Below are 127,160 nucleotides of genomic sequence, written 5' to 3'. Positions count from 1 at the left end.
CTTCTTCGAATGAGATTTAAAATAGTTCTTGACCACTTCCAGGTATTAAAGATCTTATAATTATATTCAAAAGACTTGAGCAGTCTCACCTTTTCTTGGGCTAATTCTAAATTACATTCTGCTTACCTAAACTTTCTTTTATTTAATGGGCTAATTTACCCATTCACTTTCTGTTGTACAAGGGAAAAACCCATTTAGAAGGACTTCTGTATGCCACTGCCAACTGTGTTGGTGGTAAGTTAAATGATCATTATACTCTGGTATGAGTATAGTTTGTAATTATGTGAAACGTTTTGAGGCCAACAAAGTGCTAAATAAATTGCATAATACAGTAGAATGTCAGAGTTATGAACTGATCAGTCAACCACACACCTCATTTGGAACCAGAAGAATCAAGCAGCAGCAGAGACAAAAGAGTGCCAAGTACAGTACAGTACTGTGTTAAATGTAATTACTAAAAAAAAAACTAAAGGGAAAGCAGCATTTTTCTTCTGTACAGTAAAGTTTTAGAGCTGTACGAAGTCAATGTTCAGGTCTTTTGAAAGACCAACCACAATGTTTTGGTCAGAGTTATGACCATTTCAGAGTTATGAACAATCTCCGTTCAGGCCCAAGGCGTTCATAACTCTACTGTAGTATGATTTGTTAAGATACTTAAACATGCATGTGATTTGTTTGTTGAAGACTTTTCTCTTTCCTAAGATTGATAATGAGCTTACTGATTTTCTCAGCATCCATGCAGAAGAGAGGATTCCTGATCCGAGGAAGATCACCCCGGAAGGATTCAAATCATCTTAAAGCTTTTTTCACTCTGGGCCTCAAAGACTGAGAAGAAGTCTCATTTACTGCTACTTAAAGCATAGAGTTAATAGGAGCAGTGTAAGCTTACCTTCCAACAGGAGCGATTCCAAATTATAGTGACTCTCATTGACTGACTTAAAGCTCACTTAGACACCTCCCCCTACCAAGCCTGACAGTTGGTGGCTCACCTACAAATTTAGGAAGCTTCCTACTTCCAAATTCCATGGGAAGCACAGCTACATATAAACCACTTAGAGCTTAGTGCCATCCACTTGGCATTCAAAGCCTTCCTACCTCCATCCCAGATAGCCACAAGCCAGCTGCTGACAGACAGCGCATTATGTTAGGAGACAGGAAGGACCAGGTTCTCTCTGCTCTGCCAGAAGCCCAGTTGGCTCTGGTCTTGGTGTATTTACCACCAGATCACACCACTGCTCCTGCATCTGCCAGACCGTCAGAACTCGCTAGCAGATCACTTCACCAGACAGGTCTCAGACAACACTGAGTGGTTGATCAAGAACCCAGTGCTACAGGGAGTCTTTCACAAACAGAGCTCTAGACCTATTTATTTGCCACAACAAGAAATGCCAAGTGTTCCGCTTGAGCGGGGAGCTCCAGTCCAAGCTCACGGTCAGACACTTTTCTCATCCCCTGGATACTAGGATTGAGGTATTCCTGCTCCCCGATCTCCATGATACTTAGGGACTTGAGAAAACTAATGCAAGAGGCAGGGGTGATTATTGAGACATCTGGCCAGCAGTTCTCATATTTCGATCTGATGAACCTCTCAACACGTTGCCTCAGTGGTTCTCAACCTTTCCGGACTACTGTACCTCTTTCAGGAGTCTGAGGCAGGGCTCAAGCCCAAGCCCTGCCACCTGGGGCTGAAGCATGTAACTTAGCTTCATGGGTCCCAGGCAGTTGCCACCCCGTAACACCAGCCCTGCACTTGCAACACCGCTAAACTCATCCCACAACTTCCCTGGGGGTCACAACCTCCAGGTTGAGAAACACTGATTTAGAGTTAATGTACCCCCTGGAAGACCTCTGCATACCCCCAGGGGTACATGTATCCCTGGTTGAGAAACACTTTTATGTGCTCTGCCTGACAGACCCTACACCCAGACCCAGCTTTTTACATTTGACTGCCTAGATGCTTGGCTGGATGATATCACCCAAAAGAGTCTGTTCACCTAAAGTTCAGAACATTGTGCAGCAAAGCAGGAAACCCTCAGCTGGAATGACTTATAAAGCTAAGTGGAAGAGTTTTCTATGTGAGCATCTCAGCATCCATTTCTTTCACACCAGTTTCAGCACTATTGGCCTATTTGCTATCTCTGAAGCAATCTGGACTTTCTGTAAGCGACAGAAGTATTCATTCAATGGTAATAGCTGTGCATTACCCTCCTACCCAGTGCCACATATTTTCTCATCCTAAAGGGCCGGATTCTTTAAGGGATCTATTCATGTTTTTCCTCCAGGCAGAAGCCTCCCCCCCCCCCTTGAACCTCAATATCATAGTAACAGTATTGAGGAGTCCTCAATTTCAGCTATTAGCAACCTATTCCCTTTACCTCTTATTGATGAAAATTGCCTTTTTAGTAGCCATTACATCAATTTTAGGGATAGAGGAGATTCAGGCCTTCATGGCAGGTTCCCCTTATAAGGATCAGGTTACTTTCAGGCCTCAGCCCAAGCTCCTGGCCAAAGTGGTTGCAACGTTCCACATGAACGGCGGATGGAAAATTCGTTACTGATTTCTCTCCCAGTCCATTACTAGCAGGCTGTAGGGACCAGTAAGGAGAAATAGTAGGATACTACTGTTTACACGTGGATCATCTTATTTCCAAAGGATGCGACACAATAATAAAGAGCTAGCTGGTAGTGTATTGATATGGGGCCATCTAGCAACCTTAGCAATTTCCTGTGCGGTAGTTGCTCTTTGGGTTCAGGTTGCTGCCCAAGAGCATTAGGTTTTATATTGTCACCTGTCATTGTAATAACTGGTTCCTGTAGCTCCTGTTGCTTTTCCTGGAGCCAAATATGGTTCTCTGATGCACTATTTTATACTTCTGCCAGCACCATCCCTATCTAACAGCACCCACGAATGGGGGTTTCCTACTGCCCCTAACAACAGTGGGGCCCCTGGAAAAATGAACCACACCACCTCCCAGCACTCTGGGAGAAGGGATTAGAACTATTTGCTTTCCATGGGTCAGGGCTGTGGGAAGGCGTCAGGTGTGCGGTTTGCATTTGACAGCCGCCATTCCCACAGACAGCAAATGTAAGTTCAAAGGGGTCCGTGTGGCAGCCTGATATTGCTGTTTTAAAGAAAAAGTGTCTGGTTTGCTCACACCAGAAGTGCAGAGGGAACAAAGCAGTTGTCCACATAAATAAATGTCAGGATCTGTTGTGTTAAAGAGATCAGAACTAGCGTTTCAAGGCTTAGTTTGGAGGGAAGCCATCATCTTCCTGAAAAGTGAGATTCTGTGCCATTGGCCGTGCTAGAGCCCTACGGAAGAGGCCAGAAACCAGTTTCCAGTATGCTTTCCATTTCCCAATTAAAAGTCAGTCTTTAAACATGGATTCCCATTGACTCTTAAGCTATTAAACCAGTTTACACTATCACAAATATCATCCCTTTCACACCCTGCTCTCTCAAACGTAAACATTAACAGAAAGTTAAACGAAGATGGCCACTTAACAAATGACATTTCATATCCTTTTGTTTTTGTAATTATCACCTCCCCAGCACCTCTGGCATCCCATGTTACATGCAGATTGAGACAGGGAAAAGGACATGTCTTGTTTATTGTAAATGGTTATATACAGCTGAAGTATTACAAAAATAATTTCAGCAACATGACCATCTGCACTAATAGGCTCAGAACTAACAGATGTAATTCAAAAAATAATCAGATTCATAATACATGTTTTCTTTCCTTGTGACCTTTTAGCCTGTTGGTGAACGCACAGGTTTCCTTTGATTACCCTGAGCACAGAACATCTTAAATTCATACACAACATGGCTGTTCAAATTCTGACCTACCTGGAAAATTTTCTTGTGGTCCAAAAATCCCCATGTAATTGCTACACTAAATTATGTTCTTTAGACTGTGGCAAATTGCCAGCACTACTTTGATGGGTCTTGCGCTTTCTCTTTTTGGGGAGGGTTCAGGGCACCATTTCTTGCCCAGTATAAACTGCCCCACTAGTGTCCTAGAGGAGGGGAGTGGAGAGGGAGGGACCCAGGCCTGCTCTCTACTCTGGGTCCCAGCCCAGGGGGCCTTAGGGATAATGGTAAACTGCTTGAACTAGCAGTTCCTTCCCCTGGGCTTCTTCTTTCTCCTGCCCACCCTCTGCACAAACCAGGTGTCCCTTTACCTAGGGTCTTGGTCTTCTTAGCCCACCGCAACATTTCTCCGAACTCTCCTCTGCTTCCCTCCAAACTGCTCTCTGCTCCAACTCCACTCCACTCTGCTTCAACTCCTTCCCTTGTCTGATTGGAGTAGGGGGGTTTTATCAGGTGACTGGCTTCAGGTGCTTTAATTAATATATAGCAAACTTTCTTCCCTCTACGGGGAATAAGGCTCCCTTCTAACACTCTCCTGCTGCCCTCTGGCCATGCTGTATCACAAGACTCATCACTAACTAGTTGTCTGTGGTGATTGTTTACTTATGAAGAGTTTGGCATCTTTCTTCTGCATCTTAATAGTCTAATAGTGAAACACCAGCATTTTCAAACCACATAGTAATTTATAATTCATTTGCTCTGAAGCCATCTTAATGGAAGAATTATTCGTGCAGCATACAGACATTCAGGCCAGTAGCAAAAGTGTTTATTTAGCCTATAGTGATAGGAAACACGAAGAAACCTCTGCTCTTTAAAGGGCACAAATTTAAAGAGAAACAACAATCATTCTGCTGATTGTGTTGAAGAACCATAGCATTTCATTTTGGAAAAGTGTTCTTCAAGCTTTGTGTGGTAAACAGGGATGGGCTGTTACTAGAAAAAGTGAGACACTTGAAAAAAAAAACACAATTTTGATGAGCTACAGCTCACTTCATCCAATGAAGTGAGCTGTAGCTCATGAAAGCTTACGCTCAAATAAATTTGTTCATCTCTAAGGTGCCACAAGTACTCCTTTTCTTTTTGCGAAGACAGACTAACACGGCTGTTACTCTGAAACCTGACAATTTTGATGAATTCTTATATCTTTTTAAAAAATGGTTTTCAAGGTACCTTGTGTTGGTACTATTATTAAATTAAATCTATTCCTAATTCCCTTTGTATCAATCACCATGAGCTCATTTAGTATTGTGGGTGTGATGAGATACTCTTATAGGCCTTCCATTAATTAACTAGAAAATGTTTTATGGCTAGTTACCATTAGCACATCACAGATATCCACTGCCTTCGCTAACGGAGTTTTAGAACAAATAAAAGAAAGCTCTTAAATTGTGAAGACTTTTTCCTCATATGGATGAAGTGCTGAACATGGTAACTGACTCCAGTCAACAGTATAGGTACACTGCTGCTGCTGACAATTTTTGCACTGGTAGTCAGCCCCACTTAAATGAGACTCATGTCACCATTAGCAGGCTGGACCTAAATGAATTAAACTGTGGGTAAAAGCTGTAGAAAGTTTGCTGGTTTAATAAAGGTACATTTAATGCTAAAATAGTCACATCAGACCTGCGCATCACTGGCATGGTGTGGTATTGGCACACCCTTTGGCTGAGCTTTCACTGCGCCAAGCACACACAGACCAGGATTTAACTCACCTGGAAGCCCTTTCCTCACTGTGCAATCAGGGCTCTTTGTTGTGATGTCAGCCCTCTACAAGGCATACAGCTCACCCTCTGGCATGGAGCAAGTCCCTGGGTTGCTCAACCTTGGTCTTCCCTTGGCTTCTTGTTCAAGACATAGGCATAACAGGTAGCAGACAGGCCTGTCCCACTGAGTACTAGAATCTGTTGACTACAGCAAGGTAATTCTCTGTCCCAGCTAGCTCTGGCTTGAGGATGGTGCGGGGAGGGGTAGGAAAGGGGACTAGCTACTCTCCCTGCCTCTTGCCTCTGAGAACCAAATTGGTTTGTGGGAGAACTATCTGAAGGGGGGACACTACTGTAAAGCTGGGTGCTTGTAGTTGGTTATGTTCCTCTGGCTGAGAAGCAAACTGGAGCTCTCGTTCCTACAATGCACAAAGCAACAGAGAGACCTTATCCCCTGCAGCTGGAAGCCAACTCCCTTATCTTGCCCCAAATACCATGCTTGTTTGGATTGGATACCCGTGTCTGGGCAGTCCCAGCCATTTGCAGGCTAGACTGAGTATGATTGGTTGTGTAGGCATGTCAGTCAAACTCCTCACCTAGCAATTCCTTTTCTCTGGCCCAGCAGCTCCCATTGTCCAGATTTCAAGCACAGCACCTGGGCAGTCACTTTCACGTTCTTTGCCTCTGTCCTGCTCTCTTTCGAGTCTCTGAATGGCAAGGAGAGCTAACACTGACTAAATTAAACAATTGCATGATCTTATCATTGGAACCTTGCTCTCTCTCCCCCTTTCTCCACCCCCATCACAGCCACCCTTGGGACAGTGAATGAGAGTTTTCAAAGTCAATTATGGGATTTACCCAAACAGGTCCTGTTCATTTCAGTGGAATGTGTGTGGATAAAGCCCTACTTGCCTTTGAAAATGTCAACCATTGCACTTGGGTACTGGTAAGTAATAAAAATCTGTGACTATGAGGTGTCTTGGAGTGGAAATCATTGCCAAAATTGGCCCTCTGAATATTTCAGGATTTGGAAATAGTACACACAAACTGCTAGGGTGTGAAGAGGTCAAATGCTCCCAGAGAAAGGGTTTTTAAATTTTCAGTAATTATAACCCAATAAAAGAATAGAGAACTGTTTTTTCTAATCGTCACTGAACCTGCAAGTGACTGAAAAGTACATCAATTGAAAAAAAATGTATTGTACCTTCTGGGGCAATATCTCCTCAATCTTGTCTACATGGAGGAAGTGGCATCAGTTTAACTGCAGGTATAATTTTAAGTCAATATAGTTAAAGTGGTACAAACACTTTGTGGTTTCAAAGCGGTTTATTGCAGTTTAGATTAAACAGATTCCTAATTGATTTAACATAGACCACATTAGCCTAGTTTAAATTGAAATTAAACAGGAGTTTAATTAAATCAGTTTTAAATCACACCTTTAATCTGGTACAAGGGTTTAAACTCAGATCCTTATGGATATTTAGGCTCCTAACTTCCATTAAAATCAATGAAAGTTAGGAGCCTAAATATCTCTGAGGATCTAAACCTTAATAGCCTCTCCTTATTTCTTTCAAATAAGGGCCAGTGAACTAGTTAACCAGATTTGTAACATCAGCAATTAATGCTAATGGAATATTGCTTAAACCACCCACCAGCATGACTGATCATGCTTATTTCTAGGCCAAGCTAATGGCAAGAGTGTAAAATAAGATGCCTCCCACTCACATTTGTTTCTTCTTTTAGTTTTGTAAACGTTTGGCATCCAATTAGAGCAAAGTACATCATAATGTGCAACCAAACAAATGTTTTCCAGTGGAAATTCACTATTTAACATACATGGCCATGATATCATAACTATTTTCCTAGAACGCTGGTTGACGTAATTTTTTAATTCAGAGAAACTTAATAAGACACAGGTTGCATTTTAAGGACCAGCTTTATACTCAGTGAAAAGATACTGTGCCAATAAAATCTGCAAACAAATTTTGCTAACTATCCAGAGCACAAAGAAAAGGAGTACTTGTGGCACCTTAGAGACTAACAAATTTATTTGAGCATAAGCTTTCGTGAGCTACAGCTCACTTCATCGGATAATAAATGAAGGAATGTTTAGGGTATGGGAACAAACCTTTGCCTCAGGGTACAGAATGAACTCACTGTAAAGTCCCATAAGGTATTAAAATGATTTACAGTCCTGTTTTTTTAATATTCCATTAAAATAAATACTCTTCCATTACTATGGGGAAAAAATACTAACGTTTTCTGTGCATGAAATGGAGTGATTTAAATCTAGCCGTGATTATCCAAATTACATGGGCATTTGAAGTTGTATGATTATTTTCTCCCTGCAGTGTTCGGCAAATTGCATTATTGCTTTTAGATGTGGACTGTAGTTTAAAAAAATAGCTTGAACATGCATGGTGTGCACTTAGAAAACATTTTATTGAGTCAAAATACTGTGCAAAGAAAGACTAATGAGAATTACCAGGCACAAATCAGCCTATGGGAAAAACTACATTGAACATAAGAACAGTCATATCGTGTCAGACCAATGGTCCATCTAGCCCAGTATCCTGTCCTCCAACAGTGGCCAATGCCAGGTACTTCAGAGGGAATGAACAGAACAGGTTATCATCAAGTGATCCATCCACTATTGCCCATTCTTAGCATCTGGCAAACAGAGGCCAGGGACACTTCAGAGCATGGTTTTGCATCCCTGCCCATCCTGGGGTAATAGCTATTGATGGACCTATCCTCCATGGACTTAGCTTGTTCTTCTTTGAATCCTGTTATAGTCTTGGCCTTCACAACATCCTCTGGCAAAGAGTTCCACAGGTTGACTGTGTGTTGCATGAAGAAATACTTCCTTTTGTTTGTTTGAAACTTACTGCCTATTAATTTCATTTGGTGACCCTTAGTTCTTGTGTTATGAGAAATAACACTTCCTTATTTACTTTCTCCATACCAGTCACGATTTTATAGACTTTTATCATATCCACCCCTTAGTTGTCTCTTTTCCGAAATGAAAAGTCCCTGTTTTATTAATCTCTCCTCATATGGAAGCTGTTCCATACCCCTAATTAATTTGTTGCCCTTTTCTGTACCTTTTCCAATTCAAATATATCTTCTTTTTTTGAGATATGAGGCAACCAGATCTGCACACAGTATTCAAGATGTGGGCATACCATAGATTTATATAGAAGTGATATATTTTCTGTCTTATTATTTATCCCTTTTCCTAATGATTCCCAACATTCTGTTAGCATTTTTCACTGCCGCTGCATATTGAGTGAATGTTTATAGAGAACTAGCCACAATGACTCCAAAATCTCTTTCTTGAGTGCTAAGAGCTTATTTAGACCCCATCATTTTATATGTATAGTTGGGATTATGTTTTCCAGTGCGCATTACTTTGCATTATCAACATTGAATTTAATCTGCCATTTTGTTGCCCAGTCACTGAGTTTTGTGAGATCCCTTTGTAACTCTTCACAGTCTGCTCTGGACATAACTATCTTGAGTAGTTTTGTATCATCTGCAAATTTTGCAACCTCACTGTTTACCTCTTTTTCCAGCTTATTTATGAATATGTTGAACAGTATTGGTCCCAGTACAGACCCCTAGGGGATACCACTATTTACCTCTCTCCATTCTGAAAACTGACCATTTATTTCTATCCTTCATTTCCTATTTTTTAACCAGTTAGTAATCCATGAGAGAACCTTCCCTCTTATCCTATGACAGTTTACTTTACTTAAGAGCCTTTGGTGAGAGACCTTGTCAAAGTCTTTCTGAAAATCTAAGTACACTGTATCCACTGAATCATCCTTATCCACATGCTTGTTGACTCCCTCAGAGAATTCTAGTAGATTGGAGAAGCATGATTTTCCTTTACTAAAACCATGTTGACTCTTCCCCAACAAACTGTGTTCATCTATGTGTCTGTTAATTCTGTTCTTTACTATAGTTTCAACCAATTTGCCTGGTACTGAAGTTAGGCTTACTGACCTGTAATTGCTGGGATCACCTTTGGAGCTTTTAAAAATTGGCATCACATTAGCTAGTCATCTGGTACAGAAGCTGATTTAAATGATAGGTTACAGATCACAGTTGTTAGTTCTGCAATTTCACATGTGAGTACCTTCCGAACTCTTGGGTGAATATCATCTGCTCCTGGTGACTTATTGCTGTTTAGTTTATCAATTTGTTCCAAACCCTCCTCTAATGACACCTCAATCTGAGACAGTTCCTCAGATTTGCCACCCAAAAAGCATGATTCAGGTTTGGGAATCCCCCTCACATCTTCAGCTGTGAAGATGGATTCAAAGAATTCATTTAGTTACTCTGTAATGGCTTTATTTTCCTTGAGTGCTCGTTTAGCTTCTCGATTGTCCAGTGGCCCCACTGGTTGTTTAGTGGGCTTCCTGCTTCTGATGTACTTAAAAATGTTTTGCCATTATTTTTTGAGTCTTTGGCTAGCTGTTCTTCAAATTATTTTTTGGCCTTCCTAATTATATTTTTACACTTCACTTGCCAGAGTTTATGCTCCTTTCTATTTTCCTCAGTAGGATTTAACTCCCACTTTTTAAAGGATGCCTTTTCCCTCTCTCACTGCTGCTTTTACTTTGATGTTTAGCCATGGTGGCACTTTTTTGGTCCTCTTACTATGGTTTTTAATTTGGGGTATATATTTAAATCAAGCTTCCATTATGGTGTCTTTAAAAAGTTTCCATGCAGCTTGTAGGGATTTCACTTTTGGCACTGTACCTTTTAATTTCTATTTAACGAACTTCCTCATTTCTGTGTAGTTCCCCTTTCTGAAACTAAACGCTACCATGGTGGGCTGCTTTGGTGTCCCCCAACCCCAAAGGGATGTTAAATTTTATTATGTTATGGACACTATTACCAAGTGGTTCATCTATATTCAGCTATATCCTGTTGACCAGATCCTGTGCTCCACTTCAGATTAAATCAAGAGTTGTCTCTCCTCTTGTGAGTTCCAGGACTAGCTGCTCAAAGAAGCAGTCATTTAAGGTGTCAAGAAACTTTATTGTTTATGGAATTACTTTGTTTACAGAAAATGAAAAACAGAAGGTATTTTTTAAAAACACCACGCAGGACTGCCTAACTAATTATAAACTGGGACTCTTTGCTTATTAAGAAAAGAAAAGCTACTACATGTTACATTTTTAAGCTGACTAAAACTGTTTAAGAGTATATTCAAATATGATCTAAAAAAACTGTTACACGTACATTTTACTGTAAAGATTTTAATATACCTCCAAACATGAAAATGTTGACCATTTTACATCATAAAGTTTGTATGTCAGCTGAAAAACATGGTTACCTGTTGTAAAAGAAAGGTTTAGTCATCAGGTTGTATTCTTGAGGGTCATTTGGTAGCTTTCACTGACATTTGCCTGGTAGCTATTTGATTTAAAAAAAACCCCATCTTTCATGTGACACACACTACTCCAGTTGATAAACGATGAAAAGTCACATAATAGCAGTGCTAGCAGATGGTGAGCGTATCCACTGTTAGTGAATATGTACAATTAATGAGTTACATTTTACGTGCAGTTTTCATTTTCTTTTCTATTTCTTGAAACCCCAGCAAGGATTGCCAAAGGGCTGATTAGCAACCTAAAAATCCAGAACACCAAAATGAGAGAATAGGGAATCTTAGGCATTATGTTAGAGCCATCTGCTTAACACACAACACGCATTCATCAAGAGGTTTGTTTCCCCATCAGGTTCCCGTTATGTACCTACAATATTTGTGGTCTGTTTATTGCTTTATATATCTGCAAGAGTAAACTAAATTCAAGAGAATAGCAGTGAGTAGATACGTTATTGAAGATAAATACAGCTACAGCCACTTTATCAAACTTCCCAGTTCCAGCCTCTGTAAGCCTCAATACCATTTTCTTGACAACACAACAGGGCAGGGTGCAATAACTGTTTCAGCAATGATACTTTGATAAAATTATTACATAAGGAAATTGACTAAAAATGCTTCTCCTAAACTAATATGAAATACTGAATACAAACCTGTTTTTGTTAAAACAGCACAGAGCAGTTTAAATGTCAGTGGTTTTTCTTGAGTCACAGAACAAGCCTGACTATGTTTTCATTCCCAGCTTGGTAATCACAATACATTTCATCTGTACCTTTAGAAACTAAGGGCAGTAGAGCCAGTCCCATTCTCAGTAAAGTCAATGGAAATTTTGCCATTAACTAATGTGGGAACAAAAGCGGGCCCTACAGTTAGTTGGAACTTTTAGATGCCTGTGTATGTTAATTGGAGAGAATAAAATTGTATAGGGCAGGTACAAAGCCAAATTAAAAGTTGTATTAAGCAATGAAGCTAGTGAGGATGATTAGCAAAACTTGTCCTTTAGTTTGGCAAAAGATCTGCAACTCTTTCAATAATCTCGAGATGCAGGTGATTAATTGCAGGAAGCATCCATGGCTCCAGCCCCATTGTCCCCATCCCAACTGTCAGTTATTAGAACACAGCTTCCTTCATGCATGATCTGGTTCTCACAGTTGTCCAATGCATCATTGTGACTCAAGCACACTTCCACTTCTTTTTGATCAGTATCATGACTTGGATGCCATTTTTCTTCTGATTCCTCATTGCCATGGATCGATGTGTCTTTGTCCTCTCGTATCTCAGATGCCTTGTCTGAGACGCTATCCAGCTGGTCATTCAAGACTGGTTTGCAGTTCCCAACATTTTCAATTGTTGACAGTTGTGCTTCTAAATTTCTTGTGTTCTCTATAACTTCACACTCTGGTTTTTCTTCTGCTGTTTGTTTCTCCCTCGAACTTAGTTTAGCCTTGATTGATTTCTTCGTTTGTTTGTTGTGCATCTCTTCTTTGGAGAACCTCCAGTGAAACTATAAATAAAAGATTTGAAAGTTAAAGGTCACTTTAAACAAAAATAAAAACTCAAGTAGAAATTTGCTTTCTGAAATAATAATGGTTGATCTGGCCAAAGGATCCAACCTCAGAATATATATTGTATATGAGTACCCAGACTACTTAAAATTGTTACATTTGTAGCTATTAGACACATGTAGATACAAAGCTTCTGTTCCTTTCTCTGTCTCTACTGCTTTGTATGCTTAGTAAGTTTCTTGATGAAGGATATTTCAGTGCTGAGGTAATAACCCACAACATCCTGGCAGACATTCCAAACTGTTCTGAAAGCAAGAAAATGGAAAGCTGTGCTAATGTAGACAAACAGAGGAAGAGATCCTGGAATATTATTCCAGTTTTTCAACAAGTTAGCAGTAGAAGTAACAAAGCCTGACTGAGAACACAAGCTCACACATTCACTAAGCGTGTGAAGACAGCAACTCAGAAAAATTAGAAATTCAGCTTTTAAGGTGGAATCCCACTGCTTGTTTTATGACTATTTATCCTCTCCCTCAGATACGTGTAAGTGTGTATATAAAGTGTGCTATGTACACATTGATATAAAACCAAAATGTGAAAGAGCTGAGCAAGAACAGTTTTATAAGAAAATCATTCAAGTATTGTCTATCACATAGAAAAGTACTGTACTTCTATCCTATGTACTGTTTGGAGTCTGCCACAAAATAACTCTAAAGGGTATTCTTTTTCAGAAGCCCACAGTTCCCACAAGACCAGCATTTGCAAGATTAAACCAACATTTTGAAACTTTCAGGAACTTTTCCAAGTCAGTTTGTGGACTAAAAAATTCCAAATGTATAATCTGAGCTGCTTGTGCTAAGCCATACATACAGTGCAGAATCCAGAAGTGATTTTACAGTACAATGTTTTAAACACTGAGCATTTAAAAGACCAAGTGATAAACAGTGCAAGTAAGTAGCAAAACATCCTGAGCCATTTGTACAAAAGTTTCTGGGGGAGAATGCACAAGGCCACCTCATACAACACACACCACAAGACTCATCTTGACCACCATTTTGGATGATCTGTGTTGACTAATGCTGAAGGCTCTATTTTGACTAGCAATAAAAGTAACTATGGTTTCTTGAAATGTTGATGCAATAGTCATAGAATTAAAATCAGAAGGGACCACCAGATTGTCTAGTCTGTCCTCCAATATATCACAGGCCACCAAAACCACCTACCACTCACACACTGAACTCAACAACTGAAATTAGATCAAGGTATAGCCCTCAGGAGACTATTGCGTGCCACAGGCAAAGAATAGGAGAGACTGAGGTGCACCGATGCCCAAGGCCCCTGCAAGGGCAGGAAATTGATTGAGAGGTACCCAGATGAACCTGGCAGGCAACTTGGACCACATGCTGCAAAGGAAGATGAAACCACCCCAAGACCACTGGATGATCAGTTGAACATGAGCTCCCAGTGTGATGCTGTGGCCAAAAGAGCTAATGCGATCCTGGGATGCATAAACAGGGGAATCTCGAGTAAGAGGAGAGAGGTTACTTTACATCTGTATTTGACACTTGTGCACCCACTGCTGGAATATTGTTACTCTTCGGGGGATTCTGCGGGACTGTGCACCCGCAGAAAACACCCTCCCGCTGCAGATTTCCTGCTTTTCCCTGCAGAAAACGGCAGGGAAGCTGCGCTTGGGAGAAGGGGGGGCGATCATGTGTGCAGTTTTTTGCGGGGGGTTAGCCCCCCAGACAGAGCTGAGGCATGGGCGGGGGAGCACACGGGGTTACATTTCTGCAAACGTAGAGCTGCCCAGCTCAGAGGCTGCATCTCGGGCTCCGCTGACTCTGCATGCAGCCTCCTGGCGCCAGTCGTGCTCCCCGTCTGTGTGCTGGGAGCCTTCCTGTTTTCTGTGGAACAATGAGTGCCCGCAGCGGGGCTGGGTAACGGTGGGAAATGAGGGAAGGGGGCTAAGGGGAAGGAAGGAGTGGAACAGGGCCGGGAGAGGGCAATGTGGGAGTGAAGGGAGGGGGAGGGAGAAGAAAAGGGAATAGGGGAATCGTGGCGGGGAAGTGGGAGCCTAACATGCTTGTCCCCTTGGCAGCAGCTGGGGCTCCCCCGTTAAGCAGGCCCATCAAACTCTCACCCTGACAAGCCGTACCCCCCGCTACACCTGCACCCCTCTGACAAGGCCCTCACCCCACTAAGCCCCAACCAGCTGCACCTGGACCCCAACACCCAGACCACCCCGCACTGAGTCCCCATCCCCCGCCAAGCCCCATCTCCCCACACTCAGACCCCACCCCCGCTGAACCCAACCATGGTCACCTGAACCTCCTGCAGAGTCCCATTGTCCCTGCACCCGGAACCCCCCAATGAGCCCCTGTGCAGCCAGATCACCCATTGAGCCGCCCACACCCAGACTGCCCCACACAGAAACCTCTCACCCCACACCTGGATCCCCCCACACTAAGCCTCTCCACACTTGGATCCTGCTGGGATGAGTCTGCCCAGCCACACCTGGCACAGGGGGCATGACCCCAGGGTGCTTCTGGAGCAGGCCCAGCCCTTGCACTGTGTCAGGGTCAGGTGCAGCCTCACTGCTGAGTCCTTGTACTGGGGGAGGTGGTGATCTCCCACCTCAGTGCAGCCAGTGGCCTGTGCTGCCATGCTGGAGCCACATTTATTTACTGACAAATAAAACTTGCAGAATTTTAAAATGTTGTGCACATAATTTTTAACTTTTTGGCAAAGAATTCGCTTAGGAGTAATATTGTGTCCAGTATTAATGCCCACAATTCAAGAAGGATGTTGATAAATTGGAGAGGGTTCAAAAAAGAGCCACAAGAATGATTAAATGATTAGAAAACAGGCCTTATGGTGATAGCGTCAAAGCGCTCGGTCTATTTAGCTTAACAAAGAGAAGATTAAGGGGTGACTTGATTACAGCCATAAGTACCTATATGGGGAACAAATATTTAATAATGGGCTCAGCTGCCTAACAGAGAAAGGCATAACACATCCAAGTGATGGAAGTTGGAGCTAGACAAATTCAGACAGGAAATAAGGTGTAAATTTTTAATGGCAAGAGTAATTAACCACTGGAATCATGTACCAAGGGTTGTGGTGGATTCTCCATCACTGACAGTTTTTTTTTACTCAAGAACGGATGCTCCTCTAAACGACATGCTCTCAGAATTATTTTGGGGCAGTTCTGAGGCCTGTAGTAAACAGGAGGACAGACTAGATCAGGGGTCGGCAACCTTTCAGAAGCAGTGTGCCGAGTCTTCATTTATTCACTTTAATTTAAGGTTTCGCGTGCCAGCAATACATTTTAACGTTTTTTTAGAGGGTCTCTCTCTATAAGTCTACATATTATATAACTAAACTATTGTCACATGTAAAGTAAACAAGGTTTTCAAAATGTTTAAGAAGCTTCATTTAAAATTAAATTAAAATGCTGATCTTACGCCTCCGGCCCGCTCAGCCCACTGCCAGCCTGGGGTTCCGTTCACCTAGGCCAGCAGCAGGCTGAGTGAGGCCTGCGGCCAGGACCCCAGCTGGCAAGGGGCTGGTAGCCAGAACCCCAGACCGGCAGTGGGCTGAGCGGCTCAGCCACTGCCATTCAACCCACTGCTGGTTTGAGGTTCCGTCCGCCGGGAGGGTCCCAGCTGCCAGCCCCGCTCAGCCTGCTGCCAGTCTGGGATCCCGGCTCTGCCCACATAGAGTGGGTACCTACCATCTCCCTGGTTCTAGCCCATTCTCTTCCTCTCTCTCTCTGCATTGAGCTGAGGGTGGGAGTGTGCTGAGCACAGGGCTGGGGGTGAAGGAGCAGGCTGGGGGTTGGGGTGTAGGGTCTACCCGGGAGCTAGAATGAGGGAGGGAGCTCAGGGTTGGGGCAGGAGGTTTGGGTGTGGAGTGCTTACCTGGGCAGCTCCCATTTGGTGCGAGGGGTGCAGGTGGGAATGTGGCGGGCAGGTGCAGGAGCTCCCGTTGGTGCTCAGGGTGGGGGTGAGAATGTGGGGGTGAAAGAGTCAGGGCACAGGGTGTGGGGGGGCTGGGTATGTGTGGGGGGTGCAGGAGTCAGGGCAGAGGGCTGGGTGTGTGTGAGGGGGGTGCAGGAGTCAGGGCTGGGGTCGTGGGGGGGTGCAGGGGTCAGGGCAGAGGGCTGGGGTGTGTGTGAGGGGGGTACAGGGGTCAGGGCAGAGGGCTGGGGGGGTGGGCTAGGGTCATGGGGGTGCTCCCAGCCCCCTGCCCAGAGCGGCTTACGGCAAGGGGCTGGAGGGGATATACCCTGATTCCACTCCACTTCCCCAAGGCCCCATCCCCACCTCTTCTCCGCCTCCTCCCCAGAGCAGCGAGCTTCTCCCCCTCCTCCGCAAGGGCCATCAGCTAATCGACGGCGGGAAGGGAGAGGAAGGGCAGGAACCCAGCACGCTGGGGGAAGAGGCGGAGGAGGGGGGACCTTGCCTGCCCTGCAGCAGCCGCCGGCAGGACCAAGCTTCTTCACCCTGCCCCCGGGAGAGGGGAGGAAGGGGGCAGGATTTTTAATGGCATGCTACTGTCTGCCGGGGTCCCAACCTGGGTTCGGCAGCAGGCTGAGCGGGGCTCGCGGCTGGGACCTGGTGGGCCGCAGCGTGCCATTAAAAATTGGCTCGCGTGCCATCTTTGGCATGCATGCCATAGGTTGCTGACCCCTGGACTAGATAATCATAATGATGTCTTCTGCCTTAAAATGTATGAATCTATTAATCAGACCTAGGGGAAAATTCCTTCCTGACCCCATATATGGCAATCAGTTAGATCCTGAGCACGTGAGCAAGAACCAGCCAGCCAAGCACCTAAGAGCACTGGCCAACTCTGTCCAGTGTCCCATCTCCAGCTGTGACCATCTCTGAGGCTTCAGAGGGATGAAAAGAAAAAAGAAACAAGGGGGAGGAGAGAATCCCTTCCTGACCCCTAATAGGTGTAATGTGCTTATAATATCCAAAAATTAGTCAGAGGGCAAAGGATTTATCTGCCTCATCCCTGAAGGAAAAGTCAACCTTCCCAAGCAAAGTCAGCCGAAACTTTCAAGTGGTTAGTTACTTCACCATTTAAACAAATTGCCTCACCAATTTGCCAGCACCCAGGTCCCACTCTGCATTGTGCTGCATGCCAACAGCATGCCAGCTGTCAAAAACTCAGCAGCAGCTCCTATCGGGGACTGGACAGATCCAGGAAGTGGGACGGACCCATTACCTGAGAGCTCACCAGCAGGGAGGGTAAACTAAGGAGTCGGGGGAGAAGGGAGGGAGTCCAGGAGGGTCAGGTTGGTGAGAGGAGGGGAAGGTTAGGCTGGTGAAGGGCACTTTGCCTCACACATTTGCAGTTCTTCTGGCACCCATGCTTTCCATACTACATAAAATACGGGAAGCTGTGGACCTTAGCTTTCTCCTCTGCCTGTCCAGCTGGAGTCCAGAAGTCATTTTCCCAATGCTACAGGTCTATACCAAAGACCACCAAGAGGACAGCTCACGTTCACAAATCTTTTGCCCTCCTTAGCAATCTGATGCAAGAGGACCACACAAAACCATATCTTAGAGATAAAACATTTTCCAAACGAAATTTTGAAAACCAGACTTCCCCATTTTGCACCCACAGTTTTAAGCCCACAAATAACTGTAAGCACAAAGTCTGCCATTTGTGATCCGGTTCTGCTCACAGATAAGGTAGTTGTGTAAATCCCATATGTTATGCCCACAGTTAATTGCACATGCAATTGCTTGCAAGCATACAGAGGCATGGTTGAGACCCTTACTTCATAATGACAGGTTTCAGAGTAACAGCCGTGTTAGTCTGTATTCGCAAAAAGAAAAAGAGTACTTGTGGCACCTTAGAGACTAACCAATTTATTTGAGCATGAGCTTTCGTGAGCTACAGCATCCGATGAAGTGAGCTGTAGCTCACGAAAGCTCATGCTCAAATAAATTGGTTAGTCTCTAAGGTGCCACAAGTACTCCTTTTCTTTTTACTTCATAATGCTGAAGTAATGCTCCAGCTGGTCAAACTCTGAGGGACCAAAAAATCTCCTAACAGTAGCTAGATTTAGCCTATATTCTTTTATGTTTTATTTGAGCCTAGATGTCGTTCACCAAATGTATCTTGCATATAAATATATTAAAGTGAACACTGCAATTTTTTAACTTGAGTGTCTAAATTTAGACACTCGAAAAAAGTGTCCTGATTTTCAGAGGTGCTGAGCACCCACAATTCCCATTTAAATCAGTTGGAGTTTTCCCTGAGTAGAGGCTACATATCAGGCCCAAAATGTTAAAAAGTTTCTTCTGAACTAAGGTCAGCCTTTACAGGGTTTAATGTTCATGAAGCCTAATTTCTGCTGAAATGAGCCTTAATTCTGTCTCAAGAAACAGCAGATAAACTTCATGAGTAATTAGATTAAATCTGCAGCCTGTGATGGGGCAATGAGAGATACAGTTATCGCTGTCTTACAGGAGAGTTTGTACAATTCCTTATACGTTTCCTTTCTGTTCTGCTGGCTGAACTGCATAGCACCAGACTAGTTCATATGTAGGATTTAGTTTCCACCCCTGCAATTTCATTTTAATCTTATCAGCACCTCATATTTTCCCCCTCCAAGTGTTTATCTATAAAAAAGTTTTAAACATGTAATCAAAAATTAAATAAAACTATCTGATCTTAGTGCCTATGCTTTTGTGCTGTGCAGAATGCTTAGCAACTGAATCAAATGTAAGGAGGTTTATGTCAGGCGTTTACCAGCAGCTGAATAACAATGATAGCTTTTTATAGAATTAGTATGAATTTGGATGATTTTACCTCTCCCATATTTTTCTTGAACCTTTGACTGAAAACCATCATATTTTATTACTTGTATTTTTGTACTACATTTATTTCAGACTCCTGCCCCATCCAACCCCCCCTGTTCCCTGACGGCCCCCCGGGGACCCCTGTCCTCTGACCGCCCCCAGAACCCCTGCCCCTGACTGCCCCCCTCCGCCCCCATCCAACCCCTCCTCTCATTCCTGACTGTCCCCCCAGGACCCCTGCCCCATCAAACCACCCCTTCTCCCTGCCCCCTTATTGCCCCCGGAACCCCTGCTCCTGACTGCCCCCCGCCGCCCCATCTAACCCCCTCTCTCCTTCCTGACTGCTCCCCCAGGACCGCTGCGCCCATTCCCCGCCCTCTGACTGCCCCAACCCCTATCCACACCCCCGCCCCCGACCACCACCCCGAACACCCCTGCCCTCCATCCAACCCCTCGCTCCCTGCCCCCTGACCGCGCTGCCTGGAGCACCGGTGGCTGGCGGTGCTACCGCCGCACGGCCCGGCTGGAGCCAGCCACGCTGCTGCACGGCACAAAACACCAGGTCAGGCCAGGCTCTGCAGCTGCGCTGCCCCGGGAGCTCGCAGCCCCGCCGCCCAGAGCATTGCGCCAGCAGCCCAATGAGCTGAGGCTGAGGGGGGAGGGGCCGGGAGTGAGCCTCCCGAGCCAGGAGCTCAGGGGCCGGGCAGGAGGGTCCCGTGGGCCAGATGTGGCTCGCGGGCCGTAGTTTGCCCACTTCTGCTTTAGGTGGTGATCCACATTGGCACCAATGACACTACACCTGGCACTATTCCAGAGACTTCAGGGATCTAGAAAGGGAGCTGAAGGAGAGGAATATCCAGACTATCTTCTGGGAATCCTTCCTATGCCTCAAGTGAGAGAAGAAAGAAGAAATCAGAGGTGAACAGTTGGTTAAGTAAGTGGTGTAGGGGAGAAGGTTTTGTGGGATACTGGGGCACCGATCTCCTGGGTGATACACCAATGAGGGTATCTGGGAGGGCTTTAAACTAACCAGAAAGGCAGAGGGTGTTAATGGAGCAATCGTGGTGCCAACACCCAAATATGTAAACCAGCCACATGGGTGTCATGCAAATCCAAGCACAAAGGGTAAAGGTAAGGGACACATTTTTAATCATCTATATTCTGATGCTAGGAGCCTAAGTTATAAACAAGAGGAGTTGGAGATGCTCATGTATGAGAAGACGTATGATATGGTTGGTATTACTAAAACTTGTGGGATGGTTCATGTGACTGGAACATTAAAACTGATGGTTACAACTTATTCCATAGAAATAGAGGAAAAAAGAGAAGGGAGTAACACTTTACATCAAAGACACAGGAGAGTGTTACCCAGGGACCTCCTGATGCCAATTGGCAGAGGGCACAGGAGATGCAGAGTTTTACATGGATCCCCTGCATCAGGTATGCACATAATAATTCACCAAAGGGTGATAGGTGAGGACTCTACTGAGAGCCAGTAGTCCACTGATCATCATAATCATTTTGAAATGTATGTACAAGTTAATATTTAAGGAGCTATGTATCTATAATAGAAGTTATAGTCACAAAGCCTAGGCCTTAAGGCAGGTAACCAGGAGATGATGTGACTCAGACTGATTCCTTCTGGACAGGATGTAATAAATGCTTATTGCCCTGTCTGGGCATTGTGTATTGTCCATGGCACAATATAGATCTATTTGCATCTGGAGCCAAAATGCTAATCAAGGGATTGTGAAATCTTCAAGAGAGGAAATTTACAAGAAGAAATAAAACAAAAGGAGGGGGATCCTGTTTATGAGTAAAGAGAATGAATTGTTGGAGTATATGTGGGGGGCAGAGTTCTCCCCTGCACAGTATCCCCCCGCACCCTTCCTTGAGTAGGCAAGCTGGCAGTGTGACTTGTCTCACAAACAGAAGATCACAACTGAGCCTGGCTTGTGAAACGCTGGGAGGACTTTGGGATGGGCGTTGCTATATAAGACAGGAAAGTAACTTGTTAAATAAATCCAGGTTCTAGAATGCAAGTTATGAAAGTATTTTATATGTAACTATTTGTTTCCAATATTTCTATTTGCCGTCATTTGAATCTCTTCTCTTTGTTAAATAAACTTTTGCTTGTTTTTCCCATAAATATATCTAACTGCTGTGTGTTAAATGGAACTGTGATCTGAGGTGAAACTGGTAAGCTGGAGTGCTCTGCTTCTTTGGGAACAGCAAATCTGTGAATTCTGTGAGTGTCCAATGGACCAAGGGCTAGACGCTCCTGGGGGATGCTTGGAGGGCTTGGCAGTTGAGTGTTCCTATCACTGACTTGCAGAGGGCCAGAGAGAAGAGTGCTTGTGTTGCCCAGGGCTGGTGGAGTCAGGGAGTTGACACATGACAGACACAGATAAGGCTTCTTCATGCTAAGGGCAGGTGGTAGCGAGGTGCCTCCCAACCCTGGCTAGTCTTGGGAAGTGTTAGAGTCATAGAGGATTCAGAATCACAGAACCTTGAAAGCTTACAGATTAAAGTTCTAACTAGTAAAACCAAAGATGGGCTACTGGCGGGCATATGTTACAGGTCACCAAATTCCACTAGTGAGCAGGATGAACTGCTCATTAGGCATCTGCCCATAAAGGGTAGAAGGAAAAAATTGTGTTATTGTGGGTAACTTCAGCCTGGTGGACATTTGCTGGACATTTCATGTAACCAGTAATGAAATGTCCTTAAAGTTTCTAAACATTAATAACTGATGATTTCTTAACACAGAAAGTCCTGAAACCAGTATGATGGTGTGAGGGAACTCAATAGTGGATCTCATTCTGATGGCCAAAGGTGACTTCATAGCAGGCCTAAAAATCAGTGGTTGCCTAGATACTAGTGATCATGATCTGATTATATTTACTTTGTGCAAACAGAATATGGCACCAACTAGTAATATGTTTATTTGGAACTCTAAGAGGCCAACTTTTCAAAGAATAAGGCAATTAGTTGTCAGTATAACTGACGGAATATAAATTTAAAACGGGAAGCGTTAACAAAAATTGGTAATTGATCAAGAACATCCTATGGATGCCCAACAGCCACGAAAAAGGTTATCCTGGACAACAAATCATCCTGGTTAAAAGCAGTCCACATGGTGGGACTACCCCAGAACTGTAGACCCTGGGAGCCCTGGCAGTCGGACAGTGAAACCGACAGTCTTGCCAGTTTTGATGCTGCTACTAATAGTGATGAAACTGACAAGACTGTCAATTTTACTCAGTAGCTGTCTGAGACTGGGGAGCAGATTTTACTTTGGAAACTCCGTATGTCAGTGATTCTGAAACAAATTTTGGGGGGATTTCTGATTCATAGGAAATAAAAAACAAACTGAATTAATTCCCATTCGGAATGAAACCAAATTTTAAAACTATAAAATTTCCTGTGAATTGGAAATCCTGTGTTTTGGCCAGCTCTGCTCCTAATGTCCAACTCCACTTAATAAGCAGGCTCAACATTCTGCACTAGCTGAACTTCTGAACGGTCCCCGGGTGTCATCCCATTGCATTGGTAACTAATGTCAGAGTAGCTGCAGTAGATAGAGCAGGAATAAAATGGAGGCAGCTCTAGTAGCTTCTTCATCCTCTGATGGCTTGCTTTCACTAGATGGGTTGTATTTCATCTTCATACTTCACTTTTTTGGCTCCCTTGCATGCAGGTTGGGAAAGGTGAAACACATGTGAACAAGACCTGCTGGTCGGCAATCTGCCATTTTTTGCCTTGTACAAATCTCTGTATTTTCTCCTATCCTTTAAAGTATGACATGTTTGGGCCAGGATTTCTGCATGCTGCTCATTTAATAAAGGGAAGTGAAACACCTCAGGGAAGTGGGAATAAAATGAAGATGCACTGATACCTGTCAGCTGCATGCTCCATTAACGCTAGCTTGGTTTGGTTACTTTTTATAGGTTAGTGAAATTCTCCCAATCTCATATGTTAGTATTTATTTATATTTCAGAAGCACCTAGAAGCTCCAACTGAGATTAAGGCTCCACTCTACCAGACTCTATCCAAAAATATAGCAAGAGACAGTCCTCTGCCCCAAAGAGTTTACAGTCTAAACAGATAAGGCAGACAAAGGTGGGAGAAAGGAAATATTACGGTCCCCATCGCACAAATCATGAACAGGGGCAAACAGAGATTAAGTGACTTGCCCAAGATCACATAGGAAGTCTGTGGCACAACCAGGCATTGAGCCTACATCTCCTAAATCCCACTCCAATTCCTCGCTGTGTTTACTGTTTTTAATAGACCACATAGTCTCTAGCTCCCTCCAATGGAAGGAAGAGTGAAGGACAGCACCTTTCATGTCCTTTGAGTATTTTGTTATTTCTTTGGTTTAATAGTTCACACCAGAGTTCTAAAGTGTTCTGATAATATTCAGCAAACCTTCTAAGTCATTAGAAATGTTGAAACTGATGTGGAAAATCAATTAGAATATTAGAGTACTGCCACAATAAACCTACACAGGAATTCAAGGTCATTTACCTTAGATTCTTTCTTCTTTGCTTTCTGGGGTAGAGAGGGTCTCTGAAGAAAGACAATCTGCTTAGTGGCTAAATTCCCCTCCCTGTAAAACATAATCCTGAAAATGAGTCAAGCTCATACAAAGTAGGATTCAAAATCCAAGAAATACCTCAGTCATTTGCTTAAACTGGGCAAAAGAGAACCACCAGAAATAACCTAAACATCTGACTGTCTCAAATGCATATGAATAGAATGGTATTTGTTGGGAACCATCATCTTAATTTAGGCTCATGTCTAATTTGATACACCTAAAATCCCAGTTCAATCGCTGATGTTTTTTCTGCCAAATGTTCTAGAATTCAAGTATCAACACAGAATAAAGTTTTTGAAAAAAAAATCAGTCTATGTGACAGGCATAATAATCTTTATGTGCACTACAATGTCAATTACACATTGCAGTGTGCTTTTACTAGCCAAGCAATAAGTGCTGCCAGATTCTGCAATAGTGATAGCACTGATTAATGCACAGCTCGGGTGTGTAGGAAAGCACAAGGCAAAGCAAAATGCCTCCATCACTCAGGCTGTGCGTTAATCAGCACTAACGACCAATCTGAAGCATTTTATGGAGCTAATTATAAAATGGTTGACAGAAAGGAGTGGAAAGAAGGGAGAACACAGGACAATGTTGCAAAAAGGGATTAAAAATCCTTATTTGTGATTTTTCATCCCCTGATTTATTCAAGAGTGTATGAAAAACATTAGATTAGAATAACTCCTTCCACTGGCTTTCCCAGCGTGTTTGGTCTTTATAGACTGTAAGCATTCAAGGACAGGAACTGTCTTCATCTGCGTCTCATACACCACTGGACACAATGTTGGTGCTTTAATAAACAACAACTTGGCAGATCTATTTTTTTTATTCATGAGTGATGAAGTCACCTATTTGAAGAGCAGTTCTGGAATGTGCAGTAGTAAGGATCAACTGCTGTCACATGCCTGTATTTTTAGCCAGTCCCCATGAAGAATGTTTTAAAACTATTTACATTTCTATTAATATAATTATGCTTATGATGTAAAAGTAGATATAAAAATGACCAAAACCCACCAACAAAGGAAATTCCAACTGAAGGCTACTACAGTACTATCAGTATTATTTCACCCACTTTGCTGAGCTACTGCAGCAAACGATATATAACACCACACACTGTTCTGATAGCTACTGATGAAAGACAACATGTGCTTCTACCACTAGGCCACACCACTCTACAAAGGGAACCACAGTTAGTTTTTTTTTTTTTTAAATGGAGCTAAGAACTTACACCTGCAACCCGGCACTCCACATACAAGTCTGGCAGCATTCTAACACCCACCCCCACCCCCTTCCTGCCCACAAGATTTGTGACAGGGCTGAGGTGGGGACAGAAGTGCTCAGACTGGCCCAGTGGCAGCTGCAATGTGGCTTTCTTGGACAGTTTAGTGCGCATGTGCAGGGAACTGTATGCTAGGAGAACAGGGAGCTGTCAGCACAAACTATCATGCTGATACAGAGACTTCCTTAACCAAAATGCAGTGCCCACACAGTACCTGTTTGTCTTTACAATTGGAGTAGGAAGCACACAAGTCAGCTGCCAACCATACACCGCGAGAGAGTTCAACAGTGGAATATAATCTGTCTGCACTTCAACTCCCTGGGAAAGAAAAATCAACTGTTAGGATTATCGCTTGATGTGTGACAATTTTTTTTTAAACAGTGTTTTGTGTTGTTTCTTTACAAAGTTAGATCATTTTTGCAAGTTAAGAAAATATTTGAAAACGCAAGACATGTAGGATCATTCTCCAGTTCTCACTGAAGAGTTAAATATATTTGTTTAAACAGTGCAAATATGAAATTTCTTTTTGGGCTCTAAACCGTCCATATGACAGCTGATGAATCAGATAAACAGGGCTAATTCATTTTGTTTTATCAGAGCTCCCTTGGACAAGTGGCCTCCTGCAATCTTCATTGAAAAAAGAAGAATTACATCCTTGCAAACAAAAAGGAATTCATGAGGCACAAAAACGCATTACACTGTGTGGTCAAGATTCTGCTCTTGATTATGCTGGTGCAAATCCTGAGCAACTGTCCTGAAGACAAGCAAGTTAACTTCTGCTTTACACCAGCAGAGCTGAGAGCTAAATTTGGCCCTCCGATTTCAAAGCATTTCATGGGGAGTTAAATGATAGTATGGTGGTAATGAACCCATGTTATTTGCATCCAGCAGCAGAAAGAAAATATAAGTACAATTTGTTTTATTCCTTTTGTCACCACAGGCAAATAAACATTGCCTGTTTGTTATTCTGAATCAGGAAATATGTGGGCGAGACCAAAACGTTACCTTTTAGTGTAAAAGTCTAGCTTCACTCAGAGATGCTGTACAATAGACCCTTGCTAATTCTCCCTCTGCTAATCTATAAACCCAATAATTCGCTTGAAAGGAACAAACAGTAGTCTCAGTAAAGATTGCTACAGGGAGCACTAATCGTACAAAATGATCTATTGCACATTTACTCTTCAGTGTTACCAATCTTACTGAAGTATTATCATAAATTGCTAATACACTTGTCACTACAAATACTATTACACTACATGACAGTATAAATTCTGCTTGCCAAAATAAATACACAAATACATTCTGTGATGCTGTGAGTGTGTGTGTGTGTATTCATTTTCTTGTTAATTCTCAAAATAGGGTAAAGCATCATAGTTTTACCAGTGATCAGTGTCAATCAGTAAGGTACTAGTTCAAATCAAAGTCTATACATATTGTAATAACAATAATTTGAACAGACATAATTCATATCCTACTGTAGTATTTTAAACAGAGGACCTGATTTTCAGTCTTAATTGGGCTTTCCTTTTTGTGCATGCGATTTATGTCACTTAGATAGCTATATAACTGAAAGGCAGGTATAGCTGGGTAACTAATCACTTACATGACCTAAACTGCAAAAAGAAAAGGAGTACTTGTGGCACCTTAGAGACTAACAAATTAGCTCACGAAAGCTTATGGTCAAATAAATTTGTTAGTCTCTATGGTGCCACAAGTACTCCTTTTCTTTTTGCGAATACAGACTAACACGGCTGCTACTCTGAAACATGACCTAAACTGTATATGAACTAACTAAAGGAGCAAAACGGTACCCATTTAAAGGAAAGCCATGATTTGAAAATCTGTCCTAAAATATGCACATGAGCACACATTGGATTAACCTTGCTTTGGGTTTCTTCACAAAATCTGTCAGATGCTCACAATGATACACCTACTTACAGAGGCGAGACATATTTGCAAGGACTGGCAGCATCACCTTATATAAGACAGCATGAAGGTACAGGAAAGGAAGAAGATGGCTTTTAAGAGAAAAGATAAATTCTAATTTAGCTTCTGACTCAATTCCTCAGAAGCTTATCAGAACTTCTTCAAGACTACCATGACAGCAGAAGTGTCATGTTTATGGAGCCGCAGAGCTGCACAAATCAGAGATTCCACCAACCCCACTATCTTTGTCTTCCCTCCCTCCAGCTGCCAAACTGACTTTTTCCTCTTTTCAGTTTTTAAAATGGCCCAGTGCCTGAGGAAAATCTATTAAAGGTACAGACAGATGTCCAAATGCCTTTGAAAGCAAATACTAGGAAAATACTAGTTATTTTGGAATGAATTTATAACAAAATCGGAGATTTGTCAGAGAGCTCAACAACTCCTTATTTCCAGAATTATCCAGAAAAGAAGATAGTAATATCCAGAACAAGGATAAAGACTGAAACCAGAACATTTGCTGTGGCAGGCACGCCACTGGGCAGCTGCAAAAGGAGCTGATTGAAAAAAAATTCCCTCTATCGCACAGTACCATGAGCAGGAAAACTTTTGGGACTTAACAACAAAGGACATGCAAAGAGTGGCTCAGGACAGACAGGGATGGCGGAGCCTTTTTTGTGCCCTAAGCGATGTCTGATGGTGCAGGAAGGATTCAGACTTCAGATTCAGCACCTCAGGGCTAAGATTATCAAAGACAGCCTTCCTGTTTCATCGAGAAATGTGACAAACATGTCAAAATCCGAGAGTAGTTATGGCAACCAGGAAGAGCACCACGACAACACAAATCACATTTGGCTGCTGCAGGAGTCAAACCATTTCAGCAATGCGTTGTCTCCTGCCACAGCCAGTTTTCTCAGCAGGCTCCTGCAGCCGCAAGACAATGAAACCCTGTGGGATTTTGACCTGTCTGACTTGTCAGATCTATGCATCACCTGTAGCAGATGATGTTATATGTCTCAACAGACGCTTAGAGAGAGAAAAGAGCAGGCTAGGGTTCAACAAAATTAAAGCATTTATTAGTTCAGAAGGTTGAAGTGTATAAGAAAATTGAAGGGGAAGGATTAGGAGAAAAGGGTGGATAGAAATTGTTCTAAAGGTGGTTTCTGTTTTCTGTAAGTGTTAGTCTCATGGTGCCTTTTTATCCACCCTTTTTTCCGAATACCAGTCAGCTGGGTTTCTAGCACCCATGAGAAAGCATGTCCATACCCTGCCAAGGTACATACCTGGCCCTAGAATCACTTCCATGGCCCTCCTTAACAGTTCTGCTGGAAGTCACTCAATGCCTCTGTGGAATCAGCCAAAGTACCTCTCCCCAGGTCACCATGCCAGTGATCTGCAGGCACACACCTCCTGCCCCATCCCAACTAGCTCTGTTCAGTGGTGGTAGGTAGGGGAGAGGACAGCAGCCTTTTTTCACCTTAAGTAATTTTTTTTTTTCAAGTGGAGCTCAAACTCTTCACTGGCAGTACTAGCAGCTTTAGAACCAAGAGCCACAGAGGCACTAACATGGAAGGGCAAAAAGAGGCCATGATGTGTAATTGTATCACAGCTGGAACTTGTGTTCCACCAGGAGTCATAGCTGACTACGACACATGGGAATACACATATTCATAATAAGCCTGAGTGTGGTACCATGCCCAAGTGTCACCGTTATAGTTCTTTCCAACACAAAAAACAGCTAAATACATAGTAAATTTTAGCACAATCTTGCCATGCACCAAAAAGCAGTCTCGAATCTTTTAGTAAATGTAATTTATATTCTTATATTAAATGTAGCTGTATTAAGTTCAAATACAGAAGAGCATGAGATTTAACTACTGTAATCAGGATGTTTTTGAAGCTCAGGGTTGGTTAGATAGAAGAAGTAGAAAGTACATGACAGAGCTCTGATGAAAAAGAAGGTGCACAAATAATACCCTGTATCAAACTGGGAGATATTTCATTCTGTGAAGGGAGCAAAACTCTAATTAACTCACTTCCCACTCTCCTGTGGTTGATAAGTAATCTCTGATCACACCTTGAGTGTCAAAAAACTAGAACACATTGAGCTGTGTTTTTTCCCTGATTTGCAACACATAATAAGATTTCATTTTTATTTATTGTTTTGCTGTTTGGTTTCAACATTTCTTTCCCCCACAATAGTCTCAGCTCATTAGAAAACTAGAAATTCCTAAAACCTGATTTTAAAAAAAGGTAAAGATAATATCCAGGGTAAACCATACAACATACTGTATTCACAATATTCATTTTCTTCTACAGTTGCAGTTTTAGCCACCGAGCAACACACACACACAAAAGACTGCTAAGTTCTTGTACGACTGAAAAAAATTCAGTCAAAATTATTTATTTTTCTTGAGTTAAGTAAATGTAGTTTAGTTACAAGTAAGCCAACTTTGGTCACTGCCTAATGTATATTTTCTTGCAATGTAGAGATGAAACAGACCAAGATTAAGGAATAAAAGGTGGAGCATCCCATTAAATAAGTCTTAATAAAGCACGTAAGGCAAATCCGGATGAGCTGTGCACTGAAAAGAATCATAGGGTTTGGAGGTGGAGAAGGAATCCTGGCAATCAGGATGGGGAGCAGAAACGCAGACAAATTGTAACTGTCCCCTGCTTCTCTGTGTTGGGAAATGGGTTGTCAATTATTTTTATTTATTATTTGTATTGCCATAACACCTAGCAGCCTCATAATCATACAGGGAATGCACACCCCTGTATCAGATTCGGACAACCTGCCCCCAGTCACACTGCAGTTATGACTCTCCATAGCCCCATGGGAAGGGGAAGTGGGGAGAGCAGGATTTGCACCACAGAAAAAGAGAGAGGAATAAAAATGTGTCTGGCTTGCTGAGAACAGGCTGGTGAGGGTCTGTGGGGAATGTTTTATGTCCTCTGTGCATTATGAGGTGAAATAATCCCTAATATGGAGTTGTTAATGATATTTCTGTTCTATTTTTGCACTCTTCCCATGAAGTCATTTGGGCTGATCATATAATATTATTGATCTATTTTAAAAAGATATTTATTGTTAGCAAAAGATTAGTTATGTGTCTGGGTAGGGTACAGCAATAAAAGTTGAACTATCCTGCTCTCATATTGGGATCATCCTAAATTTCAATACATAGCACAACAGAACATTGCTAGTTTGCACTGACTGGGAAGTCCACGATGGATTACCAGCTTTCTAAATTAGACACAGGTCCTGCAAACTCATCAGCTTGGGCAAACCCCTGCATCTATATAGAGCGCAGTGACTTCCAGCTGGTGTGAGTGATATCTACGCAAGCAGATCAGTTTGCAGGATTCAGACATCAGTGAGTAACAACAACAAAATCACAGGGAGGCCTTTGCAAGTTATTCTGGACAGGTGTAGTTCAGACAGTTCATGGTACACATGCACTGTGTATATTTTGAGAAAGTAACAATGCCTTAGTACAATCACTACAGCACATTGCTATGACAATTTAACTGAGAACAGGGGTGAGAGACTACCAGTTGTTTTGTAAGAATTTTGGATTTGCGGATTAGCTAAATGAAGATGAGAAAAATTCTGCTCTATCAGTTACATCTTCATCCCCCAGCTCGACTGTGCATGGGCCAAATTGCATGCTCTTAAATGCACCCAAATGTCACAAGTCCAAAACTGTGTGTGTTGCTGAACAGTCTTAACACCTGTGTGCATGTCAACGGTAAATCTCCTTTCCTAGTGGGTTTTGTGGATGCAGATTCTAGCCCGACACATGCACACGTATTAGGATTGTTCAAGTGCTCACACTTGGTGTTTGCACCTGCAGAGCACAGACATGTTTATGTAGAGATGCGATTTGCACAACGGAGGAAGAGTAGAGGCTCAGCTGTAAATATGGCTCTATGCGGCTAACACACCGATACAGTTCACTCATCACTAGAAAGTGTCTTTGTAAATGTTTTAAACTAACATTTCAATGGCAATTCTCACAGCCAGTACTGTGGGAAACTTTCACATTCTTGGCCATAGGGTATGAGAAATATAATCCAACAATTTTTTATCAGTATATTTTTTTAAACCAATTTATCTAGACCATAAATGCATCTGGTGTATTTCAGTAGTTATATTCTTGTGACACCTGTTTAATTAGGCTCTACTAGACTCTCACATAGCTTCACTTTGGTACTGGTTCTACTATCTGTCAGTCAACAATGTTTGGAAAAAAATTAGCTCATTTATTGTTCAGGAACTGATATCTCTGATGATAGCCAGGCACACTTCATAGCACACACTGTTCAATGTTGTTCATTCAGATTCCCACTGCAAGTCATTCAGGGTGAAATTCATCCCCCTGCCTGGACAATGCCCAAGTAATCAGCCTTTGTGATGACAACTCCATGAGTATGAAATTTACCACACACACCACCACAGTCTTTAGGCAGTCCACAGAGCTAAAGAGCAGACCCTTCACCATCACTATTCCAGTCGATGGAAGAGCAGCCATTGCCCTCCTCTATGCAGGGTTGGGGCTACTGGATAGGCGTTGTCATGGATCCCCTGGCCTGCCTCCAAAGATCCCTCCAACATACAGGCCTATTCAGAGTTAGTCTGGAGGAGGGGGATGCACAGCACCCAATTCCCTGTTCAGCTGCTTCACTCCCATCTCCACTGCATGGCTTAAAGGTGACCTGATGAGGGAATGGAAATGAATTTGTGCCTTTTTGGTTCTTTATGAAGTATAAAGAAGGGCTAGAAGAGTTTTTTTCCTGCTTGTTTCCAGATGGGAAATTCAGGTCTGCGTCTGCCCTTCCCAATTTTTTCTTGAAGACTCTATGGACGAGTGGACAGTTAACACGCTTATGACAAAATCACAGATACCAAAACAAAACATGAGTCAGAGGAAAAGTGATCATTATTAAGAGTATCTAAAACTCTGTATTTTGTCTGCTTTTGGCAACACCTATTTAACTCAAGCCCCCTATAAGTAGACAGAGAAAATGCTGTCTCTGTTAGAATTTTAACATTCCTGTCCTTGCAGTCAAGGGCTGAAAAAGGTCTGAATACACATTTCTAGATTCCCCAACTAAGACCTCCAGCAAAACCAAGGGAAGATCAGACTTGGCATTTCTGTTATTTTTTTAAGATAAGAAACAAACATTACAAAAAAAAACCCCAATGCCTTTCCCCAAGCTTTTTAGCTGTATATACATGATAAAGGAGCAAAACAAGGACAAACCGCCAATATTTTCCCCACTGAGCAGACTACTTTTATGTGGTACAGGTCTTTCATAGGACTGAATTTAGTAGTCATCACCTTCAACCCTCCTGCTATTCTAGTCATGGGTCTTTCTCATGACCACAGACTGACAAGTGTAACAAAGTGAGGAGATCAAAGTCACTGGAATCTAAGGTAGATCAGATTTAAAACTAAATTAAGGCCAGATGTCCAGAGAAATTTCCAGAAAGAGCACTGAATTAAGGAAACTTGTGACGCAGGCTTAGCTGAAGAAATAACTTTGCTTTGTCTGTTGGGATAGGAACCACATTATGAACATTTACCACACCTATAGCTGATACTATATCACATGACTTCCATTCTACCAGACACTGAAACATCACAATATATCTGGGAGCTTATAGTGTAATTCGAATCAACACGCTGCAGACACAGAAGAAAAAAAATATTGAAGCGAGAGCTGAAGATGCACAGTGGGGAAATAGCCTTTAGTCAAGGAAAATATTTTCAGAATGACTGTTACTCACGAGTGAGAAACAATGCAAATATTTGAAATAATTGTTTATAGCTCTTCATTTTAATAAAGTACTGGTTAATTTGTCAACATGTTGTTTCTTGGGTACAGGAAAGAGAAGGTGACAGATTGGAGTTGGGGAGAAGGGAAACCAGACAGTTCTTGATTAATCAGAGCTGCCTACCCACATTTGCCTGCACAAGCAGAATTAAAACCATCAAAGATGTTTTAATGCTAGAGCTCACAGATTTTAGTGAAAATAATGTGGCCTGACATTTTTAGGGCTAAAGCAATACGGTCGAGGGAAGCATTTAGTCATTAAGAGTTCTCTGGTCATTTGCAAAGATACCAGAGTTCTGTTCTGTCTGAGTGGAAACAGTTAAATAACTCAGAACTATTACATCCTGTCAGTTGCTTGGCGGACCGCATACTGTGACAGCTGCAAGCTTTACATCCTCTTGCAAACTGACATTTTACACACATACCAAGTGCATCAGAGTGTTCAGATTGTTCTCGCCATTAGACTTGGAAGCATTACTGTTGTTTAATAGCAATTAAACAGGCAATATTTTCTCTGTAAAGAGGCATGCCGATTCCCCCTCATTTGCCTTTATGATTATTGGAAAGTTTACCTTTTATTTAGTCTCAATAGATTCACTTTTCTTAGTAAAGCGCGTTGAGATCTGTTGATGCAAAGCACTGTATAAAAGCGGGGTATTATCATCTTTTTATTTATTACTTTATTATTGATGGGACTGGAAGATATATGGCATCTTTTCTTTCATAGTTGTGGCTGCATTTTTTTAAACTGGAGTACACTTAAAGAAACAACATATTCGATAAGACAGTTCTCATCCCCAGAAGGAGCACACAAACAAGGGAAGTTGGATAAGCTCTGCAGAAATTACACTGAAATGTACATATAATTCTGATTCCATCCCCAAAATTCTGAAGCTTCAAGATAAGCAGGTCTGATATAAGCTCAAAATGGGAGTCATTTTATCCATGAATTTCTGAATGTCCAGGGATGTTTCTTCCATATGTCTGGTGCAAGACAGACATGTTCTAACAGGATGGAATTTTAGAAAAGATGAGCATAGCCTATACTGCTCCAACCATGAGCTTGCATAAGGATGAGAAAGTCTGGATTAACCAGACACTTCACCCCTCTGGAAAACTCTGCTCATGATTCTTTGGTGAAACTGTAGTAGAGGCAAAGCACTTATTAAGGTTCCAGATAACTCCACTGTGTCTCAGTGAGTTCTTCTGTCATCCATGAACCTAAAGTCCCTCTCTCTCCAGCTGTGATCTAATCTTCATCTCTGGCAGCTTGATTTCCCTGCATTTGTCTGTGAACAAAGGTGAATTCTAAGAATATCTGGCTGGGAGACAGTTTGGTCTACTGGACAGAACACTGGCGTAGGAGTCAGACAGCCTGGGTTCTAACTAGAAATGGTTGGGAAATTTTCAGTAAATGTTGTTTTTTGGTGGGGGGTCAGAAAATGCCTATTCATTGAAACATATTGGCTTTGACAAAACTTTCTCAGGTCCAGGATGGACTTTCTGGTAGAAATCACAGAGAGAGACCCATTCCAGAATAGCCAACAGCCCAGTGGTCAGGGCACTCATCTGAGACACAGGAGAGGCAGATTTAATTCCCTGCTCTGAATTAAGCAGACTTGAACTGGGATCCTTCCAAATGCCAGGGGAGTGACCTAACCGTTACAGAGTCAATCTTGCTGACTCAGTGAATATTTAACTATTTATATAAGTGGAAAAATTCCACCAAGAAAGATGGAGAAGAGAGTGAGAGACTAACTCTAAAAGCCTGAGAGATTAGGGCACTTGCCTGGGATTTGGATATCCCTACTTTGAAGCAGGCAGAGCAGAAACTTGAACCTGGATACCCCATATTCCAGGATGAACACCCTAATCACCGCCCTAGGTGTTAGTGTGTCTCTCATTCTCATAAAAGTTTGTTCTAATGGAAAATGAAAACAAAGATCAAAACCTCAACATTTTTCTGAATTCTTCTTTTTCAGCCATTCCCAATTCCAATACCATCTCTTCCACTGACTTGCAAACTTCCCCTCTCTGCCTCTGTTCCACCTTCCACTGTCTACCCTGTCTATTTAAACCAGTGGTGGGTAACCTGCGGCCCGTCAGGGTAATCCGCTGGTAGGCCACGAGACAGATTGTTTACATTGACCATCTGCAGGCACGGCTGCCCACAGCTCCCAGTGGCTGCGGTTCACCGTTCCTGGCCAATGGGAGCTGTGGGAAGCAGCGCGGGCCGCAGGGACATGCTGGCTGCCACTTCCCAGAGCTCCCATTGGCCGGGAACGATGAACCGCGGCCACTGGGAGCTGCAGGCGGCCATGCCTGTGGACGGTCAATATAAACTAACTGTCTTGCAGCCCGCCAGCGGATTACCCTGATGGGTCACAGGTGGCCCGCAGGTTGTCCACCACTGATTTAGACTATAAGCTCTTCAGGGCCAGGACTGTCTCTTAATGTGTTTGAACCTAGCATAGCGGGGACCCGATCTCAGTTGGGGACTCTAAGGAAAACAGTAAGAATTATAGGAATACTAATACTGGGCTAAGTCTCTTAAGGGAAAGGATGTCATGGATAGCCAGCTTACATGGCTTCCCAACAAACCTCTGAGATACTTTTCTAGCTATAAGGAAAGAAGTACTTGTGGCACCTTAGAGACTAACAAATTTATTTGAGCATAAGCTTTCGTGAGCTACAGCTCACTTCATTGGATGCATTCAGTGGCTGTAGCTCACGAAAGCTTATGCTCAAATAAATTTGTTAGTTTCTAAGGTGCCACAAGTACTCCTTTTCTTTTTGCAAATACAGACTAACACGGCTGCTACTCAAACTTTTCTAGCTATGTGATAAATTCATTGGTTCTCAATCTTCTTGAATTGGTTTGGATGCAAGAGTTTCTTAGGATCAACACAAACATAAAGAGCAGGATTGCCAGGTAGCATGCAAGCCATCCTGATCTCAAGTTACATCAGGTGATGATTTAGCCATGGCACCTGAGTTATATAAACCTAGATCCTCCCAATTGAAATCCACATCCTAACCCAGTTAATGACCTATCTCACAACCAAGTCAAGGGAACTGCACAAGGGATTAATTTGGCCCACACGATGTGTACCCCATCTTATGTGCATGCTACCTGCTGTATGAGTACGGATGATTTTAACACCTAGTCTACTACAATTATACCTGGATATCCTTCTATAGCTTGAATAATGCTGCATGCAAAGAGCCTATCTTACTCTGCATTTTGATGAAGTGTTTGCTCAAGAGGATTACTTAGCCCTAGAAAAGGCAAAAAAAAAAAAATCTGAAAACTTTTTTGTACTCAAGAGACTTGGAGAATCTGTCCAATTAGCACTGGGTCCAAAATCCATCCCAAAAATGTTCTATGAAGAACCATTGTGGCTGACAGATAATTACAAAGGCAAAATGTGAGGGGTGAAAGAACTGCACACCCTGGATACGGATATGCATGGCACTCTTTTTTAGGTCAGTCATTTCTGCTTGTTGGCCCATTGGCCTCTGAAATGTGTTCATTCTTGCCTTTTTTAAAAAAGTCTTTTGAATTGTTTCCACTCCCTCAGAAGTCACTTCCAATTTTCACTTCTCAAAAGTCTTAGATGGTTTGAGGGGAGTATTCTCATGCCTCAGCCAGTGAGGAAAACCTAACCCAAAAATCTATCAAGATAAACTATCAAGTGATATAATCAATAAAAAGAGAATACAATTGCAACAATCCAACTGAAGCAAATGCTATAAATGTTTAAAATATTATACAGCAACAATAGCAAAGAAAATATATAGTTTTAAGGCTTGTACCTTGAAAGAAACCAATAAGACTTCCAAAGGCTCCTGTGGAAATTCACAAGACTAGTATTTATTGTTTTCTCTGAGTCGCCTGATACTTAACACCCAAAACAGTTAAAATTTATGAAAACCAAAGTAAAGCATTGTTTATAGCAAGAAAGGCTTTGTAGCTTTCAAAGGGTTTTAATTGTTTATATATCCTCTCTTTAACAATTCAATTTATACAATTGGAATATTTATCAGGATAAAAGTCAAGCTCTTTCAAAAATAAATGCTGAAATAACTTGGTGTTAAAATGCATTCTTAAAGCACAGACAGGCTCGACTGTACCTAGCCCGTATGTGGGTAAACAAGACAGGGGAGGTCAGAAAGAACCTTTCTCCCTGACTCTCACACTTATATAAGAAAATAAAGGCTGACCACAGTTTTATTGTGTGCTCCTAAGCATGAGGACTGCTTCTGTGTAGCACGGTTACAAGCAGCAGTCACCCTAAAACTGGAAAGGCATAGGCAAGGCCATGGCGGTATTCCCCTCCTTACCCTGGAAAGGAGCATATGCTGCAGCTTCTGTAAGAATTTCTGCAAGGGCACTCCCTAAGAACACCTGGAGGCCTAGTGCACAACTAGGATACAATGCCTCTGTGAGATGCAAAGGCTCACAGGCACTCTTTGCAAAGCTCTGTCTTAATGCCAGAATTTAGCCCTAAAAATGTGCAAAAAAGAGCCTGTTCCAACTTACTTTCAAGAGTATAACTATCTGTATTAAGAGTGAACAGAATACCCAAATTATTTATTCAGACACTTTTAGCCACAAGAGGACCCACCACTAGCTGGTTAACACAATGCCTGTATTATTCTTTGATTAGATCTCTGAACATTACTGTATGGCCATTTTATTTCACTACGCCACAAGCCATCCCTTGATCACCACTAAAATCGGTGGTGCTTAACTTTTAATTGCTTGGGATTTTACATATTTAAACTGGTGGTTGCCCAACATTTTTTGTTATGCATACTTGTCGTGAAACCATGCTTTGTTTAATCCTCTCTCCGGATTTTATACCCTTTTACTCCACATAGCAAACTAGACGTGTAGCCATTATCTTTTTTAATACATATTTTTTTCTGGCAGCACTGACATAGACATACAAAAAGCAAATTAAAGTAAAAATGTGGGTGACAATACACACGCATTGTTCCATTTGATCCTTCATTTTAGATGCAAAGAATTCTGAAGCTCAGTTTCGTTGAACTAGTTTTGCCTACAGTTGGAGATATACACCTTTTGGCCTGATCCAAAGAGTCTTTCTACTGACTTCATAGTAATAAGGTGATATGCTGCATGCTTAGTTTTTCTGCACTCTGCTCCCATTTCTCGCCTTTAATCTGCGAACACTCAACTCTGGTTAGTGCTGACCGTCATTCTGGCCAAAGACGCATCTCTGCTCATCCCTTGTCAGTTCTTTTTGTGTTGGCCAGAGAGGTCACTACAAAGCGAATTACTAGTTATGTGTACTCATGGCATCTATATCTATCTAAGATCTTTTTAGTACCACTATCCCCGGGATGAATGTAACGTTAGAACTTGAGCTAGCATGTGTGATTATGCTGCCATGACAACTGATGGAGATTCTCTTTATAGTTCATGTAGCAAAGGCATGTTTTTGGAACAGAAGGGTCTTGAGTTCTATCTGTCACCACCACTCATGCCACTCAAACAGTTTAGCTGAGAACTCCAATGTACAACACACGAAACATCTCTTATTAAGCCACGTACACATCCCACTTACGGTTAACTTACCATGTCATTATGTTTTCAAGCCCTCTTTCCTTTACCTCAGGGAATATCTATACTACCCGCTGGATCGGCAGGCAGTGATCGATCCAGCGGGGGTCGATTTATCGTGTCTAGTCTAGATGCGATAAATTGACCCCCGAGCACTCTCCCATTGACTCGCAGGCAGAGTCAACGGGGAGCAGCAGCAGTCGACTCACCGTAGTGAAGACACCACAGTGAGTAGGTCTAAGTACTTCAACTAAGTTGCGTAACTTAGATCAAACCCCCCCCCCCTTGGTGTAGACCAGGCAGTAACCCATGAAGTATGTGGAAGTCTATTACACCAGCTTGCCAGCTTGTGATTTAGAAAAATATTACAATACCGTGATGGTGGAAACAAAATTATAGTAAATGATATACTTACTTCCAGGACAGTCCATTGTTCCACAACAATAGCATCATAGCCCTGTATAGTTTTACTGTCTTCCATGGAAAGATCTTCAAAGACAAACACTCCATCTGTCAAGTCCTGCATGGAATCTACAAAAACAAGAGGTTTCTGTAAGCTGCATGGTACATACCTTACACACAGCAAGGCATTTTACTTTGTTAATGATCAAAATCTGATCTTTTCCCCCAGCATGTTAATAAAAAAGGACACAGGAGGAGACCGCCATACATTACAGTTCAGCTAAAGTGAATGAGACTAATTCATCTTGTAGTTTTAAATAATACCCTTGATTCTGTAAGAGCAAGGTTCATGATCACTTATGTGTTCATGTGTTTATTTTCAACAACATAACTACTTCAGTTTGAACATGCAAAATGAAATATGCCCACGTTAGGCCCCAAACCAATGGGACTGCTCACATGCTTAAAGTTATACACATACTTATACTCTTATGGATGAAGACCATATGACATAATATTTACTGCCAAATTTTCACAGGCCTCATTATTTAGGCTTACAATATTAATGAATACATCTACTAGTCCACACAAGTCATGTAATCCCACTGCACTTGCAAGTGCAATTACCTAATCTACATGCACAAAGTAACTATTAGCATATGCAAATTAAGGATTGTGTGAGAGCAAAGATGTGCTCACAACTATTGCATGAATTATGAAAGTACTTTGATCACTAGGGCCAGTGTCCCCTACCCCTTTTCAATCATATATATAACTGCATGTTCAGCCTTTCTTTTGGTTTTCATAGATCATTACTAAGTAGCAGCATGTTCTCCTAGGCCTTAGTCATGTACTCATAAGCAGAAGTCACTAACCAATTCCTTTCTTTAATGTTTTGCAGTATGTGCTCTATTAAGGAGCTATTTTGTAAGATACACAATTGAGAAGCAATTGAATTACTGTTCCTTGTAAGATAAATAATCTAAATTATGAAATAATCAATAATCATATATTTCAAAAACGATTACAAAAGATTACTCTGTGTATGATAGAATATACTGTGAATTATTTTTACATTGCTTAGTAAAACATGTTTTCAGCCAGCCTGCCTTAAAATAGCTCCTAAATAACACATTTATTTTGGATGACTGATTATAAAAGATCTTGCACATGTTTTCTCTCCCTGCAAAAAAAAAAAAAAGACATTTTATAGCGTAATTTCTTTTAATTTTTAATTAAATTATTTTCTGCACATGGCCATAATTTGTCATTTTGGAGGGGAACCAGATATGCCCAAACAATAGATCACACAGAGCTGATATGATAACTAATGAAAATCACACACATCCAAATAAAAGCAAACCTAGTGATGGATTCTCCATATAAGAGTGACTCCAAGGGCACATTTTGTTCAGTAAACCTGTTATTAAAAGGTTTTAGTAGTTGTCATACTTGCTATTGGAAATATTGCAGGTAAACCATAAAAATTAGAGATAGAAAAGACGTTTTCAGTCTGAGCCAATGCCTATATTTACTGTCTAGTGCCTTGTCAAGGCTCCGATAATTTCCTTTAGTTGGGGTCTTTATTCATCTACATTTACCTGGAGGGAACAGAAACTATCCACACAGCATTTCTTTGACAATTACATGAATGTAGAGCTGACAACCCATTTGGACAAACCCACTGGCCTCTTTTAAAGGCCAATGATAAAACCATGGGCTCAACTGCTGCTTTTTGTCCATGGCTCACAAAGGAGGTGATGTAGAGCCTCGCCATTCAATAGGAGAGCCAGGCATCACAGTATCCCCCAGAACTCCCAGACATGCAGGGAGCAAGTACACCCACTGCTGCGCCCCTGACATATCTGCTTGTCCATAACAGTCTGCTTTGCTCTGATCCCATCTCCTTCCCACACCCCCTTTGGAATGTCTTGAACTCACGGGGTGCTAGAAAGATAGCACTGCTGCCTTCAAGGAAGAACACATCAAAAGTGTGCCCAGCTCAGGGGTGGGCAAACTTTTTGGCCTGAGGGCCACATCTGGGTGGGGAAATTGTATGCAGGGCCATGAATGAAGGGCTAGGGCTGGGACAGGGGGTTGGGGTGCAGGAGGGGGTGCGGAATGCAGGAGGGGGCTCAGGGCAGGGGGTTGGGGTGCAGGAGGGGGCTCAGGGTAGGGGATTGGAGTGCAGGAGGGGTGCAGGAGGGGTCTCAGGGCAGGGGGTTGGGGGCTCAGGGCAGAGGGTTGAGGTGCAGGAGGGGTCCGGCAGGGAGCTCAGGGCAGGGGTTGGGGTGCAGGAGGGGTGCGGAGGGAGCTGGGGGCTCAAGGCAGAGGGTTGGGGTGCAGCAAAGGTCTCAGGGCAGGGGTGCAGGAGGGGTTCAGGGTGTGGGCTCCAGCCTGCTGCTGCTTACCTGGAGTGGCTCTGGGGTGGCAGCAGTGCACAGTGGGGCTCACGCAGGCTGCCTGCCTGCCCTGGCCCCATGCCGCGCTGCTCCCAGAAGCGGCTGGCACCATGTCCCTGCGGCCCCTGGGGCAGGGAGGAGGGGGCAGAGGGCTCAGTGTGCTGCCCTCGCCTGCAGGTACCTCCCCCAAAGCTCCCACTGGCCGCAGTTCCATATTCCTGGTCAATGGGAGCTGCAGGGGGCAATGCCTGCAGGCAAGGGCAGTGCGCAGAGCCCTCTGCCCTCCCCTCCCCCAGGGAACGCAGGGATGTGGTGCCGACCGCTTCCGGGAGTGGTGGTCGGAGACCCCCTCCTAAGTGGGACGGAGTCAGCCATCTGCTGTTCAGACTGGGAAACTTGAGAAGTGTGCTGCTTGCCTGGAGCTAGAATTCAGGATGTGATGAAGTGTCTGCCGAGACTGATCAAGCCCTCAGATTGTTACCCCTTTCTAGTTCTCCATGTGGGCACCAATGATATTGCCAAGAATGACCTTGAGCAGGTCACTGCAGACTATGTGGCTCTGGGAAGAAGGATAAAGGAGTTTGAGGCGCAAGTTGTGCTCTTGTCCATCCTCCCTATTGAGGGAAAAGGCCCAGATAGGGGCCATCGAATTGTGGAAGTAAATGCGTGGTTGCGCAGGTGGTTTCGGAGAGAAGGCTAGATTCTTTGACCATGGGAAGTTATTCCAGGAAGGAGGATTGCTAACGAAGAGAGGGAAGAGCATCTTCGCAGGCAAGCTTGCTAACCTAGTGAGGAGGGCTTTAAATTAGGTTCGCCAGGAGATGGAGACCTAAGCCCTGAGATAAGTGGGGAAATGGGATACCGGGAGGAAACACAAGGAGGTGGGTGAAACAGTGGAGGCCTCCTGATTCATACTGAGAAAGTAGGGCAATCAGCTAGTTATCTTAGGTGCCTGTGCATGCATGCAAGAAGCCTGGGAACCAAGCATGAAAAATTGGAAGTCCTGGCATAGTCAAGGAACTATGATGTGATTGGAATAACAGAGACTTGGTGGGGTAACTCACAGGACTGGAGCACCGTCATGGATGGGTATAAACTCTTCAGGAAGGACAAGCAGGGGAGAAAAGGTGGAGGAGTTGCACTGTATGTAAGAGAGCAGTATGATTGCTCAGAGCTCCAGTATGAAACTGGAGAAAAGCCTGTTGAGAGTCTTTAGGTTAAGTTTAAAGGTGAGAGCAACAAGGGTGATGTCGTGGTTGGCATCTACTATAGACCACCAGACCAGGAGGATGAGGTAGATGAGGCTTTCTTCAGACAACTAATTGAAGTTTCCAGATCATAGCCACTGGTTCTCATGGGGGACTTCAATCACCCTGACATAGAATCATAGAATATCAGGGTTGGAAGGGACCTCAGGAGGTCATCTAGTCCAACCCCCTGCTCAAAGCAGGGCCAATCCCCAATTTTTGCCCCAGATCCCTAAATGGCCCCCTCAAGGATTGAATTCACAACCCTGTGTTTAACAGGCCACGGCTCAAACCACTGAGCTATCCCTCCCCACCTCTGCTGGGAGAGCAATATAAGAGTGCACAGACAATCCAGGAAGTTTTTGGAGCGTGTTGGGGACAATTTCCTGGTACAAGTGTTGGAGGAACCAACCAGGGGCGGTGCTCCTCTTGACCAGCTGCTCACAAACAGGGAAGAATTGGTAGGGGAAGTAGAAGTGGGTGGCAACCTGGGCAGCAGTGACCATAAGATGGTCGAGTTCAGGATCCTGACAAAATGCAGAAAGGAGAGCGGCAGAATATGGACCTTGGACTTCAGAAAAGCAGACTTTGATGGGCAGGATCCCCTGGGAGGCTAATATGAGGGGGAAAGGAGTCCAGGAGAGCTGGCTGTATTTTAAAGAAGCCTTATTGAGGGCGCAGGAACAAACCATCCCGATGTGCAGAAAGAATAGCAAATATGGCAGGCGACCAGCTTGGCTTAACAGAGAAATCTTTGGTGAGCTTAAACACAAAAAGGAAGCTTACAAGAAGTGAAAACTTGGACAGATGACTAGGGAGGAGAATAAAAATATTGCTCGAGCATGCAGGTATGTACTATGAGCTCCACCTATTGAAGCTACTAAAGGTATGTCTGCACTTCGAACTGGAGTTGTAAATTCCAGCTCAAGGAGATATACCCACACTCGCTCTGATTGAGCTAGTGCACTAAAAATAGAGTGTGGCCAGAGTGGCATGGGCAGCAGGAGGGGCTAGACACCCCAAGCACATTCCCAGCAACTTGGACAGTTATGTACTTGGGTTGGCTAGGCCATCCTGCCGCTTGCACTGCCACAGCTACACTCTATTTTTAGCACAATAGCTTTATCAGAGCTAGTGTGGGTATGTCTCTGTGAGCTGGAATTTATATCTTCAGCTCAACATTGTAGATATACCCTAAGTATATACCCTAATATGCAAGCACATGTGTGATCTGGGACATAACCATCATGTCTCAAGTCGAGAAAAATAGCCATCCAAAATTTTGCAGGCCACACAACAAGACTCTCTTTTACAATTCCTACAGTAATCTGCAGTAGTTACACCATCTACCATGCCAGCAATTTAACTTCTGCCCGATTCCTGTGTGTTTTACTCATCTTTCAATAATCTCTTCATTAGTGTGATTAATCTCTTGGAAGTCAGTGTATTACATTCAACCAGTTAGTTCTCAAATACTGTTAGCAAGCCCTGTGCTGCAATCAAACATTGGGCCATTTCCATTAGTAATGGTTCATTGGGCCACACAGCTGGTCATGCTATTAAAAGAAACCCTGATTCGATTTTGTCTGGTTCATGGTGTCATTTTCCTCTCCATCCTCCTAGCTCATGCAACTTCATTCTTTCTCAGAGTGAAGGCTCAGAATACAAAGGTTAAATCACCCTCCTTCACCAGCAAATGGTCCATTATCACTGCATTTTTTATTAAGGTAAAGATTCTCCCCCACTGTGCACAATAAGCTATTTTCACTCGGCTGTATAAATATTTGATGCAGATCTGTTGGCAAAATGCTGCTGTAATGTTCTTGCTTGTGATTTAAACAAAGGGTATGGAAAAAGATTTCTTATTTTATCATGACAGCTATACTAGTTTTCCCCACTGTTGTCTTTGAACTATTAAGCCACCTCATCTATGAAGCTAACCTTCATGTTGTTATTGTTTTTACTGAGTGAAACATACTGGCATAAACTCTACTTGGCATGTGATCTGTGTGTTAGCCTTTGACTGAGCGCTCTCTCTCTCTCTCACACACACACACACAAATTGAGCATAAGTGACAAGAATCCCAGCCACATTAGCTAATTATATAGGGAAATAATAAGCCAAATGCATCCTGGGCCAACTCCACTGAGGTCAGTACAGTCACACGAGCAATGATTATTGTCCAGTGTGACCAGTAATGTCCCAAACATTTTGTTTTTCCAAGCAACTCTTCTATTTTGCTTTTGGGTTTTTTTTGCACATTGTAGATATTTTTTAAAAGTCCAAAAGTTGGAAATTCAGAGTTAAGGTAACAAGCAAATGTAGGAAAACTAAGAATTTGGAGTAGTGGTCCTCAAACTAGGGCCGCCTCTAGTTCAGGAAAAGCCCCTGGCTGGCCGGGCTGGTTTGTTTACCTGCTGCGTCCACAGGTTCAGCCAATCGCAGCTCCCACTGGCCGTGGTTCGCCGCTCCAGACCAATGGGGGCTGCGGGAAGCAGCGCGGGCCGAGGGATGTGCTGGCTGCTCTTCCTGCAGCCCCCATTGGCCTGGAGCGGCGAACCGCGGCCAGTGGGAGCCACGATCGGCCGAACCTGTGGATGCGGCAGGTAAACAAACCGGCCCAGCCCACCAGGGGCTTTCCCTGAACAAGCGGCGGCCCTAGTTTGAGAACCACCGATTTAGAGGACTATAAATCAACAAAAAACCTAAACAACATAAAATCTGGAAATACTCAGCTAAGGTATCAAACACCAAGCTTAACTCTGACCCATTTGCCTTCATCTAGCCTCTTCTTACTGGTGGAAGAATTGCACTAGCTGTCACATGAAAATCTTTGTATATTATATATGAATCACAATAATATGGTCTTTTGTTCTCCAATGACATAACCTGCAGCTACACTTCCAACCTTCCTCAAGTACAGGAGGATTTCAAGCCCATCTTAGAAGGGCAATTAGAATATGGAGGGCCCATAACTCATTAGTTCTGAATGAATATAGAAAATTTGACTTCTGACCTGTGTTTGGAATATGAGGTTTCTGACTAAGACTGGGAGAGTAAATGGGTAGAGTCAAGTGCTATCATCTCATGGAGAAGCAGGGACACCTAGATGTTTTATTTCAGAGTAGCAGCTGTGTTAGTCTGTATCCTCAAAAAGAACAAGAGTACTTGTGGCGCCTCAGAGACTAACAAATTTATTAGAGCATAAGCTTTCGTGGGCTACCTTTACCATGAAGGTAGTGAAGGGGCAGGCTTCTAGCTGCTACTTAGTGGGTTTAGCCACAGTTTATACAGTGTTCTATGGCCCAGAATTGAAAGAGATTAAGGATAAAGGGCAGAGTTAAGGACAGTGTTGGCACAATACTGACTATTTCTAAGCCTCATGACATTTAGGTTGAGTCAACAACAATGTTCTAAATTCATTATTTCCACACTTTTTTCTTGATTTTCAAACTTTTTGCTTTCACAATAATAAAATTCTAATAATATTGTAAATTAATGGTCTGTTTACAACCTTTACTCTAGCTTAACTCTGGATCTGGTCATTTTTACACAGTTCTAAACTAACTGTACTATTCTGTTTGTTTAGAACATTTAAGACTTACCCTCTTCACCGCTGTGTGTAGGCATTTTCCAAGCACTCCTCAACGTGGTATCTGAGTGCATGAACCTCCCCCAGAGCAATATTATGTAAAAACACTTTTAATGTTTAAATAACATAAGAATACTTTTCATATGCTGTGTTTAACAGTACACTGATGAGGGGCCAGGAATAAATACTTGCATTAAAAAGCAGACATAATTGGGCATATCAGGCTCAGTGACTCATACTTTATAAATTTCAAATTTATATACACAAAATAAATGACCATTTGTTTCTAAGCAAGTTAACTACCAATTACAGGATTTGCCAGGAAGCTCTGAGAAATCATTCCATCATGTGAACTTTGGACCTTCTCTTTGCTGCTATTTGCTGCAGAATGAAAAATTAGGACTGACTGTTAATTTCCCAATTGAATTTTAACAGGATAAATTAATTTTCTTGTGTTTTATCATTGGCCAGGAGACTTCTGCCAGCAGCAAAAGAGGAAGAAAACCTTCTGGCAGCAGTCCTTGTCTCACTTTGCCACAAACCTTGTGCCCCTAAATCAGCGCTCTAGCCAGTGAGTTAATACAAAGGAATGGCTAAACAAACTCAATGAAGTCAGTAGAATGTGAAGGCACTCAGCATTCATAGGATCAGGGTGTTACTTCTCTAGTCTTGAGAGGACTACTACCATATTCTTCCAAGAAAGTTAGTTTGTTGTCTATGACCTGCACATTTCATTTTTGCCTTACATTTTCCCTCCGTTGGCCCGTCTTTTCCTTTCCATCCTTTCTGGGTCCGGAACACCCCTAAGTCAATATTGTACTTCTCTGTAACAGGGCTGAAGGCTTGACTTTAAGTAAAGCATTGTGGCCAAGTATGTTCTAAGTACTGGTTATGGAACCAAGAGAGCAGGGTTCAAATCCTGGCAAAGATGCTTAATTTTCAGAACAAAACCACCCATTTATTTGATCTACTCTTCTCGCTATAACATCAACAAAACAAATGAACCACCTCCATTTTCCAGCACATCTTCCAGATCGGAGAAGGCAAAGTAAAAGAGAGATTATATGTACATTTTGTAATTTTGTGAAGAACTCAGGTGATGGGTGCTGCATAAGAACCTAGACAGACTGATTAGATAATGGATAAACAAAATCAATAGTGTCTTTGCAGTCACCTACACTCAGACCCAGAAGCAGTGTACAGCAGGGCAGTTTATAGGAAATGCCTCCCTTAGTTTATTTCAACTGCTTTAAAATGTTGAGATATTATTTCACGAGCTGCTGTGGGGGTGAAATCTACAAGTAATCTGCACGTATGGTATGTGATTCCAGAGTGTAGTTAAAAAAACAGGCTACTCTTTGTTAAAACCTCAAAGATTAAAGATCAAAAACTGACTCATGTAAATAAGCAGAAGCTATCTATGTTTCCATACTTCTGTGAATGCAGAAGCATCTCTACAATGTACACAAAATATAATGCATGATCTCAGGTTTCCTCATTCAATCACCAAAGTATTTCCTGTACTTGGTATTTCCATCACTGAAATAGGTTGATCAAAACCAAAATCTGCTTTGGCTTTTATCCTAAAAACACCTATCAAATGTCTTCTCTTCAACTACAGTAAGCCCCTTAAAAGGAAAAAGAGAAAAAGAGTCACAGGGTAGTGCTTTCAGTAAATTCCATACCATTTACCATTCCAAGGCTGAAGATGGCGTTCACCAGCAAGCCTCCTTTCCTGAAGTGATCTGTCATATGCTCCAGCCAATTTGCTTCTAAGCCATTGACAGTCTGCCCATTCCTGGAGATCTTCATAGGAATCATCACAGTATAGTACTGGCTGCATCTTTGTTGGGTCTTTGGCTTGTTGAAGATAGCAAATATTTCCACTGCTAAAAAAAAGTTTTTAAATAGTAATACTAGAATAAACATATTGTGATATCATTATTGTTTCCTATTATAACTATCATAATCACATCCTTCCCCTTTTGTCTGCTTGTTTTTCTATAGTAACCCTTCAGAGCTGGGTCATCTCCTTTACGTGTTTATACAACGCCCGGCACAACAGGGTCCCAAATCCTGACTGGGGCCTTATCATAATGTAAGTATTTACTAGTTGTAATATGGAACTCCCTCTCAGAGGGACAGTCGACTAGCATAAATAAATAACATAGTGGAAACAAATGAGCATTACTAGTAGAATTTATCATCGTAGAATTAATGTATTATTAGCAAATTCACCCGAATTGTATACTTGTTTGCCTCTGTGTAAGCGCCACAAAGGAGATAGCTACTAACTGTGATATCAAGGACATAGCTCAAATCTGAGATCTTACTGCAAATTTAGGGCAAGTTACATTTCCAATGATGTGACCTTCCACTAAAGAAGTAAATAACTTATTTTGGTGTTATATGGGCTGCGCACAGAAATGGCAAGTGGGAGAGCCAAAATCAGGAATGTACAGTGTATCAAACAAATATTGAGGCCAAATGGATTATTTAGTTGATTTACTCCGTGTCTGAGAAGAGGCAAAGCAGTAAGAGATGAGCAGATGAATAGGGAGGAAAAATGGAATTCCGAAGATCCTTAAAGATGAGGACATTAGCTAGATACCAGTGTGTGTGATGTAGCTTCCAGCCCACCTGAGGAGCGACGAATTTAAATCTCATCATTAGGTAAGTCTCTGTAGACAACAAAATCATCACAGACATCTGCAGTACTGGGGCTAAGTGGAAGTTAAAGAGATAATCAAAATTCCCAGGAAGAAAGAAACACTAAACTTAACAGTAAAATTTCTACAATGTAAACTATTAATATATTGTTATTTTACATATTAGTGGCCCGATTAATGGCCCAGTGAAGTCAATGGTAAAGCTCCCATTGATTTCAAACACAGCAGGAATGGAACCCCAATTGAACTGATATTTTTTTAAAGGAAATAAAAATAATAAAAAATTCAGGCAGCCCATTAACTTGGAAGTATCTCATATTATATTGTAAAGATAATATCTTCTAATCCCAGGTGTTACTATGAGAGAGTCACTCTGACAGTTCTTTCTTGTGGAGGTCTCATCGTGGAACTAAAAGAACACAAAGCAAACAGGGACAATTTAGAGTAAGTCACTACTCAACATGAACAACGATGGTGGAACTGGGTTCCATGGGATTATAATGCCAATGACTTAGCTAAAGCCTGGTTGAAGTAAGCATGGTGGGGAGCGAAAAGGGAATGAAGGCTTAATCAAGTATAGAGAGTGTACCTCAGAGAAGAGCTCTCTAATACTCTCTCTATATAAAGGAAGGCTGGGAAACAATAGTTGATGAGTCCTGGAGGAAGGAGATGCAGAGAAGAGACATAACTCAAAATTAATACCAGCAAAGGGAATGTTAACAGGAATTCACTCACTACACACCACTTGTTTAGAAAGAACAAAGTGATGATAAGGTGACTCAAAAGGGTATACTACTCAAAAAACCATATGAACAGAGAACATAAATAAATCAGGAGAGACGTTAACTATCTGGAGATAAACCAGGACATGATTATTAAAGGTAGAAATAGACGGAGAAGGTTTTTTGTGGATATGATAACTATAACACTTTTCAACTTGGAAATGACGGGAAGTAGGGAGGTAGCTATTTTGATTTGGTTTTGAGCTGTGCAGGTCTGATCCTACACACATTTGTGGTCAATTGGATTCTTTCATTGGCCTGAATAGGCATTAGACCAGGCCCTTGATGACGTGAGTGAAAGTGTAAATGTAGGCACAAACAATAGCAAGAAAAATCTGGTCTGGCTTGTAATCAGAACTAATTTGATACCAAAGAAGTCCTGTCTACACTTGAAAATAGACCATTGTTCACAATGACTTTCAGCAAAGTGTAAAAAGATCAAAATCCTCTTCAGTACAGTTTCAGAAAGCATGGTATTTTCTGAAATGTTATTCAAAATATTTTATCCTGGTTACACGTGCACTTAAAATCATTTCCAATCCAGGTTTGGAGGACCCCTTGATGAAAGCCATTGTCAATAATGGTTCAATTGTTGACAGGTATACAAGCAGAAAGGACAAAGATTCTGAATTTCAAAAGCCATAAGAGAAGTGAGGAATGGAATTCAGTGAAGAAGAAAAACATAAAAGAGAAATGTTCAACTACTACTACTATTATTTGTGTAGCTAAGTTGGGGGTTGGCTCTTTACAGGTATAAAAATAAACATGTTGGCTCAAGAATGTAACAATAGATACAGATAATAAAGTCAGAAAGCAACTTCTACATAAGGGGGGGATTAGCTAGGTGACAAAACAAAGGCAGGTGGGGAAAGCACTTGGAAGAAGTTCTTGTGAGAAAGTACTGTATGCCTGTGAGTTGTATAGAACATTTGGCAATACATACACATGAAAATAGAAAAAGGTCAATGTGGATAAACAAAGACATGCAAAGAGTAATAAAAAATGAGAAAAAGCATATGGGCTCTACAAAATATTAGGCAAAGACACAAATCGGCAAACGTAACAATGACATTGTAAGAGTGTAAGAATGAGAAACCCAAAGGGTTCATTTATATTGCAGCTGGAGATGTAATTTCCAGCTCAGGTAGACATACACATGCCAGCTTTGATTAAGCTAGAGCACTACAAGAGTAGTGTAGCTACAGTGGCAGCACACGCTAGCTGCCTGAGTACAATCCCATCCAAGACCCTACATAAGTACTTGAGTGGACAGACTACCCTGCTGCCCATGCCGCCATGACTACCCTGCTGTTTTTAGCACACTAGGTCAATCAAAGCTAGTGCAGGCATGCCTACACAAGCTGGTAATTATACATCCAGCAACAGTGTAGATGTACCCTAAATTAAATAATAAAATGAAGACTGCACAAACTGTAACAAATACTACAACCATTTCCAAAAGATGAATTCAGGAGAAGAAAAGTCCAAGAGAGAGCAGAGAAAGAAAAGGTGAAAGAAAAGGGAGACAATGCAAAAATTATGCAGGGATTCCGTGTTCACAAGGGTGGGTGCAGGATTGATGCCAAAGACTGAAATTCATTTTCCAGGGAAGAAAAAGGAAGTGCTGAAAGAACTCACTGTCACTCAAGAATAATAAAGAAATCAGCTATATGATGGCGACAATATATTTGGAAAAATCCAGCTACAGGTGAGTTACTTCATAAAACTGTCTTCTCAGATCCCCCTTTTTGGAAAATGGAAGCATGACCAACCTGTACACTGGCTGAGAAGTACTCTCAAATCAGAAAGCACTCAGGAGAAAGAAGTTAAACAAAGGTCAGCAGAGACTGAGAAACTGAAGATCTTGTCTAGTGAATCAGCAGCTGGGGTGAAATTTTGGGGGGTTTCAAGAAGGCCTTAAAATAAGTTCCATAACTAAAAGTTTCAGTACAATTGTCAGAAACCTGGGCACAGATGAGCTATCTCAGAGTCTGAAGATAGATGGAATTAGGGAATGGAAACCGTTTGTGCCAGACAGACAAGTGGTGCCCTTCAGGAAACCAGATTGGAATGGAACCGGTTTTGTAAGGTCTAATCGTTAATCATGAGATTCAATTCAGAATAATTTGGGAAAAGGTAAGAGTACACATTTCCTTCCCCCAATGACACTGTGTGTTTCTAAATTGTTCTAACCCGTATCTTATTTGTAATTGCAGGTGAAGTTATTGAATTGCAATAATTGCAGGTGAAGCTACACAGAAGTAAACAGATACAATAGGGAGTCCAGTGGCATCTCCCTGCCAAGATATTTTTTTTTAAGTGGTGAAAAATGGCCCATTTAAAGTATAGTGTGCAACTAGAGGACAACAAAACAGACACAGGAAAATAGTTTATGATGAACCTCCCTCCACGAACAAATACATAAGAATAAGAAGATGAAAATGATCAAGTGTAATGAATTTATGAGAATGAACATTTACCATGAATAACTACCCCTTCCCACTTACTGCTATCTGACCCTGTCCTAACTGGAGATCTGCAACTACCATCTCCACCTGTCTAAGAATCTAGATCCTCTGTGTTCTCAGAACTTTTGGGCTGGTTTATTTTCTGCTATGTGTTCACCTACAGTGGTGTTGACACACACTGAAAGGGTTTGAGGACTGTCCCATTTGTGACTCAGAACTGTAAAGCCTACTCGGGCACATTATCATCTTTTCAGATGGGCAAGTAGCAGATGGAAATCAACCAAGCTCAGGAGCTCTGAGGACTTCAATACCACAAGCAGGGAGCAGTAGCAAACAAATCCAGTTGAACAGCAAGCATATGAACTTTCCACATGAGAAAGAGGCAAAAATAAGTTAAAGAGGGAAGCCCAAATCTGAGATGACAACTGCCCCCTGCAAACGACAACCCCACTAAAATAACACAGAAGGATGAACCTAATTGGTCAGAATGGAGTTGCACCTGATCGTCTGTTGCTCCTGTGAATGCCTAAACACTTATGATTAAATGATCGTGAAGTGTGCAGCCAAGTTGAAAAGTGGGTTAAAAGGTTTTATTATTCATAGTTGCATCTTTTCCCTGTTGCAATGCTACATTTACTTTTCCAAGATGCTGTGAACATAACAAGGGCAGTTTAAAACTTGCTTGTTCATATCAAAGGTCACCTCAGTACTTACTTCCAGTAAGTGGTTCTGCACATAATGCTGATGTGTCGCTTTGTGCTACCCCTTCTTGATTGTCTGTTGCTTCTCTGAGTCTTGGTGAAACACTTGGGCTCTCTCCTTGAAACTGCTCTCCATTCTCCCCTGCAGAGTTTAAGCTCAGATGCTCAGTAACTGGTTCTTCCCCTTTTACATCCCCACTGGGCTCTACACTCTGGTCAACATTTTCCTCACTTGGGGCTGGTGCACTGCATCCATTAGCATCATCTGCTTTCTTGCTATCCAATGAAGCGTGATTCTCTGAATAGTTTGATGCATTTTTGACATCTTCTGGTTGTGCAGAGTTGTTACTGGTGGGTGCCACAGTGGTGCTGGCCTGAGAGTTCACCGGGGAACTGTACTGAGGTATAATTCCAACAAACTTCAAGCCTTGACTTGCTGCATCTTGAATCTACAAATCAAAGGAGATTATGTTTGAATCTGCATGTTGCCTTATAGGACTAGACATATTCTGAAAATAACACACTTAAAGGGAACTAGCATGTAATTTTACTATTTCATGTGCTACTATAGGAAATTCTCATAATTAGCTTTACATAAAATGTTAAATTCTAGAGAAACAGAATGACAAGTTCCTTCAACTGTCTGTGAAATGTGAAAATCAAAAAAGAAAGAGAAAGGCCTATGCAATAACATGCATTGGATTTCTTCATTGGGAATGAATATCTGTGTTTGAAAGGCTTTATTTATGACACATTACCAGATGTAGTTTTGCCTAACCCAAGTTTTATAGTGCCAGCTTAAAGACATTTGGAGTTGAGGAGCAGAATGTTATATACTCTGTTTACTCGATGGATATGCAAGTGAAAGTCCCACAAATTCCCTGGGCTACATATACATCTTTGTTAGCCCCTTATTTTAAATTGAGGAACAAATGACGAATTTTCACTTAATGAGAGTACAAAGAACAAAGTTATTGTAGTACCTTTTTAGTATTTGAACTAGTTCTAGAGATAGAGATACATTTGGAGTAAAAATGTCTGTGTGGATAAACAAAGAAAAATAATGAATAATCATCTTTGGAACCCCCCTTCAGGTAGTTGAAGGCTGCTATCAAATCCCCCCTCACTCCTCTCTTCTGCAGACTGAACAAGCCCAGTTCTCTCAGCCTCTCCTCGTAAGTCATGTGCCCTCTCCCCCTCATCATTTTCGTTGCCCTCCACTGGACTCTCTCCAATTTGTCCACATCCTTTCTGTAGTGAGGGGCCCAAAACTGGACGCAATTCTCCAGATGTGGCCTCACCAGTGCCGAATAGAGGGGAATAATCACTTCCCTCGATCTGCAAGCAATGCTCCCTCTACAGCAGCCCAACATGCCGTTAGCCTTCTTGGCAACAAGGGCACAATGATGACTCATATCCAGCTTCTCATCCACTGTAATCCCCAGGTCCTTTTCTGCAGAACTTCTTCTTAGCCAGTCAGTCCCCAGCCTGTAGCGGTGCATGGGATTCTTTTGTCCCAAGTGCAGGACTCTGCACTTGTCATTGTTGAACCTCATCAGATTTCTTTTGGCCCAATCCTCCCATTTGTGTAAGTCACTCTGGACCCTATTCCTACCCTCCAGTGTATCTACCTCTCCCCACAGCTTAGTGTCATCTGCGAACTTGCTGAGGGTGCAATCCATCCCATCATCCAGATCATTAATGAAGATGTTGAACAAAACTGGCCTCAGGACCAACCCCTGGGTACTCTGCTTCTTAAAATTTTAGATAAAGATGAATGATGGGAAAGTGTAGGAATGAAATTGTAAGAATGCAAGAACAATAATGAGACTGTATAAGTAATAACAAATATATATGAATGGAGCAGGAAGTAACAGATGGAAGGTCCAAGACAGAGCAGCAAGAGGCTGTTGAAATTCTCCTTCTAGTTAAACAGGCGCAATGCTACTGACTCAAACTCCCATTGACTTCAATCTGTTTGCACCAGTAGAATTGAGAAGAGAACCAGGAGAATAAGCTAGACTTTTAAAATGTCAGGGAGAGAGGTGACTGGCTGCTAATTCATGCATCAGTATTCCCCCTCTCCCCCGCCCCCCTCCGGGAGAAGAAAGACACTAGTGACTAGTGGATTTCTGGTTCATATTCTTAGTTATTTTGATTTAAGCAAAACCCCAAATTATAAAAAGAAATGGCCTCAGAATACAGGAGTTCTTCAGCCTCAAGCTAATACTGTGTTTTCAAGGCAAATAATCCAGCCGAATCGGAGCATCCTGGTTATTCTCTATAGTTCTGATTAATATGAACCTAAATAAAAGCAGCTCAGGCTTTTCAAATGCAAGTGAAAGAATGAATTATCCATTGAACCCATCACATTAGTTCTACAGCACTGGGAAGTGAGGTGGGCGGGGTAGACGTTTGAGATATTAACAATTTTATTTAACACTAAAAAATAAAGAGGAAGCTCATTTCTGCATTTTGCCCCCACCCACAGACATTTTTTATGAATCATTATTTCCTGAGAATCACATTACTGTGCTGAATATATACACAACCTACAGGTGACATCTGATCAATACAGAGAACTTCCTCTTTCAAACGACTGGGATTTTTCATGTTTAATTAACTCTTAAAGAGTGTGATGGTAGGAACTGAAGCATGGTTCCCCAGGAAACAGGGTGACAGTCAGCAGGGTGAGTTTGCAGATGGACAGGAGCTGCTGACTGGAGTGAGGCTCATTGCTAAAATGGAATAATTACCACAGCGCAATCTCGTCTCAATTAACAGGAAAGTAAAAATGCTATTACAGTGGCCTATTTAATAGAAGAAAGCCGGACAGCATTAGAGGTCTCTATAAATAAACTGAAGCATGTTATTAGTATTGGGCTAGAAGAAAGTCAGCGCCTGACTGGCTTGCTCAGTTGATCCAAGTGCATGCAAAAGATATGATGCACTCATAATAGCCTAATGTGTCTGACTCCTTGTTGCAATTTTACAAATACTTGTAATACACTCATTATTAGCAAGTGTTACAAAGTCTCTTCATCTTCCAGTGCTAATCTAAACTGCATTCGTATAGTAGAATGTCAGATCAGTTAATTATAGTAATTTAACTAGTAGGCAGCTGCCAGAGTTTGAGCACAGTACAGGTATAATAATTTACTGGTCTTGAAACACTGGTTGTCACCCCATAGCAGGCTAACGCACACTGTGCACTGAATTACAGCAGCATTCACAGGTACTGCAGCAAGATCTCAGCACATCCAGAAAAGGTGTTTGTTCTTAGAAATATGAGTTCTTGTAAAATGGCTCTTGTTTTTAGAAGGGACAGAGGGGAACTGAGGATAGAATCATAGAATATCAGGGTTGGAAGGGACCCCTGAAGGTCATCTAGTCCAACCCCCTGCTCGAAGCAGGACCAATTCCCAGTTAAATCATCCCAGCCAGGGCTTTGTCAAGCCTGACCTTAAAAACCTCTAAGGAAGGAGATTCTACCACCTCCCTAGGTAACGCATTCCAGTGTTTCACCACCCTCTTAGTGAAAAAGTTTTTCCTAATATCCAATCTAAACCTCCCCCACTGCAACTTGAGACCATTACTCCTCGTTCTGTCATCTGCTACCATTGAGAACAGTCTAGAGCCATCCTCTTTGGAACCCCCTTTCAGGTAGTTGAAAGCAGCTATCAAATCCCCCCTCATTCTTCTCTTCTGCAGGCTAAACAATCCCAGCTCCCTCAGCCTCTCCTCATAAGTCATGTGTTCCAGTCCCCTAATCATTTTTGTTGCCCTTCGCTGGACTCTCTCCAATTTATCCACATCCTTCTTGTAGTGTGGGGCCCAAAACTGGACACAGTACTCCAGATGAGGCCTCACCAATGTCGAATAGAGGGGAACGATCACGTCCCTCGATCTGCTCGCTATGCCCCTATTTATACATCCCAAAATGCCATTGGCCTTCTTGGCAACAAGGGCACACTGCTGACTGATATTCTCATCATGATCAACCTAGGATTGTAACCATATCGTAGAGACTTAAAAAACCCATGTAGAATTTATTTCAAGGCACTTTACAAATAAATTAATCAGCAATAAAGCAGTAACCAGGATATAGTGCCTTGTTTGAAATCCCATTGTACATGGTCCCAATAAAATCAGTGGGGCAAGCATCTAATTAATTTCAATGAGGCCGGGATAGTGAAAGTGTTACACTAGCAGTGCAATGAAAGGTATTATACATCAGCAGATGTATCATTTTACTGCAATAATGCTTCCTCCCCACTCTCCACAGAAACGTGTAGGAGCTGACCCTTGGCACAAATCAAAGAATCAACTCCTAACATTTTACATTTCCAAAATGAGGCAGTTTTTATTTAGAATTTGATTTTATTTTTAGAATCCTACCTAGAGCCCTAAGAAATGTAGGTTTTGTTGGCCTAGTGGACTAATCAACTTAAGCCATCTGCGTGGAGTCTTACAACCTCTGGGCCATGATTGGACTGATGCATTTTCAAAACAGCTAGTATTTATTGAAATCTCTCATATTTTGAAAAGTTATTACTGCATTTATTCAGTAATTATTTTTCAAATATAAATATCTCAAACTATATATACACATCAGGTCACTGGGGCTTACCATGCTCACCCTTATTTTAAGTTTCAATTACCCACTGAACTCCATTGCTCAAATTTTAAACCATTTTTTGAAATCAGAATGTTTATGATGAGTTCAAGCAACTTGCAGCATAGGTTCTGTTTCATTTTATTTGTTGCTGTTTTTAAAAATAGACAGTCACCAACTTCTCCAACCCCCACTTCTTTTGAGGCTGAAACCATGGATGCCAAATTTCAGCTTCAGTGACTGGGAAACAGCTGACGGTAACGAACAATCAAGCTTTGTAAACAATATACTGGAGCTGGTGTGGGTGCTAATACCAAATAATCTGAAGTGTGAGCTTCCTACCAAAGGAGTTGGAGTTGGTGACAGGATATAAGCTGGCACTTGGGGGAAAGCCTGAACCTTGTGCTGCCGGCTGAAGTGCGAGTAACTTGTGCAGCACATCTGCTAAACTTGATTTAGGTCATTTGGACAAATTACTTGATGAAAGTAAATGGCCTGACTGTAGATGTAAAAGTAGCTTTCACACCTGCTTCTGTAAGGACAGTCAGGTACAAGCTTCCCTCGCAGGCTGAAGGCAAACCTTCAGCACTACCACCCAGCGAGTCAGCAAAAGGTAGAACGGGCTTTCTTGTTATTTTCTACCCAGAGTACTACTTGGCTGGTTACATCTCTTCAGAAAAGAAAAGGAAGTACTTCATGTGCTAGAGCTGCAACTTTTCTTCATCACAAACACTCAAATGTAACAGTAAAAGGGTAGCAAAGCAGGCTGCTGTTTTATACTTAAGCATGAGGCAGATCAAATGAAAACTCACTATACGCATGATGAGAGACTGTACTTACTAGAAGTCATAGAAGATGCTTATAAGCACAGAGTTTAAAAAAAAATCTCCCCAACACCATGACAGGTTGTGCCCAGAAGCTGTGTGACTACATGGAACAAAACGCACGTAAGTCAGCTGCAAAATTCTTTGAAGCAATGCAGATTTTTTTTTTAACCCTTCAAGGCACCACACAGGAAATCAAATCTGTTCCAACATACCAGCCTTTGAGGAAAATATCCCAGCAGATGCACAATTTAGAATCAATGTGGGGGAAATACATGTAGTGAAGCGGGACTGAATGAAAAGAACACTTTCATTTTGGCAGGCTAGTGCTGAAAGTATTCCAGATTGTACAAATATTACAATTGGTTGTCTTTATGTGCCAATCCACAGCACAAATAGTGAAAGGTCCTTTTCACATTATGTTCTATTGCTAAATGAGAAAAACAAGAGCATAAAAACACAGAAATTGCACCTGTACAGCATGCTGCAGCAGAATGAACTCAACATAACAAAAACTTCCCTACAATACATGCTCCAGATTGACTGAGGCTTTTATTAACATTTGTTGGGTTTTTGAACATGTTATACGCAAGGTAGCATTTAATTCTTGGAATTTTTCAAAGGGAAGCCCCAATAAGATAAAAAAAGGATAGAAATTTCTTGTTTCATTCCTCGGATACATACAGAAACATTTCTAGCACCTAATAAAGCATTGTTTAGTTGATATGGGCCATTATAATAATGGGCTGGTTTACATACACAACATATTCCTGTTTAACTAGAATTTTCAAACCAGTTTAGTTCAACCAGTGTAAATCCATAAGTGGACTCATTTTAAATCAGTTTACAGCTGTCTTATATTAATGGATTTGCACTGATTTAATTACGTCAATTCAAAAACAGGTTCTGTTTAACCAGGTGCAAGTTTCATGTGTAGCCACAGCCTATATATTTTTGGAATTTAATGTTGCCCATGTAATTTGCTTCATAAAAATGGCATTTTGTCTTGATGACAAACAAAACAAAAAAAGACAGCTTTACCCATTACTGTCAGTAAAGTAAATGGCAAATCTCCCGTGGACTCAAGTGGGAACATGAACAAGACCTTCATCAAATCTCTCCTGTAATTACCCAACTTGGAATTTGACCAGGACACTTTGACTAACACCTCCTAACACTTGTGAAAAGAATCATGGATTGTTTCCTAAGTGGTTGGGACTTTAGTTTTATGCCTCAGCTGAAAAAAGGCATTGTCAGCAGCACAGTGTAGTGCGGACAAACACTCTGCTGAGGCAATAGCTCAGAGTGCCACCCTACTGAATCAATTGCTGAGGCACCTGTGATTTCCTTGGATATCTTCTGTCTAATTACAGACCCATCCCAACTTTGCTTTTAATATGTAGTAAAATCACATCTCATGGTGGTATAGCTGATTTACAAAATGCTATTTTCAAAAAATAATCTGTTTGAGTTACAGGCACCAAAAACCATCACAGAAATCCAAATTTTAGGGACTGGGGGAAGTGTTAGTTTTATAACTGAACAATTATAAATAGATTTTTTTTAAATTATTTAAATGAAATCTCCTGGAAAGTTTACTTTGGATTGTATATTTATAACTGCATTATCAACTGTCAAATAATCTCTGATATATAATGGACAAGGTGACACTGCTGTCAATTCAGAAACATGACGACTGCAGATATAAACACTGAGTAGCATACTGTTTTTTTTCCAGTTTCTGTAATTGTTCCCAATAGCAGTCTGTGCATTTCTCCCATGGGCTGACATTTGCGGGTCAAACATTTCTTTCAAATTCAGAACAGTATTTCATCTAAATCAACAAGCATGGAAATTACAGCAGAACAATTTAATAATGAAAACCCGTCTCTTGGAAAGGGTTTTCAAGCACAAATGGGCAGTTGATTTTAATAAGACTAGTGTTCTAAACTTCTCTTAACTTTTTGATGCCAGGAGCTGGAATTTCTTGGCACGCATTCAAAGTAAATATACATTGTACTAATGCCACCAGTATACTCTAACTCATCACAGCTGGCAGTGTTTCTGAGGTTTAGACTCCCTGGTGACTTAGGTAATAATTTTTCAGAAACTAGTCATTACATCTGAGTGGTTATTTCATTAATGCTTTATAGACTGGTTTGGTGTATGATTCATGCTAAAATAAGGTGCCCAGTTAATGTAGTAGCAACCAATTAAAGGAGACTGTTGCTAACACAAAACAAACAACAGAAAACATTTACAGAGAACAGATGAAGCAGAATTCCATTTGGACAGAGGAAAAAAGTCACTCTCTGGTAACAATCAACCAATTTTCCACAAGCCAGATGCATTAGGGTAGGCCTGTAATAAGTTCAGAGACAGAAAGTTGCTACTTAGTGCTGCTGATGAGAAAATACACTGCACTAGAAACAATGGGTTGGTCAAATTTGGTCAAAAGATATTTTAAAAAAACAAGTCTAGGCTGTCCCAGTTAATAAAAGAAATATTCCTATTTTTTATAACAACTTCATGGTCATCTCTCAAGTCCCTGTCACAAGTCATGCAAATGTACTTTGATAACTGACATACCCTCAAAGGTCTTGAGGCAAAGAGTACATGCTGGTGAGGAGCAAGGAGAATAGTATGTGCTGTATGTCAGGAATTGGCATGAAAATACTGTTCCAGGCTACAAGCATTACAACTGGATCATTCCTCATTAGGATTTATTGGTGCATATTTTATCATAAATACCAAAGCTCCCCTTTTTTGTCACCTTGGTTTCTGTATTTGTTTCTGAAAAGAGATATTTAAAATTAAAAGCATCTTTTAGTTAGTCTTGGACACTTTCTGTAAGTCTGCTATACTCATGCTCATTTCCAAAACAGAAACAATAAACCAGGATTTAAGGCTCATTTTAAAATAGGCTAAGCCCAGCCAATGGCATGAAGGAAGATTTTTAGTTACTTCTATAACCACCCAGAAACAGTGTTAAACTTTATACTTCCAGCACTTTTGCATCCTGAATGTTAGGTTGCAGAAAGTGAAATCTCACTTACTGTGACAAAGTGCTGGGAGCTAGCACCTACTGAGTTCTGGGGGTGGGTAGGCGCCAGCCCACCCACAAGCTGGGAACTAGCAGGTGAGCACTCTGGTCACTCTGGCACTAATTAGTTTCCCCAGGGAGGTCTGACTGGGGAATATAATGTAATTGGCAAATCAAGCTGGCCGGCTAGGTAAGGTAAGGATTTTTCACTTCACAAACTTATCAAACTATTTAATATGACTGGCAATTTTTGCTCAGCAAAGGCTCCAACCTTAGGGGCTCCAAATAACTCAATATCCTGTCAAGCAAAACTTCCACTGAAGTTAAAGGAGATTTGCTTAAGTAAGCACTGGGTACTAAAATAGTAACAGGAGTTGAAAGTTAAGATTGTGGTACAATAACAGAGATCAGGGATTTACCCATCTCAGTGCAGCTCAACCTTTCTGGCCATGCTGTTGGTGACCTTGCCTGAAATAAGATTCTTCTGAAATTTATGGTCCTAGCACCAGTGCAAGCTCCATTAGAGCACTAGTGGAGACTGTCCACAAGTGTATTCACCACTGTGTCATTAGAGCAGTGTTAAATGACATAATTATAAGAATTCTAGTGGCTACTGTAACCTCAGGCCAGCACGGATGCTAGAACTTCAGAAAAAAACCTCAGCCTAGCCATAGCCTTATTTTGTATAAGATTTACGCTTTAAAACTGGTATACACCTGGAACGTCCTCCAGGCTTCAACCATCCTTCTCAATCCCCACAAACCTCTGCATATGCTTTAACCACAGGGCACTTTGGATAAATCTTACCAGTGACCTACTGGAGGTTTGTTAATGGTTTGGTATAGGCTACAGATTTGTGATGTAGCTTTGAAGTCTGAACACCGCCTTGAATCTGAGTCTTCTGTTAAAAACAGTTTCTAATGGGTGAATACAAGTCGAGAACAAGTAAAGATTTATGCAAATACAAGTTTGAAAATTGCTTTCAACAATCATGTCAGCTGGCTGAATATGATTCAGTGGTCAGTGTAATCATGACAAACTGTGTTCTATGCTGGGTTTACTCATAGTCAGTTGACACAACACTAAACACTGACTCAGTGTATCTTCATTGTCCAAGCTGTGAAAAACACAAAATGTAAAGTGTAATGGACATAAATTAGATATTACAAGTTGTCTTAGTTTTAGTGATCTACAATGTTATTTGCAGGAATTAAGTATTATTTTTAACCTGAGAATATCAGTCTCAACCCATACTTGCTTTCACTTAACAACTATCTAGTATCTACAGTAGAAGCTGCAGTTCAACAGACTGAACAATTTGCCCATACCTTCGTTCAGGACAATACCAAATACAAACAGATCCACTGTTACCAAATATTTTCTTTTTTTCCAGACAACTACTGGAACACTGAAGCCATAGACTGTATAGTTTACAACATCTATTTTTACCCTGGTCAAGAGGATGACCCCAAAATCTGCTGGGGCAAAGGATTCCAAGGCCTCTGGGAACATCATGAAAATAGTTTTGTGACATTCATGGAGCTTATATCTCAACACCAGAGTTAAATGGCTGAGTCAAAAGAACTCACATTGAAAGAAGTTTAAACAGGAACAGATGTTTCCCTTCACACTATACTGCTTAACATACAGTATATGTGATTTTTCACCATACTTTTGTTTTACATATTCTTTCAAAATGTTAACAAAACACACTTCAACAAATACCATTATTGCAGCAGACAGCCAACAGCTGGGCCATTGCTGTCCAGTTTTAACCATTGCTTCTAGATCATATCTACACCAGGAACCCAAATTAAAAAAAATTAAGCATTACTCTGCACTGAAAACATGCAGAAAACAAAGTTGGTCTAAGATGGTTTTCATTACAATTTGTTACAGAAATAAATGTATTGTTCTCTTGTACGTACACTTGAGAACCAAGGGTCTGAAGGATGGAAATGATTTGAAAGAGTTTCAGATCACATCGAGATAAGTAATCCCTCTGAGTAATAAATGATACTCTAGAGGTGTAATTTCCCAACCATCCAAGTACATTCAGACTGTTTATTCATTTGAAGAATGACTGCTACGACCAATATTCATGGTCCAAATTCTTCCCCCTTTCCATTTTTATTTCCACCTGCTCTGCCCATCATCTGATAGGCTCTGTAATACATTTCTAAGCAAAAAGCATATCAAGAATGCCAGTTTAAACTACAGAATAATGTTTGATATTTTTACAAAATATTTTTCTACTGAGCTTCAACAAAGACAATGTACTCAGAGAATACAGGGAAGAGCTCTTTGTACCACTGTGCAGCAAACCATTAACCAGCCCAGCAACAGCATTAATAGACTCCAAAAATTGCCATGTCCAGCTATTCTTTCCTGCTGAAAAGAGGGTTAAGTCCAAAGCAAAGTACTAGCAATGAAGAGTTAGAAATGTGGAATAAAAGGACCCAAAACTGGAAGAAATCAGGAACAGTCATCTAACAAAATAAAATAATCGGAAAGATTTTTTGTGGGTTTTTTTGTAGAATATATAAATAATTGATTAGAAATCAAAGTGTTAGTACCTTTTACTTAAAAACAAAGTTGTTGTTAAATGTACTACAGAGTGTAGCTCTTTAGCCTTTCCCCCTCTCCAGTTAATACACATGTATCTTGTCTAACTCCACATATGTCCTATGACACAATTGCAGTCTTCCCCATCTATCTGCCCTTTCATGCACTTAAGGAGAAAGGTGCTTCTAGAACAGCTCCACTATTGTAACTATGCGGCGACAACGATGGAGGACGAGAAGGATTTCTTTGCTTTCCTACATCGTTCTGGCAAAGGTTTGTACAATCGCCTTGTGATGCTGTCCCACAGATTCAAAGCTGCCCTTCCTCCAGCAACAGTCCATTATCCAACCTTCCTGTTTCATCTGTTGCAGCTTGCCTTTGAGCCAGGGAGACCTGGATGGAGTGCTGACTCCTGGGTTTAAGTAAATCAATGACTATGGGTAGCAGATGATTAATGGCCTAGTGATCTGACAGTTGTGTGGTATACCTCTTCCAGATTGCCTAGAATCCCACTGCATTCTAATGTCTCAGAAGGTAGACTATCACTGCCCTGGCTCGGCACTTCCATTTGTAGAAGATGAGTACAGACAGCAGTAAAGATGAGGGTCAGGGTGTGTCAGGCTACATAATTTGCTTGGGAGATCAAAGGGAAGAACCACATGCTGAATATGGACAGATTCTGAGCCAGTGTTGGAGATGTCATCTGTGCGGTCACTGAAGTAACCAAAGACTATGACTACAGGGGGATGCTAAAAACAGGCTTGATAGCAGCTTGATTAGCTCCAGTAGGAAATCCACAGGAGTGTGGTTATATACAACTATCATATGGCTACTCTTTAACCTGGCATTCACATACCATGCAAACACATTTGAAATAGTCCACTGTTGAGAGTGCAAAACTATGGCTGCTACTCCTTCCTTGTCCCCCCTAGAGTCAGGCATCACAAAGTTACCACTTGGCACCAGCTGTTAGTACAGGTCCACCAGAGTCATCCAGCCAGATTTCAGTGATACACAGTGAGTTTAGGTCATGAGTTACAGCCCTGATCAGGTTGTATATGGTGCTCATTCTGCTGAAGACCAGTTAAATACAATAAGCCGCATCTTAAGGTCACTTCAGCGAAAGTGGACAGAGCATGGAGTAAGACTTAGGTGTGGTTGGAGAGATCCAAAGACAATGCCCACCACTGGGTTTCAGACTGTGGTTTTTGGTTCAGCCTTCCCCAGGCCAATCACAACTGGAACAGTGAAGGATACTGAGTTCAGAGGAGGTGAGGGAGAGAGAAGCAGGCTGTCCAACCTCCGCAGTGGGATCAAACTGAAAGTTTTCTATAGAACATTATTTGACTAGGAGACAAAGGTGCAAAATGATGCGTATCAGTAATTTTTTACAGCCAAAGAGCAGAAAATGAATCACAACTAGCAACTGCTTTTTAACCTGAATGCCTCACTAATTTAGAATCTATCGGGAATGTATGAATCCTCTATGTCTGTTACAGAACTTCTACAGAAGAGGATGGCAGATTGATGTGTAAAGCAAAAGTCCTGAGAGCAGCATATCTATTTTGCAAAGTTTGGTATTCACATATTGATACATTTCGAAAATTACTATCTCCTTCCTACAGACATCAGTTCAGTTTCCCCTTCCCTACACCTCTGTCTCCACAAAGCTCCATAACATTTCCTTCAACACTTGTCTCCATAACACTTCCTTCATGCATCTAGCCATGGCAGATCATTTATGGGAGGTCAGAATAAAAGTGGGAGGCTAGAGGGAGGTCCCATCATAGAAGATTCCTAACACGAGTTACACCTAGAATACAGATGTGATTGAAAGATTTTCTTGGGCTTCTTGTTTTGTTTTCAAGTAAAGAGAACATATGCTCACATCATGTCTCAGTGTCTTTAAAGAAAAATAGGATATTTCACTTGAATCAATCAAAACTTTTTTTCTTTTTATAACTGCCAATGTTTGTTCAAGACCTATGGCTATACCAAGCAGAATTTCCCCTGCATTTTCCAGGAACAAATAGTCCAGTTGTATGCAATGTGATGGCTAGTGTCTGGGGTGAAGCAGAGAGTCAACTGAGGATAGACACTATCAAAGATGTTCCTTTGCTCAGAGTCAATGTTAATTACCCTCGTTCAGCATTGCATAATAAAACTCATATAGATAATTAAGTTACTGGAAAAAAATCTCCACTCCAAGAAAAGTCACTGGTAAGTCAAAAGGTAGTAGGTATCCACATGACTGAGGATCTGAATATTCAGTAATCAAAAATTAAATAGCTTGTATAGTGTTTCATGCTTTGGTGGTGTTCTCTTTTTAAAACAACCAACAATCCTGTGCCACCCTGGCATCCCCATATTCACCACTGTCATATAATTTTGCAATGTTTCATACAAAGTATGCCTTGTGAGGTGTCATTCTAAAAGTCTTGATCTGCTAGACATTAATATCTCATTAGATTGTATGTGCTATCATTGTATGTGAAGTTATGAAGTTTGGCTATGTATGTGCTACTGAAACATATGGGGTTGAGAACACCCACAAGCAGCCTTTCAGGTACAACAATAAAAAGGTCAAACAAAGGTGATGGCTTATTGAGGATATATGCACAAGCATAAGGATTACCCCAGGAACTGTGTACGATAGAAACCTCTCAGAGATAACACTACACAATGGGAACTGTTTGACCCAGGTCACAGAAAAAGAGCTTTCCAGCAAGTTGGAATAAGATATAAAAGGGGGAAGTGACATCATGACTGGATATAAAAGGGGGAAGTGACATCATGACTGGAACTCACTGCCTCACTGCCTAGGGGGGCATGGAGAAACATTCAGGGCGGGGAGGCGACCTCCACGGGGTGGGGGTGGGGGAGGAAGCGCCACGCTTCCAACCCCAGCTCTGCCACCAGCCTCACTCCTCCCTCAACCCCATTCAGCCCCCAGTCCTCCAGGCCCAGCCCCATCCTCATTCCCTCTCTGCCTCCAAACCAGCTCCAACCCCAGCCTCAGCTCCTCGCGGCCCCCAGCCTGGTTCTGCCCTCATTCCCTCTCCACCCGCAGACCAGCTCTGACTCTAGCCCCAGCTCCTCCCCCAACCCCAGCTCTGCCTTCAGCCCAAGCTCCGCTGCTGAGGAAGCCTTGACTGTGCAGTAAAGGGGGAAGGGCACAGAGAGATTCCTTTACTGGTAAGGGCGGGACCACGACTGAAAAAGTTTGAACACTTCTCGCTTAAAATAATTTTATGCAAGGACAACTCTGGGAAATAATGAGCCTCTTTATCTACAGTATTATCCCAGTGTTAAACTCAAATAATTCCGAACAATTGGCACCAAAGTGGAAATAGATATTATTTTAGCTGAGACTGTGCCCAACAGTCAATTACAGTGCAGGGATATATTGTACAGTAGTAAAACGAGTTAATTAACATCTACTTGAGATCACTCACCCTGTGGTACAGCAAGTCATTTTCTCATAACAGAATGGTCAATGACTTGTTTCACTGGTCACTATAACTGCTCGAGAAGATGCTGTCCAGATATTGGAATCATAAAAGAGTAGCAAACTCTACTGAAGCCTTGTTAATGTTTGAAATATACAGAATATGGGGAGGAGGAGGAAAGATGAACTTGCAGTGGCTATTTCCCCTGACGGACACAACTAGCAGCAGTCATTAGGCATGTTTGTGTCCTTTTCAAGTTGTTTTCCTTATACTTACTTTCTCAATAAAATCTGGTATCTTTTTTTTGTCTGAGAGTTGGTCCGAGGAGGAGCACAGTTCTATCTCCAGTGTGTGTCCTTCACTGTGAACATCACTTTTCACAGGTCTGAAGAGACAGAAAAACACAAGTAGAGCTTTTAAAATTAGATCCCCAAAAATCCTTAAGTACTTGTTCTTAATAAAGTTTGGTTCCATGCAGAACTATCATTCAGTCCCAGCACATGTTACACAGAACCCAACACAGCTTCATAGCTCAGGCGAACCTGCAGCTTCAGAGAGCTATGTATTACCTAAGGAGGGAAGCTATCCCCAAATGATGGCTGGGTTATGCCTAAGTGGCTGCCTAATCCCTTCATCTGCCCAAGGTATCATGCCCCAGCTAGGGTCTTCAGAATGATATTAGGGAAGAAGTAGTACGCATGTGCCTCTTGGACTGTGGAGGGGGCAGGTTCCACCCTGATGGATTGACAGTGGATCTGACCCCACACAGACAAGCATAATAGGCCTGCTTTACCAGTATGACAGATGAGCTCCCCCTTCTCAAAGTGAGAGAGCCAGGCATCACAGAGATCTAACAGAGGGACAGAGCTAAAAGGAGAGAGTGTTTTGTGGGCAGTGATTTCTTTGTAAGTTAAAGTAGGGAAATCCCTTCCATCATCGCCTATCTGGCTCCAAGAACCAGATTTTGCCTCCTTTTAGGAAGAGTCAAGAGTTTATTAATGTGTCACAAACAAAAAAATCAAATAACCCAGGGCTTTCCACATTTTAAAAAACAAGAATGGTGGTTGACTTTACAGAATAAGGAAATAAATATAAAATGTGTCATTTTCTGAGCAAATCATAGAGTCAATCTGGTTAGGTAAGAAATATTTTCCAGCCCACACAACATAATAAATAAATAATACATAAAACTTTTCATCCATGAATCTTAAAGCATTTTACAAACATCAAATAAATCTCATAATACCATTCTGAAGTAGTTACTAATATCTCAGTTTTACAGATGTTTAAACACAGCCACAGAGACCCCAGTTTTGCAACTCTTACTCCCACTGTGTTATTTAGATCAGTAAGAACATAAAAACGGCCATAGTGGGTCAGACCAAAGGTCCATCTAGCCCAGTATCCTGTCTTCTAACAGTGGCCAATGCCAGGTGCTTCAGAGGAAATGAACAGAAGAGGTAATCGTCAAGTGATCTATCCCCTATCCCCCATTCCCAGTTTTTGGCAAACAGAGGCTAGGGACACCATCCCTGCCCATCCTGGCTAATAGCCATTGATGGTCCTATCCTCTATGAACTTATCTAGTTCTTTTTTTTAACTCTGTTATAGCCTTGGCCTTCACAACATCCTCTGGCAAGGAGTTCCACAGGTTGACTGTGTGTCATGTGAAAAAATACTTCCTTTTTTTTATTTTAAACCTGCTGCCTATTAATTTCATTTGGTGACCCGCTAGTTCTCCTGTTATGAGAAGGAGTAAACAACACTTCCTTATTTACTTTCTCCACACTAATCATGATTTTACAGACCTCTATCATATCCCCCCCTTAGTCATCTCTTTTCCAAGCTGAAGAATCCGTGTCTTATTAATCTCTCCTCATATGGAAGCCATTCCATAACCCTAATCATTTTCGTTGCCATTTTTTGAACCTTTTCCAAATCCAATATATCTTTTTTGAGAAGGGACAACCACATCCTCATGCAGTATTCAAGTTGTGGGGGTATCATGGATTTATATAGCGGCTATATGATATTTTCTGTCTTATTATCTATCCCCTTCTTAATGATTCCCAACATTCCGTTAGCTTTTTTGACTGCCACTGCACATTGAGTGGATGTGACTCCAAGATCTCTTTCTTGAATGGTAACAGCTAATTTAGACCCCATCATTTTAGATGTATACTTGGGATTATGATTTCCAATGTGCATTACTTTTCATTTATCAACACTGAATTTCATCTGCCATTTTGTTGCCATTTTGTCACCCAGATTTATGAGATCCTTTGGTAGCTCTTCGCAGTCTGTTTGGGACTTAACTATCTTGAGTAGTTTTGTATCATCTGCAAATTTTGCCACCTCACAGTTTACCCCTTTTTCCAGATCACTTATGATTATGTTGAATAGGACTGATCTCAGTACAGACCCCAGTACAGACTCCACTATTTACCTCTCTCCATTCTGAACACTGACCATTTATTCCTACCCTTAGTTTCCTATTTTTTAACCAATTACCAATCCATGAGAGGATCTTCCCTCTTATCCCATGACAGTTTACTTTGCTTAAGATTCTTTGGTGAGCCACCTTGACAAAGGCTTTCTCAAAATCTAAGTACATTATATCCACTGGATCCCTCTTGTCCACATGCTTCCTGACTCCCTCAAAGAATTCTAGTAGATTGGTGAGGCATGATTTCCCTTTACAAAAACCATGTTGACCCTTCCCCAACAAATTATGTTCATCTATGTGTCTGACAATTTTGTTCTTTACTATAGTTTCAACCAGTTTGCCTGGTACTGAAGTCAGGCTTACCAGCCTGTAATTGTAGAGATCATCTCTGGAGCCCTTTTTAAACATTGGCGTCACATTAGCTCCAGTCATTTGGTACAGAACCTGATTTAAATGAAAGGGTACAGACGACAGTTAGCAGTTCTGCAATTTCACATTTGAGTTCCTTCAGAACTCTTGAGTGAATACCATCTGGTCCTGATGACTTATTACTGTTTAGTAAGGCTGTCAAGTGATTAAAAAAATTAATTGTGATTAATCACACTATTAATAATAGAATACCCTTTATTTAAACATTTTTGCATGTTTTCTGCATTTTCAAATATATGGATTTCAATTACAATACAGAATACAAAATGCAGAGTGCTCACTTTATATTTATTTTTTATTACAAAGTATTTGCACGGTAAAAAAAACAAAAGTAGCATTTTTCAATTCACCTGCAAGTACAAGTACTGTAGTGCAATCGCTTTATCATGAAAGTTGAACTTACAAATGTAGAATTATGTACAAAAAACTGCATTAAAAATAAAACAATGTAAAATTTTATAGCCTGCAAGTCCACTCAGTCATACTTCTTGTTCAGCCAATCACTCAGAAAAACATATTTGTTTACATTTGCAGGCGATAATGCTGCCCACTTCTTATTTACAATGTCACCTGAAAGTGAGAACAGGCATTCTCATGGCACTATTGTAGCTGGCAATGCAAGATATTTGTGTGCCAGATGCACTAAAGATTCATATGCCCCTTCATGCTTCAACCACCATTCCAGGGGACATGCGTCCATGCTGATGATGGTTTCTATTTGATAACAATCCAAAGCATTGCGGACTGATGCATGTTCATTTTCATTATCTGAGTCAGATACCACCAGCAGAATGTTGATTTTCTTTTTGGTAGTTCGGGTTCTGCAGTTTTTGCATCAGAGTGTTGCTCTTTTAAGACTTCTGAAAGCATGCTCCACACCTCATCCCTCTCAGATTTTGGACGACACTTCAGATTCTTAAACATTGGGTCGAGTGCTATTGCTATCCTTAGAAATCTCACATTGGTACCTTCTTTGCGTTTTGTCAAATCTGCAGTGAAAGTGTTCTTAAAATGAACATGTGCTGGGACATCATCTGAGATTGCTAGAACATGAAATATATGGCAGAATGCGGTTAAAATAGTGCCAGGTACATACAATTCTCCACCAAGGAGTTAAGTCACAAATTTAATTAACACATTATTTTAATGAGCATCATCTGCATGGAAGCATGTCCTCTGGAATGGTGGCCAAAGCATGAAGGGGCATACAAATGTTTAGCATATCTGGCACGTAAATACCTTGCAATGCTGGCTACAAAAGTCCCATGCAAATGCCTGTTCTCACTTTCTGGGGACATTGTAAATAAGAAGAGGGCAGCACTATCTCCTGTAAATGTAAACAAACTTGTTAATAACTGATTTTTTTCCTAGTTAATAAGTCTTTAGTTAGTTTATTACAGGATTGGCTATAAATGTTGTCTTTGGTTTGAGATCTGAGGTACAATTGGCCTGGGGTAAGTGACTGGTCTTTTTGGACTTAGAGTAACCTCAATATTATTGTGATTTTTGTTGTAAAGGACCATCTATCACAAAGGCAGGCTTGCCTGGGTGGCAAGGTAGACTGGAGTGCCCAAGGGGACTGTCCGTGACTCCAAGTTAAAGCTGTTATAGTGCTTAAGGAATCATAGAATCATAGAATATCAGGGTCGGAAGGGACCTCAGGAGGTCATCTAGTCCAACCCCCTGCTCAAAGCAGGACCAATCCCCAATTAAATCATCCCAGCCAGGGCTTTGTCAAGCCTGACCTTAAAAACTTCTAAGGAAGGAGATTCTACCACCTCCCTAGGTAATGCATTCCAGTGTTTCACCACCCTCCTAGTGAAAAAGTTTTTCCTAATATCCAACCTAAACCTTCCCCACTGCAACTTGAGACCATTACTCCTTGTCCTGTCCTCTTCTACCACTGAGAATAGTCTAGAACCATCCTCTCTGGAACCACCTCTCAGGTAGTTGAAAGTAGCTATCAAATCCCCCCTCATTCTTCTCTTCTGCAGACTAAACAATCCCAGTTCCCTCAGCCTCTCCTCATAAGGCATGTGTTCCAGACCCCTAATCATTTTTGTTGCCCTTCGCTGGGCTCTTTCCAATTTATCCACATCCTTCTTGTAGTGTGGGGCCCAAAACTGGACACAGTACTCCAGATGAGGCCTCACCAATGTCGAATAGAGGGGAACGATCACGTCCCTCGATCTGCTCGCTATGCCCCTACTTATACATCCCAAAATGCCATTGGCCTTCTTGGCAACAAGGGCACACTGCTGACTCATATCCAGCTTCTCGTCCACTGTCACCCCTAGGTCCTTTTCCGCAGAACTGCTGCCTAGCCATTCGGTCCCTAGTCTGTAGCGGTGCATTGGATTCTTCCGTCCTAAGTGCAGGACCCTGCACTTATCCTTATTGAACCTCATCAGATTTCTTCTGGCCCAATCCTCCAATTTGTCTAGGTCCCTCTGTATCTTATCCCTGCCCTCCAGCGTATCTACCACTCCTCCCAGTTTAGTATCATCCGCAAATTTGCTGAGTGCGCAATCCACACCATCCTCCAGATCATTTATGAAGATATTGAACAAAACCGGCCCCAGGACCGACCCTTGGGGCACTCCACTTGATACCGGCTGCCAACTAGACATGGAGCCATTGATCACTACCCGTTGAGCCCGACAATCTAGCCAGCTTTCTACCCACCTTATAGTGCATTCATCCAGCCCATACTTCCTTAACTTGCTGACAAGAATACTTTGGGAGACCGTGTCAAAAGCTTTGCTAAAGTCAAGAAACAATACATCCACTGCTTTCCCTTCATCCACAGAACCAGTAATCTCATCATAAAAAGCGATTAGATTAGTCAGGCATGACCTTCCCTTGGTGAATCCATGCTGGCTGTTCCTGATCACTTTCCTCTCATGCAAGTGCTTCAGGATTGATTCTTTGAGGACCTGCTCCATGATTTTTCCAGGGACTGAGGTGAGGCTGACTGGCCTGTAGTTCCCAGGATCCTCCTTCTTCCCTTTTTTAAAGATTGGCACTACATTAGCCTTTTTCCAGTCATCCGGGATTTCCCCGGTTCGCCACGAGTTTTCAAAGATAATGGCCAATGGCTCTGCAATCACAGCCGCCAATTCCTTCAGCACTCTCGGATGCAACTCGTCCGGCCCCATGGACTTGTACACGTCCAGCTTTTCTAAATAGTCCCTAACCACCTCTATCTCCACAGAGGGCTGGCCATCTCTTCCCCATTTTGTGATGCCCAGCGCAGCAGTCTGGGAGCTGACCTTGTTAGTGAAAACAGAGGCAAAAAAAGCATTGAGTACATTAGCTTTTTCCACATCCTCTGTCACTAGGTTGCCTCCCTCATTCAGTAAGGGGCCCACACTTTCCTTGGCTTTCTTCTTGTTGCCAACATACCTGAAGCCAGCAAGGTTAGCTGAGCTTCTTAACCCTTTACAGGTAACATGATGTTGCTTCTGGCCAGGAGGGATTTTATGGCACTGTATACAGAAAGGTAGTTACCCTTCCCTTTCTATTTATGACAATCACCTTTGTTAAATTAAACAATTGGGTGGAAGAAGATGATTGTTGTATTTGCTGAACACACTATACCTAATGAGAGCTTACATTTAGTGTTAGAAGATTGTAGGCAGTCCAGCTCCAAGCATAAACTCATTAGCAAAGTCACCTACCCTTTGAACCAGAAATGGCCTCTTTCTGTTTTTGTAATATCACCAAGAATGCACACAAGAGCTGTGCTAAGTCAAAAAAAATCTTTTAGCTTTCAAGATGGAATGCGGTGACTGCTGTTTTGTGAGGGTTTGGCCTGAGCCTCCATTTCCGGAGATTCTCCTCCATGGTGTTTAGGTCCCCGTTCAAGGTCGACTTGATGTTATTGAAGGTGGTTGCTTGTGTTGCCAGAGCAAAGTCATCCACATATACAAATCTGCACGACTTCATTGGTGGCATGTTGCTCGTGTAGGCATTGAAGAGCGTTGGCATGAGTACTGAGCCTTATGGAAATTCATTGTTGAGGAACCGGGGCGAGCTGACTTTGTCGTCCAAATGGAAACGTATCTGCCTATTGCTTAACATCATCCACAGCAGGCTTAGTGTTTTGAGGCAGGGGATAATCCTTGCAAGCTTCAGCATCAGGCCTTTAATCTAGACTGTATCGTAGCAATGCTGAGAAGCATTTGTGATATGAGAAGACTGCACTGCTTGTTTGTACTTGTCCTGCAAATAGTGGACTGTGGTCCCCATGGCTATCAATCCAGCATGAAACGGATTCTCTTTGAAGTCTTTAAATAAAAAATGTGAGGACTTCAGTAACTCAGCCAGAGGTTATGGGCCTACTACAGCAGTGGGTCAGTGAGGTTCTGTGGCCTGCAATATGCAAGAGGGCAGACTAGATAATCATGATGGTCCCTTCTGGCCTTAAAGTTTATGAGTCTAAAGGTATTTTTCAAAACTCTTTACTAAAAATTTTAATTCTATTATGAATGTTTATTCTCAATTTCTCTCTCTCTCTGTTTGGAATGACTAAGCAGAAAAATCTATTGATTTTTATTAAATTGGGAGATTAAAACATAGAAGGAATTGTGTTCCCTTTTATTTATTCATCCCTAGCCACTGAATGTATTACACAAAAATACTCAGTACAATTTTAAACACAGAATAAAGCAAACAGACTCATTTTCTGTTGATTTAAAATGAGTTGTACTGGGTTGGAAAATTAAAAGTACTTTTATAGTTTTGGGGGTAAAGTTTGTAGATAGGTACAAAAATGCACGTTACTTTACAATTTTCAGATTAATTGTGTTATCCACTGGCTGTATGCCTCTTCAAAGTAAATATTTTTCTAGCTGCATTTAATCCAATAAATTATTAGAGTAAAGGACACAAAATGGACTGTTTTAGCAAATTATTAGTCACAGGGATTGTTTGCTTTTTCATGACAACACATTCCAAAATATAAAGCAGATTTCAACTTGTTATTTTCTGTCTTAGCTGACAAAATGCAGATGGATTATAAACATGAAGAACATGTTAAGTCTATTCAAGCCTACAAATAAATATCCAAGCCTTGCACAGCAAACATTAGCAATGACATTGCTATAATTTCCTGATCTAGGTCAAAACTCAGCAGGAAATCTCATTGTCTATTTTTATCCCAGCTCACTGGAAGTGCTTTACCTTTCTGTCTTCTTGATCAGCACAGCCCTGAAGATTTGTTCCTGGGGAGTCCTCTCTTTTTTATCAGTTGGCTGCACAAAAGGGTGGACAGCAGCCAAGATGAAACCCTGCTGATACAGTTCGTGCAGCTGAGATGGAAGATCACACCAGGAAGAGAGCCTGATTGCAGAGGATCTTGGTAGCTCAGCTGGAAACAAAAACAAAAAATAAACTGATCAATAATCCTAAAGTAAACTATCTTTTTTTGTATTCCAGCCTCTTTGGAAGTAAGCATGCTTCACACTGATGTGCACCATTCCATCTGATTTACCTGTAGCTAACTGAGGTTTACTTGATTCCAGAATTGTTAACAGATTGTTTTGCAAAAGGGTTAATTACTGCATAAATGATTTGTCCAATTAGATGTAAAGGGTCAGACTCACAATAAAATACAAAGTTTGCTGGATGTTTCGTGGATAGCATGGGGAGAGAAGACTTAGTAAGCATCCAGCAGTAGGCACCATTCCAAGTTTCAGGAGACATCATTCTATCCCACTATAATGATCAGCACCAATGGTCAAAATGTAACACAAGAACAAGGGGACATTCATTAATGAATGTAAAAGATGACAAATTCAAAAATAATAGAAGGAAGCACTCTTTTTTCCGCACAATGCACAGACTGCGGGACTCATTGCAACATAATGCCAGTGAGGCCAAGATCCCAGCAAGATTTTAAAAAATGGATATTCATATGAATAAAAAGAATATCCAGTCATAATAAGTGGGATAATCTTCCCACCCACACTCTACCTACTGCGGATTATTATCCCTTTCTCTGAAGCACTTGGTGCCGGCTACTACAAACAGATGGACCTTGGGTCTGATCCAGTCTGACAGATCCTATCTTATCCCAGTAGCCCTGCATACTTGACAAGAGACTCTGTAAATCATTTACAACAACCTTCCTGCACCTGCCTCAGCCACTCTCCATACTTTTTCAAGTGTTATCTGCAAACACATCTTTCCTCCCTGGCTTTGCTGTTTAATTCCTCTCTCCCTCGGCTATCATTTATTTTTTAACTAACTACAACCCAAGAGCCTAGTTTTGTGAGGTGAGGTGCCAAGTGCCCTCAATGCCCACTGAAATCGATGGGAGTTGAGAGCACTCAGCCATTTGCAGGAAGTGCTCTGCTCCCCACAGGACTGGACCCTTGCTGTAAGTTGCACTGGAATAGAGTTTGTTGAAAGATGCTAGTTATGCAAAATAAAGGTTTATTGTATTTCATTTCCCATCAGATTGTGTGGGTATCCTTTATGAATAATGAAAGAAGTTATCAAAAACTAATAAATATTCAAAACCAATAATAGTGAGGAATAATTTAAATAATAATAGGATAGCTATGCCATGTACACTTTTTCTTAACACATAAGAACGTGTTCCAGACAAGGATAATGAAGCTTTTGATTGAAGGCTATATGACAGTTTTTTAATTGTGTAAATAAAGAGAGAAACCTAAGAAATGTACATGGTGACAGACACTTCAGCTCTCTAAGATCTATAACAGCACACAAATCACTTGGGGTTCATAAAAAGAGCTATCCAATAAATAATGTATAATAAATATAAATAATGAAACACGCTGTTAATTACATTGGTCCTATTAGGGAGTAAAGTGGAGGGAAAAGCCCAAGTGTCCAAACTCTACTTATGTGTTGTTCAAAACGCCTACCTCCTCTGGAGAGCTCTCCCTTCCACTTCTTCTAATGACTATTCACTGTGAGCCCCAGAGTATACGAGAAGTAATTATATTAATAAAAAGAAAATGTAGGCTGAAATAGCTTTCTAACAGTGAGATCTATCAAGAATGTGGAATAGTTTCTCAAAGGGAATGGTGGGAGCCCTATTGTGTGAGAAATTTAGAACTGACCTCGACAAACCCCTGGAGCATATGTAGTAGAGAACAATGCCACACTAGCCAGTGGACAGTAAAGAGCTAGGTTATCTAGTCTACCCTATGTTTTGAGATATAAAAACTCACCCACAGAACATTTCTGCTAAAATGTTGACAGTTAATGTTGACATTGATTTATCCTCAGTATGCTTCAGAGTTAACACCCTACATCAATGAATAGGGGTGATTTCACTTCTCAGAGCTATTGTTTAAGGAACAATGGGAGATGCAGGGGCCATGCCTGCAGGCAGAGGCAGCGCACAGAGCTGCCTGGCCATGCCTTCACCTAGGAGCTGAGCAAGGGGGATGTCACTGCTTCCGGGGAGACTCCCAGGTAAGCGCTGCTGAGAGTCCGCCTCACCCCGTCCTCTGCCCCAACCCCTGTCCCCTTCTATACCCAAACTGTGCTGGGGGGGGGGCAGTGGCCCAAGAACTGCCCCAGCAGAGGCCGGTGTGACTGGTGCAGGGGCTGCCTGAGCTGCCTCTGATCCAGGTGCACCGGCCGCTGCAAAAGTCACGGAGGTCATGGAAAGTTGCGGAATCCGTGACAAACTCCCAGCCTTACTCATGCTTACCTTGGGCATGGACACTGAATGTGTCTTTACCTATGTCTGGATTATTTTGCATACACCCTAAAAGAAAGATTTGGGGATCTAAAAGAAGGTCAGCACCAATGTTCCCTCTAATTTTTGACAGGCCATGTGCGCAAAATATTTCTTCTGTGCAAATTAGTGTGTGTGCAGTGTTTTGCCGTGTGCATGGGGTTTAGGATCTGTGTGCACGCGCACACGTGCGCAGCTTAGAGGGAACAGCGGTCAGCACATTAGTATGAGACAGTTGCCTAATTACTTCCTCCCAAATGCCAAATACAATGGGAAAATGTCAAAGCAAACATATTTGTGCCCCAAGACAAGCACTTTAAAAATCCTTAGTATTATTTCCATCTATCTTAACACTCTCATAGAGCCTCATCCAACCCCCAATTAAAGTCAATGAAACAAGTCCTATTGACTTCAATAACTGATAGCATCTGTCACCTGAAGATCTCAAAGCATTTCAAAGTATGATTTATCCACATTTTAAAGATGGGAAAACTGAAGCTGTGAAGTAAAGTGTCATACCCAAGGTCACACAGCAGGTCAGTGGCAGAGCAACCCTTTCCACAATTCCAGTATTTACAATAATTACACACGGCAAACCTGTGTATCCTGCCACAGGTCCAGTAAATTCTGAACAGGTTTTTCTGTGGTATCAATCTTGGTTTTAAAGTGACTGTAACTCTACTAACATTTTTGCAGATTCTGGTCCACATTTCCATGTTTATTGTTACACTTCACATCCTGACCTCAGTGATTGCTCTGTTTATTCAGTCTAGGTTTAGATGAGAATGTGAGAAGCTTGTAAATGACAGATGCTGTATTTTTCAATTTAGCTAAAGTTGAAAGTAGAAACAGAAGTGTGGGGTGTGTTTGGAACTGATTCCCAGGCAAATTAGGTTGCTGCTTGGCTGATAATTGAAGCTGCAACTATTTCCAGCAGTACTCATTACCAACAGATTAAACAGTATCTTACAGATCCTAGAGAAGGAAAAGAATATTCCCCCATGAAACAACTGACATCCATAAGGGCCATGAGATTCCTGGAGTCTACAACTCCAGGGTTAGCCCATAAATTCTATATTGCTAATAGGAGAGATCTCAGATTGTTTCCCTCCTGCAGAGAAACACAGGGAGACAGAGCAGGCACAGAATTCTATAGGGTGAACTGTAAAAAAATTGAAGGGGATTGTTCCCTCAGGTGCTTGGGCCTGTGCAAGGTGGAGGTGCAATTTCCCAACCTCACAGATCCTGAGGTCCACAGGGAAGCAAAGACTGAGAATCACAGATGAAGAGGCAGCTACAGCAAAGGGACTCCTTGGAGTTGTTCTGGTGGCCTCATCTTCTCCTGACTGCACAGCTCTTTCTGGAACAAGGCTACCATTTGGTGAACACTTTCTGGCTGCAAACTAGTAGCTGAGCAGGAGAATCCACAGAAATCAACACTGCTTCCAACAGCATTAACTTCCTCTCGGAATTTGAAACAGAACTCAGAAAGGCTAGCAAGGAATGGCACCACAGAGAGCGACTAGTACCTAGGTCCATCTCCTTCTTCCCCAAAACCCTGCAAAGCCTAGTCCCTGCAGAGAGGCTTCTAACAAGTTCTTATGATGGGCAGATGATGCCATAAATCTGCAACTCCCCTAGTGTCCCACAGGACAGAGTCCAATGGATCTCTGTCTCCTCTGCTTGTTGCACCAGAGGGGATAATTTGGACTTTTTTCCTTTTGTCAACCATAGTGACCCTCTCAGAATCCACGTAAAGATATGGAGAGTATTTACTTTGGTAGCACTGTCCCCGTGTTTGCATAGAAAATGGCACTGGTGATGTCCAAAGCTCCCAGTGTTCACCCACTTATGGCTATCCCAGGTCTTGTCCCTGAATCACAAGGTGATCTGTTCCAAAAGACAATGAGCTAAATCCACAAAAAGGACTTAGGCTTTGCTGAGGGCAGGGGTTCTCAAACTTCATTGCACCATTACCCCCTTCTGACAACAAAAATTACTACATGACCCCAGGATGGGGGACCAAAGCCTGAGCCTGCCCGAGTCCCACCACCTCAGGTGGGGTGAGAGGGGGGCCCGAGCCCCACCACCTTGGGAGGGAGGGGGGCAAAGCCAAAGCCCCAGGGCTTCAGCCCAAGGCAGGGGGCCTGTAACCTGACCCCCAATCCCCAGGACTGAAGCCCTTGGGCTTGAGCCCCTGGCGGTGGGATTCAGGGTTCTGCTTCAGCCCCTGGCCCCATGTAGTCTAAGCTAGCCCTGGTGACCCCATTAAAAAGGGGTCCAACCCACTTTGGGGTCCTGACCAACAATTTGAGAACCGCTGGCCTAGGGAACTTTAATGGTGGAAACTGAGGCGCCAAGGGATTTTAGGCATAAACAGAATTAGGCAGCAGATGAGTGAGGTTTTGATGAACTCTGGTGCCTAAATGTTGGATTTAGGAGCTTAATGTGACAATTAGAACAAGTCTTTTTGTGGTTCTGGGCCAATGTTTATAAATACTGTTGTTCCCTTAAGGACTCCATAACCCCTGGAATTAAGCCAAAACACCCATAGCAATTGTGCTAGGGTCTATGCTGAGATAAGCAGATGCATCCTTTATCAGATATTAAGAGAGAAGAATATTACAAATGCAGTGGGCTGTTCCACCTGTATCAAACAATTAGACTTGGATAACTCTGGGAAGCTGCAGTCTACACCTTTCACAAATAAGAACTATAAGGAAATTATGTGAAATAATACATCAGTTGTCCGCACCCATGATTAGGAGGACAATCATATAAATATATTAAACTTTTCATATTATGCAAATATCTTAACAAAATCTGAAAATAATCATAGAATCATAGATTCATAGAATTGTAGGACTGGAAGGGACATCGAGAGGTCTTCTAGTCCAGTCCCCTATACTCATGGCAGGACTAAGTATTCTAGGCCAGTCCTGACAGGTGTTTGTCTAACTTGCTCTTAAAAATCCTCTAATGATTCAGATTCCACAGACAATTTATTCCAGTGCTTAACTACCCTCACAGGAAGTTTTTCCTAATGTCCAACCTAAGCCACCCTTGCTGCAATTTAAGCTTCTTGTCCTATCATCAGAGGTTAAGGAGAAGAATTTTTCTCCCTCCTCCTTGTAACAACTTTTTATGTACTTGAAAACTGTTATCATGTCCCCTCTCAGTCTTCTCTTTTCCAGACCAAACAAGCCCAATTTTTTCAATCTTCCCTCATCCGTCATGTTTTCTAGACCTTTAATCGTTTTTAGAAGGAGTACTTGTGGCACCTTAGAGACTAACCAATTTATTTGAGCATGAGCTTTCGTGAGCTACAGCTCACTTCATCGGATGCATACCGTGGAAACTGCAGCAGACATTTGTTGCTCTTCTCTGGACTTTCTCCAATTTGTCCGTATCTTTCCTGAAATGTGGCACCCAGAACTGAACACAATACTTCAGTTGAGACCTAATCATCATAGAGTAGAGCGGAAGAATTATTTCTCGAGTCTCGCTTACAACACTCCTGCTAGCACATCCCAGAACAATGTTTGCTTTTTTGGCACCAGTGTTACACTGTTGACTCATATTTAGCTTGTGATCTGCTATGACCCCCAGATCCCCTCTCGCAGTACTTCTTCTTAGGCAGCCATTTCCCATTTTGCATGTGTGCAACTGACTGTTCCTTCCTAATGCAGTACTTTGCATTTGTCCTTGTTGAATTTCATCCTATTTACTTCAGACCATTTCTCCAGTTTGTCCAGTTCATTTTGAATTTTAATCCTCTCCTCCCAAGCACTTGCAACCCCTCCCAGCTTGGTATCATCTGCAAATGTTATAAGTGTGCTCGCTATGCCATTATTAAGGATACGATTCTGTCACAGAGGTCATGGATTCCATGACTTTCTGGGACCTCTGAGACTTCTTCTGGGGTAGGGCTAGAGAAACTGTTAGTACTGGGGCTGCCGGAGCAGCGGCCACCAAAACATCTGGCTAGCGGTCAGCCCCTGGTCTGTTGTTGCAGCAGCCAGCAGCCAGAGCAGCAGCCAGCCCCAGAGCAGTGGCCCCTGGAACATCTGGCTAGCAGTCAGCCCCAAGGCCACTGGAACAGCAGCCAGTGGCCAGCCCCAGGGATGCTGGAGCAGTGGCCCCCAGAAACCTGACCAGAAGTCAGCCCCAGGACTGCCGAACTGCTGACTGACAGCCTGCCGCCAGAGCAGCAGTCCTTGGCCCACTGGAGCAGCAGCCAGGGCTGGGTGAGCCTCTGCCGCAGGAGCAAGGGCAGGGCTGGAGCAGCTGCAAGCCCCAGCAGCGCTCTGTTTGACTTCCCCTCAGGGTACTTGTAGAAAAAGTCAGGGACAGGTGGCGGGCTTCCGTAAATTTCTGTTTATTGCCCGCCATCTGTCCCTGACTTTTACTAAAAATACCAACAACAGAATCTTAACCTTAGCCATTATCTAAATCATTGATGAAGATATTGAACAGAAATGGACACTTGATATGCCCTTCCAGTAAACCACTGATAACTACTCTCTGGGAATGATTTTCCAACCAATTCTGCACCAACCTTATAGTAGCTCCATCTGGTTGTATTTCCCTAGTTTGTTTATGAGGTTATGTGAGACAGTATCAAAAGCATTACTAAAGTCAAGATATACCACATCTACCACTTGTCCCTTATCCACGAGGCTTGTTAGAAATAGTTAGAAAGCTATTGAGTTGGTTTGACTTAATATGTCTTTCCCCCAAATTTTAACCTTTCCCATTTGACAAGGAGTAATGTCCCTCTCCATATCTTATGTTTCTAACACAGCTAAAGTAAACATTACTCCTTTTGTTTTCTTTCTACTTGTGCAATGACATAATCAAGGAACTCAACATAGCCCCGGGAAGAGCATTTGTTAGTTATCTGCCAAAGTTGTATTTATTTAATCTCTCTGCACTAGAGGAGTATTTTTAAAAATATTTTTAAGATAGTTAGAAAACTAGAGGAAATCCCTCAACCAGATTATAACATTTTTAAGACAAGTGAAATTTAGAGCCTCAACTTCTGAGCTCTGCCACTTAAAAAATTAGAAAAAGGAGAATGGGCATAGTGCTTCACTATAAGCTGTAACAACCTATGTTATGGGATTTTTCTTTTAAAAAAATCTATTTATTTATTAATATTTTTACTTAATGTGACTTTAGAGCATTAACTTTTAACATACTTCCTAGATTAAGCTTTTTAGCCCTTGGCCACAGTCACCCACAACTGCTAGAGACTAATTTACCCTGTGAGGACAGTGACACTGCTGATAAAATTGTTGCATAAAATCAATGTTTATTTTTTTGGACCCATTTTAACTCACTTGTGTTCCCCTGTACAGAAGTTTTCATGCCTGCAATTAGGCAATAATTGCATTAGGCAATTATTCTGAAATCCCAAAAGATCTAGATGGCTGCCCAGTTTGCAGTGTGATGTAATAGAAAATGGTCTATTTGGAATTTTTTATAACAAAAGGCAAAAATACATATTTAAAAAGAAATATGTATATGCAGAATATACATATATCTTCTCTGTTATGTGGTGCAAAGGCAAGCAGTCTGTAGTAGCACATGGCTAAAACATGGTGCACACTTGGTGCATAAGATGAAAACAGGTAAAGGCAATGCTCCCCTAGTACAGCAGTAAAGCTGCAGTGCGCCAGCCCACATTAGTGGACATCCTGCAGAGTTTTACAATGGAGTAGGCAGACCCCTGCATCTAGAAGGAGCTGATTGCAGGCTTGACGTCTACGTCAGCATCAGCTTGCTCTGTTGCATCCTGCGAAGCTCACTCGCCGGGTCACAGCTACAAATCTGCTGGGAGGAAACTAATGGTAGCACATCCAGAGAGCAGCAGTGAGGCCAGCGCTAGGAGAAGGGGGTTTACAACTGAGCACAGGCATGGATGATGAATAAATTAGCCCTATGCTCACAGGGTTTCTGACATTTTTACTCACAAACCCTGGGTCTGTGTGTGAATTCCTGGCCATATTTACTGCCTCTTTTAGCAACCCATCAGTTGTATAGACAGAATAGGAAGATGTGGTGAATGACTCTGTTCTATGTAATTATCTATGCTCTGTATGTAGGATCTCAGAGGAAAGCACATGACATTTAGTTCGCATGAGGACCGGTACTTTTATTTAATATTTACTCCTTTCCAACACACCCTATTTTGCTTAATTTAAATAAATATAAATAAAAAACAGGCTTTAGTTTCCTTAAGTCCAAGTTCTAAACAGGTTTCTAAAGTACAACCTTCAATACTTGAAGGCATATCCATGGGCACGTACAAAAAAAATCTGTATTTGCAATAAATACAAAAAAAGTTTGTTTTTCTGACAGAAGAGTTTTCTGGTAGAAAAGGAAGTTTTATCAAAATCTAAATGTTTCACAGGAATGTACCAATTTCAACAAAAATGTTGACTGGATAAAATCTACTTATTGTTTAGACTTTGTTTCAATAACATCAAGACATTTCTAGTTTATGAATTTGATTCATTTTGTTTCAACTATTTTATTTATATAATATATATTTAAATATCATAAGCCATTGACATTATCAAAATGATTCAACATTATTGAAATGAAATGTTTCTGTGGTTCTGATTAGAAATTTTGGAGAATTTTTGTCCCACAGGAAGTTTCAAAATTTTGGCTGTTTTGCTCTGTTTCAGAACAAAGCAACAAACAAAAATTCTAATTTCAGAATTTCACATGAAAAAGAAATTTGGTTTCCGACCAGCTCTAATTTGCATGAACAAGTGTGAACAAGTTGCATGAACAAGTTTGACAGGTAATTGTCCACAAGTATTGAGGATGCATTTTATCAGAGCTGCTGAAATTACGACTTTTTAGCAACCTGTAGTACACATGAAGTCAGCACAGGTTGAAGATGCTAGAACTGGGGAAGAAATTGGTCTTTGCAGAAAAGCCCATATTTCAAGAAAAGAATCTTGAAAATCTTTATTCAGATCAGGAAAAAAAATTACAGGTTTTTTTTCCTGAGCCAAATCAGCTTCACCCTGACAGCAAAGCCTGCCCAGCTTGATTTTAAAGGAAAATTCCAGTAATTACTTTCAATGCATTAGATAGATAAATATTGACTAGGACATGTTTTTAAAGAATTTTCAAACAGGCTTTTAATTGTCACTATTTCAGTTCTCCATTTAGTGAAGGGGGCCATGTTGTCTCTCTCAGCAAGGATTTCTACTCTAGACTCTTAAGTTCCCCTCCTGAGTAAAAATGCACAAGAGTGGAACACTTCCATGAAAAACTGCTGTGAGGGAGGGTGAGTAGCATCACTGTATCCTCCCTTGCACCACAATGCTAGTGGCAATGTAGGTGGGACAGAAGGTGTGGACAAACAAGTTACTAAGGACCACACACCACTGATCCCTGAGAAGATGCTGAGAGGGTCATCCTCTATGTTCCTCTCAATCACCCCTGGCCCTGACAAGCTCTCTTGCTACACAGTCATTTATTCCTGGGGTACAGTTGCATTTAGTCACTCTTCTGTGTGGAGAAGGGTGTACACAGAGCTGCAAGGAGGAGTTAATGGGCTCTGAGCAGCATTTTTTTTTTAAATGCAGACATGAGGCCACATTAGGAGGAGAAACATGCAACTCACTACTCTCTGACCTCTCCCAGTTGTTCCCTAGCCATTCCCCCTTTTTTTGCCCAACAACCTCACAGGGTTTCTGCAGACAGGACATTGGCAGCTACATGAAGGAACAACTCACAGAGCCTCACTTCCACTTCACACAGGCCCTAACCTCATTCTGCGGGATTAAGGTGTGGAGTATATAGCCCTTAGTGATAGAGCAGTGGTTTTCAACCTGTGGTCCGCAGACCCATGGGAGGCCGCCAACTATGTTTAAGGGGTCAGCGAAAGGTTGTCATTACCATAGAAGAAGGGTCTTCGACACTGTGGGTCTGCAGACTACGTCTAAGATTTCCAAAGGGGTTCACACCTCCATTTGAAATTTTGTAGGGGTCTGCAAATGAAAAAAGGTTGAAAACCACTATGATAGAGCATTGACCTTCCCAGCATGGTGTAATGATACAGCATAGGCCTGAAAGGGTCAATTTGTCCTCTTATAAATCAGAAAATTTAAAAGCTACTGTAATGCAAGCACTATGTATTTTTCAATAGTTAATTGAACAGTTGGTTTTGAACACTGAAAGGGGTCACCATCACCATTCCTTCCAACAATTAACCTTCAATAAGTCTAATTAGTTATTCTGAAGAGGAGTGGTCAAGAAGGTTATATTTGAACATGGTATAAATATTACCAGAGAAATATTGGTATTCTCTGAGCCCATGATTCTGCACAATTAAAGCCAACAAGAGCTTTGTCATTGACATAATAAATGTAAGATCAAGCTTTAAATGCCAGTTCCAAGCAAAAGGAAATAAACAGTTGCCCATTACAAACAAAGTTTTTTCCCACGTTACATATGACAGAGCTGAACTTTCTTTGGCACAACCGTAAATAGTTTGCATTGGTTTGCCATATAATCAAGTTGGTTTTTTCTTACTGTTAAAAGCATTTCCTTATTAAGACTGCAAATAGGTTCTTGTCAACAGCAATGAAAGTGTCATCAAAGAATCACCATATACAAGAAATTTCCTTCATCGGCAAGCAATGATAACATTGTTAGTACAACTTGGAGAAAACACAAAGCAGAAAACACATTTCCCATGAGTATTTGTGTCTGGACAGCATTGTAAAATCATAAAATACAATAATAATAATTCCTAAGAATGCTTGAACTGAAAGCAAGGTAAACAATCTGACTGAAATGCTAAACTAATTAGACTTACAGAAGATAATAAGATGTCTCTGACACGATGTTGCTTGGATTTAATCATTTGAGACATTAATATTAAAATGCAATTGTTATGAGCTGAGCCCAATGGTTTTAAAGTAATATTTAATTAAACCTACATTATTGACTTATTTATTATTTTAAAGAGATGCGAATGGAGAGCAAAGGAGATTCCAAAATTCTAAAGAACCTCCAAGCAAAATAATCTCAAAGCAGAGTTCAGACTCCATCATAGTCAGGCAAGAGACTGGCTGTTAATATTTCATGCTGTTTTCTTGATTTATTATGTTAAGTGACATTCTCAGTAGTTTTTCTTTTGACTTTGAAGGGCAGTATATTACATATTCCCAACAAAGAAAACAGTGATGAATATGCAAGAGAAATCTGGAATTTAAACAAGATAGAATGTTCAATAAGCTCCTCATGCTTACTTTTATGACAATATCTAATAAATGTTAAATTTAAACAACACATTCAAACGCAAAATCGTAGTATCTCAGGAAGGCAAGAACTGAGCATAAAGGACACTTTTAAAAATAAATATATATTTATTCTTCTGTTACCTCCAGGAAATAACAGAGATATCATTATTAGTCAATCTAGAAAGTGTTCCGATTACCCATCAAAATTTAATTTGATAAGACAGTAAAGTACCACATCAGAAATTGTATAATTTCTGCATAAGTGATTTTCTCTCCCTAGCTCCTATTCTTACAGTCTCTGTCCAGCAGGATGAGTTTATAGGGGACATAGTAGCTTCTCCAAAGAATATTAAAACATGTGAGACTGCACACTGGCTGGGCTTGTTTTAGTTTTTTTAAGAGAAACTAAGGAATTCATCTGATGCTCCTCCTGCAACTATCCACAGCCTGTCAGACAGCTTCTGTTCAATCTACATGCCCCACTAATTATGCTAGTACGACTCACACCTTCATCTGACATTGGCAGGGGCACAGAGAAAGAAGGAGTACAAAGTGGAGGCAAGTCTAACAGACCAGAGTAGGGATAAGGGAGAAACAAAAGGGGAAAGAACAACAGGCTTGAGGGGAAAAAAATCAGTGGGGTTATTTTATGCACACTCTACCCTGTGTACAGCATTCTATCATGAAACTGCCTCCAACAATGAATAGTAAATCGAACTTCTTTGGACTCATCATGGGAAACAGGGGATACGATTACTTCAGTCATTTCCACTACTGAAAAAGCTGTTGCTTCCACATCTTCTGCCCATACTGAATTGCATTTAACCTTTATGACCCATGAACTTGGAAGAATGGGGAAGGCCCACACCAGGTGCAGGAGCATAGCACTTCGGCTCAGGTGGCCCTGAAGGTAGGAAGAGCCCAACCTCATCCCTCCAAAGGTAGAATTCATAGGGAGCTCTGTGAAGAGAACTTTGTGATTATGTCCCTTCCCACATAACAGCAATGCAGGAGCAGATAATTTGCTGCCATTGCCCAAGTTGATAGGGAGTTTTTCCTCACATAAGGACTACAGAACCAGACATGTGGAGGCAGAAAGATAATTTACATGCCACATGTTAAAGTCTAATTATGCTTAAATTGAAAAAATTGTTCAAAATTATAACATTCCATCCATGTACGAATGTGAGCCACAAACTGGAGAAAGTGGGTAAGTGGCTGAGTTATGGGGTGAGTGCTGGTCATGTTACTTAAAGCTACTTAGGCCCAGCTTCAACCAATATACCGCATTCATTTCAAGATTTCAACATCTTTAGAAAGGAATCTAGGAATTGTCATATTGGCTCACACCAGTAATTCAACCAGTCACATCCTGTCATAGCCAGTGGACATTACATGTGCTTTAAAGTAAGATTCAAGAAACCCAACAATTATGAAATAACTTACCATCTGGAGAAGTTTCTTCCAAAATCAGGTAATTTGTGGTAGCTTGACATGCGAGGGTTGATACACCTTATTATTTCATATTCTCTTGCTAATTGTATCTGTGAATGTTCTTGTTCATGTACTTACCATTCATTTATTATTATATTCTTATGCAATCATTTTTAATCTTTCTAAGATCTTTGCCTCAATAACAATTTATGGCAATGAGTTTCAGAGGTTAACTATACACTCTGTGGAACTCTTCTGTTCTTTTTAATATGCACTTCTTTTCATATGGGCATTTCACACACTTTTTTTTCTGGCTCCTTTTGATATGCTTTCCATGTACCTGGCAAGTTTTTACTCCACATTCTAATGCTAGTGAAACAATAGAGAAACAAACTGAGAATCTTTGCCAATCTAAATTAACCAAGTTTGGCCCAAGACAGATGTTTACAATATCACGAGCATATTTGTACCAAGTATACACATACTATAGCTTTAAATAAATAGCAAGCTATACAAACTTTGTTCATTTTATTGCATTCTACAGTAAATGAGAAATAATCTCCTCAAAAAGGAAATGTACAATTTTTGAGAGCCTCTTATGTATTATCACTGAACCCTATTGTCATTAAAATTTGCTATCTGGTAACTGTGAGGAATTAAAAAGGTACAAAGAACACTGCATCAGCCTACAAATTTTCATCCAAACCAACAGAGAATAATTTTGGAATTATTGTTTTTTCTTAATCAAGCATAGAGGAACAAAGTAGGTTATATGCATTATATTATGAGGCTTTTCCATATTCACAAGATAATTAGTACACAGAAATCTCACTGAAGCTTCAGGGGTGGTTTCCAAAAGGTAACAAGAGAATTTCAAATAATTCATGAAAAAGGGGAAGACAGAGAGTGAAGTCAACAGCAGTTTTGATTGAGTAAACAGGATTTGAGCCTTTATCTTTAGAAAGTACATTTATTGGTGTTACAGTTTTCATGGTACACTTAAAATGAAAATTGAGGACAACGCTTGGCCTATGCGTTAAATTAATGCAGGCTCCAGTATAAAGATCTAAATTCTTCAACAGCACATCCACTCGCCCTTGGAAAAGACCTTTGCATTTATCAACATAGTCTTTGTTCCACAAGCCAACTCGTGCAACAGAGGATTGGTAGCCTCCTGGGAAACCACAATCCTCTTGGCATATTATGCCTATATATTTTATACGTACTGCAAGGTGCAACATAGAGAAAAAGGGACAAATGACTGTATAAATGTTTGAGGGTTTCATACAAATGTTACCTGCTGGTTTATGTTTCCTTTTACATTAAATCTACACAGTTTCGTACACATTTTCCCTTCTGTTTTTGTTGTTATCTTCAGTGCAATTTAGAAAATTATTTAGGATGATACTGGTACTGTGCGCTAAGTTTAGGGTATTTTTTAATTTAGATTTTTTTATCCAATCCTATTACTACTACCAATTCATGTCCCTGTTTCAAATGTTCTTGTTTTTCAATTGCCTCTATTTATAACATTCTTTCTTCTGCATAGGCAATGATACTTACCAACCACTTAGTACTTTAATTAGATCAAATAAGGCACAGCAGTCATGTTCATCTTTTTATTTTACTTGATTTAAAATATTTCAATTTTTAGATAACTTTCTTCTCTTTATTTCAAGCTTTATTCACATTTTTCATTTGATTGAAAACATTTTATTCAAAGTATAATTTTCTGATGTGCTTTCAAATCAAAATTATTTTATTAGGGCAATCTTGTACGATTTCTCATAAAAGTAAATTGCCCTGTTTCAGCTTTAGTAGAGATATTAAATACTCATAAGTTATGCAGTCAGCAGTATTTAGACAGAGCATGCATTCTGCATTGTACAACTAAGAACCCAGTTTTATTTAAAGGCACTGTAAACTGGACTTTGCCCCCCAAATTAGGTTTTGTTTACAAAAGGGAGAGGGGATGGGTTGGGTCTTGATGACATAGGGCGACCAGATAACAAGTGTGAAAAATCGGGACGGGGTGAGGGGTAATTGGCACTTATGTAAGAAAAAGCCCCAAATATCATGACTGTCCCTATAAAATCAGGACATCTGGGCACCCTATGATGACATGTAATATGAACATGTTCATAGGGAGAGGGGATTACATTCAGAGAAAACTAAGGTTGGCAGTGTTTTGTTTTTTAAAAAGCATTCCCTTGCAGTGATGTGAACACAAACAATACCATGGCCTTGTACATGTGAACCAGAATACAGTGTAGATTATAAACAAAAGTGAAATGGCCCTATCTAGTTTCATACAATTTTCCACATAGAGTGAAATGCAAAATAAGTGAACAAAACAGCATGAAAAGATGAAACATACGTTAGATTTTTTTTTATAGTAATTCCAGCTGGTTGGAAAGTTGTGATGAAAAACAAATGAAGTTTCTAAAAAAAAATTTTTTTTGTTTGCAATTTCCCCTTTATCCCCATCCTTTTTTCTGACTAGCTGTATTATTAATGGGTGTATTCTTCCATATGTAGGAACACCCATGTTGGGACAGGGTGTGAGTTTCATCCTGGAGTTTCCTTCTTATTGTTGTGTCAGAGGTGCAGGTGTTTACTTCCACTCTCCCAGCTGATCTTGGCCTGCAGAGGCCCACTATCTTTACACAGTGGCTATGATTGCCTCCTAACCCCAGCAGTTAGCTGCTAATTGTAGTCTTCTCTGTAGCTACTAGCAGCATAGGAGGAATTGACCCAATGGGAGTTAATGCTGATCAGATATTTGCAGGAAAACTTGTCATGAAATGGCTGCTCCCCTCATCCAGCTCCTTCAATCTACAAATCCTCATGAAGCCCTGACTGACTCCCAGGCTGTAGTCACACAGAGGTAGGCCTGTGCAGGGACAGGCGAAAACATACAGTGGTAATGATTCCTACCATGCCACTCCCTCAGCAGCTTCTGTTAGGCTTGGATGTAAAAGTAGAGAGAGAAACTCAGCCCAGGATTTTTATGATGGCAGCACAAACTCAAATAAATTAATTCCAGAAAACATCAAGCTAGAGGAGAAAGAATAGATTCAACACATTTAGGACTAAAACTAGGTAATTATTTCCTTTAGAATCGTGGCAGGGGTAGGCTACATCCATAATGAACAGTAGCCACATCAGAAACACGTTACTGGATGTGCTATGGTTGCCAAGCCTCCAGGATTGTCCTGGAGTCTCCAGGAATTTAATTAAAGATGTCATGTGACGAAACCTCCAGGAATGCATCCAACCAAAAATTGGCAACCCTAGATGTGCCTACCCTTTTTAGACTGGAGGTTGGTTAAAGATATTATGTAACTTATTAGTAAATTACTTATGGTATGTTGAAACCAACAAAGCCTTTATGATGCCTACTACTATTTTATACAGCACTTTCTCCACAAATTGTTACTTAAAAAAAAAATAAAGCTTACTACACAACTAAAATCCTTTGAGTCAAAGTCTGCACCTCTAATTCATGCAAAACTCCTACAGAAAGGTCTCCAGGATTTTGCCCTTTATCTTTAGCAGCACATTTATCAGGCATAAGGTTTTCATAGTACACTGAAAATGGCAATCAGGGCAGAGGCTGTGGCTCAGCATTGGCAGCTGAGAGAGATATGTCACCACCAACGCACCACATCACATCAATGTAAGCAGGAGAACCTGTTAGGAAGCCAAAGAATAGTGGAAAAGGCACTTAAATATTAGCAAAACACTTCCCAAGCGTACCATTTTGTTTTGTTTTTAAGCACGCCAGCCAGAGTACGGGTGATGGATTCATTAAGGAAAAATAAATTTTTGTTGCCAAAAAAATTGCTTTTCTTTTTTCTTTAACTCAAACCTTGCTGTTGCCCTCCAGCAGTTGAACTTCTACTCCCCTTCTGCACAAAAATGTGGCCAGTTTCATTTGTATGTGAATAATTCTCACAGAGTTATATTGGTAGTTTGCAAGTCTATTGGAAAACCACCTCGTAAACCCTAAATATGGGTCATAGGAGCATGGTAACAAACTCCAGCACCAGAGAATAGAACTGAACTGCAAAAACAAACAAGAGGCCAGTGCTGACAGATCAAAAACAGAGATCTGGACTATTTTTAATAATAATGCCTGCTAAGAATAATAGAGCATTCCCCAAAAAATATCTGATGAGAAAACAGAAGTTTAACATCATTGCTTTGTACAGTCAAGAGTCCACATGATCCTTTCAAAAACAGTGCAACATGTAAAAATACTTGGTGGAAATAAAAATGCAAGTACCAGAAACATCTTGCTTTTAAAGCTGCCAAAGAATCAGTTACTGGAGGTATAATAATCTTATCCGAAAGTAATAAATGCACACAATAAAGACATAACAGATGTCCCATCTAACAGTGGGGTAGGATTCTACTGCACTATGAAGATGGTAAACATGAAGCATCATGCTGTCCATCTTAACAAAATATAAACCTCTTCCTCACCCCCTCAAATGTTCAGGCTCTTACCATCCTTTACGACAATCAGTGGCATTGAAATTAGTTTTATAATCCCACCTCCTGCATATCATCATTTAAAAAAAAAAAAAAAAAAAAAAAGGTCAGATTCTCAGTTCCCTCCAATGAACAGGTTAAAGGGGCTTTAAAGGCAGCAGGATACCCCAGCAACAGGGGTCTCCTGAACCAGTGGCAGAAGCAATGCAACAACCTAATAGCAGGTTTCAGAGTAACAGCCGTGTTAGTCTGTATTCAAAAAAAGAAAAGGAGTACTTCTGGCACCTTAGAGACTAACCAATTTATTTGAGCATGAGCTTTCGTGAGCTACAGCTCACTTCATCAGATGCATGCCGTGGAAACTGCAGCAGACTTTATTTATACACAGAGAATATGAAACAATACCTCCTCCCACCCCACTGTCCTGCTGGTAATAGCTTATCTAAAGTGATCATCAGGTGGGCCATTTCCAGCACAAATCCAGGTTTTCTCACCCTCCACCCCCCCACACAAATTCACTCTCCTGCTGGTGATAGCCCACCCAAAGTGACAACTCTTTACACAATGTGCATGATAATAAAGTTGGGCCATTTCCTGCACAAATCCAGGTTCTCTCACCCCCTCACCCCCCTCCCAAAAACCACACACACAAACTCACTATCCTGCTGGTAATAGCTCATCCAAAGTGACCATTCTCCCTACAATGTGCATAATTAAGGTGGGCCATTTCCAGCACAAATCCAGGTTTTCTCACATCCCCCCCACCCCCATACACACACAAACTCACTCTCCTGCTGGTAATAGCTCATCCAAACTGACCACTCTCCAAGTTTAAATCCAAGTTAAACCAGAACATCGGTGGGGGGGGGGTAGGAAAAAACAAGAGGAAATAGGCTACCTTGCATAATGACTTAGCCACTCCCAGTCTCTATTTAAGCCTAAATTAATAGTATCCAATTTGCAAATGAATTCCAATTCAGCAGTTTCTCGCTGGAGTCTGGATTTGAAGTTTTTTTGTTTTAAGATAGCGACCTTCGTGTCTGTGATTGCGTGACCAGAGAGATTGAAGTGTTCTCCGACTGGTTTATGAATGTTATAATTCTTGACATCTGATTTGTGTCCATTTATTCTTTTACGTAGAGACTGTCCAGTTTGACCAATGTACATGGCAGAGGGGCATTGCTGGCACATGATGGCATATATCACATTGGTGGATGTGCAGGTATACGAGCCTCTGATAGTGTGGCTGATGTTATTAGGCCCTGTGATGGTGTCCCCTGAATAGATATGTGGGCACAATTGGCAACGGGCTTTGTTGCAAGGATAAGTTCCTGGGTTAGTGGTTCTGTTGTGTGGTATGTGGTTGTTGGTGAGTATTTGCTTCAGGTTGCGGGGCTGTCTGTAGGCAAGGACTGGCCTGTCTCCCAAGATTTGTGAGAGTGTTGGGTCATCCTTTAGGATAGGTTGTAGATCCTTAATAATGCGTTGGAGGGGTTTTAGTTGGGGGCTGAAGGTGACGGCTAGTGGCGTTCTGTTATTTTCTTTGTTAGGCCTGTCCTGTAGTAGGTAACTTCTGGGAACTCTTCTGGCTCTATCAATCTGTTTCTTTACTTCAGCAGGTGGGTATTGTAGTTGTAAGAAAGCTTGACAGAGATCTTGTAGGTGTTTGTCTCTGTCTGAGGGGTTGGAGCAAATGCGGTTGTATCGCAGAGCTTGGCTGTAGACGATGGATCGTGTGGTGTGGTCAGGGTGAAAGCTGGAGGCATGCAGGTAGGAATAGCGGTCAGTAGGTTTCCGGTATAGGGTGGTGTTTATGTGACCATTGTTTATTAGCACTGTAGTGTCCAGGAAGTGGATCTCTTGTGTGGACTGGACTAGGCTGAGGTTGGTGGTGGGATGGAAATTGTTGAAATCATGGTGGAATTCCTCAAGGGCTTCTTTTCCATGGGTCCAGATGATGAAGATGTCATCAATATAGCGCAAGTAGAGTAGGGGCTAAAACTAGACAAGCCATTTACAACGCACACTTTGCTTCTCTACAAAAGAAAAAGGACACTAAACTTTCTAAACTACTACATGCTACAAGGGGCCACAGCAATGGTTCCCTCAACCCACCTAGCAATATTGTTAACCTATCCAACTATAATCTCAGCCCAGCAGAAGCAGCTGTTCTATCTCGGGGCCTTTCCTTCTGCCCCTCCACCCCCATGAACATGATACAGTTCTGTGGTGACCTAGAATCCTATTTTCGACATCTCCAACTCAAGGAATATTTCCAAAATACCTCTGAACAACATACTAATCCACAGAGACCTCCCTACCAACACTACAGAAAGAGGGATTCTAGGTGGACTCCTCCTGAAGGTCGAAACAGCAGACTGGACTTCTACATAGAGTGCTTCCGCCAACGTGCACGGGCTGAAATTGTGGAAAAGCAGCATCACTTGCCCCATAACCTCAGCCGTGCAGAACACAATGCCATCCACAGCCTCAGAAACAACTCTGACATCATAATCAAAAAGGCTGACAAAGGAGGTGCTGTTGTCATCATGAATAGGTCGGAATATGAACAAGAGGCTGCTCGGCAGCTCTCCAACACGAGTTTCTACAAGCCATTACCCTATGATCCCACTGAGAGTTACCAAAAGCAACTACAGCATTTGCTCAAGAAACTTCCTGAAAAAGCACAAGATCAAATCCGCACAGACACACCCCTGGAACCCCGACCTGGGATATTCTATCTACTACCCAAGATCCATAAACCTGGAAATCCTGGGCGCCCCATCATCTCAGGCATTGGCACCCTGACAGCAGGATTGTCTGGCTATGTAGACTCCCTCCTCAGGCCCTATGCTACCAGCACTCCCAGCTACCTTCGAGACACCACTGACTTCCTAAGGAAACTTCAATCCATCGGTGATCTTCCTGATAACACCATCCTGGCCACTATGGATGTAGAAGCCCTCTACACCAACATTCCACACAAAGATGGACTACAAGCCGTCAGGAACACTATCCCCGATAATGTCACGGCTAACCTGGTGGCTGAACTTTGTGACTTTGTGCTTACCCATAACTATTTCACATTTGGGGACAATGTATACCTTCAGATCAGCGGCACTGCTATGGGTACCCGCATGGCCCCACAGTATGCCAACATTTTTATGGCTGATTTAGAACAACGCTTCCTCAGCTCTCGTCCCCTAAAGCCCCTACTCTACTTGCGCTATATTGATGACATCTTCATCATCTGGACCCATGGAAAAGAAGCCCTTGAGGAATTCCACCATGATTTCAACAATTTCCATCCCACCACCAACCTCAGCCTAGTCCAGTCCACACAAGAGATCCACTTCCTGGACACTACAGTGCTAATAAACAATGGTCACATAAACACCACCCTATACCGGAAACCTACTGACCGCTATTCCTACCTGCATGCCTCCAGCTTTCACCCTGACCACACCACACGATCCATCGTCTACAGCCAAGCTCTGCGATACAACCGCATTTGCTCCAACCCCTCAGACAGAGACAAACACCTACAAGATCTCTGTCAAGCTTTCTTACAACTACAATACCCACCTGCTGAAGTAAAGAAACAGATTGATAGAGCCAGAAGAGTTCCCAGAAGTTACCTACTACAGGACAGGCCTAACAAAGAAAATAACAGAACGCCACTAGCCGTCACCTTCAGCCCCCAACTAAAACCCCTCCAACGCATTATTAAGGATCTACAACCTATCCTAAAGGATGACCCAACACTCTCACAAATCTTGGGAGACAGGCCAGTCCTTGCCTACAGACAGCCCCGCAACCTGAAGCAAATACTCACCAACAACCACATACCACACAACAGAACCACTAACCCAGGAACTTATCCTTGCAACAAAGCCCGTTGCCAATTGTGCCCACATATCTATTCAGGGGACACCATCACAGGGCCTAATAACATCAGCCACACTATCAGAGGCTCGTATACCTGCACATCCACCAATGTGATATATGCCATCATGTGCCAGCAATGCCCCTCTGCCATGTACATTGGTCAAACTGGACAGTCTCTACGTAAAAGAATAAATGGACACAAATCAGATGTCAAGAATTATAACATTCATAAACCAGTCAGAGAACACTTCAATCTCTCTGGTCACGCAATCACAGACACGAAGGTCGCTATCTTAAAACAAAAAAACTTCAAATCCAGACTCCAGCGAGAAACTGCTGAATTGGAATTCATTTGCAAATTGGATACTATTAATTTAGGCTTAAATAGAGACTGGGAGTGGCTAAGTCATTATGCAAGGTAGCCTATTTCCTCTTGTTTTTTCCTACCCCCCTCCCCCCAGATGTTCTGGTTTAACTTGGATTTAAACTTGGAGAGTGGTCAGTTTGGATGAGCTATTACCAGCAGGAGAGTGAGTTTGTGTGTGTATGGGGGTGGGGGGGATGTGAGAAAACCTGGATTTGTGCTGGAAATGGCCCACCTTAATTATGCACATTGTAGGGAGAATGGTCACTTTGGATGAGCTATTACCAGCAGGATAGTGAGTTTGTGTGTGTGGTTTTTGGGAGGGGGGTGAGGGGGTGAGAGAACCTGGATTTGTGCAGGAAATGGCCCAACTTTATTATCATGCACATTGTGTAAAGAGTTGTCACTTTGGGTGGGCTATCACCAGCAGGAGAGTGAATTTGTGTGGAGGGGTGGAGGGTGAGAAAACCTGGATTTGTGCTGGAAATGGCCCACCTGATGATCACTTTAGATAAGCTATTACCAGCAGGACAGTGGGGTGGGAGGAGGTATTGTTTCATATTCTCTGTGTATAAATAAAGTCTGCTGCAGTTTCCACGGCATGCATCTGATTAAGTGAGCTGTAGCTCACGAAAGCTCATGCTCAAATAAATTGGTTAGTCTCTAAGGTGCCACAAGTACTCCTTTTCTTTTAACCTAATAGCAGCATCCGGCATGGAATGCATGGCAGGAGTGAAACAGTGCTCTGGTTAGCCTTGGCTGTTCACAATCCTTAGCAGGTCACAGGAAACCCAGGCACAAGTTAAAAGCAGCCGTAAAGCTGCTCTGAGTTCCACTGGGGGCCAAGAAGCATCTCAGCAAGGTCTCACAAACCAGAGGGTGCAGAGGTGGCTTAAAAGCCACCTTTCTTCCTCTCCTCTCCACTCCTGTGCTGAGTGAATATCAGCTGGAATGGAGAATTGCTCCCAATGTGTATATAAAGCTACCAAATTCTAAGTAGTATTAGGTCTCCATTGCCCAATAATGGAATTTCCTAAGTAGAGAAATCTTCCTACATGGTTAGGACTTCTGAATAATGCCCTATGAGCAATTAACCAAACTCAAAAGAAAGGTAGCTTGAGCTTCAACCACTGGTTTTGGAAAGGCTTTTCCTGGAAATATCAGCTGCTGAGCAGATAATTTCTCCTCCCCAAAATTTACGAAAACAAAAACCTGACAAATATTGTAAGGGTGCAGCTTGGTAACATAAAGTCTGACAATTATGAAGTATTTTATTCAGTGCACATGTGGTGAAGAACAATGAAAATAATCCTGCAGAATATATACAATTTTATCTATTTGATCATTTGAAAGGCTTCATCAAGGCAGTCAACCCAGCTGGAAAAAAATCGGATAGAAGAAGGACCACAGAGAAAGACAGATGCTGCATCTGAGCTTAGCATTCCTAAGTAAATAAATAACAAAAACAAAACAAAAAAGATTCTGACACAGTTCCAAACTTTACACAACAATAACTTAACAAAAGACCATTTATTCTGTCGGTCTCTCTTTTCGTTCTTTTGTTTTGTGTTGTTTGATATAAGTAGATGCTAATTTTTTGCTTTTTAATAAATTGTACAATAAGTGGTGGTGAATTAACCCATGCAATTTAGCACCATTTGTCAATTCTTGTGTCAGTTGTTCAGAAATTCAGGAAACAATTGTTTAAATAAAAGAGAACCAATATAGGGCTTAGCAACCAAAGAATAACAACAGCAGACTGATGTTTATTTATATTTCATGAGTAACCATTTCTTGACTCATCTCTAACTTTTTCAAAACTCTTTCTATTTAATTTGTAAACCTCATACCTCATTCCCTTTCAGATTAAGGCTTTTATCATTTCATTTCAAAACACATGGCATCTTTAGGACTCCTCATGTCCTTGATGCTTTGAATTTTTTATGTACCACATACCATGTAAAGGCTCTGTATTTTCAGAATTGAGATGAATTCCTTTATGCAATGACTGTTTAAGAGAGATGGGTAGAATTTCTGCCATTTTTAACGCACCTGATGACTGTCTCGCTTGTCTTTAGTGCATTGATCAAGAGCTGCAGTTCATAGCAAAGACTTAATGAGAATTTTTCTCCCTTGAAGAATCTGTTTCTTTCAAGAAAAATCTACAGCTGATATGTGCATTTCTAAATTTTTTATTTATTTATTTTAACGATAAAGAAAAGCCTGTTTATACTAGGGAGAGAGGTTCTACAAACTACTGGTTGGAATGCCTTGAGCTTGCAGCTTCAGTACAGTACCTTACTTCTAAACACGACAGCCATGCTCAACATTTTACAAAAGCTGGTCATACCAGTTGGCTGTGATGGCTGGGAGGGCCTTAGGTCCAGCTGAATCTGTACAGTTTTCAACAGATTTCTCCACCATGTAGCTGGAAAACTACGAATACTGCAGCTCTACTGGTTCAACTGGTCTTTTTATCCTTACCCCACACTAGAGTGCCTCACATATCCCAGAGTGCACTTGTGTAAGCATGACTGCATGTGAACATGCCAAAGTGGTTGTCAAAGGCGTTGCTGTGTGGATGAGCTAAACCATTGTAAGGACAAATGAGACAACTACCCATTTCAGGCAATGATCTCTTCATTTGGTCTCCACTCATGAAATGAGATCTGAAATAATGGACTCCTATGAGCCATTGAGACTCCATGTGGGCATAGGGTTTTGCACTAGAGCGTCCCATTTTGGAATGAGGCTTTAGTGGCAGTACATACTAACTGGAGAAGAAAACTGACAACCTTATTAGAGAATTCAAGAAAGCCCATATGTTTTGTACACATTATGCATTAAAAATAGAAAACAATTATATTTAATCCCTCTTAGTAAAATATTTTCCCTGGAGCATGTGCTGCAATTCCTTTTTACTCTCCACTGCAAACTTCAAACATTCATAAGCCATAAATCAACTCCTCCTTCCCAAAAAATTCATCAGAGCAACTTAAAAATGATAAGATTTTAAAAAAATAATACATTGCAGGGGTTTTTGGTCCGTCCTGATTTTTGAGCCATATACCTCTAATTTTTGGAGTGATCATTTCAGTTCAAAATTCAACCTTGAATGCACAAACAAGACCACGCACCACATTGTTAATAGTCCAGAGCAGAACTCTACTTAACCTCGCCTTATCTCTTGTAGGAGGGTAGCTGCCATTCTCGCTGAATGCTCATCACTACCTTGTTGCCCGCTCCCTGAGGAGGTACTAGCCCATTGGGGGCCCTAAGCAGAAATATTAGGGGGGGCCCACACAACACATACTATAAAAGTGAATAAGGGGCCTCCTTGAGCTGCTCAGGGCCCTAAACAGTTGCTTAGTCTGCTTAATGCCAAGCCCCAGCACTGCCTACTCCTCTCCTCCTTCTCTGCCTCGCTCACATTCTCCCTGCTATCCCCTATGCCCTACTGTCTCCTATCTGTCCCCTACATTCATGTGGCCACATTATTGTGCCTCCATCTATAGCACCCCCGACTCCTGTCGCTCCTTCAGTGTCCTCCTGAGCTCAACATTTCCCTGTTCTTCCAACAGTTTCTGTTCTACCATTATATTCTCCTGTCTCCACACACTTTCCCCATACACTCTCCTAACCACAAAACCCAGGAGGCAAGTAGCTTCCTGGTGTGCAGCTAGGTCACAGTCCCACTGGAAGCAATAGGCAATGGCGATTATTATTACAAGGGCAGCCTCGCTTCCCCATGCCAATGTTGTAGGGAAATGGTGACCGTCTTGACCGAAGGCAGCCTGTGGTTGCTAGGGTTGCCAACTTCCTTATCACACAAAACCAAACACGATAGCCCCTCCCCTTCCCCAAGGCCCACTTCTTGCCCCAACCCCTTCCCTGAGGTCCTGCCCCCGCTCACTACATTTCCCCTCCCTCAGTGGCTCACTCTCCCTCCATCACTTTCACTGGGCAGGGGGTTAGGGTGCAGGGGGGATGAGGGCTCTGATTGGGGGTGTGGGCTCTGGGGCAGCTGGGTATGAGGGTTTTGGGGTGCAGGAGGGGGCTCCAAGCTGGGGGGTGGGGCTGAGGGATTTGGAGTGTGGGAGGAGGTGTGGCTTGAGGCAGGGGGTTGGGGTGTAGGAAGGAGTATGGGTTCTAGGCTGGGGTGGGGCCGGGGATGAGGGGTTCAGGGTGTGGGAGGGGGCTCTGGGCTGGGGCATGGGGTTTGGGTGTGGGGTGGGTTAGGACTCCTGCTGGGGGTGCAGGCTGTGGGGTGGGGCCAGGGATGAGAGGTTTGGGGTATAGGAGGGGGCTCTGGGTTTGTGGGGGGCTCAGGGCTGGGGCTCAGGGTTGGGGCACGGGTTTCCCTAGAGTGGTTCCCAGTCAGCGGCACTAAAGCAGGCTAGTCCCTACCTGTCCTGGCTCCGCACTGCGCTGCACCCTGGATGGGTCAGTAACAAGTCCGGCTCCGAGTTGTGGGGGCCAGGAGGCTTCACATGTTGCTCTCGCCCACAGGCATCGCCCCGCCACCTCCCATGGTTCCCAGCCAATTGGAGTGCAGAGCCGGGGCGGGGGCAGCGCATGGAACCCTGTGGCCCACCCGCCTAGGAGCCAGACCTGCTTCCGGGGTACAGTGCGGTTCCAGGACAGGTAGGGATTCGCCTGCCTTAGCCCTGCAGCACCATCGACTGAACTTTTAAGGCCTGGTAGGCGGACCTGACCGGAGCCACCAGGGTCCCTTTTCAACCAGGCATTCCAGTCGAAAACCAGATACCTGGCAAACCTAGTGGTTGCAGTCCCATTCAAAGTAACGGAAGTGAACCCACATTTTGCAAGTTTAGTGCCCACAACTGGTAGATCATGAGAATTTAACACAAAATCAAATCAAATATCACAAGACTCAGTAACTTCATTCACTTTTATTTAGTCAATATCTTAATAAATAGCAAATATGTCAAAACACTTGATTTACAGAGTTATATCAGACTTTTCATGTACATTTCTCAGACTTTCTAAATACATTCCAATATCTAATTATCTAATAACCTAAAATATCTAAAAGGGAAGAAAAAACAAGTAATAATAAAAAAGCCTGAAAAATTAATATCTCTATTAAATCAAATGTGGAGTTAACACTTCAGACTAAGTATGACCATTAAACATTATATATATAATCTGGTCTTCTTAATATAAACTATGGTGCCCAATCCTATACTCTTTACTCAGGCAAAAATCCCACTAATTTGCAGAATCAGGCCCATAAGTGACTATATTGCAATTTCTAGGCACAATGGGAGATGGTAGCAACATTTAAATTAGCTAAAGACAATTCTCATCTTATGTTTCAGTTTTTGTTGTAATTTAATGTCACTTCTTCCATTTGTGGGTTCAAAACAGGCTTTATGCTGCTCAATAACTTTGGGAGGGGGGGTTATCTCAAAACTACACACATCAGAGGAAGACAAGATTTGAAACCATAGATGTCTTGTATTGCATTGGAGAAGCCATTTTACTTTTGACCATAACACTGCAACTGCCTATGTACCCAATGCTGTGGTCCTTATGTAATGCCAACAGACCCCCGGTCATCGTCGCACAGGATCAAACTGGGGATCTCTGGAGCTTAGTGCATGAGCCTCTACAGCATGAGCTAAAAGCCAACTGGCTGTAGAGCAGACTCATTTAACACACACACACTCTCCCTCTCCCCCTCTCTCGTCTCAGTGCCACTAGATGGGACAGACCACCATACAGGAGGTATGTGGGTTACACTTACACAAGCAGAACTCTCAGAGAAGTCAACAGGAAGTTTTCCAGAATGACTGCAGAGTCACTTAAATACTTCCTTTTTATTACTAAAATGGTGGAGTTCCTTATTTGTCCATGGAGTAAAAAAAAAATCTTTTTTGCTTACTATTCCTGTATCTCTAGTTGCTTGACTGTGGCTGTATGTAGATTGTTACAGGTAGGATTATTTTGATCCTATGCCTTTCTGTTATAGTAACAAGGTCTGGTGTCAGCATGATGACACCAAACCACATGCAGCCTATGATTCAAGACTAAACTGTTCACCCACACACTCAAAAGCAATTATGCTTTTTCCTCATGGGCCTGTCATGTGTAACTGCTAACGGTACAAGTTGTTTTTCTCATGGAGAGGTTTTTACTTCCCCTGTAGTTGGTGGGCTTACAATGCAAACTAAAAAGAAATGAGTTATATTTCCTCCAGGGTTTTCTTTCAGTACGATTAAGAAAAGTGACTTCTTAGTCAAGAGCTAGGTGACACCAAGATTTCCTGTTTTCTCTCAGCAGGGAGGCTGTCACCACTCAATATTAATTGATTTTAACCTTCCATCCATCATGCTACAGTTGCACAAATTTCCAGTCAAAGATCAACTGTTGTTCTCAAAGTAAACTATTCAGAACTTCTCCATTAAAATTAAGTGTTGCATATATTTTTATGGTGTCTGTTACTTGACAAGTTAAGGGATATTTTCTCTAAATATGCAGTTAAAAATTATGGAAAACCCCCCTAAAATTTTACCTCAGGGTTCCTTCCCACTTACCCCAGCACCATCATAAAGCCATTATGGTTTCATTATTTAATCCATAACAAATTACAAGCAACTCTGGGGCCTGATTCTACTCCATTTTAAATCAGTGGAAATCTTGCCACTAATTTGAATAGAAAAAGGATCAGGCCCTTCTGGCTTGTAGCTGTTGAGAAATTTTCGCCATTCAATCACAAACAAAGCCTTTGCACTTGACAGCTGATAAAACCAATTTCTTGATTTAGCAGATAGAAACCAGGAGAAGACTTAGACCTATGTGACCAGAAAGCTCTCCACAGTCCAAGTGCTTTGCAAGGCATCGAAACACTGATCTCTAATACATACGCCATAAGTTTACATACACCATAAGTGTATATTCATAAACTGCATATTTACACGTGTCCTTTATGAGCAATTGTTAGGTTCACAAGAAATCACCAAATCATAGCTAGGTTTTCATCTACCCTACAAAAAACTACCCTGTTGCGGATCCTATTACAACATGGCATTTCCCCAGAGCAGTTTGGTCTTGAGTGCACAGGCAAGACTGATGGCTATTTTAAAAATTTCAGGGCATTTGCATGTTATTAATAAGACCTCAGTACAGAAATTTTGTAGCATACTGAGTAATAAAGCCAGTCTGACCTACTCCTTACTTTAGATCTATTGATGAACATGCATTTGGGCAAGACCATGGCCAGGTAGGTAAAATACAGGACTCGGTATCAGGTTAGGATTCTATTCCTAGCTCTGCCTCACATATAACTTTAGATAAGGCACTCAAGTTCTATATGCCTCAGTTTCCTCATCTGTTACATGAGATTAATCTTTCTCTACCTCATTAGGATGTTGACATTAATTGAGGTGTTTGGAGATCCTTGCAAGAAAAGTATTATTTAACATTTTGTTTTACAAGAGAAGGCAAAATGATTAAATCATCTGAGACACATGCTGTTGGAATACTTAGCATATATCATCAGTAAAATATACCTTGTCAAGAGGTATGAGGCTGCAAACAAGAAACTACCTAAAAAAACAATTTTTTGAGTCTATCATACTGTAGCTGTATACACAAAAAGTATGGGAAGCAAGTTTCTATTTAAAAACTAGAATGTAGTTGATATACTTTCCCAAGCTATTAAACTTTAGTTAAAAGCCAAACAGGGTAAAGAAATCTGAAGTTCTACCTACCAATTATACCAATTATTTTTAATAAACACAATAAATCTGCAGCATATAACACTAACATGTTTAATGTTCTTTTTATGTCATATTACATATAAAAATGGTTTCTGTGCCTTGGAGAAAACATTTTATGCATTGCTGTAGTCTGATAATTGGGTTTTGCTTTGACCTATAGTAGCGAGCAATTTTACTGCAGATTGCTTTGAGCAGCTGTAATTCATATGAGGAAATGCTGATGCGCTTATCAGAAGACAAAAAGTAGAATATTTGCTTTCATATTTTATTGTGATTCTATTACTGGAGAGGGAGTAACGCCCTTATCCTGCAAACATATGTGCTTAATTTTGCACATGTATGTAGTCCAATTGAAATCAATGTGAGCATATGCATGAACAAAGTTGAGGCCACATGTAAGTGTTTGCAGGATCAGTGCCTAGAGCAATACAACATTTAAATTCAGATATATGAGTGATAAAAATTTTCAGACAAGTAATCCATCATCCCCTTCTCCTTCCCATCTTACTGCTCTCAATCTGTGGATTTCATCTTTCCATATTTATCTGCTAGGAAGCCAGGTTTATGAGAAGTAAGTTCCTTTATAATTTATCTGTGTTTTATATATGGTGCACGATCTCATTGTAGCCAATGCGCAAAGATCTCTGAACTAATAATATTTTACCATGCTAACTTCATTTAATCACTCTCAGGAACAAAATGGTGGTAACCTACCTGGTCAAGTGGAAATACAAAAGTAGAATACTGATTTCCTTTAGACACCTCTGCTTACAAAATGAAAGGAGGTAATTAAATAACTTCAAATGGGAAAAAAATTGCTTTTACCAGTCTTAAATCAAATAGAAACACCTGCAAATGCAGTATTTTTTAAAATGTACAGCCACATACTCTAATACAATTTTTAAAATGAATTGTGAAAGGAAACAGAAGGCAGAGACCAGGCACAAGCAACTGTTTAATGTAATATCAAAATCACTGCTAGAAAGGGAAGGTAATCAATGAAGTAAATAGCAAATGTGATATCCTGCAGAAAATAGAAATTTGTCGATGAAAACTTGCATCTTTTTCAGTGCATGAGGTGTCCAAAACCCAGCTATGAATACAATTAGATTGTGATCAGTTAAACTAAGTACCTTGTTGAGACAATAACTGAAATATGATACTAATTTAAGTATATTTCAATAGTAAATGTTCACTTAACTTTTGATTTTACGACATAAAATATGACCTCATAAAAGGCTCATCTATACCATAATGGTGTGTTTTGATTAAAAAAAACCACACTGACTTCAATAAATCTGAAACAATTGTTGTTTGAACAATATAATTGAACACCAAAAAAGTTACTTGTCTCATGTCCAACAGTGTGTCACATATTTTAAAGATATATACAAAGATATAATCTAGTCAGAGAATGGACCTAATCTAAGACCCCAGTTCTGCAAAGACATATGCATGTACTTTAATTTGCACACTACGAGTAAAGAACTGGGAATATAATCTTAAGAAGACAATACAGAAAAAGCAGTGGGGATGGATGTAACTCAAAAGTTCTCCTTTTCTAACCTTTATCTCTTTGCTTTTTTTTTTTATTCTGCTCTCTTTTACTATAAAGATGCTATCTGTTACACTAAGGAATTCCTTACCATACAAACACACACAAGAAAAGAATCAGTTAAACAATATGCAAAACTAAATCAATTTCTGACATCCTCTTTTGAATACAGGCTTTGCAGCAGTGTGTTTATAAAGGGACTGATCCTGCAGACAGACCCATGGACATTCTTGTATATCTCCTGTTTCAGGACTTTTGCACACAAGACCTAGCATGTGAACCTGCTAACCAAGGGACCAAGTGTAGGAGGATGGATGGTTTTGTGGCTAAGACACTTAACCCGGACGCAGGAAATCTGGGTTCTGTTACAGAGTTCTTGTGTGGCTATTTGCAAATCACACCATCATTCTGTGCCTCAGTTCCCCATCCGTATAGTGAGGATAACAACATCTCCAAACCTCAGAGTGTTAGGAGCAGGGCTTAAATTCAGTCAGAGCCACCCCGCTGGTGCACCCCGCTAGGCTGAAACCCCAAGCCCCAGGGCTCCAGAAAATACTTGGGGAGAATTTAAGCCCTAGTTAGGAAGATACATCTAGTAAAGATTCTGAGGCACTCAGATATGGTGGTGATGAGTGACATAGAAAAGACTATAAAACAAATGTCCCCACTGTTAATTCATTTCCACTAGCTCCACAGTATGCAATATATCACAGTAAGATTGCTTAGAAAATCAAAGTACAGACATGAAGGCTCTCAGAATTTCAAAATGAGCTACTTGACTTGATTTTGTATTTATTTACTTCAATTTCAACACACAAATATAAAAAGAATGCCTAACCCAGCCTCTTGATGTTCTTGACAAATAACTAGAAACGCATTCCAATTAAGACAGAAGCAGCTGTAAAAATTCAACATCCCTTCTCCAGCAAAAGAAACTAGACCACAAAGCCAAAATTTCTCTATCCCACGTCCCCAAACTCCATTTCACTCAAATTCACATTCCTACTCAACCACCCCCTCCAAATCTTCAACTTTCTCCAAATGCCTGGCCAAACAGAAGGGCTTTTCAGCATGGAGGATAGGTCGATCAATAGCTTTTAATCAAGATGATCACAGATGCAATGCCATGCACTGGGAGTCCCTAAACATCTGACTGCCACAAGCTGGTACTGGACGGGTGGGGATGGATCATGTGATAATTGCCCTGTTCCATTCCTTCTCTCTGAAGCATCTGGCATTGACCATTGTCAGAAGACAGGATACTGGGCTAGATAGACCACTTATCTGACCCAGCCTGGCCATTCTTATGTTCTTATGCCCTAAAGGTTAGACAATTCATGCTATTTTGGATGAAAAGTGAGTTTTAAAGTCAAGAGGCTCTCAAGGAGAACATCTTGCCAGCAATGCCCGCTCTCACATAAGTGACTTGCAGCTTGAGCTTCTACACTGACAGAGTTGCACCAGGAAATAAGTGATCTCTCAAACAGACAGGTCCCTAGTCATTTAGCACTTTATAGGGCAGAACCATGATTTTAAACTCTGTCTGGAAACCAACAGACAGCCAATGCAGATTCCAAAGCACAGTTGTCATATGTTAAGAAGTGGGCCACAGCCCTCCGCACCAACTTCGGTTTCCAAAGAAGTTTAAGGTATAGCCCAATGTAGAATATACTATAGTAGCCTAATCTTGAAATAACAAAAGGCATGGATGACTGCAGCCTGGCATTTCTGGAAGATCTTCTAGGTTCATTGATGTTAACAAAAGAGAAAATAAATGGAATATTCATGAGCAGTCATCGGATTAAGATGTGGAATATTTGGCATACTGTTGAAAGGAAGAGGCTCATTGCTGGACAAAGTTAAGAGATATATTGAAACTACAAGGCTGTGTGCCTTTCAGCTGGTTTTTTTTTTTTAAAGTGGGCTTCTGTCATTTTCCATTTTTCCAAGCATATGAATGCCACAGGCATTAGTCACAGCCTGAGGGTTATGAATGACAGGTCAGCAAAGTGACAACACTGAATTCAACCTCTAAAAACAGCTATCAAGGGTGACAGTGGGAGGGGGAAACGGTGGAAAACTGTCCAACATTCCAGCTCTGAATCACTTTACCAAATGAAATCTGGATAATGTGCAAAGGTAAAGGAATCTAAACATATCCTTTCATATCAAATACACTCAATATAAGGAATCCCTTCTAAAATCTGAAGAGCTACATTTTATGCACTAGTTTAAAATCTATGGTAGAAAAAAATATTGAGTAAGATATTGTCAAGGTGGTAAAATCATCAAGATCATTGTGACTGCATGTATTGAAAAGTTATTTAAGACCAAAGAGATTAAACAAGACTTTTTTTAAAAACTCTAAATACTCACATGTACCATACTAGTTAAAAGCATTATGAATGGATTGGCTTCTCAGTGTCATCAAAAATAAGCGAAAAGAAAAAGACTTTTGTACTTACCATCATTCAGAGTAGTGAACTCCAGGAAACGATATTCATAGGAAACATCTATCTTGGTTTCTACCTGGGGCCTCTTCAAAGTTGAATAGATATTACCAGGCCGTTTTTCATCACGTTTCTCTAATTTGTTTAGTCCACAACCCATTTCAACAGCTGCTGATTCAAAGAGGTAGGGGAAGGGGAAAGAAAAAAATAACAGGACTCATTTTTTAATTTCATATGCCAGTCTCAAAGTTTCTGTGATTTATATTTATTTTAAATACACTATCCATAGACCTTTTAAACAAGCATATTTATCACTCCTGACTCACTTTTTTAAAGATAAAATTACCAGGTGTACTATTATTTTATTGAAAGCTGAAAATGTAATTTACCTGTAATATACTCTGAAGGACACATGTTTAGTAAAAGACAATGATATAAAATGCAATATAATGTTATTAAGCAGTCACCATATATATATATATATATATATATATATATATATATATATATATATATATATATATATATAAAGCAACAATTCTATTATAGATCTACGACTGCTATAGGAAAATATAGCTATACCTATCCAACTGCAAGATCTGTCCTAATATTAAAAGTTATCACTTAGATCTATATTTAAATGAAAAAAACATGTATCTCAAACTAGATGTTTCAGCTTTTATGGGTTTTTAGATAAAAATCTTGTATTTATTCCATCCCTCTCATCTTTTTCAGGGTAAGCTACAGGAAATAAAAGTTACCTTAGGTAGTCAACTTTAGAATAGAATAAAAGCTGGCTGAACACTAATGATAGCCTAAACACAAATTGGAAACAGAAATCAACATGTGCTAAAAAGAAGATTTGTTGCTTCAGTATGAAAGTGTCTAGAGAAATGTTACATAAATGTGTGTTACATGTTGTGCCAAGCTTTAAGTGTTTTGCCATTTACCCTATAGAAAAAATAATGCTTCTCTGTTTATTTTGGCAGAATTACATGAACTTCATTATTTTAAATCATTTCTATAAAGCTGGAGTTAGATATTTTACTTAGTCAATTAAAAGCTAAGCATTGCTAATGTTTTTTCTATTTTAGATAGCACAGTCTGCGATCAATGAAGATAGTCAACATTTCAAAAACGTTTGGTAGCCAAAAATATTTAACAGAGTTACGTAATGACTGAGCTTCCTTTTACAAATAAGAATTCCTTTGCTTTGCTTCTTTAGCTATATCCATTCACAGTACAACAAAGGATCTTGGTAATATGGCTAGCACAAAGAAAACAATGTTAAAACAATGTGACAAAGCAGCCTGTACTTTAACGTACTGATTTGATAACGTACTTTAAGCAAGAGAGAAGTCCAATTGACTTTAACAGGACTACCTTAAGCATATGCTGAAGTTCCTTGCTGAATCAGGGCCAAAGGCCGCAAGAAGTCTTATAAAGAAAACCAATATTCGGCTGTATTTCAGTGGTGGATGGAGATAATCCCTATGTACAGGATTGCCAACTGTCTAATTGCACAAACCCAAACACCATTGCCCCGCCCCTTCCCCAAGGCCATACCCTTGTCCCACTCCTTCTCTAAAGCCCTGCCCCCCACTAATTCCAGCCCCCTTCCCTCAGTCACTCACTCTCCCCCACCCTCGCTCACTTTCACCAGGCTGGGGCAGGGGGTTTAGGGTGCGGGAGGGGGTGCAGGCTTTGGACTGGGGGGTGGGGCTGAAGGGTTTGAAGTGTGGGAGGGAGGCTCTAAGCCTGGGGCAGAGGGTTGGGGTGCAGGAGGGGTGTGGGCTCTAGGAGGGAGTTTGGGTGTGGGAGGGTGTGTGGGATGTGGGATGTGGGCTCTGGGAGGGAGATTGGGTGCGGGGGTGTGTGGAGTGCAAACTCTAGGAGGGAGTTTGGGTGTGGGAGGGGGTGTGGAGCGTGGGCTCTGGGAGAGAGTTTGGGTGCAGGAGGGGATGCGGGCTCTGGGAGGGAGTTTGGGTGTGGTCTCACACCTGGGGCATGGGGTTGGGGTACGGAAAGGGGTGAGGGGGGCAGCACTTAACTTGGGTGGTTCCCAAACGCAACCGGAACATCCCTCTGGCAGCAACTCCTAGGCCCCTGCCAGCAGGCACCATCCCCGCAGCTCCCACTGGCCGCAGTTCCTGGCCAATGGGAGCTGTGGAGCCAGCACACATTCCTGCAGCCCCTCGGGGGGGGGACAACAGGGAGCTCCGCGTGCTGCCCACCATAGGTGCCGACTCCATGGGTGCTCCAGGGCTGGAGCACCCATGGGGAAAATTGGTGGGTGCTCTTCACCCACTGGCAGCTCACCTCCCTGACCTGCCCCCCCGCCCCAGCTCACCTCCACCTCCGCTCCGCCTCCTTCCCTGAGTGCGCCGCGGCTCCGCTTCTTCCCCTAGTTCCCAGCGCTTCCCACCATGAAACAGCTGTTTTGTGACAGCAAGCACTGGGAGGGAGGTGGGAAGAGGGGGAATGCAGTACACTCCAGGAAGAGGCGGGGCGGGGATTTGGGGACGGAGACCAATGGGGCAGGGAGGGGGAGGAGTTGGGGCAGGGACTTTGGGGAAGGGGTTGGGATGATACAGGACAGGGGCGGAGTTGGGGGGCCTATGCTGCCCACGCCTGCAGGCTCTGACCCCGCAGCTCCCATTGGCCACAGTTCCCGGCAAATGGAAGCTGCGGAGTCGGTGTTCAAGGCAGGGGCAGCGTGCTGAGCCCCCTTACCCTCCCCCCAGGGGCCACAGGAACGTGCTGGCCGCTTTCAGGAGCAGCACAGAGGCAGGGCAGGCAGGGAGCCTTCCTTAGCTCCGCTGCGCCGCCAGGATTTTAGTGCCTAAAAACTCCTGGTTTGTCTGCAGTAACCTCTAGGAGATAGAGCCTTATTCCAGGAGACTTCCGGCGAAACCAGGAGGGTTGGCAACACTAATAAGTATGCAAATGTTTATAAAGCACTCTGGATGAAAATTGCTATGTAAGTTGTTAGTATTACTAGTTCAGGGCCTGCAACCCTTCCTCATGTGAGGCGTCCCAGTGAAATCCATAGGATTCCTCAAGTGAGTAAGGGGTGAAGGAGGAAGTCTTAAAAAGTCTCTGTAATGACTTGTGAGAAATTACTAAAAACTTTGTTCAATTTTACAGACAATTTTGCATTTTTTCTGACTTGAGTTGACAGTCCTAGAGAATTAATGTCTCTGATTACCACAGAAAGATATAGCAACACAAGCTTCCCCAGGCTTCCCTGGCAATGTTTATCAATCCTGTTCTGAGAGGACAACCTTTTGCGTCTTCCTGCTCATTCAGATGTTGGTGTCTCTGCTGAAAATGGTGAGTTTTAAGATGTGGACACCTTTGCATTTGGGACTGGATTGAGACCACCAACTATTTTCATTCTGATGCACGGAATAATTATTTACGCAATGGCTATAACTTTCAATTAACTTCAATTAATGACCTAATGGTGAAAGATGCCATAACCCATATCTAATCCCTGAGACAGCAAGTCCCCACCTTTCTTTTAATTAGGTATTTTTAAATGCCTGGGGTAAGGGTATGAAAACAGGATCTTTTCTCAGGAGTTAAAAGCATAAATAAGAAACAGAAATGGGTTCCACAGTGACAGCACAATGAATTGCTATGGAAACGATTATGATGTCACAGAGGTTTATGATTCAAGTGGGGTGACAGAAGAGACAAACTCTTAAAAAATAAAAGAACCTACATTCACATGAGAATTCTTAGTAATAAAAAAAGATTTTAAAAAACCTGGAAATCTATAAATCACTAGAATTTTTCTTAGAGTGTTTTTCAAGTTTTCTATAATTTCCATCATGCCATCTTTTTAAGAGATCGTTAATTTTAAACAACAACTAACAACATGCTCTTATTCACAATTCAACAAGAAGAATTTGATTATTGATCCTTATTTACTTTTTAGTATGGTAAGGTTGAAAAATAATAATTTTCCACCCAATACATTTAGTATGAAAATGAGAATAGCAAATATTTGTCTGTTCTAAATTTTCAGACAACTGCATTTCATTAAGAATGCATCTTCATTATCAATACAACAGCTTCATGTTTCTAGAAATTACTTGAATGATTTTTTAAATGGCAAAATCTAATGAAGATTGCTAAATAGTAGAAGTGAAGACTTATTCATGGGTTCTTACAGTTGCAAGAAATAAAATCTCTTGGAAGTTTGTTTCACAGCATTTTGGAAGACAGTGTTTTCAGTGGCAATTGTAAGGGCTAGGAGCCGGGACACTTCATTCTATTTACAGGTCTCTCTGTGACCCACTCCCTGACTTTGAATAAGTCACAACTGCCCACTGCATCAGTTTCCCGCTCTGTAAGACAGGGACAATATTTACCTACCTTACAGGGATGTTGGAAGGCTTTTTAAAAAATAAGTACAGGGCTTTAGATTTGCTAGGCAATCAAGGGGATCACACATTTTTTTAAAGTTCCCACAATTTTAATCCTCCCATTTTGGAGAGGATCAATTGATGGACTCCATAGTGAAAAGGGCTTTGGTTCTGACCCTGCTCAGTGCTTTGGCCAGCCATTGGCCTAATACATCACTGGAGAAGGAAGCATCTAAGCTCCTCTGAAAGTATGTTACTCAGTTACAGAATGGCTCTTAGGGAGGGAATTGGTAAAAGCAGCTTTGCTGTGCAGAAGTTTTAGCTTAGCTCAGTTACTGCCAGTCTAGGCATGGCTTCAGTTCTCTCCTCCCTACACTGACTGAAGAAACATAAAGAAGTTCTCAGCCCCAAACCCACTCAGCTTTTAAGCTAAATCCTGAGGACAGGACTTGCTTGAAAGCTGATTCCTTCCTCCACCACGGTTAAACAAAAGTTGTTCAATGTGAAGCAGAAGAGTGACAAGGGGGGCAAGAAGTACTAGGGAGAGAACCAAGACTGGGGAAGATGATGGACAGCACCAGACTTTGGAAATAGGGCACACAATCAACTAGAGCAGGGAGCACATTGTGCTGAAAGTGGGCATACAGAAGGGACAGTTGACTCCTGCCAAGCTCTCACAAAGTGTTTGAATTCATCCTTCTTTTACAATTTGTAATCTCTCACATACTTCGTAAGAGTTTTTAGGACTTCCCTTCCCATGATAAAAGTGAAATTGTCCTGAACTATCTACATGTGTTTTATAAGTGTGTTTACAAATAACTTTGTATATAAATATACAAGAATAGTAGGTGACATAGCTTTGTTACACACAGGTAGACAATGGTTGTTTATGTCAGTGGCTCTCAACCATTCCAGACTACTGTACCCCTTTCATGAGTCTGATTTGTCTTGCGTAACCGCAAGTTCACCTCGCTTAAAAATACTTGCTTACAAAATGAGACATGGAAATACAAAAGTGTCACAGCACACTATTACTGAAAAATTGCTTGCTTTGTCATTTTTACCATATAATTATAAAATAAATCAGTTGGAATATAAATATTGTACTTACATTTTAGTGTATATAGAGAAGTATAAACAAGTCATCGTCTGTGTGAAATTTTAGTTTGTACTGACTTTGCTAGTGCTTTTTATGTAGCCTGTTGTAAAACTAGGCAAATATCTTGATGAGTTGATGTACCCCCTGGAAGACCTCTGTGTACCCCCAGAGGTACATGTACCCATGGTTGAGAACTACTGGTTTATATAATTTATGTTTCCAAATTATTTGAAAAAGAAAATTATTTAATTATGTTTTGCAGCACAACTCAGGGCTGCTGTAAGTATTTAGTAATATTTATACATACTTGCTCTGCACTACATTTTCATTCTCAGGCCAGGGGATTACCAATGTGCAAGGGGTGGAAAACCCCATGCCTGATGTAACAAATTTATGAGACCCAGTTAAATGTTCCTCTAAAAAAATGCAGGGAAGGTAGACTGAAATAAAGTCATAAATGTGACCACAGGTATTGTGAAAAAATACATTATTCATATAATTTATTACTAATGTCAAAAACTGAAACTAATAGATGTAAAAAGCTTAACAACATTTTCCCCTTGTAAACTGAAGATCGTTTATGTCTTAGCAATGTTAATTATTTTTCTATTAAGTCAAAAAAAGGTAACTGAGTACTATTGGGTTCCAAATGGAACAACTGGCAGTTTCTTTTAACCAGATAAAATATCCTTTAAAATTTTCAAATAAAGTTTGGAAACTACAGTATAATGGAATATTTACAGTTTACTCCCAATAAATATTTTGTCGGATAAAACACATCTATCAGTCCAGCTTGGTGGCTTAGTTGGTGCACTGCACTGCCATACAGCAGCCTCTAGATCCATTTGCTTTCCCCTTTTCTGAGTGCCATAGGAAGAGCATACTGAGTCCTACAGGAATCCTTTGGCCAAGTTGTGAACATTACAGATGAGCTCATCCAATTCCCATTCCATCCCAACCCATACACTTCTCCTTTTCCAAGAGTATGCGGGGCTACTGGGCCAATGACAAGCAGAGAAATTAATAGCTCTTACAAGGATGCAGATTAAACAATGCTAGGGAAAAAAAGTACATCATTCCCATTTTCTAGATTAACCAAGTTCATATTCACACTCACACATAAACACATTCCTGTACACACATATTTAATAACTGTTGTCCTACACTGCCAAAATGTCACTGATATCCATTATCTCTGTGAACCTTATCACATCAGTGTGTCACTGTTCTTGAGTCTCAATTAATTTACGAGGAATTTCAAGCCAGAAAGACTAACAAGCCATGACCACACTGGTCCTCAGGCATCCTCCTCTGCTTGAAGCCAGAGTGAAGCTGTACTACAGAGCTTAGATTATGTACATGGTAGCCTAAACTGGTTTTGGTCATTGTGTTGCTTACCTAATGGGGAAAAAAAATCTCCAATTCCTTCCTCATTTCGGCCCTTATCATGTGTATTCAATTCTGGAGACGATATCTCCACCAAGGTGGAAACTGTGACCTGACTTACCAGCCCTAGGGGTATAACTGCAATGTCCTGAAATCCAGGACACACCGCATCAAAGAATCAGAAGAGCAGCCATGAACTAATGTGTCAATTTTCAGCTAAGAGTATTTTGAATGAGCTGCCAGTTTAGTCCCAACATCACCATTAAGATGTACGGGCTGCTTGTCAGAGATGAATCAATGCATGCGCTTGGCTATTTGGGGCCTGATCCAAAGCCCATGAAAGTCTGGAAACCCCAGCTGTCTTCATTGGCTTTGGATCAGGCCCTCGCACAACAAGGAAACAAAGGCAAAGCTGGGCTTTTTCTGCCCAGCTACCGTTCATAACCCACCCCAACCCCAGAAGTGCCCTGGCGGAACTGAAGGCATCCAGCGGCTCATTAAAACAACACGCAGGAAAAGCCCGTTATCCCCTTGCGGCCGCCTATCACTCAGCTCCCTGTTCAGGAGAGGCGGGTGCCCGGGGATCCCCTGTCAAACTTCAAGAGGACGCACAGGAAAAGCCTGAGCGCCGCTTCCCTGAGGGGCTGCTCCCCGCTGCCCCGCGCTCGGCAGCCAGGGAGAGCGGGCTCCCCTCCCGCCCAGGCGCACACTCCAGCCGCAGCGCGGGGCAGCGCTTCCCCCAGCCCGGGCGCTGGCTGGGACGGTGACTGCAGCGCCCCGCGCCCTCGCACCTACGCCCTGGGGGCGGCGGGAGACCCGGCTGGGGTCTCTGGGGGAAGTCTGCCGGGCGAGCAGGGCTTGGAGCCAGCCGTAGCCCCACGGGCTGGGGACGGGCGATGCCGGGCGGGGCTGAAAGGTGCCCGGCGGGCGGAGGTAGCGGATCCCTTACCTAGAGCGGGCTCGTCTCTGCTGGGTCGCTGCCCCTCCCCCGCTCAGCGCCCGGGCAGGGACATGGTAGAGCCGCCGCCGCTCGCAGCCCGGCTGACAGCAGGGCAGAAAGTTTGTGCCGCGCAGCCCCGCTGGGGAGGTGGGGAGCGTAGACCGCCGCGCTGCCGCTGCCCGGGGGAGGCAGCGCTTCTGGGACTGGGAGGCGCCTCGGTGGCTCCGCGCAGAGCCCGAGCCGTAGCCGCTGCACTTCCTCTTCCTCTCAGCTCGGCGGCACACGCTGCTCCGCAGCCTCCCGCCAAAGCGCACGGGCCGCGGGGCGCAGGAGAGGGGCTGCTGCCCCCAGCCTGTGAAAGGCACCCCCCCAGGCCTAGAACTGCCTCTGCTCCTCACACCCACCGTCCGCTCCCCTTGGCCTGCTCTAGAACTGCCCTCCCCCTCATCACACCCAAAGCCCGCTCCTCTTGGCCAGTCTAGAACTGCCCTCCCCCTCATCACACCCAAAGCCCGCTCCTCTTGGCCAGTCTAGAACTGCCCTCCCCCTCATCACACCCAAAGCCCGCTCCTCTTGGCCAGTCTAGAACTGCCCTCCCCCTCATCACACCCAAAGCCCGCTCCTCTTGGCCAGTCTAGAACTGCCCTCCCCATCACCACACCCAAAGCCTGCTCCTCTTGGCCAGTCTAGAACTGCCCCCCCTCATCCCACCCAAACCCTGCTCCCTGCTCTAGAACTGCCCTCCCCATCATCACACCCATTGGTCCCCTCTAGAACTGCCCTCCCCCTCATGACACCCCAAGCCCCACTCCCCTTGGCCAGTCTAGAACTGCCCCATCATCATACCCAAACCCTGCTCTGCTTGGCTAGTTCTAGAATTGTCTCCCGCCATCACATTCAAACCCTGCTTCCCATGGCCAGCTCTAGAACTGCCTCCTCCTCATTACACTGAACCCCACTCCCCTTGTCCAGTCCAGAACTGCCCCCCATCACACTGAAGCCCCACTCCCCTTGGCTAGTCTAGAACTACCCATCTATTATCACACCCAAACCCTGCTCCCCTTGGCCAATCTAGAAACCCCCCCATCACATGCTTCTCCCTTTGATGAGTTCTAGAACTGCTGCTTCCTCATCACACTCAAATCCCGCTCTCCTTAGCCACCCTACTCCTATCAGGATGAAGCCCAACTCCCTTGCCTGAGGCTGGAACTTCTCCCATTATTTAGTTTAGCCTCACCTTCAAGCCACACAACCAGTGGAAGAGTGGTGAAACATGAAGTGATTAAACGTACCTGAACTAAACTCCATATTCCTCCAGAGAAGTCAGTAAACTCTCTTTACTCAAATTACCCTCAACCACACTGCTGCAAGTACACTGCCCCACTTTGACCCTTAATGTCAATGGAAGTCTTTTTGCAACCAGCCTTCCTCCATGCTATGCTCATTGTGGCTTCTTAGAGGCACATTGTGCTTAAAACAGGTGAGGGGGAGACTGTACGTAAAGTGTAGAAATCCAGTTGCCATTATTAAAAACAAAATCTATTGTGTATTAATAGAAAACACTGCAGTACCAGTACTGTAAGATGCAATATTGTGACCATGACTGCAGAATACTAATTGTATTTAAGGCTGGTGCTGTGCACACATGAGCTCTAGTCACACATACAACTCCAGACTGAACTGTCCTCCTATCACTTTTCTGTCAGGTGCTAAAGAATATAACCATTGTTAGTGGAGAGTAGCACAGCTTTTATACCACATACGAGTTCTCAATGCACAGCCCACAGAGTTGGCTAATTAACGGTAAAACAGTGTGAGATGTAAACATAAAATATTATTCTAAATTATATTGGGTAAAGAAGACACACAAAATAGAGAAAAGATTAAAGTAGAGGGAGAAACAGAAGATTAAAGACAACATCAATCGTATAAAATGCTTCTTACCTATTCTTAACTATAAAGCAATCACCTACCGTACATTTTTGTGTAAGTTTTCCAATAGCTTTACCTTGTCTTTCAGTCCCTCTTCTCTTTCTTCTTCTCTTCTTCTCCTCTATCCTTCCTTATTCTCGCTCTTTCCTTGGAGTTTTCCTTTTATTATTTGCAGTGTTTTTCCTCTCTCTCCCCCTCTTTCTGTACCTCATCATTCCCCCCCCCACCCTCAATGGCTTGTCTGGCTTTCTGACTGTGTGAGAAAGCAGCATGCAGTCACATCAGGGGGCCATGTAATTACGCTGTTTTTCTGATACTGGTGTTAAAGCATATGGGGAAGAAGCACTAAATCTGTGGGCAAGGAGAGAAAGTACAGCTTTCCCAGTAGCATAATAAGCAAGTCAGGTCATGAATGGCTCCAGAACCCAGGTCCTGGATGCGAGGCAGTGGTTGCGGATGCCACATGATTGGTGAACTACACATCACAGATTGAACTTGAAGAATACCTTGCTTCAAAGCGATTAGGGGCTATTGCTATGCAAATACTTCCTCTGTCATAAGAAGGGACTTCAGCCAAAAAGAGAAGTAAACCAATCAAAATGAGTCCAGAATACACTGCTGGACTCTGTTCCTGCCATGAAGCAATTTTTACTTGAGAAAAGGAAAAAAAAAACCTGTTTTCTAATTTCTTTTAAAATTTCCTCTGGGTCATCTTTTACAAGCCTATAGACCAGACCATAGTTTTGCCAGCCACTATACATAAAAAATTTTTTTACTAGGAGCGGCCAGCTACTTTGAAAACTGAGGACTAACATTAGAACTAAGCTGTCTAGCCTCACTGGCTCAGCTCCTTCCGAGTACTGAGCTAATGAACTGCTTTAACCTGCCTTTGCACTTCTGGCCCTATGGAAATCAATGTCAACATCAACAATCCCATGCAAAGACATTCCAATTTTTTCACAAAAGTCTCTGGAGATGCTAGAAAGAGTCCTGGACTGAGTTACAATGAACAAAAGACAGAGGCTTCAAGCTTTGTGCCAGAAACAACTATGCACCTGAAAGTGCTCTGTGACCTACCAGAGGTATACAGCCTTAGTTTGAAAACCACTTTGCTAGGCAAAACTGACCTAAAGCTGCTGTAGGTCCTAGGAACCCTAGTCATGGACCAGGACTCCATTGTGCTAGGTCAATGGTTCTCAAACTAGGACCAACGCTTATTCAGGGAAAGCCCCTGGTGGGCCAGGCCAGTTTGTTTACCTGCCGCGTCAGCAGGTTCGGCCAATCGCGGCTCCCACTGGCTGCGGTTAGCTGCTCCAGGCCAATGGGGGCTGCAGGAAGCGGCGCAGGCCGAGGGACGTGCTGGCCGCCCTTCCCGCAGCCCGCCAGGAGCTTTCCCTGAACAAGCGGCGGCCCTAGTTTGAGAACCACTCTGCTAGGTGGTATGCAAACAGAGAACAAAAACACTGCCCCATGGAGGTGAGTCTAGAACCAATTTAGGACCTCAAGTAAAGCCCATCTTGTAAGTGGGCAAGAGGACTGAGAGCAACGTTTCCCTCAAAAGAGAAATCTGATGCTTGGTGAAACTGTCACAGTATGAAAAAACCCAAATTGCTTAGGCTTATGGCCATCAGCGTACAGGCTCCTGCTACACTTGCACCACATCCTGAATCCCCTCTATAGTACCATGTGCTGCAGACCACTTTGGACAATTCCATGATTGGCAGGCCCATGCAATTGGGACTTGAACAGCAGCTAGCCAGGGCAAATCTGCCCTATGCTGACCCCCCACCCGCCCCTCCCTTGCAGGCCTGCACTCATGTGAACAGTGCCACCCCCTGATGCAGCACCAAGTGCACACTAAATGTGAAAGGAGAATGGGAGGCCAGGGGACGTGCAACAGTAGGGACTTATTGTTTGGAACTGGTTGCATTGTACATGAACTTTATTTTTGTTAAAAGTTTGGTGTTGATTTATTACTGCTGCATTGCTGTGCTAATGGTAGCTGGCCTGCCTGACAATGGTTTAATATTGCACTTTTCTAATATATGTTCAAAAATAAAGATTTTTAATTTATTAAGAAATGTTGTTGCCATCACTGCATCACATCATATAATTTGTATTTCAAATAATAAAAAGGTAAATATGATAAGGGGTAACTGGGAAGTAGTAAGCAAGTACTTTTACTCAATGCATTTTTCTACATCAAGCCATAAATGTAAATGCACAGTTCTTCCCACCCGCCCTCCACCCTTACTTCATCAACAGTCATGTCATTCACAACTACAATGTGTGACAATCCACACACCTCTCCCTAACATTTCATAAGTGGTCACATCATTCATAATGACAATGTGTGGCAATTCACCTCCTACACACATACATTTCATTCTATGATGTGACATAAAACCAGCCACACTGAGTCAGACCAAAGTCCATCTAGCCCAGTATCCTGTCTTCCAACAGCAACCAATGCCAGATGCCCCACACAGAATGAACAGAACAGGTAATCATCCCCTGTCACCCATTCCCAGCTTCTGGTAAACAGAGGCTAGGGACACCAACCCTGCCCATCCTGGCTAATAGCTATTGATGGACCTATCCTCCATGAACTTATCTAGTTCTTTTTTGAACCCTCTTATAGTCTTGGCCTTCACAAAATCCTCTGGCAAGGAGTTGTTGTGTGACAAAATACTTCCTTTTATTTGTTTTAAACCTGCTGCCTATTAATTTCATTTGGTGACCCCTAGTTCTTGTGTTACAAGAAGGAGTAAATAACACTTCCCTATTTATTTTCTCCACACCAGTCATGATTTTAGAGACTTCTATCATATCCCACCTTAGTCATCTCTTTTCCAAGCTGAAAAGTCCCAGTCTTATTAATCGAGTTATTCTTCCAGTGCTTGCTCATGTCGATTCCAAGTAAGTGACTCCCAAGCCTTACCTAGACGGCAGGGTTGGAGTTCATGGAAATGCTGACTGAAGCAGCACTCTGCCGAATGCTGCATCATCCCTGGCATGCTGGGTAACGGCATAAGAAGTGAAAGTGTGGACCAAGGACCACATTGCCACTCTACAGATCTCCAGGATTGGGACCTGGGCCAGGAAAACGGCTGAAGAGGCCTGTGCTCTAGTGGAATGTGCCGTCAGCGCAGGGGCAGGTATCTTTGCAAGATTGTAGCATGCTCGGATAAAGGACATGATCCACAATTACATCCTTTGGGAGGACACTGGGAAGGCCCTTCATCCTGTCTGCCACCGCGACAAACAGCTGAGTCAATTTATGAAACTGCTTTGTTCTTTCAATATAAAAAGCCAATGCCTGCCGAGCATCCAGAGAGCGGAGCTTCTACTCCCAGCTGTTAGCGTGGGGCTTCAGGAAAAAGAACTGGGAGAAAAATGTCTTGGTTGGTGTGAAAATGTGAGACGACCTTAGGGAGAAAGGTCAGGTGTGGCCAAAGCTGCACCTTATCCTTGTAAAAGATGGTATAAGGATATTCAGATGTGAGGGGCCTTGAGCTCGGACACCCTTCTAGCTGAAGTTATAGCGACCAGGAAAGCCAGCTTCCATGACAGGTAGAGCACTAAACATGTTGCTAAGGGCTTGAAAGGAGGCCTCAGCCTTGAAAGCACCAGATTAAGGTCCCAAGCCGAGGTCGGTTGCTGAACCTGTGGGTATAACCTATCCAGTCCTTTAAGAAAATGCCACATCATTGGGTTAGTGAAGACCGAGCGGCCTGCCTCTCCTGGGTGGAATGCCAAAATGGGGGCCAGGTGCACCTTTATCTACGAGAGGTGAATGTAGCAGGTAGTCCAAGATAAAGGGTACTGATGATTGCATCTGAGAGGTACAGCTTTGCAAACACCAGATTGAGAATCTCTTCCACCTGGCTAAATAGGTAGTCCTGATGGATGATTTCCTACTGCCAAGGAGAACCTCCCTAACAGGAGCTGAGCATTTGATCTCTATCAGATTTAACCATGCAGCTTCCAAGCCGTGAGCTGGAGAGATTCGAGATTGGGATGCTGGAGCCGGCCGTGATGCTGGGTGATTGGATCTGGAACTAAAGGTAGGGTGATTGGGGTGTCCATTGATAACTCCACCAGCATCACTGAGGTTCCATCCCTCCAGATCTTGAGAAGGACTTTGTGAATGAGCAGGATAGGTGGAAACACGTAGAATAGGTGGTCCTTCCACAGAAGGAGAAATGTATCTGCAAGTGAGCCCAGACTGATTCAGGAAAGAGCAGAACTGTAGGCACTTCCTTTTGCTCTTTGTGGTGAACAAGTCATTCTGGGGAACACCCCACCATTGGAAAATGTTGTTCACCACATGTGGGCAAACAACCACTTGTGATTGTGAAAGGCTCTGCTGAGGTGGTAAGCTAGCTTGTTTTGAGATCCAGGGAAGTAGGAAGCTTCTAGGAGTATTGAGTGGGCTATGCAGAAGTCCCAGAACTTGAGAGTTTCCTGACATAGGGGAGAGGAGCATGCTCCACACCATCTATTTAAATAAAACATCACTTGTATTGTCCATCAGGACTGATACGCATCTTCCTTCCAAATGAATCTGGAAAGTTTGACAGACAAACTGCTCTCAGCTCCCCGACATTGATGTGAAGCAACAGCTCTGCTGGAGACCAGAGGCCCTGAGTTCTGTGCTCTCCGAGGTGTGTTAGAAAGGCTGCATCAGGAAGTGAACATTGAGGGTCCCAGAAAGCCATGAACAAAATTGGTAACATATCAGTTCTATTTTATGCACCAGATTTATAATTTTCATAGTCTTGGTTCAATAATCAACAACATTTTAATGCTCATGATATCTAAAAATAAATTCTTCTTCAAATTGTGAAATCCTGTGCAAATGAAGATGCCCAGGACTCTTTCTGTCCCTCTGTAAGTGGGTCTACAGCAGGGGTCGGCAACCTTTCAGAAGTGGTGTGCGGAGTCTTCATTTATTCACTCTAATTTAAGGTTTTGCATGCCAGTAATACATTTTAATGTTTTTAGAAGGTCTCCTTCTATAAGTCTTTAATATATAACTAAACTATTGTTTTATGTAAAAGTAAATAAGGTTTTTAAAATGTTTAAGAAGCATCATTTAAAATTAAATTAAAATGCAGAGCCCCCCGGACCGGTGGCCAGGACCCGGGCAGTGTGAGTGCCACTGAAAATCAGCTTGCGTGCCGCCTTTGGCACATGTGCCATAGGTTGCCTACCCCTGGTCTACAGTGTTGTAACTAGTAAGCTGGGGGGGATATGTGGACAGGGGCCCTACTTAGTGACTGCATAAGTCTTCCGAGGCCAAAGACCCATCAGGGATTCCTAAAGTAGGATATTTCCAAAGAAAGCCAGCAGCAAACGGAACTTCTAGCCCTAATTAAGTCCAGACGGTATTTCTGACAGTTTCTGAATTTGTTGAAATGACAAGTATAGTCATTTAAATAAGAAAGAACTAGATTTCTTGGAGGAGGCTGTCCAATCTTACAAAAAAAAAAGAAAGTGATGCTAAAATGCATTGCAGGCTCCTGATGAGAGGAGTTGCTTAGACTGAGGGACCTGAAAATAGTGAAAAATTCTAGATAAGGATGGGGGGGGGAGGAAGACCCCATGGACTGAAAATAAATTCAGAAGTAAAAAGTAAGTACCATGAGTCTTAGAGACTAGAGAAAGAATCACTAAAAAAATAGCTCCAGGGTGTGATGAACCTCTGAACTACCACAATTAAAAATGTCTGACTCCATTCTTTGCACTGCTTCTGCTCAGAACACACAAATGGAAAAAGCTGGCAATAAGCTTCAGATTGTTTATATCATAGCAGGATAAAATATTAAGATGTTTACGCACAGATTTTGTGCCATGTGTATATTATACCCTATTCCCACACTATGTCTACCTTGTCTATTTAGATTGTAAATTCTTTGGGACTGGGACCATCTACAACTCTGTGTTTGTGCAGTGCCTAACATGATGAGGTCCCATTCTTGGTTAAAATGGTATAGCTTACTAGGGGAGACAGAGTTTATCAGTATACAGGTGCTTACAAAGCTACAGCTTATTTCTGTGAATTTATGGGGAATAAGCTACAGCGATATAAGCACTTATATACTTGTATAACTGTATTCACACTAAGGGGTTGCACCACTTTATATCTGTTTCTAAATAAATATAATTAAAGCAGTACATAAACAGTGCATGTGGGCAACTCCTTAAGGAGACTGTCCAGTACAGATGGCAAACACCAGCTGCAGTCAGCAACAAATTAAAAGTCTTTTAAACACCAAAACAAAACTCCCACCCCCAGCAGAGTCTTAAAAAAGAAGTGCAAGGGATTATATGAAGTCCAGAAGGAACTTCACTAACCTCTCAGAATAGGACAAGAAGCAATGGGTTTAAATTGCAGCAAGGGCAATTTAGGTTGGACATTAGGAAAAACTTCCTAACTGTCAGAGTGGTTAAGCACTGGAATAAATTGCCTAGGGAGGTTGTGGAATCTCCATCATTGGGATTTTTAAGAGCAGGTTGGACAAACACCTGTTAGGGATGGTCCAGATAATACTTAGTCCTGCCTTGAGTGCAGGGGATTGGACTAGATGACCTCCCGAGGTCCCTTCCTGTTCTATGATTCTATTGCAACTGATTTTATAGGGAGATATAAAAATCTACAGATACTACAGTAATAGGAAGCAGTATAAATCCCAAGACGGATAGAAATACTGTATATTCTCTGTAGTAAAATAGTTCAGGATGGCTGTGACCTCAGTTTTTAAAGTGATTAATTTCTATCTGAAGGCACATGGAACAACAATACAGAACAGATTTTCTGTATGTTTTAGAAATGTAAAGAAAAAAAGGAAATATTTTCAATAGAATTAGAAGCAATCTACAGATTTGAGATGAAGCTGTGTACTTTTACTTAGTTTTGGAACAGACATATTGTACATTTCCACTCTTCTGGAAATGGCAAAAATGGATTCTACATAGCTGCAGCTTTACTTTCTGCATTTGGCTGCTTTTTGGCATATGAATGTATTGAATATTTTAGTTTTGACTTCCAAAGCCCTTAACGGATGGGTTTCTACTGTAAGTTACTGTTCACACTTCTGCACTCTACCTTTGCTCTGTGGGGCTGGGGACACAAATGGTACAGCTCGTCTAAGTGTCTCTCCTGCTACAAATCTCTAGAATGTCTGTTCCCCTAACATGATGAGTGCCATGGGCTATATTTTTGGCTCCTCCTTAAAAGGATATAGGACTTGGGAAGAAGTTTGCCCTTAGCACTGTAATTGATTTTGTTTGATCTGTTTTTAAGCTTGTGAGAATTTCAGTCCCTGTTGCCATAACTGAACTGTTATGTCTGTGAAGTGCCTAAAATGCACTTGGATAATACAGGCAAAATTATAGGGCTAGGTAGTAGCCCTACTGTCTATTCAGATTTCCGCTATGTACACAAAAGCGTTTGGGGTCATTCTTTCCCCTGCACACAGAGTGCACTCCACAAGGTTAAAGACAGAGCTGGATGGAACATTTCTGACAAAAAGAATTGTCAAGCCAAAAGGAAACATCCGTTTTGACAAATTTCAACAAATGTGGGGGTGGAGGGAGAGAGATGAAGGATGGGAAGAAGAGAGAGACATGCCTATGATTAGGACACTGGCCTGAGATGTGGGAGACAAGTTCAACTCCCTGTTCTGCCTGGATTTAGAACAGAGACTCAAACCTGGGTCTCCCACAAGTGCTCTAGCCACCCAGATGGGGGTCGATGGACAGAGACACGCACATGCCTCTTCCCCCATCAAAAGCTCAGATTTCAAACAAAAATCGATATTTTGACACAATTCTGTTTTTTGCAAAGATGTTTGAAAGGTTTTTGTTCCAATGTGAATTGCAAATTCCAACACCGCAAAAGTTGCTGTGAAATGGAATTGTCATCCTCTGGCCAGCTCTAGCTAAGGATCTGCTTGTGGGAGAGCGCGCTGCGGGAGCATTCAGAATTCACACTCCTCTACCACACATGGCAGCCACACTGGCTGGCTCTCGAGGACAAGGAAGAAACACTGGCATTAAGTATTTACTAAGAAATGGAAAGAAACTGCTGATATCTTGTGTGGTATCAGACGTGTGGATTAGCAAGACGGCTGTATTTTTGCTTACTGTGAATGGTGCACATTTAAATTCATAATCAGCAAGGTATACATTTGTATATAAATGAACCTTAAGAATTTTTTTTGAAGCTTACATGGTCAAAGTTATTTACAAATAACTACATAATAATTTTTCTAAGAAATGGACTTTGTCATTGGACAATGTTAATTCCAGAATGAGAACATTTCAGA

At 41.9% G+C, this 127,160-nt stretch overlaps 1 protein-coding gene across 5 annotated transcripts; it reads right to left on the bottom strand.

The window, feature by feature from the left end:
• Positions 1–10,831: 10,831 nt before the first annotated feature.
• On the bottom strand, positions 10,832–119,013 carry RFTN1 (raftlin, lipid raft linker 1). Of its 5 annotated transcripts, none has more exons than XM_073333543.2 (10): positions 118,869–119,013; positions 109,113–109,265; positions 75,357–75,543; positions 67,574–67,682; positions 52,815–53,250; positions 47,867–48,070; positions 38,953–39,068; positions 25,398–25,501; positions 23,835–23,916; positions 10,832–12,479 (listed from the first exon to the last, which is right to left on the bottom strand). In XM_073333543.2, exons 1-10 carry the CDS (start codon positions 118,873–118,875, stop codon positions 12,027–12,029), a joined length of 1,851 nt encoding a protein of 616 aa, XP_073189644.1. In that variant the 5' UTR covers positions 118,876–119,013; the 3' UTR covers positions 10,832–12,026. The 5 variants fall into 5 exon arrangements, with proteins under 5 accessions (XP_073189644.1, XP_073189645.1, XP_073189647.1 ...); XM_073333544.2 differs by having other exon boundaries at positions 47,867–48,067; XM_073333546.2 differs by having other exon boundaries at positions 118,904–119,013.
• Between the last annotated feature and the right edge of the window lie 8,147 nt (positions 119,014–127,160).

This window comes from Lepidochelys kempii, chromosome 2 (genome assembly GCF_965140285.1).
Source record: "Lepidochelys kempii isolate rLepKem1 chromosome 2, rLepKem1.hap1, whole genome shotgun sequence".
Lineage (NCBI taxonomy): Eukaryota > Metazoa > Chordata > Testudines > Cheloniidae > Lepidochelys > Lepidochelys kempii.
The sequence above is the reverse complement of the archived record's forward strand: the minus strand, read 5'-3'. Positions and strand labels throughout refer to the sequence as shown.

Coding starts and splice junctions, on each gene's coding strand:
- RFTN1 (XM_073333543.2), bottom strand. Junction 75,544..109,112: donor GTTCACTACTCTGAATGATG/GTAAGTACAAAA, acceptor TTTTGTTTCCAG/CTGAGCTACCAAGATCCTCT. Junction 23,917..25,397: donor CCAATTGTAAAGACAAACAG/GTACTGTGTGGG, acceptor TATGTTTTACAG/GGAGGGGAATTTAGCCACTA.